Genomic DNA, 101,373 nt, shown 5'->3' on the forward strand with positions numbered 1-101,373 from the left:
TTGAGAGTTATTCATGACACGGCACTTGAAGACGGAACATGGGGGAGAAATAAGACCTTGAAATTGCTTTAGTATCATGAAGTGAATAGCACTCTTATTCCTTCTTTAGGAAGTGTTCATTTCACTATCTTGTGGAAAGAAAAAAAAGACCCAGAGCAAAACCAGTGCGTGACTATATCCATGTGGTGCAGTGCCCAGTGCTCAGGTGGTGGCTGCCCTGATGAGACATGGCTGTTGGCTGTTCTCAGTCCAGTGAAACAGCATCATCAGTGGCCAATCACAAGGTCCTGCACACGACCCTGAAGATCAAAACCACAGGGACTGAGCGTGTCTGTAAAGCCGCTTTTCACGCTTACTTACATAAATGTAACAGATGTACAAAAGTGTAGAAATGTTGCCCTTTTTTTTTCACCCAGCAATATGTTGTCTTTTTTTGCCTCAGACATTCTTGGCTGATGATATTTTCAAGTTCCTATTTCTCTTCTGTACCGCTGGAGACAAATCTACTCCACCATCTCCTTTGATATACTGCCTGCTGAAAAGAAAAATAGGAGTGAGAAATAAGTAATAGATTCTTTCCTGGGAATACATATCTCGTGAGTGGGAAGACATAAAGAACTTCACATTAATTGGAACTCTTTGAACTTTACATTTTGAAGGCAGTAGGCTATTTGTTTTATTTATTTTATTTCTTCTTCTTTTTTTTTTTGCAAATAGAAAATCGGTACTTTTCAGCTCTAAATAAAAACACTTGCATATTATGTATATTTTAGGTTAGATAAGCGTGTATTATATGGATAAATAAATGACAAGTCCCAATGTGAAGGTGCACAAACATCAACTAACAAACCAGTCATTATTGCCATATATTCCCTTTCAAATATCATCCTCACTGCCCCAGACCTGCAGCTAAGGTGTTTTGGATGTTTAGGTAAAGTAGGATCAAGGCAAGGAGGCAGGGAAAAGACTTCGGAGATGGTTGTGTGCATAACTGTGGAAGCAGGGAAAAGCTGAGTAGAAGGAATAGACTATACGGACTGTCTCTGCACCTATTTCAACCTGCTCAGTGAGCCATGTGCTCAGTCCTGTAAACTGCAGTGCTGCTTTATTACTTTGTCAGTCTCCTTAAGTGGCTTTTGCACTGTGGAAAAAAATAGGGAGACATGTCTGATAGAGGATGTCCAACAGAGAGTGTAGAGATTACTGGAGACACTGCACCGGGGAAAAAAAAGGGAAATTATATTTTGCTGTCTTGTGAGCCCGTATCATCAGCCTTGCCAAGTTTTTTTTTTCTTAATGTGCTATAAGCGTTGTATCAATCCGAGCAACCAGAATCACACGGCACTCCTGTGGAGGGCTTTAATCTCACTTTACTGTGCCCATAGTTAAAACTGTTCTGTCATCTTCTCATCCCCCTAAGGAGTCCTGAGGGAGCGGAGACAATTTATTTCTCATACCAAATCCCAGTTCAGTTCTTTTAATAAAATTTAAGCAAGTAATAAAAGACATCTCAAACACACCACTCTTAAGCTACCTTTCAGAAAAGGGAGGGTTTGGATGGCTACGGTCGCTGTCTGAATTGCAGGAGAATAATGATGATACAGGGAGATAATTCCAGGAAAGTTTCCAGGAAAGTTTCCAGAACTTTCCTGGAAACTCAAATCAAAATAAAACTTATTTTTCATTCCTTTGTGTGATTTCTGTAACGATTAAACATCACAGTCTTGCAGTGAGTGAGTGAAAATTTGGGAATTTGGGAATCCAGTTAGACAGTGCCACCTTTTGGCAAAAATAGGCACACTTTTCTTCATGCGGTCCGTACAACTGCCAGAATTATGCTCACTGTACAATTTATCCATGCAAAACCAACTGACTCAGTGTATTTGTGAAGGAAAGAACATAGAGGGGAAAAGGCTTCATCATAAAAACAACCACGACACACAAAAAACATTCACACGTTCTACTGGGACAAAGGTGGGGATGTATATATGCTTAATATTTACATAATATTTCTATATATTAAGCTTTTATGTATTTAATAACAACAATACAAGGACTAAGATCTACACTCAACTTAAAGATAGGAACTAAACTACTGCAGTGAAACATCATTTTGCTGCAGAAATGATTGCCTTGTCTACTTTACCCTGCAATACACTGGCGACCCATTCAGTTTGTACCCTTCCTCTCCTCCTGCAGGAGGGCTGCAATAGACGCCAGCCCTCCTGCAGCCCTCAATTGGATGAGCAGGTAAAAATTACAAAAAAAAAATAAAAAATAGATGGATTTTTTTTCTGTCCATCCATCCATTTTTTTTTTTTGAGCAGTAAAGTTGTGTATTGGCTACTACTGTTGTCTTACAGCAGGCAAGTCCTGGGTTCAAATCCATCATCCCACCAGTGCCAGTTTGCGTGTTTTCCCTGTGTCTGTGATGAATGGTTCCTTTTCATTTCAAACTGAAATACGAGCTGTTTATAAATACCAGATCTATTTATTCATTACAGCGTAACAAATGTTAAAGAGGAACATGTGAAAGTTTATCGATCCTTCCTTGCCCACTGTTGATGCATCAGCCTGTGTGAGGTCTGTCGTGAGACTGCATCTTTTCGTCTCCGTGTGCACAAAGCGAGAAAAATCTTAGCGCTTGAAGAATGACCTTTCTTTATGATCAAAGTGCAGTTGGCAGGTTTCATGTTAGGTTTAGCGGCTGCTCAGAGTGTAAATGGCTGTTGGTGTACTATTTCAAGGGTGCATGCTGGTCATGGATTTATTGGTGGTGCTCAAGACTCTGTCATTAGTTAAGTCTTTAGATTTCCACTAACTTACAACTTTTGAGCTTCAGCATGAGGCAAGCCACACTGAATTTGTAGTTGAAAAAGCTTCCATTTTTATTTTGTGAGTCTCCGTGTAATACCTAAACCATTATGTGAATCATTAGATTTTAAATGAGGAAAAAAGAGTAGTATAGATAAAAATTCTGCGCCAGTACTCGTGTGCAGCGTGGTGGAAATCCCAAAGCCAGTGACACTGCTGATTTTGACAGACAAGGACATGATGAGCTATGTCAGCTCTGCACCAGTGAAGCGGGGTTGAGCACAGATGCCAGTGACAGGAGCTGGGCAGGCAATCAAGTAACATTCATTATTGGTACAAGAAAGAACCATAATGATTCTGCTCTTTTCAAACTCACTGCTGACTTAGATATTGCTGCAATAAGTAGCTATTGTTCCTCTATAATAAATTGCAGATTTTAACAGAGCAGTGACAGGATTCAGTGGAGCATGAACTTGGCATTAATATCCCCATCAAAGTCTTCAATACAACTGATGCACAGCAAATTAATCTGAGATTGATTCTGATTTCTATCAAAGCTTTAATTTTTTTCATTATAATGTTACTGCCTGTGTAGTAGAAGAAAGTCTAACCAACATCATCCTGTCATTCTCAGGGGAAAGCAGACACAAAAGAAAGAAAGATTTTTAAAAAAGACTTCAGGTGTGCAATCAGGTCATCATTAAGCAGAGACTGTAAAAATTAGTGGTTAAACCATTGTTGTGCAAATGGCCTAAACGCTCACTGTGACTTGATGAAAATATTTAAAAGAGATGGAAAAACATAAAGGTATGCTTCTACTCAGAGAAGGATTAAGCTGAACTCTAGTGTTCAGTGCATATTAGTAAAGAAAGGCATTGCACGCTCACATTTGAAAACACAGAGCTCATCATAATGATTTGATTGGACAACAAACATCCCAGTGTTTTGTTCTAATTTCCCCTCGTATCAGTTGCTTTAACTCTGATCCTCTGGGGATGCTACCCTGTAGAAATCGGGGATCAATCCACTTCATAGCAGGGTTAAGCCCGGGTTGGTGGTGGGGATATTTGAAGTTCTGAGTGTGAAGTAGCAGTAAGCTGTGGGCCAACAGAGCTGTAAGCCTTGAGCTAACAGGCGTCTCAACCAACAGCTAAATATAGAGTGAAAAGTCCTGATGATGCTGCGATGTCTTCATCCAGTATTTGATTGCAGACATGAAAGCAGGGTGGTACTTCTCCCAATAGTATTTAAAAACCAATGAGCATACTGGACAGCAGTACTCAACGTGATTGCTACAAAACACTTGTGAGATGGGCCTTTATTAGTTTAAATACCTCATTTTTTATTATCTTTATTTCTATTACAAACAGCCTTATTTATTTAGACAAAAAAGAAACTATCTCGAAGCTTCCTATAAGACAAGGTAGCCCTTACAGAGCTGCACTGGCTGGGAAAATAAGTTACTGTGTTTAAAATAACAGCTGCGGTGCACTGAGTTGCTGAGGTAACGCAGTTAAGGTCCTATTCAGACTGCCATGACTCCGGTGCATGCGTTGGCAAGATGATATTTATGGATGTTGACATTATTAATATTATTTAAATGGCTTAAGAGATTTATAAAATGATGCATTGCCCTTTTGAACAAATAATAATTGACTGTTTAATCATTTCACCTGCAGAGTAATCATTCAAAATAATATTACCGCTGTTATGTACAGTGTCATTAGAGGACCACGAATAAATTGTTGCCCTGGGGTCTTTCGGGAGGTAAATAGAGTCATAATTTTTTTATTAAATTAATTGATCAAACACATTTTTCTTTAGACAGGGCCTTTAGTGATTTTTTGTTGGTGTATCATTCTTTACTAAAAAAGAACATCTTGTCCCTCATTATAGCCCACAGGGTTTTCTTGATGTCATCAGCTGCTATAAAAAATACAAAACATTTGATCATCACAGAGATTCAAACTTCAGACATATTGATCTGTCCAGGTAGAAAGCAGAAACAATAGTGGCTTTATTTCACTTGCTTTGATGCAAATGAATGTGCGGGTGCACTGGAGAGGCAATAACAGAACAACATGCAAAAAGGTAGTAGCCACAGACCATCCCCCTCTCTTTATCCATCCTGGGTGATTTTTCTCTAGTTTTACTTTTTCTGTCAATACTGGGAGCATGAGAGCGGCATTCTTGTTGCACAGATAGCCTCACTCCTCCAGGATATGTGCATTCACAAAAAGGTTTGCTGTTTCTCCTAGTGCAGTGTCAAGAGTGTGGAGGATACAAGAGATGAGCCACTACATGAGGAGAGCTGGGCAGAGCATCAGCTTAGCTCCTTTGTGCAAGATGGAACAGACTTAGCACCACCAGAGACCTACGAAATGACCTCCAGTGGCCCTCACGTGTGCGTGTTTCAGACTGGACTGTCTGAAACAGACTCCATAAGGGTAAAATTTGTTCCCGGTGTCCTTTGGTGGGACCTGTGCTCACAGCCGAGCACCATACAGCTTGACTGACATTTACCAGAGAACATCAGAGCTTCAAGGTCCCACCATGCTCACACTACCCTCGTGTGACAAATGTGAAATGGTCTTGAGACAGTGTGTAAACTTTATACTGCTTCCACCATTTAACCTCAATCCATGCATGTTTTTGGACTGTGGGAGGAGTACTGGGGAGAAATCATGCAGACATGGGGAGAATATGCATCTCCACACAGAAAGGCCCCAAAACTGGAGTTGAACCCAAAATCTTCTTGTCTGGCATTAGGTCTAGCGGTGGTCTCGTATTCTTGGAAGGTCACATACACCACCACATGTTAGCCAGCAATATCCTCACAGTTTCTTGATGCTGGGATTAAATCCTCATATCCACTGTCAGTGAGCCCTGGGGTCCTGCTGGTACAAGACAATGCCAGGATTCATGTGGCCAGAATATGTAGGCAGTTCCAGGACAGTGAAGGTGTTCAAGCCACTGACTAGTCTTCATATTCATCAGACAAGAATCCAGCTGAGAACCTCTGATATTACTTATCGGTGCCTCAAACACATTAAAATAGTCCCACAAACTGTCCAGGAATGGAGAGACCTCAGAACACCATCCATGTTTTCAACCAGAACATGCTCTGATGTTGTGAGGAGTGGTGATATGTGTATGATTACTGAGACGGATTGTGAAACAAGTTGAAGGGCCATGTGATTTCAATTTTTGGTAAACCTCCAGTCCTTACCAGGTCTTAAAATTACGTAAGCAGGAAATAGAACCTGAAATGAACTACATAACATGACATGTAACAGCATTTCTTTATTTGTTTGACAATAATGTTGCCAAAATGCAGAAATATTGTATGTCCAGAGTACAGAGTAAATTATCTTCCACAGAAATTAAGAGATTAAATAGCATCCAGGTGCTTCTAATCAGCACTTGATTAACTGATCATCAGCATGTGTGAGCACCTTTATAAAAATCAAGTCTTGGCAGTTTGCTGTGGAGCATTCAGTGTGTGTTAACCAGTGTTGGGTAAGTTACTTTAAAATAGTAACTTAGTTACATTACTAGTTACTTCTATCAAAAGTAACTCAGTTACTTCAAGTTACTCGTTACTTTCAAAGTAACTAGTTACTAGGGAAAGTAACTTTGGTTTTACTCAGAATTCTCTTGTTAATGTGTTGCTTCCATAACTTTGCCAGTCTTCTAGCTTGCTTACTTGCCACAAGTGCACTGTGCCACCTACCAATAGAAAGGAAAAGATAATGTGCATGTTTCCATGAGAGAAATCCCACGCCTGGACCGTCATTGACTGCTGCCATGTCATGTGCGCCTTTTACATCCAACACAAAAACTGCAGTCGTGATGCTTTGATTGTACTAAACTTACTGTACTGTAACTCGGAAATTCTGCCTTCTGAATAGGAAGATGTAGGTAACACCAGACTGCAGATGAGCTGCATACAGGGCTGGACGGGGACAAAAAATCGGCCCGGGCATTTTGACTAGAGACTGGCCCACCATTATAGGAAAAATCATAAAGCCTTTGAATGAAAACAAACGCTGTTGTGACAGTGATGTTCACTGTTTTGATGGTATATATGCATCAATCATTTGTTGTAAGATTGAGATAATTATTTTTTAAAAGCTAGACATTTTAAATGAGAATAAGAAAGAAAAGTATTTCTTTGTGCCCACCTCTCCCTGTTACAGTTTTTCTCCATTGGTTTGGCTCATTTCTTGAAACAGAAATTACATTCTCAAAATAACATGGACAAACCTCCAAACCTCTTGGCAAATGTTCACAACAGAATGGCATTTCTCATTCATTTTATCAAATGGCAAATGCCTTAGTACATGTCTCAATTGTCTCAGTGCATCTTTGCAAATGATTAAGTACAAGTAGCCTACAGTTATACAGTTAGCCCACATTTAGCACATTTTCCAAATGAATAGATCTTGTAGATCTAAACTGATTAGTTGATTCTCAGTCTAATGATCATTCCCTCCAAAACATGTCAGCATGATTTCATTGTATAAGTACTCGCATGCACAACCGTCTGTTCAATTGTCAAAATTGGTCAAGAACATAATACCATGAATACCAAATATGAATTTCTTTGAATATTTGATAAATTGATGACAGTCATTGACAGTCAGGTGAAACTAGGTGTCACACACAGGTGTGTTCCATGATTGTGTGCTGCCAAACACAGATATATAGAGCTTGACCAGAGCCAGTCAGATCTCTGAACATGGATAGACAAGGCAAAGCAAACGGACAAGGGGAAGTTCTTCCTTAAGGAAGAGGAGGAAGAAGAAGAAGAAGAGGAGGACTGAGAGGAATAGGTGCTGTGCTGTCCCAAATGAAATTCGGGCCACAATTATAGACCATGTCATAAACCATGGCCTCACAATGGCAGAGGCAGGTCGTCGAGTGCAGCCTAATGTGCCTCGTTCTACAGTCTCCTCCATTATCCAAACCTTTCGCAGGGAAAACAGGTATGTACTCTATGTAATCTATGATGGAATTATATGTTGTATAGGACAGGGCACTGTGCGTGAGGCAAAAAATGTATAACTTACTGTAGAGATTTTGTGTGCATCTGCCTACAGTGGTAGGTCTATACTAGCAGGTGGAGAGGACTAGTGGAATGTTTTGATACTAAATATGACAAGAAATATATTGAACAAATTACTGTAAACTATGGAATTACATAATTTATACAGTTTAGAGAAGTATTCCAGTCACTGTGCAGCGGGAGAATGATTACAGCGAACACTGAATAAGTCCTTGTTTTTTGATTTTGTGTTCATACAATTTACTACTGTAATGTACATTTTCTTTTTACATATGTATGAAACTTTCTTTGCGTGTGAATAAAAAATGGTTATCATTTCCTTGGTAGTGTGAGTGCAATCTGTGATGTCAAACGTTGGAGGCTACTCTTTTCTGTGGTATATTGTTGGTCCTCTGCCATAGTGACAAAACATCTAAACATTTTGTATGGCAGTACTCACACAATGCCAAAGGGATGATGCATTTTGGGGGCACTGACTATTCAGATTAGAAAGAAATGTAGTTTTGACACATGAGTGAACTGTTTTAGGGGAGATATGAGCTTTTGCAGGTGGACCATGTTGTTGTGATCAACCATCCAGGTTTATTTTGACAAAAGCACCAAGAATGATGAGAATGTCCGATCTGTGTCGAGAAATGAGCCAAAGCTATTGAGAAGGATCTTTGCCATTTTGGAGACACTGACTGTTTAAATGAGAAAGGGATTTAGATTGAAGCCTGAGTGAACAGTTTTGGAAGAGATATGAGCTTTTGCAGGTGAGCTATAGTGTTGTGCTAAACTGTAAAAGTGTTTTGCCAAATGATCTTAGAGTTTTGAGAATGTAATTTCTGTTTAAAGAAATGAGCCAAACCAATGGAGAAAAACTGTAATGCCCTACCTGGCCCCCCTGGCAAAACTTTGCTAGATCCTCACCTGCACAGTTACCAGCTGTCAACTACCTAAAAAGGGGTTATCTGTCTCTCAGAAACAGTTCATAACTTCCCTTCAACTCATTTATGTCACCTAAAAGGTAAACCTGTTTCTCCATCACCTGTTCAGCTCTGATGATTCAGTAAGGACATCTCCTGGTTTCATCTTCATGTTTCCCTCTCACCAGATAACCAAACCGATATCATGACCAGCAGCTTTTTTGCAGCTGTGGCTCCAACAAACATCAGCTGATACTAGAAATTAATATTAAATCAATTCTAACAACAGCTGATCAAGCTTAAACGTGCTGCTGTTGTTTAGCGTGACATCGGCTGGTTTCCTCTTTCTGGCGCAAAGTGGGCGATAAACAAACAAGAGAGCCGATCAGCTGATCATTGATCAGTTTTCATGATTGAAGTAGAAACGGGAGAGGGAGGGGGGAGAATGAAAGAAGAAGAGGCAGCTGTGCAGCGTAAAGACAGAATAACTCCAGCTTTGTGCCTTTTTCATTGTAGCTGAATTACGGGACAAATTGTTCCTTTTCGCCTCAATAAGAAACGCGTAATATTTTCTCTGAATACCAGACGGGACGGTTGGCAACAAACAAAATAAAGTTCAACATCATTAACTTCATAGCACCCACCCAGCTGTATAGAAACTCCGTCATGCTAGCTAGTACGCAGTATGGAAAAAGTCGGAATAACGAAAATAAACTCCACCTAAACTTGGTTTATATCTGACCCAGATAGACTGCAGGTCACAACTTCTTACCTGAAGTTCAGTTCACACTTGGACCGGCGGCCGCCTCGGGTCTCTTTTCCTCCTGCCTCCCCTTTCTCTCCTCCACCTGCTGGCCTCCACCACTTGCTAATGTTACTGAATCTGTGGAAGCTCCGCGATAGCCACCACACGAAGTAACGAGTAACGACCCTATCTAAATCCCAGTAACGACTAACGCGTTCCTGATTTTGGCATAATAACTAGTTACCGTGCTCGTTACCACAATAATAACGTAGTTACTGTAACGCGTTACTTAATAACGCGTTAGTCCCAACACTGGTGTTAACAGAATGCCAAGTAGGGACGATCTCCGCATTGATTTTAGTGAAACAATTGTTATTGCCCATCAATTTGGGAAGGGTCATAAGGCCATTTCCAAACAATCTGAACTCCATCATTCTACACTGAAAAAGATTATTCACAAGTGGAAAACATTCGAGACAGATGGCAATGTTCCCAGGACTAAATGTTCCAGTAAATTCAGGATCAGACCGTGAAGTGGTCAAAAAAATTGTAAAAAAACAAATTAAAAAAATTAAAATTAAAAAAAATTAAAAACAAGAGCTACACCTCAGACTCTACAGCAGGCTACAGCTATAGCCGTTAGCTTTAAAGTTCATGACAGTACAATTAGAAAAAGACTGAACAAGTATGGTTTTGATTGCGAAAGAACATGAAAGCACAGCTTAGGTTTGCCAAATTGCATTCTGAAATGCTTGACCATAACACAGTGCCACGTCTGATGAAAACCAAACACAGCATATCAGCACAAACATCTCATAACAACTCCATGGTGGTGGAGGAGTGATGATTTGGAATTATTTTGCAACCACAGGACCTGTGTGCCTTGTAGTCACTCTGTCAACCATGAACTCCTCTGTATACCAAAGTATTCTAGTGTCAACTGTGAGGTCATCTGCCTGAATGGCAGAAAATGATAAGAATCAAGGTGTTGCAATGGCGCAGGAAAATGTTGTGGTGAGACAGTAAGGGTGGTCTTTGTGCATAAACAAATGCCTGCAAACCTCAATGAACTCAAACAGTGGTGGAACGAGTGTGCTAAAACTCCTTCAAAATAATGTGAGAGACTGATTAAGTCATACCGAAAAAGATTTCTTCAAGTTAATTTGCTATTGCTGCTAAAAGTTGAACTACAAACTATAAAACCATGGTGTGTAATTAGTTTTTCAAATACCGCTTTGCATTTAGCATTTTATTTTGTTATCATTAATCTTTCACTCTCTTCCACAGTGTGCCTTTTATCCTTCCTTCCTCAACTCACTCCTAACCAGTGGAGACAGATGGCTGTCCCTCCCTGAGATTTTTTCCTGTTAAAAGGAAGTTTTTCCTTCCCACTGTTGCCAAGAGCTGGCTTACTGGGGGGAGTATGATTGTTAAGGGTTTCTCTCTATTATTTTAATTCTTCTTTGCCTTGCACTATAAAGACTATGTTGTTGTGATTTGAAGCCATATAAATAAAACTGAATTGAATTTTTCTCATTTTAAAATCCTCATTTTAAAATCCAGGACAGATCCTTTTTTTTTTTATGTCCTTTTATGTAAAATCTTAGAAATGAACCAAGTTTTTACCTTTTTACTAGTTTTGAGACGGAATATTGACAGAGGGGGGTTTATTTTGGAGGAAAAGCGGAAGAGGAAGAGGGACAGCCTCTTTGAAACTTCCACCAATAGCGTACTTGCTTGGTAAAATATGAAAATGGCGGCTCTCTGTAGTGAGTTTGGGGATCTGGTACAAATCAAAAAACAGCTAATATCGGTGATATCGCTTTGCAAAGAAAGAGGACTTTTACACAGCGCAAAGTGGTGAGACTCCCAGTGAATAACGTGCCATTAGCTGGCTGTCTTTTTGCTCTTTACAGTAAGCGTTGACGTCTAGTTACGTGTTAGCTGCGTTAGCACTGATTAAAAAAAAATCAGTCTCTGTATTAGCTAGCTGTTTATTGCCGTTAACTTTGCTGTCAGTGTCACCTTAAACATAAGCAGACCGTATATGTAGATGTACTAGTTGTGTTGACAAAGTCCACTATGTGTAACGTCAGTGTTGTCTGTGCCTGAGGCATAACTTGGTTCAGGTCGTCTCTCTAGTCAGTTGTTTTTGATCAGTAAAGTGATCAGAGTTTAGATGAATGGAAATAAACGAACTGGTGTCAGATGAGGAAGAAATCTAATGCTAAATGTTGCACTTAGGTGTTAATATTAAAATTGCGGTTGTTCCTTTACATTTCAGGGCTTCTGAATTGGCATTTGCTTTGGATCCTCTGCCAAAGGATGAACTGCCACCAACACCCCCTTTAACAGAGGTTTGTAACACTGTCATGACTGAGGACCTTTCTGGGTTTCAGTTATTACTGATGTTTTTTTCTTATTTCTTCGTTCTTTCACATGCAGTACAGTTTGTTCCAGTTCTTCATTCGTGTCTGTGAAACGGTGCAAAATTGTCACTTGTAAACACGTGTTTTATAGCTCCATTATTACTACATTACATTGGAATCTGATATATTACCTGTGGCATGACTCCCGTCTTGTGGAGGACAACCCTTAATGCTTTATGGCTCAGGTCTAGTTTTATGTTTGGACTCCTCCAGAAATACTAGTGCAAGTGAACTGCAGATCCAGAGTGCTTAAGGTTTTGCACAAACCGGTCCGATGTCGTGCAAACCTCCCTGGAGTATTATTTTCATAGAGAAACCGACACCCTGGTTGTGCAAGAAAATTGAACTCTAGGCTCATCAGTGAGTTTTAATGCCACTGGAGTATAATCGAGATTTTAACTGGGTGTTAAAAGGTTAGTACAATTACTAAAATGGATCAAAATAGCAATTAGTAATTAAAGTGCCGTATTTGTTGTATTTTCATTAATGACACTTGTGTGTTTGTGTATACACTTGAAGGATGTTGTGTAGAATCTCCAATAAACCCCAGTGTCTATTGTGATAAAGGAAGAAGTCACTCAGTGGCATTGTGGGAACTCTGATGTTTTACTGTTTAGTTAACAGGTGTGTAGAACAGGAATTGTCTATATCAAGATTTGTCTGCACACACAATCTTTTCAAAATGTGTTTGTCTTTGATTTTGATCGTTTAGGATATGTGGATATGGGTGTGGTGATAATTTTCATACTATAATATAATATGAATAAGTAATGATCTGGAATTCATCTAAAGTTTGATAAGAATTAAAAAAGACAGACAGATTTTCTGGCAGGTGGCAGAATATTATTTTTCACATGTGTATATTGCCCCCTGTTGACAGTTCTTGCAATGTAGATATTAAGATGATCTTGTAAAAACTTAATGTTGTTATTCAAATGGCTCTTATTTGTCATCATGCAGGAAGATGCACAAGACCTGGATGCACTTACACTGGCCAAATCATACTTTGACCTGAAAGAATATGATCGTGCTGCTTACTTTCTGAAAGGCTGTCGCAGTCAGAAAGCTTATTTCCTCTATATGTATTCTCGCTATCTGGTAAGATTCTGTAGATGTCGAGCATGCCCATGTCCTTTTGATCCTTCGTTTTTATGTCATAGGAAGCCCCATTTTACTTTGATCGTTGCATTTGTAACACATTTTGTCATTGTCCTTCTGTTTTTTTCTTTTTTCAGTCGGGCGAGAAAAAGAAGGATGATGAGACTGTGGACAGCCTGGGTGAGGAATTCTTCTTTTAGACCCATAAAAGATAAAAATGAGGAATTGTATTTGTCTTTATAGCGTATTTGTATATTTTCTGTGTTTTAGGCCCTCTGGAGAAGGGTCAGGTGCGCAATGAAGCTTTACGCGAGCTAAGGGTTGAGCTCAGTAAGAAGCATACTGCAGGAGAGTTGGACGGCTTCACCCTCTATCTGTAAGATTGCTCCTCCATAGTGAAACACATTACTGCCATTATGCAGATGTATACAGTGGATTACTTACAGATGATATCATGTTTGTGTCTGTGTAAACACACAGGTATGGGGTGGTTCTAAGAAAGCTGGATCTTCCGAAAGAGGCCGTCGACGTGTTTGTTGAGGGAATACATGCACTTCCACTGCACTGGGGCGCATGGCTGGAGCTCAGTAACCTTGTCACCAATATTGAAATGGTAACAAGCCTTATGTTCGGACACACAGAAACTGTGGAAACTGATAGCATTTATTTCCATAAGCTAACTCGCCAAATCCACAGCAACAGTTTCAATTAAAAAATCAGTCCTTTTTTAAAAATAACTTTAAAATACAGGATCCACATATTCAGTAAATGTTCAGAAATATTTACACCTTGAAGTGACTCTGTCTGCTTCTACCGCTTCCCCTCAGCTGAAGTCACTGTCTCTGCCAGACTGCTGGATTAAAGACTTCTTCATGGCCCACATGTACACAGAGCTGCAGATGATCAAAGAAGCATTGCAAAAATACCAGAACCTAATAGAGGCTGGCTTTTCGAAAAGTACCTACATCATCTCACAGATTGCTGTGGCCTACCACAATATCAGAGGTTTGTTTTTTCTCTACTTTTTCAGTGGAAATATTGAATTTCTGATGAAGCGGGCCTAGTCTTACAGCACGCTGTCTCCCCTTCTTTCAGATATTGATCAAGCTTTGGCTCTGTTCAACGAGTTGAGGGAGCAGGATCCATATCGTATCGACAACATGGACACATTCTCAAATCTGCTTTATGTCAAAGTAAGTGTATGGCAATTGCAATGTGAGATCTGAAGAACATTAATCAATAATCAGTAGGACTGATGTGGTTTGCACAAAGACACGGGGGCCAGTTTCTGCATTATTTCAGTGAGGGGTCAAAGTAAATAAAATTGTAGAAAAAAGGAAAGTCAGTATCATAACTGAAATTTTGTAGTGTTGCTGATTGTAATCATGTTTCCACAGAGCATGAAGCCAGAGTTGAGCTATTTGGCCCACAACCTGGTGGAGATTGACAAGTACAGAGTGGAGACGTGCTGCGTTATCGGTAAGCATTGAACTAATGAGATTAGAGGTCACCGGCTGCAACAGGACGTTACTTATGCTAGTTTTAAAACAAATGGATCGTTCATTATGTACATGTAATCCATAATATATGTTGTAAAAGAAAACTAGTGTTTCCTGCACTGCAGTAAGTCGTGTGTCTGATCCACAGGTAACTATTACAGCTTACGCTCTCAGCATGAGAAAGCAGCTCTCTACTTCCAGCGGGCCCTCAAACTGAACCCTCGCTGTCTCGGTGCCTGGACACTCATGGGACACGAATACATGGAAATGAAAAACACTTCAGCTGCCATTCAAGCCTACAGGTCAGTCTGGATATCTCATAGTCGCGCTCAGCATCTGCATCATCAGGATGTATTTATTATCAGGTGACACAGGTCTGGAGGTTTAAACGGGATTTATGATTTTAGTCTGGTGTCCTTTTTCTTCCTCAGACATGCCATTGAAGTGAATAAGCGAGACTACCGTGCCTGGTATGGTCTGGGTCAGACATACGAGATCCTCAAGATGCCCTTTTACTGTTTGTACTATTATCGAAAGGCTCACCAGCTCAGGTTTGGACTTAAGCTAAGCAGATGATATTTCATGCTGCTGTTATAAAGAATGGATGGTTTTTGGAAGAAAACTTAAATATTAAATTTAAAAATACATATATATATATATAAACACTTGTTGTTGTTTTTTTCTCAGGCCGAATGACTCTCGCATGTTGGTTGCACTGGGTGAAAGCTACGAAAAACTGTCACAGCAAGCCGAAGCCAAGAAGGTACACATCTACCCATTGCCAGTAATTAACAGTAGTTTTTGTAGTCAGTCCCAAAGCGTTTGGCTTGATTTTAACTTGTGTCATGGATTTATTTTTGTGAAGTGTTACTGGAGAGCATATTCTGTCGGAGATGTAGAGAAAATGGCTCTGCTCAAACTGGCAAAGTAAGTGTTTATCACTATATTGAGCTGAACAAGAGTGCTCTGAAGAAACGAGGCTCTGATCTGCTGTTCGATATTTATTTTCCTTTTTTATATATTTATTTTTCTGGTCGTTTGTTATTTTTGTCAGGCTCCACGAACAGCTGAATGAGTCTGATGATGCTGCCCAGTGTTACATGCTTTACATTCAAGACATTTTCTCTTGTGGGGTAAGCACTTTAAATTAAGCTCTGACACTCATATTCTCAGGGTCTAGGATTGCAATGATTTGCTTTTTCAAGTGAGATCACGATGCTTCAGCTTGCTATTATTATGTATTCGTTATTATGCATTATTATTAATTTGTTTCATGTGATAGAGCCTGACTGGCCAGCAAAGATGACTTGGTAAACTGTAATCCAGGTTTTATCTCCCAGCGTCACTGAATGCAGCATCCTTTCATGTTTCTTCCCAAACAGAAGGGGCTTTAGATCCAGTCTATTAATGCGTGTGGATTTGGAATCGGCAATCATTAATGGTTTTCATTTCATCTACTACAAACAAAAATGGGCCAGCATGTTTCTTTTCCTGGGGACCAGACAAAGTTTTAGACAGTAAACAAAGGCCAGATCTTGAAAAGGGCATTTCACTTTTTTAAACTGTCTGGTTTACAGTGAAAAGGTTCATTAAATAAAATAATCCCTTTAAATGCTATATCAACTTTAGCCTACGTCCACACAGTGTCTGTCTGATTATGACCGTTGTGTGGGCAACTGATTTAACACAATGTTTTATGTTGTAAATATTGACTCCAGACAACTGTTCAGCCGTCAACAAAACCCAGCATTACCCTTACAGGACATGATCATAAATATGAAGGAAATCCAATTATGCTGTTATTTAGGTGATCTCTATAAACCGATTCTTTAATATAGAGAAACTGTTGACAGTGGTTTGAGCATTTGGACAGGCTTCAGTTGCATGCAAGTGAAGCCTGTGTAGAGGAACGTGTCACATGACTAACATAACTTAGCTATTGTTCTGCAACAATTTAGCTTTTAATACTTTGTGTGTATTAATAAATAATGACCAGAGCAATGAAAATCTTGACCCAAGTATTGGTTAAATTACTTGGGTCAAGTAATTTAAAAGACCTCCGAAATTAGCTGTTGCCCCCCCAGGGGCAAAGCCAGCAGATTGTTTTTGCTTGCAGAGATAACTCAGACTTAAATACCAATGAAATACAGAAATGCATCATTGCATTAGTTCATTTTCTGCTGTTTTACTCATGTTAATTTGCCAAATGGGAACAATTAAGATGATGACATTGGTGGCTGGAGGTTCCAGCCCTCTGGCTCTGTTTTTCCCACTTGTGCTCCAGGTCATGTATTGCATTAATATAAAGGAATATAGTTCTAACCAAATTAAGTCTCGTCAGGAACAACTGGAGCATGCTGAGGTGAGCACAGCCCTGCGGTACCTGGGCCAGTACTATTTCAAGAACAAGCTCTATGATGAGGCATCCCTTTGCGCTCAGCGCTGTTGTGACTACAATGACGTAAGTGTTCCTGTACGATTTGAGCATCTTGTTTTAGTTGCTGTTGTGTGGTCGGTACTGATCGGTCATGCCTCGTCTTGCAGGCACGTGAGGAAGGAAAGGCTCTGTTGCGGCAGATCTCACAGGTCAGAGATCAGATTGAGACGCCTTCAGCAGACCTGTTTGCACCACTCTCAAACAACAACACTCCAGTCAGGAGGGTGTCTCCCCTGAACCTCATCTCATTTACACCCTGACACCAACTCTCTTCTTCATTGGCTTAAAAAAAATGGACAATTTATCTATCCTGTGACATGAAACTGCTCTGAAGTTTATTTTGACGAGGGCTGCGTTGGAATTTACATAATAAACTGCATTTGTTTTTGTAAAACTAGCAATCCTGACCATGTTTGTCCAGCCCATGACATTGTTTTCACATTTCCAGCAAAGACAATCAGCGTACCTGCAGTAAGCACTGGACAGGTCAGTATGCACGGTGCCGCATCGTATACAGTAAATACCCATTTCTTGTTTTTGGTAAGGTTTAATGGTCAATAGTGCAATAGTACAAAAAGAATCCCAAATAAAATGTTCAAGAGCAAACATTCAGACAAGATTAACATGTATATATGAATGAACGAACACACACACACTACAGTCTAAAGTTTACAGCACAGAGCATACAAATGGGAATTTGACTTCTCACTTCATTGCTCATCAGTACGGTTTATGTGTAAATAGTTTACAGCACAGTCTTTACAGGGACTGACTGGAAAGGGTAAAATAATTTACTATAGTTTTAAAGCATGATTATATTCAGGCTGCTCAAATGTGTTTGTAGGATTTATTGTTTGGGGGAGGGAGAGTACAGCACAAAGGCACAAAGTGGAGTTGCAGAGGCAGAGCAGGTTGATTAACACACATGCACTATTTTAACCATACAGTCACTAAGCAGCTTTACCTCAGCTTAAAGCATTAACAGTTCAGTTGATGCCAATAATATAGTTAAAGTAGAAAAACATAAAAAAAATATATATATAAAGACAACAGCAACTTAGTTTGCTTTAAAGCTCAGTACTTCCCCCTGAGATTACGAGGGGTGACGACCGGACTAGGAGGTGGAGATGGCTGACGGGACCGCAAAATCCTTGAGGAGGGGGTCAGATTTGCATCCTCGGCAGCACGGGTGTTGTATTTACGTGTTGGGGTGCGAGATGGGAACAGAGACTGGAAAAACGGTCGTTTTTGCGGCGGACGGTTTTCGGGGTCGCTCGGTGCGCCGGCGCCACAGCCTCTCTTTTTGCAGGAGCCCAGCATGCTGGGGGCAGCAAAGCCAGACGGGGGCAGCTGGGGAGGGAGGGACTGTGTTTGGGCCAGGGTCTGCGCTTTCCGCCTCAAGTCGGCTTTGACCAGCATCAGGTCATTCTGGAGCTCCATAAGGATCTGGCCCTGAGAAGAAGTCAGTTGACAGGGGGTGGGGTTAGACAGGAGCAGAGAGGGAGGGGAGGGCTGTTTAGTTTCAAAAGGTGAGGCAAAAAGCAACAGCTAAACATGCTCTAGCTCAGTGACAGCTTGGTGCAGATGTTAGAAACCTTGTTTTAGTTTAAAATCTGCCGGTGCAAGTGAGTTAGGAGAAGAAAACAACAAAGAGTTTAAAATGAGAACGGCTCATAATATAATGCAGGTTTTTTAAAGAGTTCATGCATTTTATCCTCACAAGCTGCTTCTAACTAGAAGGAAACATCGCTTTTAAACTGCACTGATGGAAATTTAACATGCAGTTTGCAAAATGTGTTCAATACTTTTTCAGCTGTTGCAGAACACAGAGGGCTGAGCACCCTGTTAAATAATTTAAAGAAAATCTTAGTTTACAAGTAAAACTGAATGTGCAAATTGCACACTGCACATTGCTTGACTCTACCTGTTTGGCTAAAGTCTCATCTGCAGCTGTTAAAGCGTGGCGCAGCCTCTCCCCTCCTGTGTTGCGACAGCAGGCTCTTTCACCAGACTGCAGGTCCACCCCCAGCCTCTGCAGATTGAGCCGCAGCTGACGCAGGTTCTGTTGTAAAAAACAAAAAATATATATATAAACATACAAATTTTAATCTTTCAAAGAGTCCAGAGACTCACATGCAGCAGTGAGTTTATGTAGAGCATGTACTGACCCGCTGACCCTCCTCCAGCTTGCGGTCAGCAGCAGAGGTGAGAGTGCCAGCACTACCTGGCACTTCTAGCTGCATCTTAAGCTTTGTCACCTCTGCACAGACAAACAGAACAAATCAGTCAGCCATCATGAACAATAACCTTGTGCATATAATCAGAAATTTTCCAGTCAGACTGTACCTTGAGTCTTGGTGCACAACTCAGTGCGGCACTGGTCGAGTTCAGTGCGCAGTCTGCCGAGTTCATTCTGCGTATTGACGCGCTGAGAGCGGCGAGGGCCCTCAGAGTCTCCAGGTGGCGCCGTCATGGGGGCTGCTTCATTTGCCTTCTTTTTTTCCTCAAGAGCAGCAGACAGAGCTTCAATCTCCTGATCACGTTCCTGGGAGAACGGAAATATATTTAGTAGAGATTCAGCGAGAGCATCGCAAACCGTTGCAAATGCTTAATTTGCAGAGAATGCAAAGCATTAAACTTTCAAGTCATTAACTGACCTTCAGCTCCTGGGTGTAGAATTTCTTCAGGTGTTTCTGCAGGCTATTTATCTTGTCTTCATACCTCTCTTCAATGAGCGCCCTCTCAGCATCCAGTGTCTCACTACAGGATGAGAAGATGAAATGTTGCTATATGTAGTCATTACAAAAACAGTTAAACAACACATTTCCCCTAAATCCCTGCTAAGAAAACACCATTAAATGTGCCTACTGCTCCCTACCACTAAAAAGTATTACCAAAAAAAAGCCTTTAAATTGGCATTTCAGATTCAAACAAACACACACCTGAAACCATCTTGCATTCTAGAGATGACCTCCATCATCTCAGAGACCACCTGCTCTCTCACATTTGCTTCTAGGACTTCTTTCTCTTCCCGCTGGCGCTGCACCTCTCTCTTCAGAACATCAATGGCCTGCAGCAAAGCCTTAATGTAGAACAGTCGGCTGTTAGAACAATAGACTTGACAGTTTTTGACACATTTAGGATCTTAAGTTTATTTGGTTTAAGTAGTGTTTCAAAATAAAAGGTTGATTTATTTTGTCAGTGAAATAAAAGTGCTTAATATTTAGGTGTTACATAGAAAGCAGAGGATGTTACCTTAGTATCTAACATGGTGATATCTCCATCGTCGACATCACTCTCATCCTCTTCCTCCTCCATCACCGTGCTGTCATTACCATTTCCTGTTGGATCACGAAGTAAAGACAGGATGTAGGCCACTCTGGTCTTTGTGGACGGGCCGTGGATGAGCTTAAAGAAGAGAAACGGCACATTTGATTGATCTCACACAGGACGCAAAACTAAACCAGCCACTCAGGTACTCGTGTACAAATGAGTTTCTTACTTGGGTAGCAATAGCAGAGAATTTGAGGGCCTGGAGGGTCTCGTCATAGATTGATGCACATGGATTGATGTTGACCACCATGGTGGAGGTTCCTCGCCCACAGAAGAAACCCTGCAGGACACGGGTCAGCTTACTGTCCCTGAAAGGCACCACTTGAGGAGGCCGTGACCTGTTGATGCAGTAGGAAAACATTAAAACCCATTTGGTCATTAAATCTTTATATGTACACTAGCAAAAAACAAAAACGCCCTACAAGCTGTAAAAGTTGATTTAGTGTAGGAAATCCACACGCCATAAATTAGCAGATCAATAATTTAATTACTGCAGAAGCTGACGTGAAGAAAATTTATAGCAATTTAGCATTTTGAGAGCACAAAAGCAGTAAAAAGCTCCACAAGATGATCTGTTTCAACCATTTCTCTAATTTACTACACCACCTAAACATTTTAAAACGTACTTATTGCTCTGGTTGTGCCTCAGGGCAGCAATGCAGCGCCCCAGTGTTAGGAGGGAGGTGTTAATGTTGTTGGCCTCCTTCATCCTCTCACCATTACGCTGATCTTTACAGCGTTCGGACCCAGCCAAATCACACACAGTCAGCCTAAAAAGGAGACAGACTTACATTATCACCTTTACAAACTCTAATCAATATAAGTTAAAATGACCCGAAACTGAAATCAAGACTGGGTAATTACAAGCAAACTTACTCGCTGATGTGCATGGCCTGGCCTGAATTTGCTCCAGGGTGGACGTGCAGGACACGGAGGGAAAAGATGCTGTGGCTGTGTAAGCGATAGGTTTATGATCAGAGTGTCCACAAGTGTAAATCAAATTAAGGTTTCAATAGGTAAACACGCCATTTAACATGCTCTTACCTGCGACTGGAGTTCTGGTTGAGGTGAGTGCTGGCGAAGCTTTGGTTGCGACGCCCAACTCTCAGAATCCTCCAGGCTTCCTCGGCGCTGCGGATCTGGATCCAGGTCAGGTCTGATACAACAGGAAGAAGCACAATGTGGTGCACGTGAAGGAGCTGCAGCAGTAGTTACACATGCTGTTATACAGGAAACACATGAATAAAGCTAACGTAGTGTTCAAAGTCGTGACCATCTTTTGCACAGTTCTTTATTCATGCACTCATTCATTGTGGTGTGTTGTTGCACTCCCACAAACACAAAGTGTACAAAGACTGCAGGTAGAATTGAGGTTGGGGAAAATGAAAGAAGCAATTTACAGTTTTTAAACATCATTTCCTGCCTGATGAAGCGTAACATACATCAGATGAGAGTGGCTGCCTGGTGGGAATGGGCCTCAGGAAGTTCAGGCTGACATACTTTGATCTAGTTTTAACTCCACTCCTGTGAATGAGCCACTGTTACCTTTCACGTAGGGGTTGCCCTGCTTGTCGTCGCTTAGCCGCAATGTGACTCTCTTCCGGGGCTGCTGGGAGGGTGAGGCGTCCAGTAGGTCGTACAGGAACTCGTTGTAGATTTCATAAAAGGACACCCAGATTGAAAACTGCACTCCTTCCTCGAGATCTTCCCCTCCGCTGTGCGACACGCTGTCCGGCTCCAGACAAACACTGTCCGTGTCTGCAGAGGCAAATTAAAAGTCACATGTTTGTTTGTTTTTTAAGGCAGTAATGATTTTAATATAAAGAAAGCAGTGTTTAAACTGAAAATTGGTATGTGCTGCACAAACAACGCTGATGTTGACTTCTTTTTGTGTTCTTATATTGTAAACAGTGCTGTGTACTCATCAAACATCAACTATTCTACTCCAAATACAGTATGTGGTGTGTTTAGCAGAAAATTGACTCCATTTAGGAATGAAAATCCTCACCTTCCAGCTGAGTGCCAAAGGTAGTGGTAGCAGACAGTCCTCCGATGCCACTATCCCAGATTGTGGTGGTGCCAGTGCAACGAGAATTCCCATCCTGAAATCCACAAGAGGAAGGAGAATCAGAAGATGCATAATTCATCTGCAGGCAAACATTTAACCAAGTAGCAGTATGCAAGGAAAAGAATATGCCAAATATACCAAAGTGTAGTCACATACGTTTGGAACACCACAATGTCCAAATGCATCCTAAAGTTCACCTTGTGTTCCAGAGTAATGCTGTAAGGCCTTTAAAAGTCATATTTCTGTTTACCTCTTTGAGCAGAGAGTTTCTGCGAATTTCCTCTGCCTTGACCTCACCGGCACTGAGCTGCCTCACATCCTGGTACAAGACAGGCTTCAGGTTCATGCCACCATACAGACGGCCCTGCAGTTTCCTAAACAGGGACACTAAAGCCCGGGGCAGCAGGCCTGCCTCTCGACCGCTGCCTGCAGGCCAAAGTTTGATAAGCATGGTTTATGTTGTGCGATTACATAACGAACAAACCTCGTAATTAACCCTGGAATTTATGTGTCCAAGTAATATCTGCAGAACAGAAAATAACTCACCCTGAATGGTGTAGGTCTTTCCAGAATTGGTTACACCATAAGTGTAGAGAAGTCTATTTTCTCCTCGAAGGACATCGTTTATCATCGCCTTCATTGTGCTCTCATAAAACTGTTGCTGCGCTGTCTCAGGACCAAATATCTAAGGAGAAATTTAGAGAAAAAAAAACATCTTCACTGGTCTGTTTCACTCCAGCATTCCCATTTTCCCCACTACATTAAAGTTCTTCTCTGAAAATATTATTACATGATTACTACAGTTTCTTTTTCTGAATGGGTTTTCAGTTTTGGAAACAGTATGTTTAAGTAAAGAGGAGCTACACACATGACTCTCCTACCTTCGTGAAACTGAACTTGTGAATACTCGGAGTGATGCCTCGTTCTGCTGCTCTCATGTTCTGAGAGTCATTTGGAGCTTTAAGCAGCAGGGTCTCTTCGTCTTGGATAGCCACACAACCCTAAAAGAAAAACAAAATAGACTCAAGTACAGTTACAGAGTACTGAAAGCTTTTACCCTAGAAGAAACGAAAATGTTGACCTTAATGTCTTACCTGCTCTTCCCCTCTGGATCTCTCCGTGTCAGTAAGTGGTCGGATGCGCAGGAAAACCTTCACCCTCTCAGTGTCCCCTTCATCACAGCTTTGAGATTTCACTGCTACTTTCTAAACATGCAAGCATCTTTGTAAATGTTTTGATGGTAGAATGGAAAAATATTAACAAGTGTAACACCACCAAACTGCAATCCCAGGGTTTAGAGTTTTACATATTGCATCTCGCTCTACTGTAATACCCATCTGGGCTTTTAATGCCTATTTAAAGCCTGCCAGACTGAAGAAAGCAGCAGTGTTTAAGAATCAGAGAGGTAGCAAGTGGACTGGAAATGTGTCAGAATGATGTAGTTTAAACAGAATGTTTCCCTGTCTCCCTTTCTTTTTGGAGGGGCTGTTATTCATCTCCTCTGAAGGAAAAGCGAGGTATGAAATTATGGCTTTGAAAAACAGTTACACCTCTGGCAATATTGATCAATTATATATATATAGACACACAAAAAACCTCATATAGATTTGTTCTGAACATGTTTTGTTATACCTGAGGGACATATGATGGTTTTTTTTTATTATTATTATTGGGAACTCTTACCGGCCCTGTAATGGATGGCCTGGTGTCCAGGCCCGGGGAAATAACAGAGATCTCTGGTAGACGTGGTCTGGCCAAACCTCCGTGCTCTGCTGCTGTAGATTCAAACACAGCCATTTCCTCCTCCTCATCAGAGGGGCATCCACACGGAGATGACAAAGACAGCGCCATGCCCGTCTATCTGTTCCAAGGATAACACGTTTTCATTAGTATGTAGTAATTCTATTAAAAAGGGATTACAAAATGTTTCAAACATGGGCTTGACTGAGGACGTGTGCACAAGTCACTTCGAAAGAATATAGGCTTGTGTTGGAAAAGCAGCAATATACAACATAAAAGATGAAAAACTAAACACACTCACACGAGTGTGTCTGTGTTGTTTGTAATAATGATGTAATGATGTTATTCTCTTTTCAAGCATTTCATTGCTATGAATTAGTTAAACATGGGTGTGTCGTCATCAAACAAGCTGATAGGTAAAGGAACACTAGTTTACTGTTTAAAGCCAAATTGAACTTGCTTAAGTAGTCAAACAGGAAATATTTCCCAGGCTTTGACCAGACAAGTTTGGCATTAGTGCTGATCAATACTGCTCTACAGCAGGTCCTGTCATGCTTATTCTTTGTAGCTATTAAGATGAGCGAGTTTAGAAGTCTCGGTTTTTCAGTTTCATTCCCCTTTTTTTTTTAAAATCCAAATGGGATTTCGTGTTACACTGAGCAGCATTTAAAAAGTATAAAATCCACGTTTAGCCTTAAAAAAAAAAAAAAAAAAAAAATCACTCGAGCCATCTTCACCTTTCACTGCTTGTTACAGCAAGAAGACTTTGTGCTTCAAAAGAAGGTGTCTCAGCACTGAGTGCAACTAAAATAAAAACCTCAGTGCTGAACCTACATGTGCAAGTAGCCATGTTTAGCCTCCAGTAAGCACGTAGTAAACGGAGCCTATATTGCAGTGAATTAAAACAGAGTCACTTTAATGTTTATACTAGCTAACATACATTTAATAACAATGATTTCTATTACAAGTACCAATATATGCTAACAAAGAGATTTGCTTCCTGGTTTTAAATGGGAAAATCGTGCAGTCACTCAAAACCAAAAACAAGCACACACAAAAAAAACGTAGATAAGATATTGCATTTAGGTTAACACACACTTACATAACTCCGTCAAACAGTTATAGTTACAATCTAATATTAAATTTTGTAACTATTACGTTAACTTGTTTAACGTCGTATTGCCCACGTTTAAGTAAAACTCACTTTAACTTTCCTGGAATGTCCAAAATGTGTCTGGTTTCCAGTAAGCTCGTTAGCTTAATGTTTACGCTAGATCGCCAAAAACCAACGTTGAGGTAAAACTGTATCAGTTCAGCAAACCCTCCTCGTCTCGAGCTCTTAGCACCAGCTGAGCCGCTTTACCCGATTGCTTTTTGGGTTTTTGAACAATGCGCTTCCCCACAGGGAGAGTCGCCGATTGGTTAAAGTGTATCGCTGTCTTCCCTTTGATTGGTTAACAGGGCCTCGCATGGCGCATGGGCTTTGGAACGTGACGTCGTGAGAGGGGGTGCGGCCAGGATTTTTGGTCGAGGTGCCATTTTAGTAGGCCAAACAAAGCGAGCGAAAGCACACGAATAATATCAGCTTGTTTGCTAACCGCCAGTACAAATGTAAGAAAGAAAGAAGAAGAATATCAGCTATGGTTCGTACTTGCTGTGTGATGGGTTGTAACGTTAGATCGCACGACCGGCAAGGGAATAAGCTTGAAAATGGGCTGTCTTTTCATTGTTTCCCCACCTGGAAGCAAAACCAGGGAGCTCGTGTGTCGGATGTTACCAAAAGAAGGCGTCTAGCCTGGATAGCAGCTGTGAGACGAGCTGATATCCAGTTCTCTACCATCCCCAGATATCTGTTGGTGTGTTCCAGACATTTTCATTCGGGTAAGTTCTAAATAAGTTCATATTACTTGGTATAGCCTATTGGTTTTATTTGCGATGGGCTCTGAAGTCATAGCAAATTTGAACAAATATCTCAATGTGTGATTTTGCATAACTGCGTTCTATTTACAGAGTTGCTAATTACTTAGCATAATTGCAGGCAAACCAGCCTATGAAATGGATGAAACAAATCCTGACTGGGTTCCAACGCTATACATGGGGCACTCCGAAATCCCTGCTTCAAACTTGGACCGTCACAGACGACGAATGCGACGAAAGCAGCAAAGAGCTGCAGTCGGAGGTAAATACAACTCCTACCACCACCAACATAAAAAAAAATGCTCTCACTGTCCGGTAATCAGCTCATAGCTTTTTGATGAGTCATGCACTTTTAATTGGGCTTCTGGTGAACATTTGCCTTATATGTATGCACTCATTGTATCTGACAGGCTTTAGTAATGGAGGAGCAGAGTCTGAAGGTGAGGCCTGCATAGAAGTTACATGAAGAGCTGCCAGAGATGGACACGTCAGAAGACAGACACCTTAATCACCACGTGATGGAGGCTGTGGCCAAGAGTGGAGGCTGAGGTAGTAGCAGCAAATGTAGAAAATGGAGATCAGACAGAGAGAGACACAGAAGCTAAAAGACAGCCGATGGATTGTGTGTGCTGGGAACAGAGCAGAAATAAAGAAGCTGTTGGAGGAGAACAGAACACTTGAATCACAGTTGAAAAAGACAGCTGAATGAAAAATGTTTTAAAGGATGACACCAAAAAAGTAAAATATACTGGAATACCTCGTTTTGCTATTTTACTGTCCTTATTCAACAATGTAAAAGCTTTCCTGCCAGCATCAAAGAAACTGGCATTTCCAAATGCTTTTACTCACACTCATCCGCCTTACATTTGATCTTCCTGTCCAGCATCTTTGTGCGCAGAGGTTAAGATCCCCGCGTTTACAAAAGGCTTCTGTCAACTTGATGCCAAGGACATTGAAGATACAAGAGCTATTGCCCACCTAATAATTCATGTCAAGCGAGTTGTAGGTAGTTTACGCAACAGGTACAAAATGCTGCATACCACCATGTTGGTGTAGGTCAGATTACTTCTTTAATGTGAGGGTGAAGAGGAGACCCTTCAGGATAAGATAGTGAAGGTTTTCTGCGTTTTGGTGAACATGTGCCCTATTGTGGTAGTAAAACCAAGGGAAAATGAAACTTGCTCTTAAGTACTATTAAAAGTCTTGTGCTGTGTGTATATATAGTTATAATTTTTTAAAAGATACAGTAAATTTACAGAATGTTAGTGGGTGTTATTATGTAAATGCTGTCATTATTTTATTATATAATATATATTTATTATAAAAAAATTGTCATTTGTAAACCATAAACGACATTGATTCTACATTGTAACTGATTTGATGTTCTATAAAGCGGTTTTAATAACAGGCAAAAATTTGTTTGTTTCTTTATTCAACTTTTAAACAGTGGTACTTAGTAAGTACATATTCAGTAAGTGAAAATTATTTGCATGGCAATGCACTTCAGGCATCAATCTAGACCCCCTAAATAAAAAGATATGGGGCATTCAGAACAGAACTATGCTTGGAGAAATATTTTCCCACCAGTTCTGGAAGGCACACTTTTTTTTTTTTTTTTTCTTTGGAAGACTGCTTGTGCTCTCTTCAAACGTGGTTCCCAGAAATCTACATCAGGGAAGATGCGTACCACAGCCATGTCTCTTTGGGTCCATACAACGAGGTTCCAGTGGTTGGAGCTGGTGACAAAGATTTGTGTTTGCACCTGTGAGTAGTAGGGGTGCGCGCTCTTTAAGTGAAGTCTATTTGCAGCTGACTCCAGGCAGAAGTCTTTATCCTGTGCATCCAATGCCTGCTTAATGCTGTCCGTTGTGTATTTAAAAGGACACTTAATCTCCAGGCACCCCTCCCCACAACAGTCACACATTGTGAGATGCTCCAAGTTCAGGAAAAATTGTGTTCACAATAAAACTGCATAAACGAACCTGCAGTTTGTAGTGATGTGCTGCAATTTTTTTTGGGTGTAGGCCTTTCATGCGTCCTCTTCATGCTCCACTCCCCATCTTGTTTGTGTAACAGACACAGTTTTCAGGGTAGCTCACACAATTAACACTTTGAGCTGGTGTTTCCAAACTTGTGGCAAATACAGCGTGCATCACTGAAGCTGTGATTCTTCCTCCACACCATCGAAACCAACTTATTGTGCTGAAGTCTTGTGTGTCCTTCAGTAGCTTCTGCCTGCTCTTCAGTCACTGTTACAGCATTTAGACACTTTATACAGTGCAGCTGTAGATCTGTAAGGCCAAGGAACTGTGTGCCTTTGTTTTGTAAAAATGCCAGAGACTGGGGTAATGTAGGTGAATATACAGTGTATTTAGTGTAATATTTCTCAGTTCCTGACAAACCCACAGCTTTACTGTGTTCCAGCAGTGTATCCAATAGCGGTGACAACTCCTCCAGAGTAGCAGGTGGGATTTTTCTTTTTTGAGGACGGCTTTTTTAGCCTTTCACTACAGACGGCCTGTTTATGTTTTGATCGAGAGCATTTTTTAAAAACGGTGCCTGCTTAAACAAAGCACACATTTCATTGGTTCCTCTCATATCACGTGTTGTAAGTAAATGTGGCATTTGATCATAGCGTGGAGGCAGCATGGCTGTGTATGGGCATGTTTACAAAGGTTGTCATAGGGAAGGTATGTAAGAAAGGAATAACTAAAACTGAAAATAGGGAGACAGGAGTCATCAAGTGCAGAGGATCTCATTCAAAACTTATAATGCCATTTTAATTTCATGCATATCAAATGTTTATGGCAATAGAAAATTATTACTTTAAAGTCCATTTAATAACACAGTATTGGCTATATTGTCAGTTAAGTACAAGACAAACAAACTAAACCCATGCCATTACAATGTATTCTGTACAGAAAAATAAAATAGTTGAATTGCATTTAAACATGAAGGAATTGTGAGTAATATGACTCTGTCACATAAAAGAAATGGGCATCATGAGTACAATTCCTTTTGAACAACTGTGACAGGATGATCACAAAATCCCCCTTTAGGGCTCAGCATAGGGGATCATCTGCCTCCATCTCACCCTGTCCCTAGCACACTTTTCTGTCCTCCTATTTCACTACATGAACCTTCCATAAACCCTCTCTGTGATCTTCCTTTTTTCCTCCTCCCTGGAAGTTCCATCTTCTTTTTTTTTTTTTTTTTTTTTTTTTTTTTTTTTTTTTTTTTTGTCTAAAGGCGAAGAAAGATGCCCAACGGATTTTCTTTACCAAATTGACCATCCCAGCTTTGCCGTAATGGTCCATTTGATTCACCTTTTATTCTTTATTTTATTTTCACTTGCTGAATACGGGACAGACTTGACTGGGGGAAAGAAAAGGGAGAAAGAAAGAGGGGAAGAAAAACAGTTGAGAAGAGGGACGGGGGAGAAGGGCAAAAAACAAAAACCAACAGAATAAGCAGAAGAAAAAAAAAAAAAAAAAAAAAAATACATATATCGATCACCTGGATCACCTGTTGAGAAAGAAAAAAGAAAACAAGCAGAAGAAAACGAGAGTAATACAATAAACCACATCACAATGATATATGGGAATATGACAGTAAATACTAAATATTAAACATTATTGTGCAGCACGTAAGATCGACAGCACAGTGTGCATTGAGGTAGGAGCCAAAAAGGGTGTAGTTTGTGTGTGTGATCACCCGTGTGTACACCTGTGAGCATGGACGCGCTTGTTTTCTTAAAAGGTTCCCTCATGTAATGATCTGCTAGAGGGTGTGGGGGGCCACTGCCCCGTCCTCCAGGGCATGAAGCAGGTATGGAGGAGATCAAAACCCCAGACATCCAGAGGCCCCCAGAACACAAGAGACCAAGGAAGACCAACAGAGGGGCAGCCGCGCCACTGTCCCAGAAAGAGCTGAGGAGAGTCCCAGATGAGGGGTCACCCAGCAGCCACGGAGCAGAAGCCAGGGGGGGCTGCAGTGACGTGCCCGTGAGCTCCGCCGGCAGCCAGCTGTGCCTGAGTGACCGAGCCCCAGGCCGAGAGGCCGGGGGCACCCCACCTCCGAAGTGGAGGAAGTTCCATCTTCAACATCTTTTGTCCAGTGTATCCATCATCCCTCTTCTGCACATGTCCAGGCCATCTTGGCTCTCCGACTTTGTGTCCAAATGGCTCAACCTGAGCTGTCCTGTCCATTCTGGTCGCTTCTACTAAAAACATTGTCATCTTCAACTCTGTTGTTCACAAAATCCAAATTTCTTTAGATTTTCTACCATTTAATATATAAGCTAAATGTTTTGGGTTTTTTTTTTGTTATATAATACTAATAACTATGTGATTATACTTGAAATACTTGCTGAATCCTTCCTCATTCTTTCCTTTAATTATGTCTTATACAAAAAAGTAATATAAAAGCAGAGTATTGCATAAAGCCTTGCATTGCTGGATGCTGCCAAATAAAAGTTTGTGAATTCCTGAGACAATCACCATTGTGAGATTTATGCAAATCAGGTATTCTTTTTAAAATTTCTGTCATTAAATACACTATGTATTTATCCAGTTACATCTTGTCCGGGTTTCGTGCTTTGTTCCATAGCAGCAGCGATGCTGTGAATACTGACTCGATCGTGTGAATGTTCAAGCCTTTGTTTCTGCACACTGTGGCGAACACCATAACAAAAGTAGATGATCAAACCTGTTCAAAATTTTAAAAGAAACGTAGAGGTCACACATATAAAAAGAGATATTTTTGCACACGTATAATCTTTTTTATGTATTTTGTAACAGAAATGTGCTGCACATACCTACTCCCATCCACACTGTATAGCGGATCCAAGTGTCTGATCCAAGCTGAGCCATTAGATGGACATTGACAAAGGTACTAAAAATAGGAAGTAATGGGACAAAAGGAACCTGGGGATATAAAAGAGGAGAAGCATTGTTAAAAGATATTAAAGGAAAAAAAAAAACCCAAACCTCCCAAAATTCAGAACTTTAGAGCTTAAAAAATAAATAAACATGTAATGATAATACAGGTTGGCTAAATTTCTGTTTCTATTTCTATGCTTTCATTAATCAGTCTTCACTGTCTTTCTTTCATACCATGAAAGCAGCTTCTGCTGTATTCTGCGGTTGCCTCCAGACGATGAGGATGATTAGAAAAATCATTGCTACTATCACAGAAAGACAAAGTATGCTCCACCACTCCAGGGCTTGCAGGTAATCTACAGCCTCAGATACGAAGACGCTGAGAACAACTGCTAAAAAGACTGAGGAGAATCAATAAATCAATACGTTTGAGTTCTATTAATCAAAAATTAAATAAATAAAAAGTACAGTACAACAGAAAGATGATGACTCACTAATAACAAAAGTTAAAAGGGACACATTTTTTGATGTCCTTGTAGTGGCTTGGTATGAAGGACATAATATCCCTCCAATGGTAAAAGGTTCTGCTTTGCTTAGACTAGAATCATCACTGAGGTCAGTTTGATACCTGTAAAATTAAGGAAATATAATTTAAAAAATGTGAAAACATTTAAGGTGTTTAGTTATTTCTACTAATAATATTCTCGTAAAGCACCAAATTATTATATTCCTGTTTTTTTTTTCTTGTTCACATCCTGGAGTCTATTTTTAATGTCTGAACAACACACATCCAGTCAACAGCACTTCATTACATGATCTTTTGGAATTATAAGTGACTGATTAAAGTAAAGAAAACCTGATGTCTTCATAAACTCTTCAAACAAGCAAACCCTGAGTCATTCATCTGTTTAATTTCATTATGCTCATTAGTGTGCATTGTTATTTCCCTACCTAGCGTACTCACACATTTTATGACAGTAATATGACCGTATCATAGTCAATATTTTGAGGTTGTTGAGCCATTTTGTGACTGACCTGTGTATCTACACATATTATTAGGTATACTGTAAGCATCATAGAAGGCAGTAATAATATTAATTCATTTGTATAAACAACTTAATTCCGTCTCTTATCACAGGTTCTTCCTAACCACTCATAAAGGTAAGCTTCTTTCAATAACAAATATACAACCTTGTCTATGCATATATGTCTTGAGTGACCGCTTATTTCTCTATACAGTGGCTTGCAAAAGTATTCGGCCCCCTTGAACTTTTCCACATTTTGTCCCATCACAGCCACAAACATGAATCAATTTTATTGACAGGAACAAAGCGCATCAAGATACAGTTTTAAACTGATGCTTTGTCTGTTAGACATATTACCATTTCATCCTTTCAGTTAGAAACCATTTTATATTTGAAGGATTCATAGGTTAGTGATTGAACAAACAAAAAACATTCCTCTGAAAATGGTCAGGTACAAGGACTGAACTAAAGCTGAGTGAGAAAGCAGCCAGTGTGCAAAGAAAAACTTTGAAAGACCTTCAGAAAGCTGGACAACTAATGGTAAAGACCACTTTTAAAAAGCGCAAGAAAGTCTTGTTTGTTAGGTGCAAAATATAAAGAAATAAGTTGATTTTTTCCCAGTGCTGTAGCAATTATTTTGGATCAGAGTGATAATAAATGCTAACACCACTACTAATGATAAGCAGTAACAAGTGCAGTGCCAACATGCATACTTGTGATGATCTGTACCTTAATATGAGAATGCAAATGGCAACAAGTGTGTAGGCAAACAGGGTTCCAATCGACATCATGTCAACCAGCGACTTCAGGTCAAACAATAAAGCCATGATAGCTGCAAAGAAGTAGGAGAAATTAAATATGTTTATAAATTCTGCAACCATTTTATCAGTGTAGTAGCTGATGGCCTTAACAAAATCAAATAATTAAAAAATGCAATTTAAAAAATTATATTATAATCTCTTCTAAAGTTAGTTATACCTGCTACAACCCCTGAAGCCAGTGTAGCAATGACAGGACTTTGTCTGTCACTCATGTTACTGAGAGGTCTGAAGAGCAGTCCATCCCGGGCCATGGCAAAGAGAACACGAGGCATCGGGAACATTGATCCTAGAAGGCTTCGGGAAAAAAGCTCATAGCTCATTAACAGCAATTCAGTTATTCTCGTGTCCCTGTTTTAATTTCTAGTAATGATCCCAGTGATTTTATTTGGTGTATGTGCTATAAATGTCACCAAAGGAATATTGTAATGTATAAAGAATTGTAGGTTTGTTTATACGTGATACATCATGCATTATACCTTGTTGAGAGCGCACAGAGTGATCCCACAGCAACTGCATACTTTGCAGGGCCCCAACCGATGTATGTAAAGGCCACAGGCAGTGGACTGTGAACGTTGAGCAAATAGTATGGCATCAAAAGAGTCAGGGTAGCAGACACACCAAAATAAGCCAAGAAGCAGATAAGGAGAGACGCCACAATCCCGAGTGGGATTGACTTCTGAGGATTCTGAACCTCCTCTCCTAAAGAAAAACACAAAATTATCCCAGTGTGGTTTATGCCATCATTTAATCTTTAGATGTGTTTTTATGACATAGCACCATGTCTATAAAATAAACTATTTTACAAAATGTATATGCTGTAGAGAATATTCTAGTGTGCAAAGATCTCTGTGTTTTTCTGGACAATTGAAATTGCCACAAACATCTTCTGAAGTCATTGTGATCAAATTTTCACTTTTCTTATACAGTGCATTATAATTACTGGCTTTGCACTTAAAGGGTTTTGAAACACAAATTCTAAAAGTTACCTGTTGTTGCAATGCAGTCAAATCCAACAAATGCATAAAAGCAAGTGGCTGCTCCTGCTAATGTCCCCTCAAAACCAAAAGGGAAAAATCCTCCACTGCCATATGTGGTGGTTTTATTCAGGGTCGTATAGTTCCTGTAAACAGTGATCAACAGTCAAGCAGCTAAAAAAAAGAAAGAAAAATACAGCAGAAGCCAAAATAACGGGGGAAGGGGGAGGCCATACTCGGATTGGTTTGGAAGGGTGTCTTCATATCTGTACCAGTTGTTGATGTCCCCCTTTATGAACCCAGAGAGGATAACAAAGAGCAACACCAGGATGTTAACTGCTGTAAAAACTTTATTTACAGTGGCCGATTCTTTAACACCAAATGCAAGAATCCCTAGAAAGAAAAATATATAAGAATTAATTTCACCATGTCAATGAACCTAGTGGAAACTCATTTGTCAAATATTTACTTTAGTCAAAAATATGTAGGACACTTCAACCTCTTGTGTGTTTTTTTTTTTAATCATTTTTTAAACTTACAATAAACTAAGAGTACCTGTATTATGTTAATAAATAATTAGGTTTTTAGTATATGAAACTTACCTGCCAAGAGCATAATGATACCTGCTGCAAAGAAGTCTGGATAGGGAGCCAATCCAGGTAAATCCATTGCAACCTGTTTGCCTAAAGAGTTGGCAATTACATTTCCAATGAGATCATCAAAGGTCCCACTCCAGGCTCTGGCTACACTTGATGTCCCTTAACAACAGAAGCCATTAGCAAACAGTACCTGGTGTTACTTAAAATCACTTGACAAATATTATTTTAATCTATGATTTTTCCAGGATTAATATTCATTCAATGGCCTTATTGTTACCTATGACATAAGACAGCAGCAGGTTCCAGCCCGTGACAAAAGCCCATATCTCACCCACAGTCACGTAGCTATAGAGATAAGCAGAGCCAGTTTTGGGAACACGAGCTCCAAATTCAGCATAACACAGTCCTGCAAAGATGGAGGCCACTGCTGCTATCAGGAAGGAGATTATGATACTAGGCCCGGCCACAGCTCTGGCCACTTCTCCTGAAAGCACATACACACCGGCCCCCAGTGTGCTGCCGACCCCAAGAGCCACCAAATCAAGGGTAGTCAGACACCGGCGAAAGTTGGACACTTCACCCTCAGGCTCCAGAGGTTTTCTACGTGAAATATTCTGCAGAAACTGCAGCACCTTTGCACCGGACATCTGTGATAATTAGGAATTATTCAGTTAATTGTGTGGGTACTAGAAGAAAATCAAAACTTGAGAACTGGCAGTGAGAAAATTGTGAATACAACCAGGACTAGATTTTAACTATTTTTTATGCTGTTATCTGATCAAACAAAGTAAATTTGTTTTGTTTTACAGTTCATTTAATCCGAGTTGGTAAATGATAAATGGACTAGTTCTTACGTAGCACTGTTCTGCTCTACTTGAGCACTCAAAGCCTTTATGCATTTAGTAATTATTATTATTAGTGTATAAATCACCATATGACTTCACATATGAACAAGCTCACGTTTCATACCATCAACAGTAAGCTACAACTACACATACACAAACTTTACTGAACAGTAGAAACTATAAGCACTAATTTTTACTTTGTTATTCATGCAATAATTTGACAAGTATATTTCATGGTCTATTTGCTGAGTAAATGAGGGCACATAGTGCTTTATCATAATAAATTTATGATTTTACAGTGTTTATATAACGTACCGATGATTCACCGTGACTCAGATACGATGTCATTACAAATTAAGCCATGCACACTAATTACACAAACTAACAAACAGAGATTACAGCTGACATATTAAAGTCACATCAATAAAAAAAAAGAGAGAGACATTCCTTACCTTTCTAGCTGAATGCTGTGTGAGTCTGTTTTGATCTGTCCCACTCCACACTGTGTATGGAATAAATTCATTCACCGTGAACTCTTCACAGCCCAACATTTTTTTTACACATTATGTTACATTTCAGACTTATGTGCCATTTCTGAAAAAGAGTGGATCAGAATGATTTGTGTGAGCACTCACATATCAAGACTTTATAAAGGTGGGAGCAAGCGGGAAAAAGACTTATTTTAGCTGTTTTTTGTGCGTAGATGACACTTATACTAAACATGTTTTTACATTTGAATTCAACTGAATGCTATAAAAAAAAAAGCTATTGAAACCTTAATGATGAATTGCTCTTACTGATTCATACATTCAGTCATAAAGACGTGCTGGTGAATTTATTAATTCACTTTATAATTTATTTTCGCTTCAAATCTAGAAACACATTTACTCATTTATTGTCATTTCTTTCAATAATATGTGAACAAATTAACCATGCACTAATTTGCTGTAAGATTATTGGCCTCATTTACCAAATGTTACTGTTAATGGTTCTCACAGTACTTTATACGCCTGCTGATTAGCATCCCAAGGTCTGCATGTAGTATGACGACCTTCCTCTAGCTATAAAGAAGTTGACTGAAACTTAGAACAGACTTATTAGACTTATTGTAACCTCTGGAGAGCTTCCGTGTGCTTGATGTCTCGTGAACATACAGTCACCTTGGGACCCTGGTAAGTCAACACGTTGTAAAGTGAAATGGTTTTCACTGGAGACATCTCCTCAGCAACAAATTGACTTGTTCATCAGAGCGGGAATAAACTAATTGTTTGGAGAACAATTAGTTGAACATAAGGGTACAATCCATTGCTTCCAGGAGTTCATGGAATCACAATGCAGATGAAATACAATAAAAATGTAAACATGAAAAAGGCACTTAGTTATTACATAATAAAAATAGTAATACTACTACTAATAATAATATTACACAGAATCCTGTTCCAAATCCAGTTTAAAATGCCATTTTTATCAAAGCCTGTACAGAAAAGCAATCTCCACAACTCGTCTTTTTTAATCCAACAATGAGGCTGTGTACTAGGAAATACATTAATTTTAATTTGTAATAGCGTAGACAAAAGAATAGATTTTAAGCCCCAACCTATCCTCTGCCACTTTAGATGTGATTTCTTTCAGGAGGAGTGAACTGTGAGCTGACTTCATTAGCTGAAGGAAATGGCCTATCCTTCTCTTTGTTAATGATTCATCTGCAGAAAGAGGTTCAGAAGCCAGCAGCATTGTCTAGTGAAATCATTCAGCAGTCAGGATATTTTGGAAAAAGTCCTTAAAATCGGTGAATAGCTGCAGATTGACTGTTTCACATGTCTTTAAGTAATACTCGGGAATTTGGGAGGTAAGTTTTATTTGAGCTTATATGCCCTATTTTTGTTGTTTTAAATGGATGTTTAAAAAGCAGGACATTATTTTTACCAATAGACCCATAACTACTTTCTGATTTAGGTTTTTAATCATTTGAAACCAGTAATAAAACCATGGTTAGTGGCTTTATTGATTTTAAAACGCTTTTGAATCAATTTTTAATCACAGTTTAGTTAAAACTGTTGAATTAACTGAGTTACTTTCTGTTTTTTTAACATTTACCTGCAAGATGTAATAAATCCTAATTGTAGAAAATTTATGTGTTTTTTTTGTTTCTCCTTAGAGCAATAAAAATTCTTCTTCTTCTCCGTAATGTGGCAAACAATGGCTCCTAGGGGTTGTAGTTGCTTCATTATCACGGCTCTGCCCCAGCATTTTTCCAGCAGTATTAACCAGCTGCAGCAGGGCCGCTATGGCTTTTCTCCATGGTGACTGGGTTCACTGGCCATAGCATTTGCAGGAAGGTCATTAGAGTGTGACTTCTCTCTTGGCTCATGTATATCCTGTGCTTGTTTCAGTTCATCTAGGATATTTCAAGAACACTATGACACTGTTAGTGAGGTGTGAAATATTTAAATTTATCTCTTCTTAGAATTACAACTAAAGAAGTCAGCTCATTAAGAAAAATCCTAACTCTTAGAAAACTTCTGTATCTGAGTGTTCTGGCTCAAGCAAGAAATATAGCCTTAGGCCATGATGGCTCATTACAATATTTTGTCCCTGCTTAAGCTGGAAAATGAACTCAATAATTGGAGTTAAATCAGTATTACACACTCGGCATATTCCTGTGTTTTTCTGAATTAAAAACGGAAAACTCTAACGATTTCACCAGTGGTACTTATTTCTAACCAATGAGTTGTTCATCTCTATGTTTCAAACAGGTAGACCTTCATCAGCATAAACATGAATAACACAAAACAACCCAGCAGGCAGATTGATGGGAGAAGTTAATATTGAAATTTTCTTCACCCTGGGAAGTCACAGAAAACAATCGTATCCAATCAAAGACAAAAAAAGATGAGACTGCTTCTGTATTATTTGACACTGCTGGGGTCCAGTTATGTGATTTCAACGTACGGACCCCACCAGAGAGCACAGATGACTGGTGATATTTTACTTGGAGGTCTTTTCCCCTTACACTTCGGCATTGCATCCAAAGATCAAGACCTTGCGGCCCGGCCAGAATCCACCCAGTGTGTCAGGTAATTTATGCTCTGAGGTGACAAAAAACCCTTTTGCAAACCAAGTGTGTCGTACTCATGCCTTTTTTTTCTTTGCACAGGTTCAATTTCCGTGGTTTTCGTTGGCTCCAGGCCATGATTTTCGCGATTGAAGAGATTAACAACAGCAGTACGCTCCTTCCCAACATCACGTTGGGCTACAAGATTTTTGACACTTGCAACACTGTGTCAAAAGCCTTGGAAGCCACCCTAAGTTTTGTGGCCCAAAATAAGATCGACTCTTTAAATTTAGATGAGTTTTGCAACTGTACTGATCACATACCATCAACCATTGCAGTAGTAGGAGCTGCTGGATCTGCTGTCTCCACAGCAGTTGCAAACTTGCTGGGTCTATTTTATATCCCTCAGGTGAGTTGATAGGTAATAGCTATGTCAACAACACATCATTACTTCCTTATCTACATCCATAAAAATTAAGTCTACATATAATGATTTTTGTGTTTGTTCAATAAATGATTTGAAAGTGGTTAAAGATAATTAAGAAGATGCAATGAAAACCTGATAGATGAACTGAGCAATTTCCTGTTTCAGATCAGTTATGCCTCGTCTAGCCGCCTACTGAGCAACAAGAATCAGTACAAGTCCTTCATGAGAACCATTCCTACAGATGAGTACCAGGCTACAGCCATGGCAGACATTATTGAGTACTTTCAGTGGAACTGGGTCATTGCTGTGGCCTCCGATGATGAGTATGGGCGTCCAGGGATTGAAAAGTTTGAGAAGGAGATGGAAGAGCGAGACATCTGCATTCATCTAAATGAACTTATTTCTCAGTACTTTGAGGATCACGAAATCAAAGCTCTGGCTGACAGGATTGAGAATTCCACAGCTAAAGTAATCGTTGTGTTCGCCAGTGGCCCAGATGTCGAACCTCTAATCAAAGAGATGGTTAGGAGAAACATCACAGATCGGATCTGGTTAGCCAGTGAAGCTTGGGCAATCTCGTCCCTTGTTGCTAAACCAGAATATCTTGATGTTATGGCAGGGACTATTGGTTTTGCTCTAAAGGCAGGTCGTATACCTGGCTTTAGAGAGTTCTTACAGCACGTCCAACCAAAGAAAGACAGTCATAATGAATTTGTCAGAGAGTTTTGGGAAGAAACTTTCAACTGCTATCTAGAAGATAGCCCGAGATTCCAAGAAAGTGAGAATGGCAGCACTAGTTTCAGGCCTTTGTGTAGTGGTGAGGAGGACATCGCAAGTGTTGAAACACCATACCTGGACTACAAACACCTTCGTATCTCCTATAACGTTTATGTTGCAGTTTATTCCATAGCACAGGCGCTACAGGACATACTCACATGCACACCTGGACGTGGACTTTTTGCAAACAATTCCTGCGCAGATATAAAAAAAATGGAAGCATGGCAGGTACAATGTATTTAATTTATGTTTAATAAAAGGAGTTAAATATTAGATATGCCAATGTGTGAATCATGAAAGCATGTTCTTCTATTTCTCAGGTCCTTAAGCAGCTTAGGCATTTGAACTACACCAACAGCATGGGAGAAAAGATGCGCTTTGATGAGAACTCAGATATGGAAGCAAATTACACCATTATAAACTGGCACAGGTCTACTGAAGATGGCTCTGTGGTTTTTGAGGAGGTTGGATATTACAACATGCATGCCAAGAGAGGAGCCAAGCTGTTCATTGACAGGACAAAGATTCTTTGGAATGGCTATAGCACAGAGGTCAGTGAAACTCTTTTGTATGTCCGTTAAAACACTGTTATTTCTTGTCATTGAGAAAAAACAAGGGAACGCGGCTCTGACATATCAGTGTCTCAGCTGATAAATGGTACTTTTTAAGGTAAAACAGCTGTCTGCATAAGTACTATCGGAGCAATAAGAGTGAACTAAAACTAAAGTTGTGATTTTATGTGAGGCTAAATGCAGATGTCACCTCTGTGGTTGTGGATTACCATTTTTCAGCTCCGAGTTTTGCATTTTGGCCTTTGCCATCTGGGAAGTAGTCCCCCTGTTGGCCACCTTTCTCTCCACCACTGGAAATGCAGTGTATGGCCCACCTTACAGGGCCAGTATTTGTTACCTTTCCACATTGGATAAAATGAACATCACACTATATTTAACCCATTAGGACAGAGTAAACACTGAGACTCACATGTATCGTATAGTTTCCACATCCATAAGTCAGGTGGTGTCTCCTTCAGTCTCTGTTATGTAAGATGGTGTGTGTGAAGCCCCATGCCTTCTGCTTCTGTAACGTAGACTTCTTTTTAAATTAGTACTGGGGGATTTCTTTAAGTGCCATCTGCAGATTTCTGTGTCTGTGTCCACAACACAGTATAATCCACACTCCAAGATAGTTCCACTGGTTTTACATTTCAGAGACACAGGCTACAACCATCTTTTATGCACGATTATCACACAGCTTTCCTGTCATCATTCAATATGCTATTATATGCATATTGATTCCTGACTTAAGGTAAAGAGCAGAACTTGGACTGGTCTTTAAAAGTTAGACAGATGTACTTTACGTCTGTCTACCTTTTAAAGACAATAACTTTTTATGGTGATGTTAAAAACAGCTGCATACACAATATACACGATCACAGAGAAAAATGTAAACTTTCTATTTTACATTTGAATGCCCATCTAAATCAATCCTTCTCATTAACCTTGCTGTTTGTTTTATCTTCTAAAGGTGCCATTCTCTAACTGCAGTGAGGACTGTGAACCTGGCACAAGAAAGGGGATCATAGACAGCATGCCTACTTGCTGCTTTGAATGCACAGAGTGTTCTGATGGTGAATACAGTAATCATAAAGGTATGTAGGTAGATGCAAAACACTCTCTGCTAATGTTAGACTTTATGAGTGGTAGAGTTTTAACACAGTTTCTCTTATACAGATGCCAGTGTTTGCGCCAAGTGTCCAAATAACTCCTGGTCAAACGGGAACCACACGTTCTGTTTCCTCAAGGAAGTCGAGTTTCTCTCCTGGACAGAACCATTTGGGATAGCTCTGGCTATATGTGCAGTACTGGGTGTTGTCTTGACAGCCTTCGTGATTGGAGTCTTTGTCAGATTTCGCAACACCCCAATTGTGAAGGCCACAAACCGAGAACTATCGTATGTGCTCCTTTTCTCACTCATCTGTTGCTTCTCCAGCTCTCTCATCTTTATTGGAGAGCCACAAGACTGGACATGCCGTTTACGCCAACCCGCCTTTGGGGTCAGTTTTGTTCTCTGCATCTCCTGCATCCTTGTCAAAACTAACAGAGTCCTTTTGGTATTTGAGGCCAAGATTCCAACGAGTCTCCATCGTAAATGGTGGGGATTGAATCTGCAGTTTCTCCTGGTGTTTCTGTGCACATTTGTCCAAGTCATGATATGTGTGGTCTGGCTTTACAACGCCCCTCCTTCTAGTTACCAAAATCATGACATCGATGAGATCATTTTTATCACATGCAATGAGGGCTCTGTGATGGCTCTTGGGTTTTTAATTGGCTACACGTGCATATTGGCAGCCATATGTTTCTTCTTTGCATTTAAGTCACGGAAACTTCCAGAAAACTTTACAGAGGCCAAGTTCATTACTTTTAGCATGCTCATATTCTTTATTGTTTGGATCTCTTTTATTCCTGCATACTTCAGTACTTACGGCAAGTTTGTTTCAGCTGTGGAGGTCATTGCTATCCTGGCATCTAGCTTTGGGATGCTAGCCTGTATCTTCTTCAACAAGGTCTACATCATCCTCTTCAAACCCTCCAGGAACACGATTGAGGAAGTCAGATGCAGCACTGCAGCCCATGCTTTCAAAGTGGCTGCCAAAGCTACATTAAAACACAGCACAACTTCAAGAAAAAAGTCCGGCAGCCTCGGTGGGTCTTCTGCTTCAACTCCTTCCTCATCCATGAGCGTCAAGACCAATGGCAATGACTACGACACTGCTTCAGGAAAGCACAGGCCAAGGGTGAGCTTTGGGAGTGGAACGGTTACCTTGTCCTTGAGTTTTGAGGAGTCCAGGAGGAGTTCTCTGATGTGATTGCTAGGTGTTGATGTGTCACCTTCACTGATCCAAATTAAGTAGGAGTGTATTTTTTTAGACTTTGTTTTGGAATTTATTTTAATGTAGATTTTTTCTTTACATTTTTTTCCCTCTCCATATTTTATCAGAATGATCAGTCGAAACAATATACTGTCTATGAATTCTGTTACTTTTAGTATTTCTGATTAATGTTAACTCTGCTAATATGGTACAACACAGCATTGCAAGCAAAATTTCCAATTGTTGCTTGTTCTTTAGAGGATTATCCACTTTCTAAAAGGCGTTCGCACTGTTTTACGGCACAATGCTCCCTCCTCTGATAAATATCCTCCTATAATCCCTCTATTGTATTTTGTTATGACATTGTAAGCTTGTAAAATACAAACTAACTACCTATAATGTGTTGTATATAATAAAAATTAACCAAGATGCAAGTAAAAATTACCTAAATTCTCTTGGAAATAGATCTTATTACCAGAAAATCTGGTGAACACACTGACTAAAGGGGATTCTGATCTTTCTAAGAACTTGCTCTGCTTGTGGTTTGCTTATCACAAGTATCTGACAACTGCAAACAGTGCAGGACTATCTCACATGTTAATGTCATTTGTGCAGTAATCCTGCCCTGCAGTCATTTCTTTACAATGTGCGTGAGATGTAAAGTGGTAGGAGGAGTAGCCATCTGCTTGCCAACTGTAAAATCTGTAACTTTTCTAAACTCTATGGGACGTGTTTATTTCAGGGCTGCAGAGATAATTTTACATAGAAAACTGTTTAACAAATCACCGAACATTTATTGAACAGACGATACAGTACACCCATAAATGTACATGTTCATGGGTGTACTGAGCACAAATAATAGTATAATAGTGGCTATGTGGAGTCTGCTCTCAAAAAAAATCCCATCATTTGTTACCAGAATATTGTGAAAGAGCACCTTGTACCTTTACAAAGCTAATGATATTTTTTGTGAACTTTCTTCTTTAAATTAAGGTTTAACTCCTTAGGAATGATAAAGGATAGAGAACTGAGTATTAACATGCATATGAAATTATCAACACAAAAGTGGAATACAATAGAGAAGGTATCATAATGTAAGGCTTCTTTGATGGTGCCGAATCTCCTGAAACTCAATACAACAAATTACATTTACAACCCTTAAAAGAAATGAATACAGGGAGACATAAAAAAAGGACAAATCCAGTTTTTTAGAGTACCCCACATTTAATCAAAATTATTACTTTGGAATGTCCTCAACTGGTCAGTAAATGACAAACCACAATGTAGTTGAGTTTCAGCAGTTCAATCTGAATATATAGTCAAAAATGTCTCTTGTCAGTTCATCAAGTCTGAGCTACACCAGAAGGAAGTGCATGTTTCAAATGAATACTGTTAATGGATGTTTGGCCAGTTATGAAATGAAATTGTTTCTTCAATTCTCCTGTTGTGAATGTATAATGTGTGTATTTAATAAAGGCAGAGATAGCCACGATGGTTTACATATTATTAGTGTCAGTACACTGACGTTGTCTATTTTTCTGACTTAGATGAAAGTCCAGTCATATCTTATGACTAATTAAAACAGGAATTATATAGCCCACACTGTGTGAACATGAAAGCCAAGACTTGGAAAATTTATAGCTCAACACCACCATCTAGGAACGCAGCCAAGGAAATATTCCTCTGAAAAGTAGTGACATTTATTGTTTCAGTGCCCAAAACCACAACCCCACATCCAAGTCTCAAAATATAATAAAATCCCACGAGCTATGTAATAGCATATTAATATAATATAATACATGTACACTATGTTACAAAAATAAGGTAAAAGGGCATCTCACAAGCACCAGACCTCCCACATGTCTCAATAAGAGGTCAGCGTGCTCAGTTATCCAGGACCACACTCGACCTGAAACTGACTGAGGTGCAGCTGGACAACCAGCTCCTCTGTTGACAGGAAGAAACGAGCTTTATCTGTAGAGGCTCAAATATAGCTCTGCAGCACGACCAGCATGTTGCTGACTTTTGAACTCTAGTGTGGGATGAACCATAGACTGAACAAAATAACCAGGAAGCATTGCATGCTGTGCACATCTGTCAAAGCTTGCCCTAGCTGAAAAAGGAGGGGGTTTTGTCAAAGTACTGTAATTATTCAAATGGAAAACACTGGCACACCTGCAAGTGGAAATAGGAAATTTGACTGAATTTTAACTACAGTGGAGTAGAAATTTACCCTTTCGCAAAGTTTATTAAAGCTAAATCTTTCATATTTTATTCACATAAAAATCTCACAAAATTAAACGTGGAAAGAGAAAAGACTGGAAAGCAAACTTTCAAAGGCTGTAGTGCTGTTGCATTTAGCTTTTCTACAAGCTGTTTACTTATGACTCTCCATCAATGCTCAGAATTAGCAAAAACAACAACAACAACAACAACAAATAAAAACAAATTAAAAACCCCGAGTACAAAATCCAAATTTAAATAAATAAACCAATTTGCATAGGTAGAATAGACACAAATTAAGCTAAAGTCATTTATAAGACATCTTAAGTGGGAATAAAGATAAGATAAGATAAGATAAGATAAAACCTTTTAATCTTGTTAGAGATTCTTCTGCTTTTTTAGAAATATGAGCAGAATCAGAAGCACTGTGTGTAGAGCAATGACTGCATAGTAGTGAAAATTTATGTACCGACGTAACAACAGTTAAAAATGTATCCGTGAGTTTTGTCCTCCAGTAGTTTTTGGTGTCATCAAAAGATCGCAAACTTCAATTTTGAAATTTTCACACCGGAAGTATTTATGTGACGCACATCATCATCATCATCAACTCGCAGACTTTCTGCCTAAACAGAAAAACTGCGTTTATGAGGTATAAGAAAATAATATAAAAAGCAGAAATGAAAGAAGATTTACTCATAATAAATAATATAACCGTTAACCCCCCCCCCCCCCCCCCCCCGAGGTCTCTTCAAGGTCTTAAAGGTAAAACTTTATTATGAAATGCGTCGAACGGAAGTCCTTACTAATTTACTAATTTACGTTTACTTGACGGGTGGGGTTGTAGACGGGCTAATTACAGCGATGTTGTAGTCTATGAAAGGCTACTTAAGTATCAGGTAAGGAAATTGGTGTTTTGTGCTAAATTGAAATAAGGCCAGACTGTACTCGGCTTCCAAGACACGTGTCTCTTTTAATGCCAATGTTTTATTTTTAATAACCGTTACATCCGCATTCGTCAGCTAGCTAGCAGGTAAGCTATAACTACAGGTGGAGTTTATGTGAGGGCATCAACGTGTAAGTTGTGAGCTTCTGTAATCATAAAAAGGGCTGCAGTCAAAAGAGAGAGGAGCTGGCACCAGTATAAGGAAAACACAAAGGTACTGTTCGGTTGATCTGCACCTCGTGTTATGGACGAACTAGTCGACGTTAGCTTGACTGTGTTCTCAAAATTAACTCAGAGAAATCTTACTAAAAATGGCAAAACATTAATATTTAAATTGTAAAACGCTTTCCTGCTAACGATCCTGCTAGTATCCCAAGAGAGGACAACCATGCTAGCAATAGCATAATGGCTTTCATGTGTTTTGTTTGTCGCTGGTTGTGAGTTAAAAAAATTATCATAATAATGATAACGAAAATATGAGTTAGCGTTAATTGTTATGTCAGCTGATGGCATCTGTGTTTGATTTAGCGAGTGTATTATTATAGTAGTATGTCAGTGAAACTGGAGTGTTATTCTGTTTTACATGTTTTTGGTTTAAATAGGAGACCTGGAAAAAAAGCCCATTCATTAATCTCCTCTGTAATGGACATTTGTTTTTGGTCTATGTCTTTTGACTTATTTGAGCTACCCTACTAAATCCTGATGTACTCAATGGAGGGCATCCAGGGCTTTCAATTGGTCTCTCATGTGTTTGGCTGGGATCTTTTAGTTCGAAAGAGGAAGGAAATCACAAAAAAGGTTCAGCTTTTTTTTTCTTGGTTCTCAGGAGGATCTAAAGGAAATTACTGCTATTAACAAGCAGTTGACAGTTTTGATCAACTTATCAGCTGTTTCTATATCTTCGGGCATTTTCTGTTTTTGAAACGGGATAGTTTGTTTTATTATGCAGTAATTTTCTGTAATGAATACTTTACCAGCGAAGCTACCATCTGAACAATAATCTGCTGAAGTGGTAGTACAGGTTCAGAAAGTAGAAGCATCAGTTCAAGTAACACGGTAAACTGGTTCCTTAATGTGGCTTTTCCTGCTAATGTGTCACATATTGTTAGCTAAAACCTGCCCTCAAAATGTGTTGCATGTTTCCAAGCAAAAACGCACCCTTTTTTTGGTTCTAACATTTTTATTTTCTGTTCATCTATTCCCAGTTGGTGGAGTGCTCAAGCTTATGGCCGCCGCCTGTCTAAAAGTGGAGTTTTCTGATTCACCAATGGAATTTCACAAATAAGTGCTTGCTCTATATTATAGTGATTATAATAATTAGTTTCTATATAGTCAAGGAGCATGTCTCATCAGCATGGGATGACTGGTCAGCGAATTTATGGCTGTCACTGTTTTTGCTGAAACGTTCTTTGTGAAAGAAGTAGCGTAAACTATAGCTTACAGAATCTACATTCACTTTTTCTGCCTTCACATCAGCAAAGTCACATAGCCATGGGCTATTGTTCAAGTTCGAGGAAGATTTCACGCAAGAGCAAGTACGTCATACTCCTGATTCTTGTGCTGTCAGTACTGGCATGGATAGCAATATTTTCAAGAGAGATGGTGAAACCTATCTGGCATTACCCCGGCACTCAACAAACTCATGTCAAAGAAGAGAGTCAGAGGAACGAGGTCGACTTGCAGATAGAAGCAGCTAATGAAATAAATACGCCACCACAAAAAACCAAGTGCCCTCAGGAGTCGCCATTGCTGAGTAAGTATAGAACAAAATGCTATTTAGATGCCTTTGTATAGATGAAAGAACTACCATGTAACTCAAGGAATCCATCAATCAACCCTTTTTGTTGAACATGTTATGTCATGTTAACAAGTGTTAATACACATTAAAACAAATGTTCACTGTTAAACATGTGAATGTTGTTTTTCTAGTGGGGGCTGTGAAACTGTCCTTTGAGTCGTCTCTGAAACTGAAGGATGTAGAGAAAGACAACAAAGAAGTAAATGAAGGCGAGTATGAGCCCTCGGATTGCACAGCGAGGCAGAGCGTAGCAATCCTCATCCCTCATCGCAACCGAGAGCGACACCTCCTCTACCTCCTGCATCACTTGCACCCCTTCTTGCAGAGACAGCAACTACACTATGCCATTTATGTCATCCAGCAGGTATTTGTCACCTTTGTGCACAGTGGAACGCTGGAATGCTTGTGGAACATTTCTTGGTTATTTTGCATAAAGCTGTTGAGACTTCCTGGTTATATACATAGTGTTACTTTGTAACACTATAAACATTACTAGGAAAAATATAACCGGTAACACTGAAGGAACTGTGTTCTGAAAACCCAACAGGCAACAGTTCACACTCTTACATGATCTAATACTTTTATTTGGAGTTAACTTTAATTTAGCTCTTGAACTTAACTGGCAGAGTGAATCTTAAACTGCCTCTGCTCAGCTGAGAATCATTAAAGCCATGGCTGAGACTTCCAGTCAATCACTCAAACAATTAAAAAACATTATTATAGAATTCAAAATCTTATTTGGCTTTCATATCTACCTATTTTCAGTGATATCCACTTTTAATAGCAAGAAACGAACTAGCCATATTCTTTTTTTTTATTCTTTTTTTCTCTCTCTTTTTGCCATATTTTTCAAGTAAACTATAATTTACAACAGCATAATTAAACTGGAAATTCTGTTTTTGATGTGCCAGCCGAATGGCCCCATGTGCCCATCCCAATGAAAAAATACTACAGGCACCCCTGTTAGTAAAGTACTAGAATTTCAATCGCTAAAACTGAAGCACAAACCTCTTGGACAGTCAGTACCACACAGCAAGCTGTAGTGTTTGTTAACTGATTCCATTAAAAGTCCTCCAAAAGGGACTGGCATCTTGACATAGATTTGGTGGGTGTGTCTGCATGTATGTAGTGACTGCAAAGAGGAAAAGCAAGCATGTCAGATTTGATCTGTTCTCTCATGTCTCCAACATTTCTTACGGATGTTTCCAGAAGTTAAGAATAAGTAAAGATGTTAATCTTATCAATGCTAATAATAGTCCGCTGTCCAACTTAATAGCCCCACTCAGTGGATTAAAATTTTATGGCCTATGTATGGGGTTTTTTTTTTTTTTTTTTTTTTTTTTTTTATATGATTAAGTTCGAGCTGGAGTTGGGCAAGCACAGTGGTTAACACTGTTGCCTCACAACATGAAGGCCCTCAATTCAAACCACCATCTGGCCAGGGCCTTTATGAGCAAAGTTTCTGTTGTTCAGCCTAACACTAACCCTCTGTTTTCCAGCTTCGTCTTACACTCCACATTTAGTGGGGTTAGGTGAATTGGTGTTTCTAATTTAGCCACAGATTTGAATGTGGGTGTGACTGGTCATCTGTCTCTCTATGATAGCTCTGCATCAAACTGCCGACCTGTCCAGTAAAGTACCCTGCCTCTTGCTCTATGGTAGCTGGAAATAGACTCCAGCCCCCCTGGATCACTGTATTGGATATGCGGAGGAAAGTGGATGGATGGAGTTATTTGAGTTAGTCAGTGAATTATTGTAGCCCTAGATATGAAATGAATTCACCCTCCTTACGGTTTCTGTACAGGAGGAACCCAAAACTGGATAGAAGAAACAATTTTTTTTTGTCACTTTCAGGGTGACTGCTTTTTTTTTTTTTTAAGTCTCAGAGGTAGGCCAAATCACCCAAAATAGGCTGATTATTCATTACTTATAGCTATAATAGGCTTTCAGTAATGAATAACTTTATTCTTGATAAAGAAAGATATGCAGTGATATGCAAGATTATTATTTCTGCTTACACAAACAAGCAGCATTAAATCATACTTTGTCCCTAATCACTTTTACATGTAAAAGCCTTTTTTTTTTTCTTTGCAGTGAGTAATGCAGCCCATCACATACACCAGGAGAACACAGACATCTGCAACAAGCTCTGAACTTTCCACAGTGTCTTGCATGTTGTAATCTTTGTACTTTCTTTTTCTTTTCTTTTTTTTTTTTAAAGGCTGGTGACGTAACGTTTAATCGTGCCAAGCTACTAAATATTGGATACTTGGAGGCACTAAAAGACTACAACTGGGATTGCTTCATCTTCCATGATGTGGACCTGGTACCTGAAAATGATCATAATTTATATGTTTGTGACACGCAGCCCAAACACTTGGTGGTTGGCCGCAATGTAACAGGATACAGGTAAGAATGACTAAGAGGAAATTTACTGTAAGTCATGAAAAGCCATGGAAAAAAGCAATGCTTTGTTTTTCCACATGTGCCATTCTCTTTCCTATGATGATGCATTCAGAGGTTTTATTGTCTTTAATTTTTTTCTCATGTTTGTTCACTTTCAGGCTGCGTTATAAAGGCTACTTTGGAGGAGTCACTGCCTTGAGCAGAGACCAGTTTTTTAAAGTGAATGGGTTTTCAAATGCATACTGGGGCTGGGGTGGAGAAGATGATGACCTTCGCATCAGGTGAGGCATGAATAAGTGAAAACATGACTACATTTTAAACATTGCTGGTAGTACGTATTCATTCAGCATGCGTGGTTTTGTCTCATTCAGGGTTGAGCTACAGAAAATGAAGATCGTTCGGCCGCCCGCTGACGTAGCTCGCTACACGATGGTGTTTCACAAACGAGACAGTGGCAATGAAGTAAACCGGGACAGGTCAGTAGTGGAGAGATGGCAATAACGTGTGTGTAGCATGTTACAGGTCATTTCATAGTATGGGTTTGTGCTTTTCAGGATGAGGTTGTTGGGTCGAACACCACAGTCATGGAGGAAAGATGGACTCAACAGCTGCTCATATAAGACTTTATCAGTTGAGAGGATGCCTCTCTATGTGAATGTTACTGTGGACATTGGCAAGCCATTAAGTTGAAATCTTAAATAGAAAGCCTTCTTGTGACCAAAAAATACTTTGCTATATATACAGATACCAGAGTGCAGGAAAACTGCTACACATGCAGAAGACAATATGTTGAGCATGCAAAATGCACATTGTTTTGATTTAGTTTAAATACTAGAATCAAATTAAACCAGCAGCTGCATTCAGAGTTGGCTAAAACATTTGAGTTACGTCCAATCTTCATGGTGTTACCAGCATGCAAAAAAACCCAAAGATTTTTTTGACAAGGAAAGTTTAGCTTTTGTCAGAAAAGTATCCAAATCCCTCATTTGAAATTGTCTAAACCATTTAAAAAAGTCATATATGATAGTTAAAATCAGTACCCATTTTTCTTTCTCCATTTAAATAATCTTTGTGCCTTACAATGGCTAACTACACATTTTCCTCATCAGCCTTTATGAGCTTATCTACCATAAATATGCAACTTAGTCCCAACCCCGGCATTTCACAGTTGGCTGCTAGGTTGGCAGTTGGCTAACTTTTGATTTATGAGCATTCCTCAACTCTGCTCTTGTGAAAGACCCGACTCGGGTCCACACCTCTACAGTCTGTCATGTTAAGAAGCAGAGTAAAAACAAATGCTTAGGGGAGAGAAAATTATCATGGCGGACATCAGTATTGACAGTGCCAGGAGCACACTGGATAACTGCTTGGTTCTGGTTAAACTAAACTAAACTGTGTAGATGGATTTACAGTCATTGATATTTATTACACATTTATTACATGTAATAAGTTCCCATCAATTCGAGAAACACTTTCTTCACCTGTCTGGCCTACCCTCTGCTTTATCTGTCTCTGTAATACAAGCCGAGCTCAGCAGAGACACATACACAGTGCAGCAGTGGAGAGGAGGGGCGCAATTAAAGTAAACTGAAACAAGCTCCCATAGAAAACAAACTGATGGCTTATAATGTGCTGCTACTGCTGGATAAACCTCTCCTTATCTGCAGCTCTGCCTCACCCTACCTGGCAATTTCAAATATTGTGATAGGGCTTCAGCTGCCAAACATTGATTAATTTACGCTCCTGCCTTAACATTTGTTAACGGCGTGTATCTTGTGTGTTTTTATTATGAGTGCAATATCATTTAACTCTTACAGTTACAGTTTGGCAGTTACGATTGTTATGATTTTTTGACATGCATCTCGATCTAACACCTCTTAGATGTTTGCTTCTGTTTTTCCACTCCACTAACACAGCATATTTTCCCCCAGCTTTAACTTTAACTTGAGCAACTGGCTCATGAGTCGGATAACCGAGAAGACATCTGACACAGTTAATGTTCAAGTCTGATAGCAGTTGATTATTGGATTATGAATGTAATTCGCACTAAAGCTGGATTATTAATTTTGATACATCCCCAAACTACAAACTAGCTTAAATTACTACTTAAAAAGTAATTTAAATACAAAAGCACAAAGTGCCTAATAAACAGCACACATTTAAATCATCATTTAGTTGTTTATAGATAAATTGCACCTGTATTTATGGGATTCAACACTTGGTTTCTCACTTTTCTAGCAAAAACAAGGACATGTTTGGAATGTTAGTAAAATCACAGTAATCATAGTAATGATGCTATCTAAGGTCTTCCTTATTCTAAATTTGGCAGCAGTATTCTAGCGTTTGTATGCTTTTTATGCTTGCTTTGTTCAGTGAGTGGTAAACAACCACTTTAAGTTCAGCATGATAATCGTCTTTTTCACCACTACTACATCAGATTAAGCAGAAAGATTAAAATCTCATGCAATAATAATATATAAAGGATTCCATTCAGACATGTTATTTTGAAAATAAAAGGACTTAAGAGTTAGGGAAAAAACAGGGTGATGTAAAAGAGTTAATTATACCAGTCATTCTGAAAACAAGTAGAGGACAGTATAGGTCTTATCACGATTGCTATTGATGAAACCTGTGCATTTTCACACCATAATACTGTGAATATTGGTCAATTAGAAGGTCAACTATGCTTAAGTTGTGTTTTTAGTGCACACTGTAAGCTCCTCTAGGATCACAGTAAATGATCCTACATTAAAATTGCTATGAAAAACAGCTTTGCTGCATTAATACACACAACTACAAAATTAGCCCCATGAGCCATGTTTTCTGATGCAGCGTGGTTCTTATAATGACTAACATGCTTGATTTTTATCTAGTAGAAAATGTTGGGTGGTGGATTATTTATTATTATTATTATTTACGGGCATCTCAGACTGGAGCAAATTGCATACGTGCTTTGATCATTGCATTGTTTGATACACAAATTTGTCATATGTTTTTATTTTAATGCAAGGTAGTATAGCTGTTAACTTGCTATTAAGATATGTTCTTATTTGTATCTTTTTCAATGAGCAATATTAGTAACTATACTGGGATATAGATTACTTCTGCTGTTACACGATTGTGAGTTACAGGTCGCAATGAAGTGTGTGTGTGTGTGTGTGTGTGTGTGTGTGTGTGTGTGTGTGTGTGTGTGTGTGTGTGTGTGTGTGTGTGTGTGTGTGTGTGTGTGTGTGTGTGTGTGTGTGTGTGTGTGAATTCTTGCACTGTTGATGAACAAACTACTCTTTAAATCTGCGGTGTGTTGTAGCCATTATGAATACAAGTTCTCTGTGTTGGTGGCCATACTGTCTGTTATTGTAGTTTTATTTCCACTCCTTGATGAATGTTATGTTTGTTTGTTTGTTTTTATATGTACTGTGGTTTTAAATCTTTTATTTTATATATCTGAAACATTTGAAGTAGTTACATTTTCAACTGTAACTTGATCAGGACTGACAAAATCATGTTGTGATATTGTAGCATTAAGAACCTTAAACTTAAACTCTCGAATTCATTTTATACTTTGAAATTCAAAGTAGTTTTATTGTGTAGTTTTTGTGTTTAGAATTTTTTGTTTTTGTTTTGGATTATGGGATTTCTGAAGAAGAAAAGGGATACAATTTGATTGACTTGAAATGGTATTTTCTCTTTAGACAACGTAATAAAAATATTTTCTCTTATGAACAGTTTTATGATTTTGTGTTTCAGTGTTTAAAATACAGTTTGGGATCATCTTGTACAATATACTGTATTGTTTAATTTATGGGGAAAAGGTATTTCTCTGTTTTAATATAAAAAATACAGTCTGGCTAAACTAATAATACAAAACCAGTTTTCTCATCTTTACTAAAAACACTCTTTTATCATTTACTGGCTGAAAAATTATAAAACCTTTAGATTAATGAGTTGTTTATTTCCAAAAAAGGAGGTGTGTCAAATAAGGGTGTGAGAGTGGAGGTATGGGTTATAGACAAATTACTCTAAATGGAGCAATAAAAAAAAACTGTCTGCTTGGAAAGCCAGAAGGAAAGATTTATTCATTTATCAGAACTTAGAAATTATGTCAATATTTTTTATGGTAATTCTATTTTAATGCAGAGAGAGAAAATATCAAATCCCCCCCAAAATTACAAGGTTATGAAAAGATTTCCAGAGGGACACATCCCACCCAGCATGCACCTATTCCAGGAAGGCAGTACAATACAAAAAAAGCTAAAACAAACAGACTGGGGGAAAAAAGTACAATTGCCAGGGTTGTTACAATTGTACGTAAACAATTAATGAACATCCGTCTGTCCCCCTTCCACTAACCTGTTCAATCAACAATTACTCAAACACGCATGCATTTATTTATATTTTTATGTTGTATTTATTAGATACTCTTGATTTGTGTGCATGGAATGAAAGATTCTGATTCTGAGTTGTGTGTCATTGAGTAAAATAAGCATTTGATTCCCTACAACTTAGCTAGAATTATGTCTCCCCCACATTGCCACACAGAATACAATCAATCAATCACAATACTTCTGATCTCAACTTAACTTAAGTTTATAAAGCACAGCTTCCTATAGAATCAGTTTATTCCAGTCCAAACTCAATCTTCATGGGTAAGGCCAAAGAGCTCATGAGATCATGGAGTGGCCAGGCCAGTCTGCAGACCTCAGTCCCATAGAACATCTGTGGAGGAAGCTGAAGCTTGGCTAAGAAAACTAAAGGATTTTGAGTTTCTGTAAAGAGAAGTAGACCAAAATCCTTCCTGAGATGTGTGCAGACCTGGTGACCAACTTATAACTTCTATGTATTGTTTTTTCTGGATTTTTAGTTGGTTTAGTTTATTTGGTTTTTCTTTTTCTCGCCATTAAAATTAAACTAATACAAAATTAGAGACTGTTTATTTCTTTTTAAGTGAGCAAACTTACAAATTCACCAGGGGATCAAATAATTATTTCCCGCACCGTAAATATGCACAAAGCTGGAAAAGACTTCAAAGGCACGTCTGGAGAGCAGAGTGTTTATCAGTTTCACAATAAGACAAATTATGTACAAATGAAGGGAACTCGGGCCTGCTCTAAATTATTTAGTAACAGCAGTCTGCAAAGATCTTATGAAGAGCACGCCATGCACATCTGAGAGAAATGAAAAGCCGAACCTGAGGATAACAGGAAAAACAACTGTGGAAAATAATTAACCAAAAGCAAGTGTTCATCTGCAGCTCATCTCAGAGGACGAAGGAAGGAAGTTTTGCTTTTTGGAAATGACTTCTACCATATCTGGAGGAAAAGTGCACTGCACATCAACACAAAATACCAAAATGTCCTTGTTTGGGCTTCCCGTGATTACCACAGGACCCTGATCTTATGCACTTGTTAAAAAAATTTTGAACAGTCAAGTCAAAGTACTATTGGGCACTTAATGTTCATAATTAATAAGAAGGTAAAGAAAATGCAGGTTATTGCTACCAGAGGTCTGTGAGTTACCAGAATCACTGCCCTACACAGTGAACGGTCACTGAATGTGTTCAGTAAAGACCTGCAATGTCCAGCTGTTTGTGACGCATTCAATTTTGAACATATCTATGCAAATTTGTTGTAACTGTGCATTACATAAGAAGCACAACCTCACTGTGCAATTTGCTGTAGTGCAAAGATTTGACCAGAGGAGGGCGTGGAGAGCACAACTTCCAGTTTAAAGAGGACATCTCAAGGTATTTAAGAAAATTGCATTTATTGCCAAACAACTGGGACAACAGTGGCCTCAATTCATTATAATAATAATAACAGGATTAAGTATTTTGGCTGTGCAAAGACACACAGCTCAGACATGGAACATAACAATAAAAGAAAACAAAACAATAAATGATCTTTCTTGATGTTCAAATAATGTGAACTTATATCTTATTTTCTAGGATTCTAATATTCCTGCTTAGTTAGAAAACGTGGCCTAATCAGGTTTGGCATGAATAGGCTATGCAAACAAAGAGTTAGACTCTCTGTTGATATAGTTTAAGCAAATTGACATAGCACCTCACGCCTGTTTAAATCACTAAAGCCAACATAGCCACCTGTCTCGCATCAAATACAGCTGAAATATCAATCTTCTGTCTTGAAAACCTTATATCCTCATGCAAAATCAACAGTTTTTTGTATATGTAAAGAACATTTTCTCCCTAGTTGTGTCATTTCCCTTCTTCCACATTTAGCTGGAGCCAAATTGTGCTGCAGATCTACCAAGGCATTGCATCACTCTGAGAACATGTTCTAAAAGCCTCAAAGTAAGGACAAGAATAACTCCTTATTAGTCGCACACACAATGAAATGGTCTCTTAGCATAGACACTTTTTTTTATTATTAACCAGTGCAAAGAAAGAGCGGGATGTCTGAGGCTTTGTATGAACAGCATGATGTCATCTCCTCTTCCTATGGTGCAGAATGAAAGCTTTGTCTTGCTGAGGCCAAGCTTGGTCATGTAGCTCACATGTGACATTCACAAAACACTCACAAAAATATCAACTCTGCAAGCTGTGATCTACTAAACAAACCACACAGTTCAGATATTTTAAAAAAAAGGTCCACAGCTACCTACAGTGTGTACCTCGTTGTTCTTGCTTTTAAATACTATATGGCTTGTGTAAGAGCTCCTTTGTCAGATGTTCTCATCTCTATTTGTAGCAGAACAGTCATTTAAGTATGTGGAAGTTTCCTCTTTTTGCTCCAGTTGTTTCAAACTGTTCAGTTACGCAGGTCAGATGAGTTGAATCTGAATTTTGTGTGTGTGTGTGTGTACGTGTGTTTGTGCCTGAATGTCAGTATCAGCCATGTCTGTTTAGAACAAATAGATCCTGGGAAAAGGATTCCTTGTTTTCATAAATACGTAGAAGTGAGAACAGATGGATGGATTAAGAAAATGTTCTCAGAGGGAAAAAAAAGAAAGACATGGAAACTGGCATTTTTGACAGCTGTAGTAAAAAGTGGTGGTTAATGTTTTATAGAAACAAAGGATTATTTGTATGTAAAGAATCCGCATAGAATCATCACCCAAGTCTGCCGTTTTCTCTCTGCTCTACTGAGAATTCGAGCTTCTGTCAACTCATTGTTTTGGTTTTCCGGCCTGTTATTTTACTTTGGTTCACTCACACTGCTCGTGTTAGCGACTGGGCGGGAGGCAGACAATGTCAGCAATGAGCTGGTAAACAGAGCAGAGCATTTAACAGCCAAGGAGCCAGATATTTCCCCAGGGAGCAGGAGGAGGCCAGAACACAGCTAAAAGAAGCATGATTATTAGACTTATTAGGCTTAAGTCATGGGGTGGACAAAAAGCAAAACTCTAGATTAATGCTGACGTTACTGCATATCTCCTAGACGTGTAAAAGGCAGCACTACTCCCTATCTGGTTTACCATTAAAAAGTGATACCAGGTTTATGTTTTTAATGTTTGGTTTGCAGCTTGTTATTTTATAGCGTTTTATTTCTGTATAGGAAAAAGTTGCTGGTTTAACATGCTCTTTGGTGTCTGCATATGCATGTTTTTCTGGCAGGAGTAAATGGTTTTAATTCGATAAATGTCTATAGTTAATAAATCACTGCACTCGGTGGTTTGTCAGGGGGAATCGGCGATTATGTCCAAAAATGTCACTTCATGGAAAATTCAGTTTTTCACGGCTTTAAAATTCCAAGCCTCATTTGCGGAATATGTTTCTTGGGGTCTGTAATTTTCCCTGTTAAACCGTCAGAGTTCCACAACGCTCAAGAATACACTCACTGGCCATTTTATTAGGTATAATCATATCACAGTGACTCACCACATTAAGGCATGTAGTCATGGTCAAGATGATTTGCTGTAGTTCACACCGAGCATCAGAATGGGGTAGCAGCAGATTTCAGTCATTTTGAACATAGAATGGTTGTTGTACAAATCGCTGATCTGGCATTTTGTCCCACACAATCACCTCAGAGTAACCTCAGGGTTACAGAGAATAGTCTGAAAAACAAGAAATTGTGGATTTAGAGTTCATAATGATGTCAGTGGTGTAGTGGTCTATGGGCCTCTTAGTAACAACTGAGCATAAACACCACAGCCTACCTGAATATTATGCTGACCATGCCCATACTTTTATGGCTACAGCGTACTCATCTTCTGATGTCTGGAGAGAGGCAGGAGATTTACCTCATGGATGTACAGCTGACAAATCTGCAATAACTGTGTGATGCTGTCATATTTATACGGACAAAACCCTGGAATGTTTCCATGAAAAATTAAGGCAGTTCTAAAGGCAAAAGTAGGGCCCAACCCAGTACATATAAGGTGTACCTTATATTGTGGCAGGTGAATGTATAGACTCACTATTTATGGAGTTGGGCATAATGACCCCCTGCAATTGTGTTTGTATTACATGGAAATATTACATAGAAATCATTTACACTCTATAACTAACACGACTCAGTGTTTTAGCCATTAAGTCATTATTTGTTTGAATAGAAACTGAAGTCCGGCTGAAAAAGACAAAGATTACATATGTTGCAGTTAGTAACAAGAACCATGTGTTGTCCATCTCGTCACGCCACCCCTCCCCATTTCCCCCCATTTCCCATCTGTGCCCTTCAGGCCCTTACTTCAGTCAACTCCCACTTCCCTCTTCCTTCAGAACCCGTCTGTTTTTGTTTTCGAGCCGGGGCTCTTTGCACAGGAAACTGTATACATTGGGAGCATTCAGGAAGGCAGAGAGAAGTTTTCCCGTTAGCTCCAAGTTTGGGCACATTAAAAAAAATAAGGAGAAGAGGAGAGTAATTACTAAACTAGGAGAGAAACACAAGTGTCAGCTGTTCTCACTCCCTTAACTTCACATCCCTCCCCTTGCATAGTCTCAGCATTTATAAAATCCCAGGCATACCACTGCCACAAATCAACACGTTTACGTGAATGTGTTTCTTTGTGAAATTAGAGAAATCTGTGTAAAACTAGGGCCATTCTTCACGGGGGGGTCTTGCCCCTCTTGACGCATGTTCGCCTTAGCTACAGAGAATCTGTGAAGAAAAGGAGACAGTGTGGAATGAAGGAAAAGAGGAGGAGAAAGAAGGAGCAGAGCGAGACTGGTTGGGGGTTAAAGAAAAACGACAGGAAACCGACGGATCCTAACGCAGTTTCTGCAGAGCTTTCAGAGATAATGCCACATTCTAGAGAACCTACAGTCACACCGTGTCTTTTTTGTGTTTGGTCTTCTGTTGAAGTGACAACACTCTAAAGGACTTCAAGTTTAAAAAGTGACGTCACTTCTCCTCTCCTCTTCCAGTGTGTGGTCAGACAGAATGTGAGCGGATGCAGATTTTTTGGGAGCTGTTTGCTGGGATTTCTATGTGGCCGCTTTTTGATCCACTAACTCAACTTTCTAGAGGTCATATGGATCATTCTGTGTGCTCTCAAGGAACTTTTTGCTTTAATCATCTGGACTACTAACTGGATCCACATGAAGAATAAAGGGACGAAGCAGAAGACCAAGAAGAAAGGAAGTGAAAATGCGTTCGGCTGTGACCTGATAGAACATCTCCAGAATTCAGGACAAGATGGTAAACTCTTTTCTTTCTTTTTAAAAATTGCTTCCTTGAAATCTAATTCTACTTTACCAGAGCTGTTACTAAACTTCAAACTATTCCTATTAATAAGTATTTCCCATACAGATAGAGGCTAATGAAGATAATGAGGATAATAGGCTTTACTAGTCGTTTCTTATGTTGTTGTAGCTATTTTAACAAAAAAAATTGTATGAGCAAAAGACAAAACATTCCTTCATGTAATAAACACAGTCTTTGTTCAGCGGTTACATATACACACTGTATGTATCCAAGTATTTTACATGTAGTAAGGTCATTCATTCACCCACTGACTAAATTAAATGGTCATTTGCGACGTTGGGTGTGGCTCTTACATTTTTGTGTCAGTTTCCTATGGTGACTATAGTTCCTATGAGTAATTCTGTGCCTACCAAAAGACTTGCTAGGACTGTGGCTCCCTGCTTCTGTGAGAAAATAACGAGCCAAGAAAAACAGACCAGAAACAAAGACTTCCTGACTTGTTCAACAAATTGTTCAACTAACCGGGTTTTCATTAGCTTTCTGGGGTTTTTCGTGTCCGTTTATGTCATCCTCGTTCTTTTATCACGACCGTCATATGCGAGGTTTGACATCATATGTTAAATATGAAAAGAGTGAAGAAAAAACCCTCCCACATGCAGATATGAATAGCTACGCAGAGGGTAACTTTAAAGATGACCTGTTAGAGTGGACACACTGCAAGGCGGGGTATTCAACACAGGAAGTGAGGGAGGAGGTATAGGTTGTACTCCTATGTCATGGAAGCATATTGGGCTTTTGTACTCTTAGTGACTGCACACCCCTGAGAGCAACCGGCAAACTCACAGCAACACAACATAGATGATAAGTTGAGTAAAGACTCAAAAACCTACATATTTTGACGCATTTGAAAGTGTTTTCTGCATTGCTCTACTTGGTATGGTTAAGTGCTGAAACAGCTTTAAAAGCACAGCGTTGTGCACAAGTGACAATAATGCATTCAGCACACTTGTACATCTACAATAAATGGTATTTGACAGAAAATACTCTCAACTTTTGCATTTTTAAGATTAACTTTAATCTAAACTGTCAAAAAACCCAAATGATAAATAATAGTTGATAATATTTAATGAATAAATATTGATTTGATGCCAAGAAAGTTTAAAACAGACACTTCCTGTCTAGATGAAGTAAGGTTTTTTTCAGTTTTTCACATTAGGAATGTGATGTTGGCTGTGTAAAATAACAGCATCAAATACTTTGGTCCACGTACAACACTGTTTCTGTAACATGTTCAGTGTTTAATGAAACATTTAAGATGACAGTAGCAAGACATGCAAATACCTGTTTTGGTTTTTTTTACAAAGTTTCGTGTATTGATTTGTTGCCACATGCTGTCAAATCCTATTTCAGAGGCTTCTTTGTAAAACAGATGAAAATCAAATTGCCTTTTGTCCTTCTGCGAGAGCCAGAAATCTTCTCTAAGTCGGGAAACGCGGAGGCACAAAATGGAAACTCCAGAGTGCCTCATCGTCCAGAATTTAACCACAAGCATGCTATTAAAAGTCCAATTAAGTCAGAAGGAAGAGAATTTAAATAGCAGATTGTTGGTGTCTGTGGTGATGAATGAGAGACTAACTCCTGCAAGTAATATTCAGGCATTCATTTTGTTGAGGACACAGTCTATGTTTTGTTTGCAAGATCATTCGTTTTGTACGAAAAAACTGAAACATTACATAAAATTCAATATCTAAAAAAGCTAAATGTTGATTAAAACTTTTTAATTTGTTTTATATTCAAACTTTTATGTCAGGCAAACAAAAACATGGTATTCTTTTTTTTCTTTTTCTTTTTTTTTTTTTTACTATTTTAGCCCTTATCAGTCAGAGTGCTAAAAGAACACCTTCCAATCAACAGATATAAGTAGACTTTTAATTTGGAATGTAACCTTTAGCTTCCTGAGACCTGTGTTTATGTTTAAGTTGCATTTTTTTCCAAAGCTAATTTCTCTAAGCTATATGGAAGTAGTTAATGAGTGAGTATAAAGATAAGTATAAAGACTAAACTTTGTAGAGACTAAAGAAGTCTGTCCTTCTATGGGGCAGTGTGTTTATTTTACAACATAACACAATAATGTCACAATATTGTAATAAAGTATATTATGGCCTCTTCTTTAAGTTTGTATTCAACCTAATAACGTAGTTTTGTAGCAATGGCAAGTGTGTATATGTAAGTATCTATGAAAAAGCAATTTTTCAGGAACTGTGGTGTTGAAAAATATGCATGGCTTTTTTCCAAGCTACCAGTTCCTTTGGCAATAAGTCAAAAAGTTGATTTCGGACACTGCTTTCAGTTTCCTGTCACACTTTGACTATTTAGCCAGGATGAAACTGACAAGACACAGTTAAACAGTTCAACACCTGCCACTATTATAAGTTTTCTGATCGGCTAATATCAGCAAACGTTTACACTACTGTACAGCCAATATAACTACAAATGGAATAAGTTGGGGACTGGCATTCAGTCATAAGTAGCAATATACTTTTAAGACTTGTAAGTCAGTATAGGAACCTTAAATACTCATTTAAAATAATAATGCCTTAATTATATTCTTTCATCTTTAAGTATGACAAATAAACATGTCAAATACATTCTATAAACCTTCATTAATGCACAGTTAATTAATGATAATAATTAATGACAGCAGTTTGCTGATCTGCGTGAAACTCGGAAGATGAAAAATCTGATAAAATGTTGGAGGTCATTTCTATCATTCAGACATTTTTTAAAGCAAGAGTAAGCTGACCCAGGAAGTGACTTGCAGTCAATTGTTAATTTCATGATTAGTTAAAGGGAAGCTGCGATTGGATCGTATGGTTCAACAAACACTGGAAAATTGCAGTCCATTCTCATAAGGTTTTAAAATAGTGGAGCAAGACAAAGTTGTGTTCAGAAGGTGATGTGCCGTCGTTTAGAAAGCTGCGCAGGTCAGTGGTAACATTTCAAAAGCCGTTTTCTATTAGAGGAAATGTCGTAAGTAATCCCAGCTACAAGGACTGGGTGTGTCAACTTTCCTCTGAAACAAACAAACCATTTTTAACTTCCTGTCCACCTACAATCACCAGCCCCAAGGAGTCGAAAACAGTCATAGTGGAACAAACCACATACCATGAAGTCGACTGTATGCATTGTTACTGTGGAAAGTTAAACGTACAGCAATTTCCTCCCCTTGCTTTTCCGATTAATGCAATGTGGATATGTGTAAAAGAAGAAAAAAGGTGGAACACAATGAAATATAATTGTTCAGGTTTCTCTACGATTAACATTGTTTCTTTAATGAAGTTCCTCAGGTCCTCAAGAAATGTGCAGAGTTTATTGAGAAGCATGGGATTGTGGACGGGATCTACAGACTGTCGGGGGTTACCTCAAATATCCAGCGTCTCAGGTACTCCTACCATACGTTTTTGAAGATTTGCAACAATTAGACATGACATGCTAAGAATTACGATTTAAAATCTTAGACTAATCCTGATGGTCTGTATGTATCGCTTCTGTTTATATGCAGCTTCTCTGAACAGTTACTGGTGTATGTATTCTTCTTGAAAGAAACAACACACACAAATAATCTGCGTTATGCAAATGTTTCCTTAGATCTTTTTTGCATCTTTTTTAGCATCTTTGCTGGTGATTTCTTCCCCCAAAATAACACAAGTCAACTGAATAGACTTAAATCTTACCAGCTACATTCTGCAACCGTAGTTAGCAGGGGTGTTAAACAATCAAAGCATTCAGCTAAGTCTGTGTGTGTGTTTGTGTGTAGGCAGGAATTTTGTTCTGAGGCGTGCCCTGACCTTACAAAGGAAGTGTACCTCCAGGACATCCACTGTGTGGGTTCCTTATGTAAGCTGTACTTCAGGGAGCTACCCAATCCTCTGCTCACATATGAGCTCTACAGCAAATTCACCGTGAGTACATTCAAGTCACATCTGCTGTCGTGATGGGGGAGGGGGGATCCTGTGTGACACAGAAGTGGTTTGACTGCACGTTCAGCTGGTCATATGTCACTCACAAGAGACCCTGTAGGAAAGGGTACAATTAGCAGATATCAGCTTCATATTGGCTAATTTGCATTTAAATGGTATTTTTTGACCTAATGACACTATTCATAAAGACTTTTTCATGTTTATAACAGCTGTAATTTTACAGTAATGACAACGATAACCATAACCACTTCCAAAAAATGTGTTACTCATGAAAAAAACTTAATTTAAAGATGAAAAACATCTTGTCCATTTCACTGTTGCATCAGATGCACAACGAAGTTAGAAAAACACAGTTAAAGTGTAATCACATCTTCATAAATTCAGATTTTTAGCACCGAACCTTTGTGAATTTTCTGGATAAAATGCAGGCAAGAAAGTAGGAAAGTAGGAAAGAAGGAAACGGGAATATCAAACTCTAAGACCAGAATCATATTTTCTGCCCAGCGTTCTGTGTACTTTCACGGGCATTTGCATACCTTGGCATTCATACATTTCATGCCGCTGGTTCCTGAAAAACTGCAGGACTCCAGTGTTTTAGGAAAAATCTGCCCTTCGCACGGTGCACTAAAAACATCATAAGAACAGTTTAGAAAACTTTATTGTTTTCTTTAAAAGAACAAAGTTGGTGCTAAATTGCTTTCAGATTGCAAACGTTGCTCCTTTTTTTTGCATAAAATGTTATTTTTAGGTGGACTGTTTGTACTTTGACTGTTTGAGTTAAATGCAACTTACAAAAGCTCAGCTGTTTGAAGCTCCACTGCATTAGTTTTCACAGCAAACATACCAACCTATGCCTGTCTGTTAACAGCTAGATTTTTTTTTTACCCTACAGATAATTATAACATTAATCATATCAAGTGTAATCTAAGATTAAAAGAAAGAAAAAGAAAGTTCAATGTTGTTTTAGTGCAGAGCAATCTAGTCGTTCTGCAGCTATTTTAAGGTTTTCTCTGATTAATGATCAGAGAGCTGCAGATAAAACGCTAATGCTTTTTTAAAAAAATATAATGGTACTCTATAACTCAAACAATCTTCTAATGTACTTCCTCTAACATATACTTAAAAGAATGCTGGCGTTCATGTATCTCAAAGTAACAAAATTAGGCTAACGTGAATTATTTTATGCGGTTCGCATGCAGGAAGTGGTCTCAGTCCAGGACGATCATGAGAGACTTTTACACATTCAGAAGGTCATCAAAGAACTGCCGACTGCTCACTTCAGGTGAACCTTTAATTTCTTAAACTTTAATGGATGTGACAGTCGTCCTGCTGACAAACTCTTTACTGTGTTTGACTAATCGTGTTTAAATAAGTGTGAAAACACATTTTTTTCTCACCTATCCTTAGGACTCTGGAGTACCTTGCAAAGCACTTGTCCCACCTCGCTACCCTGAGCACCCAAACAAACATGCATACACGTAACCTGGCTTTGGTGTGGGCTCCAAATCTGCTGAGGTGAGTTTAGATGTGGTTGAGACACATTATACGCCATCCAGTGTCAATGCAAGTTTTTACTGTTGGGTTTCAACACTTGTTTTTGTATTTCCTGTATTTAGATCTAAAGACATTGAGGCTTCATCTGGTAATGGAGACATGGCTTTCCAGGAGGTGCGGATACAACAGTCGGTGGTTGAGTTTATTTTAAACCACGCAGATCAGATCTTCAGCAGTGAACAAATTAAAGTCAAAGAAGGTATGACACTTCTTTTGCTGAGGAGAAATGTTGAGCTGAAGCATTTTCTCAGTTACCAGCGCAAAAAACAACATTTTATATTTCTCCAGGACCGGTTTCGAAGTGTGGGGAAAAGTACGCCACACTCCCCATCAGTGGCCAGTGTGGGCCAATGAAGTTGATGAGTTTGGAAGAAGCTCAGGCTCGCTCCTTAAGTCCAGACCACCCTCTCCATAAAGAACGCCAGCGAGAGAACAGTTTGCCTGATACAAGCACGGCCACACTCTATCACACCGTCATAGACATATCAGACAACAAGTAAGATTTGGGCTCAGCCTCACGTGTGTTTAAAGTGCTGTGATGCTGTGACATGTGACAGATGCCAGTGAGCTTAATCTTCTCTCTTCGTTTGTCAGGAGAAAGTTTTCTGGGAAATCGAAGAAGTGGAAGTCTATCTTTAACATCGGAAGATCTTTGGACCCAAAGGGAAAACTTAGCCGGAATGGCAGTGTGCTCATTAGAGCACAGGGAATGACAGGTAAAGATTCCCACAGGAGAGAACTATTTAAAGGAGAAATAGCTTAATATACGTCCCCACCACTCTGAGACCGGGCAACATGAACAGCCAAGCAAGTTAGAAGCAGTTGGACAAGATGATTTGCCTTTACCTTTGACCTTCTTTAATGATGTTTCGAAATTATGCAGGCCTTAAAGCGAATATCCAGCCCATGCTAGTTAGTGTTAATTTAATATTTCTTTTTTGTTTTCTTACAGAAAAAGCTGCTCTCCGTCCATCCAGGAGCATGGAGTCCTTGTACACAGGTGGGGCTTAAACCTTGTTGTAACTATTTGCATGGAACTGAAACAAACTGCATAAATTTTGGATGTTTTAATTTAGCAAAAGATTTTCTCTTTGCTTCGTTATAAAAGAGTACCATTGCATATGCTGTAGTTCTCAGAAATCGTGTGGCACAACATTTTCTTATGCTAATATTTATCACTTGTGGACTTTGAATTGCAGATGATGACAGAACAGGAAGCAATAGTCCAGCTGGTGGACCAGGCAGTATTTTCATTCCGGATGTAAAATCCAGAACGCTGGGATCCGACTCGCTCTGTGACATCAGCGAACATGATCAAAACTGGGAGTTTAAAGGGAAGAACACTGGGGGGGCAACGGGTGGCTGGAATGTCAGCGAGAACCATAAGGGGTCTGAGCCCCCTCAGAAAAACCTGCCAGAGCAGCTCAAGGTGTTTAAAGGTGACGACCTCGGTGGCTACAAGCCCACCTCCCCAAAAAACAGGAGGATGTTGTACTCGGCTTCCTCGCACAACAGCTCCTCCCGACCCTCCTTTCCAGGAAGTTTCTTCCCACTGGAGTCTTCGCCGAGGCATCAGCGCAGAGCCGTCAACATATCTGAGCCTTTTGCTGTGTCTGTACCTCTGCGTGTGTCAGCAGTTATCAGCTCTAACAGCACGCCATGCAGAGGGCACGGCAAAGAAAAGGCAGCTACTCTGAAACCCTGCAAAGAGACTTCAGAGCAGAGCGGCAACAGTGGAAAGAGCAACACTTTCCCCCAACTGGAACGGAAGAGGCAGGAAAGAGCAGAGAAGAATAACGTAGAGGAGGTGACGTCCAGGGTATCGTCACAAGGTAAGGCAATCTTCCTTTTTTTTATGTGAATTGTTGCTCACATCTAAAGTCATACTTGTGTAACCGGTTGCAATGAAAACAAAAAACATGTTTTATTCAGATATAAGGAAAGAAATGGTCCAAGACGGTCAAGGAGAGAGGAATATTTCTCAACTGGAATTGCAGTCCCTTGCAAATGCAAGAGAAGGCAAAGATGCAGCGCCATCTTCTGGGAAAGAACTGCACAACCTGCCCACAGAGAAGCAACTGGTAATCATCTCCGATTACAGATGTTGTCTTTTGTTATAGTTCAGGTGTAACACTCCATAATAATTTGTGAAATTAATATTTTTTAAAGAATAGGTGCTGTATTTTCTAGTATTATTAGTATTTTGCGTCACGTTATTTACTCAGGTTTAGCCCCGATTCGTGCAACTTTTAAAAAAAGGAATTAACCAGACCCAATAACACTGCTTTAAAATACCAGAAATGTTTTAGTGTGGTAACCCAGTTGTTCTTGCTCATGTAAATTTGCTGTAATTTGTTACTCCTTGCTAATCTTTTCTTGCTTATCCCTTATAACTTCCCAGGATAAGAGATCTTCTACTGGCAAAGACCTGTGGTCTGACCTAAACCAGGAACTGAAAATAACTGAACCCGAATTTGACCTGCTGGATGAGAATGTTAAACAAGTTAACGTCTCAACAAGCACTTGTGTGAACACTAAGTTAACAATGGATGTTAAGGCGAAGCGCAGCCGCAGCTCTCCATCTCTGTCTTTGCTATGTAGAGAGCAGTCTTCAAATACCTCTCGGAGTGATTGTGAAGTCTCCGCAAAGAAGCAGCCTTCAGAATCAGACATCTTACTGTCTCTTCACAAAACTGCACCGCCTACTGACACGATGGATGAGAAAGAGAAGAAACTGAATCTTAAAATCCCACCCTTAAACAAAGATGACTCAGTTTACACCAAGCAGAGCCAGCTTTGTCCAAAGGAAGCCAGTTCAGAGCAAGTCATAAATCATTTAAGAATTGAGGATGTTCTTGTGGTTGCAGATAATATAGACAGGAAATCTCACAAACACGAAATTCCTCAGGAGAACCAAAATGCCTTCAGTGATGGAGCGAAGAAAGTTGTGATTCCTGAGTTGGAGATCCCTCAGAGGCTTCCAGTGTGTTTGGAGGAGAAACGTAGCACACTGGAGCTGCCGAACCTCGATGATGATGAAGGAGGGACTTCAGAGGAGCTGGACCTGGTGGAGCCCTGGGAGGATATTAGCTCCACTAAGCAGTGGGTTACAAGCCCACTCCACTCACCTGATGTGGAGCACTTATTTAACCACCTGTCACCCTTCAGCTCACATGGGGAAACTTTGAGCTTAGAGGTGGAGAAGAGCTCATCTCCTCAAGCTGATAACAACAAGTTCTTCAAGAGCACCGAATGCTCTCCAGGAAACCTTCTTCAGACTACAAACAGCAAACCAGAAACAACGTGGATGTACGTTCCTTCAGCACCTACACGGTTGAGCTTGAACAGCAATAGCACAACACAACCTCAAACGGAAAAGTGCAGCACAACAAAATCGAAGAACACAGCGTCATCTCAGAGGTTTAATAGACAAATGTCGTATGAGGCAGCAGCTTCAGAGAAAAGAGAGGAGAAATGCTTTTCTAAACACAGGCCCTGTTCGCTTAACTTGGATCTGGGACATAGGTATATCAGAGACATTTCTAATCAGCAAAACCGTACTTCAGCAGAGTTTTCCTCCTGTCAGAGGGGGCTAATGGCCTCATCTGGAGCTGTGAACAACGGGCTGCCCTCAGAGTTGGAGCTGTTTCTGAACGATCGGCAGGCGCCTCTCCGGCGAAACTCAGCCCCGGTCAGCGTGTCTTCTGTGCGGACAGCGTTCATGATAAAAACGTGCCAGGCCAAAGCTGTCCCTGTCATCCCCCCAAAGGTGCAGTACAGCCAGATACCTCACTGCAGACCCGAGAATGAATTTGACAGAGTGAAGGAACAAGAAAAGGAGAATCCTAAAGTGAGCACGGAGAAAAGCAATGCTGCACCTCCTCCGAGCGTGTCAGACCTAAAGGAGGAGCTGGAGAATAAAGAGCCAGCCCCCATACTCCAAAAACAGCCAAGTGTTGAGAAATCTGCCGAGTCTTTGAAGATCTCATCCACTCTAGAATTGCCTGTGATAACCAGGAGGCACACACCCAGCCTGGAAGTGTTTGTGGATTGTCCCAGACCCAGCAAAGGGAACCTCTTACAAAGACCGTCCTTTAGGAACAGACAGAGACCTCAAAGTCTTATCCTGCTCAGCCCTCCTTTTCCCATCATGGACTATCCGACGTCGGGGGATGACGGCAAGCTCCTTTCACCCATCAAGAGCCTGAATGACGCGTCAGCAGCGAATGTCTTTTCTAAAGAGATGGCCGAAAATTTCAGGACAACAGAGGGGATCGCTCTTCAGAATAAAATGACTATCCCAAAAAGCGGACAGAGACTGGAGACATCAACCAGCTGCTTCTACCAGCCACAGAGAAGGTCGATGATATTTGACAGCAGGAGCCACAGGCAGATTGAGTGACTGGAGATCCACTCAGCGACCATGTATGTAAATAGATGCGATACATCAAGATCCTAAGGAAGATGATATGATAACCTGTTGTACATTGTATGACTCACACATTCCTTGAAAGGCGGTTTAAAAACAGGAAGTAAGTGGGAAAGAGGAAAAGGAAGCCACGATGTGCCTGAGTGCCATTTATCCTTGAGTGACATCTGCAGCCAATGTTTTTTTTAAGTCTCCATTAGTCTATTATTTTGGTCTCTATTGTGTTAGAGATTGATTTGCTGTCATCTATTTGTTTTTAGCTCATTTAGGAAATTTATTTAAAATTCATTTTAGGATAACAGACATTCTGTCTCATTCCCAAGGCGTGCTATGATATATTTGAGATTTAAATCCTACCCTGTCAAAGAGAATCACTGTCAGACTGGAAAGTATGAAAAGCATCCTTTTGCTATTAAAACTGCATTTTTTTTAAACTTGCAAACTGGCTGCTGGGCAGCTTTTGTCATAGATGAAATAGTGAGCTGTGCTAAATATTTTCTGATGAATGAAAAATCACTATTGACCTTTTAAACCGTAAAAAAAGGAAAACAAAATCTTAACTCAGGGTTGAAAAACTGGTTGTTTATCCAGAGGCTTGAAGTACCATTTTAACCATACACAGCTTCAAAATCCAAGTTATACATGAAAGTATGTCATGGTCTGCGAGGGCAGACCGTGAGGAGGGTGTTTGGAGGACCCAGGTGCGGACACAGACGAAGGAGGTAAAAATGTTTACTGAACTTAAAGTGAGCCTTTATTAGGGCCGGTAAACAGTAAAGCAAAAAGAACCAAACATAAACTATGGCAATGACCTAAACAAAGGGCCTAAACTGGGAAACAACTAAAGACTAAGAAAAACTAAGACTCTGATTTGGACTGTAACTAAGAGCTATGCACACGACAAGAAAAAGCAAAGGACAGTCTTCTGGACTGGTACATGAAAGGCTATGAGAACATGACAGGAGCAGATTACTATGAACATGACCAGAACAGAGACTGAAAAACTATGACGTGTAGCTAGAATGACAGGAATGTTAACAGACGACGCGACACTGACACAAGGAGACAGACTAGACACTGAACTAAATCTGCAATAAACATGAGAACAAAACCTACGAACTAATCCCTAAACAAGAATAACTGAAACATAGAGTCATAATCATCATTATCATCATAATAAGAAAAGAATCCAAAATGCAAAAACACACCAAAACATAACTCAAAATACTGGGTCAAACTGGCCCAGAACCGTGACAAAGTAAAATGTCACCAGCAACACAGTCCTCTGAAAAAAATGTCCCTTCGAGTGATTTTTTTTTTTTAAATTTGTATGGAGTCATTTGGTGTAGCAGTGTCTAAACCACATTTTACAACCACAGTTAGAAGTGAAACCTGAGGCGTCTGGAGATGATTAATGAAGTAGGAAAGAAAACGAAGGGAATATCTGTTGCACTGATTAGTAGATGTTTTTGTGCATAAAAGGGTTAGTAGCTGTATCTGTCTGATATAACAGAAATGTAGTTCAGTAAAGTAGAAGTATGGAGAAGTTTAAAGATATGAAATGGAAATATTCAAGTCAGGCACACTTAGTTCAAAATGGTCAGGTTAGGAAGGTTTGGTATGGAGTAGGTAGGTAATCCATCCTCACATGCATATTTAAAGAAATACATGGACAGCAGATAAGCACAATGTACCATAATGAAGACATAAATAATAAGCTAGAGGATCCACACAGCAGCATGTAGGATTTTAAAATAACTATACTATGATTTGCGTAAATGAGTTATTGCTGCAGGAGCAAAGCTGGGTTTTTTAAAACAATGTTGTTCTGCACTTTGGGACTCGGAGCCTTTGTCCAGAAGAAAGAAACTGAAACTCACGATGGAAAGCGGTGCCGTAGACGCGGCTCACCCGTCAGCCCGTTAGACCATTTGATTCAGTGAGTTTCTGTTCTTTATAGATAAATATGACACTGAGGAAAAGGGCAAAGCAGCCTCAATGAAAGCATGATACAATAAACTCAAGGTGGCTTTATCAATGTGCAAATATGACAGATGATAGAATATGGGTTTGTTTTTTTTTTACACGCAGCTTTTTACAGTTTATTAAGATCAGCTTTAAAGCAATAATTATTCCAAGAAATGTATAAAACTGAAGATATTCCCTCTTAACCCCTAGTGAATGGATATTTGATGCATGAGTTTTGGGGAAGTGTAAAACTAAAAAAAATATACATTGCACAATACAAAAAAAGCAAATTAAAACAAATGAGAGCTCATTTATGCAAAATTATATTTAGTTTTTGTTTAGTTAAGTCAATAAACACTCCTTTTTCCCATAAAGTTGATTATTTTAGTATCATTTCATTTTTCAGGATTTAAATGGATGTTGGATGTAAACATCTGTGTATGAGTACATTTTCTAAAATCATGGATCATAAGAATTATCTTCAATTTTTTAAAAATAGTAGAATGTAATGAAATCATCAATGTACCAGCTTGTGATCGGTCTCATTATCCTGGAGTCATCCAACAACAGCAGAGTCATCTGGATACTTTAAATTGTCCTGTGTTCATACCCGCCCTGTCACATGTTTTTGCATGGGATAAACAATAACAGTGAGATAATAATATGCACATTTCAGTTATCCGTTAGTTGCATCCAGTCAATTTGCAAGTCAAGAATCCAGCCCACAAGATTTTAATTGAGGCCAAATTGTTCGAATAGTTTGCTGATTTAACTCTAAGGCAGAACTGTGCTGAAGGTTGAAGAAAAATTGACCCACAGCAGACGAGCATACCTTTACGATTTCTGCTCCTCTATACGGTCTGTAAGCAAGCTCCACGGGTTGCATTGACTAACCACTGATGGTTAGTCATTTGTTATGGAGAGAGCTGAGTCTGCAGGAGCGCTGTCTGGATTCTGGTACACTCATTTCTAAAAATGTCAGAATACAGACACTGGAAAGAAACCTGTCCCATACTCGTGAGCGATGTGATGACACCGCATGAGATTATGACCTTTTTACATACGTCAACCTAGTTTGTTCTCAATAGCCTGAATACAGATCTCAAGCCTGATCCTTTACAGGAAAATGACTTTATTTATTCCTTTATGAAGTTTCACGTGACTTTACATAAACCTGATACTGTATATTACACATGCAACGACAGGCTCAGTGCAGAGCTGGTGGCTGTTTTTTTTTTTTTTAAAAAGAAGTATTTAAAAGGAAATTTCTATTTCCAAAGTAAATATATCAGCACATGAATTAAGAGCTTTAATTCCTGTGTCACTTTTTTCTGTAATATGATTGAATGGATTTCACTTTGGATTTAATGAGAGGGTTTTATTTGGTCATCTGATGATGTGATCAGCGCTGCTCGTCAGACAGTAAACTGGAGCTTGAGTTTGTGCGTGCTGACTGTATTCACTGTGCTTGGATCTTAATGGTGCTTTGTGTAAAAGTCGAATAACACCATCTCCGTTTTACATTTTCTGCTATTTTTGAGTGAACAGCCCAAAAAAAGAAGATTTTTTTTAATCACTTTGTATGTTAAATTGTATTTAAGATGTCCTTCATGTAATTAAAAGTTGCAGTGTTTTTATACTGTAGTTTGGACAGCCTGGATGTGTGATTAGTGTCATAGTGTTTAATTACTTTGTAACTCATGTATACTTGTTGATACTGAAAATTATTGATTGAATTGCGTGTAATCATGGAGTGGGGGGAGTCTTTGAGATGAGCTTTGCCTTAATTATCTGATTATGGCACCTAAAGTAATGTACATAAGATGAGTTTTGTTACAACAGAAAGCTATGAAAATAAAATGTTCAAAAAAAATTACATAAATCAGCGTGTCAATGACTGTTATTAAATCACGGCAGGTCCAGCTCACCACTTCAGAGCTAGAGTTTAATTATTTGTTAATTATTAGTTTACTGATGTTTCCACTTTGACAGCATGAAGTGTTTTGGTGCCCCCTGAAAATGAAAGCAACCAATCCCAAAAATGCAAAAGAAAGAAATAATTCTAAATATTTTAAGGAAGAAAACTTTTCATTCGGCTCTATTTTCCAAAGAAAAAGTTTGGGTTCCTTAAGTTCTTAGTCATAATTCCCCTCAGAATCACAGCTTTCAGCTCTTCTTTGTTATTTCAAAAGGCTTCTAGCTCTGTGATCTTTCACCACTGCTGTTTTATATTGGTAAACATTTGGAAATGATCCCCTTTCTGTCTTTGGTGTTTTCTCTTTTTTTACATACTCAAGAATTTGCTGATATCCAATAAAAGTCTGTTCTTTTCTCATGCAGTAAATTGTCCCCTGACCCAGTGGCTGCAACACCAGCCCAAATTCAGCCAGCAAATTCTGTTTTCATTTCAGAACTTCACAGACTCCACAAAAAAAACACCAAACATGTTCAGATGCTTGTTGTTTATTTTATTTCATCATCAAAGTTTTCGGTGATGACTGTAACAAGGCCCACCCATACAAAGCTGATTCAAGTCTGAGATTTTGGTAAAAGTCATGAGTGCTGCACATATTTTGTGTAACGCTCCTTTTCACCACTTTGACGTGGCACAAAGGATCAGTACACCAAGTTTGCTTTAAATATTGAAACAAACGCTTCATCTTCAACTTTGTAACTTTTTGGTGATAACTTCATCTTCTACTTTACAGTAAGAGACCACCATTGCTTCTCTTTCACTTTGAAAGGTACATGCAGGCTGAATACAGTTTAATAGGTTTTTAAAGAGTGCCCTCCTGACTGTTTTTCTGCCCTACTTAAAAAATGTATCTGGATCTTAGTTCCAATCTTCACAAGTGGATGGTTAGATAGGAATTCTCTGTTTTCCTCTCCTTTTCAAAGCAGCTCCCTGAAAGGAGAATAACAGAGGTGACCGGTGCTGCTGCCTGAATAAGAAGTATTCCTGTAAGGGGGGCCCCCCAAGATTTTTCATGTCAAAACTCTGTAAGCCTGGTGGAACACACGCTTCCATTTTAATCTCCTGGCTCTGTGCTTTGCCACCAGGTGACGCTCCTGCTTCACAGTGTACATCCGCGCAAGCCACCCAGCTGCGGAACAAATAAACAGACAAACGCGCTGAAAACGGAGAAAGTGTGCGTTCCAGGCACGTGAAAGTGTTTCAGCTGCTTGGCATACAAGGCGATGGAGATGGTAGAGTTGTGGTGCCCTTTATCTGTCGGCCGAGAGAATCACTCGGGTTATCTGTCACTTTGGTGTTTTTAGTGCGTGTACTTTGTGCGTGTTTGTGTGTCTTTAGGGGAAAGACAACCGCTTATACTCTCTCCTGACCCCCCCCCCCCCTTTTTTTTATTATTATTAAAAGGGTTTCCTTCTGCATGCTCACACAGTAACAGCATAAGGTCTACGTACTGCAGCAGCATCTCAGCAACAATTCTGCTACTACCTGGAACAGAAACTGACAGAATGCTTTAAAACGCAAGGACACACAAGTCTTTTTTAACACCATTAAAAGCAAATGAAAACTCTGTAATTGATTTTTTTTTCTTCTTTCTAACCTAGACACAATAAATAGGCCACCAACACCAACACGTTTCTTTTTCGCATCTCAGTGCGCACGGCACAGCTCTGTTATCCCCAGTTTTTATGTCTAAGTCTGATATTTACATCAGTGGCCTGTGTGCAGGTGCCACAGTCAAACGCCGACAGAAAACAAATAAGTTTCTTTGTCCAAATGTCAAATCTCATACCTATTTAGACAGAAAAAAAAGACAAATCATCCTCGGAGGCATTCAGGTTGCGTCAGTGGTGGCGCTGGCAGAGGTCTCTTCCATGTCTGAGCAGTTCATTATTTCTCAACCTTTGACACTGCTTGTGTATGGGCCGAGAATTAAAAAGGCGTATTCTGAGCACACTGAAAAAGGCAAGCAGAGCACAGTGCGCGCATTGAATATTCAATTAGCGAGGGGCGACTGAGGAAAAGTGAAGCTGCGTGCCAGTCCTTCATCTTACACTGCTGATTAGCTGTTAAACAGATTATATACAGTTGAATGGGTTCAAATGTTGCAGCAGAATGCAGCCGGAGTTCAAGGCAATGACGAGCGGTTTTCTTCCTTGCCACTTCAGCAAGCTCAACACACTTTGTCACCAACAACAGCTCCGTAATGAAACGTGTTGCTTTTGCGGGGTTTTTTTTCTTTCTTTTTTTAATAACATTCATTTTATAACACAGCGTGAGCAGCTGAACCCATTTCCAGTCCATCAGTGCAGGTCGAGATGTTAGTTGAAGCTGCAGCGAAATATAAAATGATAACCGTGATAGACTGCGGGGATAATATTTTTCTGCCTTGTAAATGTTAAAGCAAAATTAAACCTTTTTTTTTTTCATTTATAACCACACAAACAAGCCCACTATAGCTTTATCAGTAAACGCGTTCCTTAGGCTTACTGACAAAAACTGCTACAAGTCTTTTAAAAACGCTTCACATCCTCAAGTGATGAAATGTTAAGCTAAAAGTGTATTAAAATCACTAAAGTCCTGATTGAAAATTATCTACTGGAATTCATTTCCCCCCTTCCAGCAGTAAGTCTGGACTCTGCATTTATAAACCAAGTTGGAAGTGTGGAACAGCTTGTATTTGTTTCTTAAGGCGAGAGTAAACAAACACCTTAAAGTGTGTAAAAGTTTACAAACTGTTTTGTAAAAAGTTAATGAGTTAACTTGTTAAGATTTACTACACACTTTTTACTAAGCTGGATAAGTTTAAAGTAGTTGAATGTGCAGTGCCACAGCAAGCCACGCGGGTCCAAAAGAGCTCTCATTGAGAAGCCACGTGTCCGTTTCCAAAGCCTCTCCAACTTAACCACCTCCTTTGTACGACTAACCCACATCGGCAGCGTCCCTCCACATAAAGGGATTTGCAATTTCAAGATATTTCAGCTTAAATGTTTTTGACAGTTCCCTCGCTTTTACCTCGGCTTGGTTATTTTAACTGTGCCAAATGGGTCACCTTGGGTTGCTGTCTGCGCGCAAAGGGCTTTTGCGCGCATTCAGTCTGAATTTTTTCCAACTTTCCTTGACGGGGAAACCAGCTGCTGGTCGTGAAAAGACGGCTTATTAATTGTCCTTTGTCATGCAGAATTGCTTGATTTCTAAAGAAACGTACAAAGGCTCTTTTTCAGGATTCAAGTATTTTGTTTCGTGCGTATTTTCAAACCATCGAATCAGCTGCAGCGCCGCGCCGTCTACCAGACTCTCAGGTACTGACTGCCTGCTCCCTTTGTCCCCTTTTAATGCTGTTGTAAATCGTGCAGACTGATTTGTTACAAGCTGTTCTTTTAATCTGATAGATAAGAGACATGTCAAAGAAAAGCCGTAAATAAAAAATTAGCCAGAATAAAGACAAGGGCGAGTCTGCTAGATGGGCGCCTGTTGACTCAAGCGGCTCTCCAGCGTCAGGGGAGCCCTCTCCTCAGCTCCGTCAAGGTTACGTCCACAATTCCCTTTTCTTCTTTTTAAAAAGACACCGTAGTCCTTTTTGCTTCAATGAATTGATCGGCACAAAATTAAGAATAAATAAATTGAGCATTTGAAGCACCGAGCGTATAAGCTCCCCCAGGGCGCATACCCCCGGGCTATTGAATGGATAAAGGGCGCTTTGCAGAGGACGTTGTGAGCAAAATGGAGCTCTATGGTGCAATTAACAAAATGGTCTAATCCCATATCTTAACAAATGCAAATATTAGAGTTTTGTTAAAATGGTTAAGTGAACAATTAAATGAAAGTTTACAAGTGGAACTTCACATCCAAATAAGGCACGCTGATGCAGATAACGTGCTGTACGCAATTTAGGAACAGTTTTTAGTCTCTTTATAAAACTCTAGCAGTACGTTTATACGGAGTAAATATAATTTAAAGCCCATTCAGCCTAATAAATATGACTTGGGCAGTCAAAGGCTCTAAAGAAGAGCCGCTGTTGCGGTGCGTAAAACGGGCAAAGAAATATGGAACTATACACCTAACTCATAGTTTGATATTTTGGACGTGTTTTATTTATAACATAATATTTATTTTAAACTGAAATAAAAAGAAAATTACACATACACTGATTTTACACTCGTTTTTCACCAGGAGAACATTTTAGTTTTTTCCTAGAAGACTGGGTTTCTTTTTTTTTAATGACTGCCGCGTATTATTTGACAAATAATTCATTTGGGTGGTTTAAATCATGAACAATTTAAAAAAAAATGCTATGCTAATTAATATTTTTTTTATGTTATCAAGTTACACGTGTCGAGTTTTAAGAGGTTTGTATGGGGCTAAAACACACAGAGTTTATAAAACCGACAACAATCTTGTGCACAGTGCTCCGTTAACAATTAGAACAATCTGGGTCACGGACACTAAACTGCGTCCTTTTCTCATTTATTTTCATGTTAGATCGATATCTTAAGTTATGCGCATTCCTGATGCACCATTATACACCCACAGTGATTATTTACTCGGTCACACGAGACAGATCGTTTCAGCTGGGATGAAACTTTGGGAGGAAAAAGCTCAGAAGGGCCAGGCAGCTATAGCTGGGTCGAGTGCCCCCCAGGGAAAGCGCGTAAGAGGTGTCCACGATAATGCATTTATCGCTTCTGAGTAATAAAGATTATGAAGTACTTAATTTACTCCTTCTTAGGCACGTAATATCCAACACGCTTCTTCGATGCACAAGAACATTTTATTTGTGTGTACGACGCAGGGCAGTCTGGGAATCTCACGGGGGCAAATAGTAACACCAAATTTGTTTTGGGTTTCTGTGGGGAAAAAATTAACTCTGTTAAGCACCTTTAAAATCTCCCCAAAGCACCAACACACCCTGCAACTAGCAGCTTTAACGTTTCGTAAGGGAATATTAAAATATGCGTGTTTAATTTGCACAGAAACAGTCTAAGTTCTGAAAAGCCGAGCAAAGCGAACGTTTTCACGTAAGCGCAGCTATCCAAAGTTTTAATATGTGAATGTCCCTATATCTTATTTTACTAGTTTAAATAAAGGTTACTAGATACAATTTCGAATATTTGTAATTGTACCTTTTTGGCTTTTTCCTTTTAAATTAATACCCAAACTAATATTTTCAGCCGGAATTCATGTTTGTCCCCGTGCGCATTCAGTGGCGCGCAAAAAACATAAAATAATAACCCACAAGACAACGTAGTCTACCGCTCAGAAATATTTTATTTAAGTATGAACATTTTTAAATAAATAAATATTTTTTTTTCAATTACACTGAAGATATAATTTCAGAGTGGTGTCGGCGGATTTCTCTCCAGCTTTCCATATTTTAAGTCACAGTTCCATCCACATAGAATGAATCTAACCAGTATTTACCAAGTATAGTACAAAATACTGTCTTCCCCAAAATACTCATTAACAATGTTGCTATTGTTTGTTTGGGGTTTGTTTTGTTTTTTTGTTGTTGTTTTTTTTTGGGGGGGGGGGGGGGTATCTTTACAAATATGCCTACCATATTCATCGGATTGGCAACAACAAGTGACTGCTTTCAGAAAAAACTACATACAAAACGTACAACATGTATACAGCTATACAATAATTCAGGGCAGTCCCCTGATTTTAAAATATTCTCTGTCTATGTACAGACGACTGAACACAAGTGGAACAGTCTGTTTGTTTTTGGCTGTATTCAAAATCACCAGGAGCAAATTCTTTCAGAAAGCGGGGATCAAAGAGGGGGGCGTTCAGGGGGAGACGGACAGGTCCACATCTTCCTTTTCGGACGAGGAAGGAGATATGGGAATGTCATCATCCTCTTCCTCCGAGCACCTGGCGGTTGACAGGGACGAGCATTTGCAGTTATGTGATCCAGTCCTTTGGCCGCTGCTCTTTCCCTCCTTTTTGTGCTTCACTCTGCGGTTCTGGAACCAGATTTTCACCTGCTTCTCGGACAAGTTCAGGTACGTGGCGATCTCAATGCGCCTCAGTCTGGAGAGGTACATGTTGGAGGTGAATTCTCGCTCCAGCTCCAAAAGTTGCGTGCTGGTGAAGGCGGTGCGCATGCGCTTGCTGCTCTGAAGTTTGCCGTTACTGTTTTCTGAGAAAACAAACATAAACTGTGAGCCACGGGGGGAAATTGTGGAAACCAATTTAATAAAGCGTTTTCTGAACTCGATCAGTAGTTAAAACAGCCTCTACTCACCGATGGAGATGCAGTGGAACTGTCGAGGGTCTGGGACCGAGTAGGCAGCCTGGTATATCCCCGGTCCGTGGCTGAGGTTGACGCTGTTGGATGAAGAGTGTTGCCTCGACAGAGCCGAGTGGCAGTACTGTGAGCTGAAGGGGGGAAACGATGCTTTGAGAAGCGGCAGCGTCGGTGGAGATGGATGGAGCTGGGAGGCGGTCATGCACAGCGGGCAGAAGCACAAAAGCCCGGCTTTCCTCGAGTGGCAGGAGCCTGGCAGCCCATGCGCGTGATGCGGCGAGTGCACAGCGTACGGGAATAAAGGTGGGTTGTTCTCGTTCCCTTTGTCGTTGGCCTCCCTTAAAATCAAGGAATCCACGAGAAAAGATCTCGGCATGTTTGCAAACTTGTTGCTCGGCGTGCTCGAAAGTTGAAGTCGTTCGTGCTCGTTTGGTTGCGTCAGCGTGCTCTCTCCGGGACTGTGGACAGCGAAGTGGTGCTGAAGGCGCACAGCCTCTCCTTAAATAGCTGCAGTGGACTCGGTTCGGCCATGTGACGGTTACGCTGTAAGCGGCCAAGAGCTCTCAATAGGGTTTTGTGCCTTTCTCTCGGCATTCCCACTGCACGCTTCCCCATTATTTCACTTGTTAACTAAATGAACTGCATAATGTAGTCTATTCTTGTCAGCCCCACCCACGCCGCAAGAGGCGGCACAGCCCATTCTCCCTTTTATCATCATTCTCATTTTATCATAGAGACGAGCTTAAATTTGCGAGAGAAAACGTTTCTGTCACATTTGGAGAGCCGGCGTGCATTCAAGTTTTGTCTTAGACATTAACCAGTGTGTCTGAGTTAAAGTCTAAAGTAGGTATGCGTGTCCCGGGGCGAGAGGTAGAGGTGGAGAGTCGCTGGTACACATTTACATTCATTCAAATATTTCAATCCAGCAGGTAAATTAGAGAGCAATTTCCCCGTAGTTGCTTTTAAAAATCAAAAGTTAATCGCGTCTATATTTGGTGGAGCTGTCAAGGCAAAGCCGTCAAGTATTGTTAAAGTTTTTCTTTTTTTAATTAACACCAGAAAACACCCATGATTCCAAAACGTACGTCTTTTATTTCTTTTTTTTTTTCCTCTCTCATTATTTGCGTTTGCATCCCGGCAGGTCTGTGTGTCTACTTTACTGACAGTGCAGAAAGAAGAAGAAAAAACATAAACGCAACAGCTGAATGTAAAGTTTATGCATATCCATTTTAGGGTTAATGTGTCATTTCTGGGCACAAAAAAAGGGACAAGTCATTGCCTGAAGCCAGTGCTGTTAAAGAGCAGTGATTAATTCCTTTGCTCGGGCCCCTGCCGAGTCGGGGGAAAGAATATGTAAAAATAACCAGGTTTTCACTCCGCGGCCCTTATTGAATGTCATTGTGGAGGGTTTTCAATGAGAGAGAAAGAGAGTCGAATTAAAGTGTGTGACAGCGGCGGATAGACCCAACAAAGGCGACTCTGTCATAGAGGAGCCCAGTGCGCGGTGCGTGAAGCCCCCGCCTCGCGCTCTGATTGAATTAAGTAATAGGAAAACATTTTCTTTCACTTTAAGGCTTTCTGAACAAGACCTTCAAAGAGACTTGGAGCCGTAATATGTGAGTAAATAGTGGAATGCGATTCTTCTTCTGCAGAGCTGCTTCTTTCCTAAGCACACAACGTTAAAGTACGACTAGACGTGACATAAAGGGCGAAAACCGACGCTTGTTTTCCCCTCTTTTTCTTTCCCTCTGATGTTCCTATACTTGACACGTAGGCCATCTTTTTTTTTAAATGTAAGAAAGGCTCCTCGTTGTCGCTTTATTGTTTACGTGTTCTGCTTTAAGCATCATTTGCCATAAATTGTCACGTCCAGGGAATTAGTCCTTCAGCTCCACAACACAGCCACATGACGGTGTGATGCTATCTGTTCTCTCCTCATAAAAGAGGCTTAATGCGCTCAGCTTCACATCACTAATCTTCCATAAAAACAAAAAACAAAAAACAAGACCTGTAATTAGGTGGCGCCATTAAAGTAGTTACAAATTAGGAGCAGTTAAACCCTTTAACGAGATCTCGTCATTAGGACAAAAACCTGTTATATGCGCGAGAGCCATTTTCAGATTTATTTATTTTTTGCATTAGTCCATCCTTTCATTTCCTGCCAGGAATGAGCCATTAACTAGTCTGTCAATCTTGCTGCAATCTCTGAAACCTGTAAATACGAATCAGCCGCTTTTGTTACGATTCCTAATTACTTAATACGTTAATGACATGTTTTCATCATACCTCAAAACACTCACCGAGAGCTTGCCCGCTTGAGCGCTAAAGCCCCCCCCCCAAAAAAAATAAAAAAAATAATAATAATAATAATAATAATAAAAAAAAAAATAATAATAATAATAATAATGATGATGATGATGATGATGATGATGAAAAAGGAGGGGTAAAACGCGTCTCTCTCTTTTTCAATACAGGCCTCTAATCGCTTCAGATTTGAAAAGAATTATGCCTCATATCAAGCTTTCTCAGATATGCAGCCTACGCGGTGGCAGCTTGACGCATTGCTCGACATAAAGATGTTATCAGAGGCCCTAATTTTCAAATTATGTGCAGCAGTCATCCCGTGGATAGGAATAGAGGTTTCATGGGTCCTCTCGCAGGGGAGGCTCATCCTAATTTGCAATCCCAACTGGAGACTGACAAATAGTTTTGACCTCCCTCTGGAGGCGCGGGCCAGAAGTGCAAAGAATCTCATCCTCCATAATCACTTGTTACTGAGATAAGTAATCGAGGGAAAATAGCCTGCTCACATTATAACGGCTCATTTTTGCACTAGTTCCAAGCTGCAAAAATACACCTGTAGGCACTTATAAGGTTTATGCATCATCACCTCCACATCCACATGCACTTTTATTTTTCTGTTAATTTATTTAATGTTTTGTCACAAACCAGTAGCTTCATGCGTTCAGTAACTAGCAGCTGTGGGTTGGTAAAGCTTCTTAACATTAATGTTTGATGGGGAGGGGAAGCCATACCCCTGAAATAGTAAATTATTTATAAGATATTAAGTTGGAACAATTGCCATCACTCAAATTCATCCCTGATGATAACACTGACCAGTGCCTGCTGTGCTGTTGGAGAAGCACATTTTCAGGGGCTTTTACGCAATTATACCCAAAGATCTCGTGCCTGATGACATAAAGAGAGCAGTCTGTTTATGGAGATGTAGTCAATATCTCCTTTTCTTTTTGGTATGAATAATTCATAGTTTAAGACACTATCCCTCCCTCACTTAATATGTACACACACTTAAACACCCACACATCTCTAATACAATGATGGTTTTAGCTGACAGTGTAACAGGATTTAAGGTCCCAGTGGGGTTTGGCCCAGCCGCGGATGGGCGCTGTGACTGTCGACGTGACACAGAGGGCCGGCTGCCCCTCCTAATCTCCCCCTGAGGCAACATCACAGGCTGCAGATCCTGCTGCACCTCTATGGACGCACAAAGGCCTGATTATCATTCATATGCTCACCAGAAACACCAGTCCAATAGATAACAGATGACACGTAAGTACCAGCTGAATGGTGCAATATGTTTAGGCTGCTGGAGTCTATAGGGACTAATGAATCCTTAAGAGAGAGGGAGACGGACAAAGAGAAGCTGTCAGTCAAGGTACCATAATGTGACAGATATAAGGCTCTACAGGTGAATTGGGACTTGAGCAGACCAGAGAAGTTTTGTGTTAAATATTCTGTTGAAAATGTAAGTGTCATGTTTTTATGGGTTTTCAACATTCAAACAGATCTGTAATGAAAATTTCAAATACATATATATATATATATATATATATATATATATATATATATATATATATATATATATATATATATATATATATATATATGTATGTATAAATACCTTTTTTTAGTAGGGGCCTGTCAGTAATTATTTTGATTTGAGGAAAAATTCAAAAATGACAAAAATTTATGTATAATCACAACTTAACTCAGCTTAGCCTCACAATTAAACAGATCAAATTTAACCTTTACCTAAAGTTTCAAGAAACTGCTAAGTGAGACTTACATTTTCAACACTTCTGATGTACAGTTCTTAGAAAATGTCCTTTTTTTGTTGAAATTTGTTTTTATTTTTATAGTCTCAAAAATGAATGTTTTGTCCTTGAGTCGGGTTTGTACGTTTGTTGACATCTGGTTGCCTTTTACTGATGAGAAAAACTCTAAATACCATGTCTATGAACTTTTTTACATTCCCTGTTTCAATGTTGCTGCATCAGGAGTGGAGATCAGTACATTACAAAACATATGCATTATGGTTTGCCTTTTTGTAAAACTGATTTTTAAAGGAATCACATTCAGAAGATCAGAAATGTGTCAAAATGCGATTAAAACTGATTATTCCATTCTTGTTGTGCAAGCCTGAAAATGGTGGAATATGTGAGGTTTTCTTTGGAGTTTCCTGGTGTCTTTGGCCCAACACTGATATGTATAACTTGGATCACATTTATATATATGAATGTAACATTTCCAGAAACATTCAATCCAAATGCTCTGCCACAATATTCCCACTCAATCAGTTTTCATCTGTAAACAAGCACAAGTACACAACCCTTTTGTTTCAGCACAAATCAAAGCTTAGATTTGTGTAAACCATGCACAACACGTTTTATTGTAGCTTCAGATCTCTCTAAAGATGAGACCATAAGTACACATAACTGCTTATGAATGCTTTTTAAGATGCTATTGTAATTTCTTTTTTCTCTTTTCCTCCATTAGTTTATTTTAGTTGAAGAGGACTGATGATTAAGGCAAGTGAAGTAAAAAATATAAACAAGTCAAATGATGATGAGATCAGCCAAGCGGTGAAAATGTATTTGGAGTAGACTGTGGCATTTATGGTCTAAATGTAACCTCATTATTGGCTGATAACTGATCAGAAATCACTGCATCCTGATATGAAGCATTGCCTTCTTATCTTGCTCTCCTAGCTGTTAGCAAAGTCCCAAGTAAATATATAGTATTTTTAATGTTTTAATAAAACCTTAAAAATCGTGTATAACTTGTTGTCCCTCCCTTCTTAATTCATTTTTCTGTAATTTTCAAATGCTTTCTGACTGCTTGAAATACTCCACTACACGCTCTAATCATCAGTAACATGAGCAGAATCTTTGTCACTTAGTTATTTTTTATTACTGTAACTAGGTTCACAAATTGCAGGATAAATGTCTGACATTTGACCACAAGCTGAGCCTGAATGTCTGGGTTGCCCGCTAGTATATTTAATATTCACAATTAAATCTGCTGAGAATTTTGAAATCTATATTTGTGTCAAATGAGGCGGTGTGAAAAGGGAAGAGTCGATTGGACCCAAAAGTGCAGACTCTCAGAAAACTTAACTTAAAAGCAGCTTTATTACTGGAATGCCAAAAATACAAAACTAAACTATGAGGCACAGGAAAACTAGACAAACAGGCAGCACACACAGCATAGGAATGATGGAGATTGCAACACAGGACAGAGGGAGACGCAGACATTAATACACACAAGAGCTGTGTCCCAAAGCGTAGGCTGCATCCTTCGGAGGCCGCATTTGAAGGCCGATTACGTCACAGCCAGGCGACGAAGGCTGTCCCAATTCATCGACTCCTTCAAATGCGGCCGACAAATGCGTCCTTCATTTCCCTGAATTTGAAGGATAGGTCGGGTGTTTCCTTCGTGGCCCACCATATCCCAGAATTCATAGCGCGGCCCAGCCCATTCCAGTTTCCAACAATGGCAGCCGGGTCACAAAATAATATTTTCAGGCGAGAAAGTAGCCGTGTAAAATTCAAATATCTGCTTGGTTTATCAAGACACGCATATTTGCCAAAGTGCTCCGACGTTTTTGGAGACGTCTGTTACCCACCCGCTTGATAGCAAGCCGGGGGGTTCAATGGTCACTCGAACCGGCGAGAGCAGCGGACTCCCGGCTTCATCGTTTTCAGACCCCCGCTCTTTCGCTACTCAGGTTAAACATGATATAAGTCTCTCGGATAACTTAAAAATGTAATTGTTTGGCTTTTTTCGGTGTTTTACTTGTTCCGGAGTAAATCGGTTTGACTGAGATCAAAGTTATTAGATTGGATTAAATAAAACTTTATTAATCCTCCGGGTGGGTTCCTCTGGGATTTTCACACAGCTGAATAAACGTCAAACAGAAAACTGATTAAACAGAAGTGTGAGACAGTCGAGAATTTACGCCAGTGTCCTGTTATATTTTAGATAGCAAGGAGCAGACAGCTGAGTTTATTAAACTCCACCGAGACAGCGGTGACACAAATCTGAAGGCTAGACTGTCCCATTTCACAGCCTCACACTTCTGTCCTTCTCGGTCTTCGAAGGACTTCGAGGGCCGGGTCCTTTGAAGACCGAGAAGGCCGGAAGTGTGAGGCTGTGAAATGGGACAGGATGCGGCCTACGTTTTGGGACACAGCGGTCGTGTCCAAATTCATGGGCTGCATCCCTCCTGAGGACCCGGCCTTCGCGGTCTACGTGGGCCGGGTCCTCAGAAGGTCGGGTAGGCCGGAAGTAAACGGCTGTGAAATTGGACGGTCTAGCCTTCAGATTTGCGTCACCGCTGTCTCGGTGGAGTTTAATAAACTCGGCCGTCTGCTCCTTGCTATCTAAAATATAACAGGACACTGGCGTAAATTCTCGACTGTCTCACACTTCTGTTTAATCAGTTTTCTGTTTGACGTTTAGTCAGCTGTGTAAAAACCAAGGAGGAACCCACCCGGGGGATTAATAAAGTTTTATTTTATCTAATCTAATCTAATCTAATAACTTTAATCTCAGCCAAACCGATTTACTCACGAACAAACAAAACACTGAAAAAAGCCCAACAATAACATTTTTAGGTTGACTAAGTGACTTATATATTACGTTTAACCCGAGCAGCGAAAGTCCGCAGTGATCTGAAAATGATGTGCCGGGAGTTGTGCCGTTCTCGGCCGCATCAGTAACCCTCGAGCTCCCGGCTAGCTATCGAGCTGGTGGGTAGCAGACGTCTCCGAAAACGTCAAAGCACTTTTGCAAATATGCGATATCTTGATAAACGAGCAGATATTTGATGTTTACACAGCTACTTTCTCGCCTGAAAATACAGTGGGGCAAAAAAGTATTTAGTCAGCCACCGATTGTGCAAGTTCCCCCACTTAAAATGATGACAGAGGTCAGTAATTTGCACCAGAGGTACACTTCAACTGTGAGAGACAGAATGTGAAAAAAAAAATCCATGAATTCACATGGTAGGATTTATTCGTAAATCAGGGTGGAAAATAAGTATTTGGTCAATAACAAAAATACAACTCAATACTTTGTAACATAACCTTTGTTGGCAATAACAGAGGTCAAACGTTTACTATAGGTCTTTACCAGGTTTGCACACACAGTAGCTGGTATTTTGGCCCATTCCTCCATGCAGATCTTCTCAAGAGCAGTGATGTTTTGGGGCTGTCGCCGAGCAACACGGACTTTCAACTCCCGCCACAGATTTTCTATGGGGTTGAGGTCTGGAGACTGGCTAGGCCACTCCAGGACTTTCAAATGCTTCTTACGGAGCCACTCCTTTGTTGCCCGGGCGGTGTGTTTTGGATCATTGTCATGTTGGAAGACCCAGCCTTGTTTCATCTTCAAAGTTCTCACTGATGGAAGGAGGTTTTGGCTCAAAATCTCACGATACTTGGCCCCATTCATTCTGTCCTTAACACAGATCAGTCGTCCTGTCCCCTTGGCAGAAAAACAGCCCCATAGCATGATGTTTCCACCCCCATGCTTCACAGTAGGTATGGTGTTCTTGGGATGCAACTCAGTATTCTTCTTCCTCCAAACACGACGAGTTGAGTTTATACCAAAAAGTTCTACTTTGGTTTCATCTGACCACAAGACATTCTCCCAATCCTCTGCTGTATCATCCATGTGCTCTCTGGCAAACTTCAGACGGGCCTGGACATGCACTGGCTTCAGCAGCGGAACACGTCTGGCACTGCGGGATTTGATTCCCTGCCGTTGTAGTGTGTTACTGATGGTGACCTTTGTTACTTTGGTCCCAGCTCTCTGCAGGTCATTCACCAGGTCCCCCCGTGTGGTTCTGGGATCTTTGCTTCACCGTTCTCATGATCATTTTGACCCCACGGGATGAGATCTTGCGTGGAGCCCCAAGATCGAGGGAGATTATCAGTGGTCTTGTATGTCTTCCATTTTCTGATGATTGCTCCCCACAGTTGATTTTTTCACACCAAAGCTGCTTGCCTATTGTAGATTCACTCTTCCCAGTCTGGTGCAGGTCTACAATTCTTTTCCTGGTGTCCTTCGAAAGCTCTTTGGTCTTGGCCATGGCGGAGTTTGGAGTCTGACTGGTTGAGGCTGTGGACAGGTGTCTTTTATACAGATGATGAGGTCAAACAGGTGCCATTCATACAGGTAACGAGTGGGGGACAGAAAAGCTTCTTACAGAAGACGTTACAGGTCTGTGAGAGCCAGGGATTTTCCTTGTTTGAAGTGACCAACATACTTATTTTCCACCCTGATTACGAATAAATTCTTTACAAATCCTACCATGTGAATTCATGGATTTTTTTTTCACATTCTGTCTCTCACAGTTGAAGTGTACCTCTGGTGCAAATTACTGACCTCTGTCATCATTTTAAGTGGGGGAACTTGCACAATCGGTGGCTGACTAAATACTTTTTTGCCCCACTGTATGTTAAAAGTTTATTTTGTGACCCAGAAAGATTAGTATGAGTAATTTTAAAACTTAGTAGCAGCCGCCATTGTTGGAAACTGGAGTTTGGGTGTGCCGCGCTATGAATTCTGGGATATGGTAGGCCACGAAGGACACACCCGACCCATCCTTCAAATTTGGGGAAAAGGAGGACGCATTTGTCGGCTGCATTCGGAGGAGTCTACGAATTTGGACAGCCTTCGGCGCGTCGCTGTGACGTAATGGGTCTACAAATGCGGCCTCAGGAGGATGCAGCCCATGAATTTGGACACAACCAGCTATTGACAAACGAGGTAACACACCACAGGAGGGAACACAGCTGAACGTAATCTAACTAACGAGACAGGAACAAGGCTGAACATGAAGATCATAGGACAAATGACTGTCAAAGTAAAGCAGGAAGTGACAAGCACACTGATACAGAAACTAAGATACAGGAACTTGACAGGCAAAAGTAAACCACAAAGAAAAAAGTGACTTAACACAAGAGATATCACAGAAACACATAGGGGGCACAGGAAAAACTAACTTACAGAGGTGCATCCTGCAAATCTTTTAGAAAACCTCACAGTGAATCAATATTGGGATGAACATAAAAATATACAGAAGGTATGAACACATAGGTCTAAAAATACAAATCTAAAGTGTTTCTAGAATGAGCAGCAAACCAGCGGATGTGTTGATGACATGTTAAATTTTTCTTTTCCCTGATGGTGAATCTGCTTGCTGCATCCATCCCTCAGTCAGACATGTAGAGCCTCTCTGATCTGGTTGAGTCCAGGTCAAGTGCTGTTGCTAGGTGCATCGTCAAAGCTATGTCTGTCTCTACACAGCTGGCCACACAGAGCGTCTCGCTGACAGCCACACTGTGAGTGCCAGCGACTGGTGCAGTTATGAATTACTGCTAATTATGACAAAAACAGATCCTTGGAATGTTTTGAATGGATGAATAATCAGCGATGAATAATCTATTTATTTATAAACTATTAAAAATGAAAATAAGTGGTTATTTAGATTTATCTTTTACATGAATATGTGGATGAAGTGAGCTATGATGCATTTTCTGTCCTGGCTGAGAACGTGGCAGTTAAAGGTAAAAAGAAATACATGTGGACCAAAAATCAAACAGAGGAAGATATAGAAGTGCCAAAAACCCCATAAGACTAAGACATGCTCAACCTCCCTGTCAACAATAAGCTTGTATGAGTGTGTGTGAATGAAATGATGAACATATTTACATACAGGTAAAAATACAATCAATATACCTAAATGTTATCATAGAGCCTCTGAAAATTACTGTACATCATCTTTTGCCCTTGACTAACTGGAGGTTGCAAATTTTGATACTGTTCAATCCAAAAAGCCCTGGTTTGTGTAGCTTTTATTTTTAGCATTGTGATTAGTTTTGTATACTAATGCTGACGCATCGCTGGAAAAACAATGAGAAAAATCCATAAGAATTTACAGTTTCCTCCAGTAAATATTAAATATTATTGTTTCATATTGAAGACTTGTACAGATCATATAATTTAATCACAAGCCTGGAGCTTTTGGCATTTTTCTCACTCAACCTAATGTCATATATAGCTAAAAGGAAAAAGGGGCCTTTGCCTATTTTGACAAAAAACAAATGAGAAATAGATGCTAACTTGGCAGCCTGGCCTCTGTAATGAGCCCATTTACATCTAAATGTGACGACGCTATGGGAACTAAAATGGTCAAGCGCACTTTTCCCTGAACTTTTTGACTTCTACCGACTTTGCCGTTCGTTCCAGTATACAAAGCATTTGTTCGCTAATGAATTTTCAAATTGTGCTGTTTAACGTCAAAGTTGCCCCAGTCCTTGCACTCACTCCTCATAAATGAAAAATAATTAGAAATCGTGCTGTGCTCAGAATTATTATTAGACAAACCATTAGAGGTCTAAATATCTTTGGATGATTTCAAATTTCCTTTTGATGTGAATCCATTGGTTCTGCTATAGTTATGTCTCAAACGTTCCCTTTGACCCTATTCATGTGAAGGCCTTGAAATGTTCTTCAAAAGGGTTTGTTACCCTGCGGAGGTCAGTAGGCTATTACGTATGGCTGACTCACATTTTTCCAAATCAGCAGACTTTTGGCCTAGAAATAACAGGTCAAACCAATGAATTTAATGAACTCTCCCAGACACAATGAATGCCTCTTGCCATTTGAACCCCAATAAAGGGATATGGGCAGGTCAGCAAGCCCTTTCAAGGGGTTTGTACACAAATGTGACAGAATGCAGTTGCTTCAGTGTCTGCGCTGACAAGTTGTTCAAAGTGCTGGGGATGTCAGAGATAGTGCCTTCATCCACACTGCTCCCTTTGTTCCCTATTTTGTGTCCGTTGCGCTTTCACAAGTCCCACAAGTACAAAAGCCAAAGAATGCAAAGCGTCTTTTGCGATGTTGTGTTTGCCTCATTTCTCTTCGCCGAATGTTATGCTGTAGGCGCGCATGTTGGAGACTTTTTTGTAGAGAAAACAAAGCTGAATTACGGCGCAGAACAACTTCTGATGGTGACGCGCTGCTCCTCCCTCCTTTTCACCACTTTACTTTTCTGATCCTCCCCTCTTTCTCTCCCCTCATTCACTTTTTTTTTCTCTAAGATTTGATTTTTGATCCTTTGATGTTTCCAGTGGGATTTCTTCTACAGCTTAGAGACGAAGATTTTCAGCTGAATTAACAACTATTTTACATTTTGTGTTTAACTTTTTAAAAATATCTGTGTATTGATGGGCATTTTCTTGATGCAGCTGCCTGGCTGGTTTTCGCTTGGTAGAAGAAAAAAAAAAAACAATCTTGCAATCATACGGTGTTGGAGTGTTCACTTAATTGAATCAATTGGAAACCCATGGGAAATCACAGAGGGGGGTAAGTGTTTGGGAGGAGGGAGGTCAGAGACTTAGAGCAGCAAAAAGAGGGGGAATAGACACCCACCAAAACTACCCATGTTACCATTAAGTACTCAGTTTTAGCTCAGCAGTTTATAATTACCCCCATCTCAGTGTTTTCCTCTAAAGGAGTAAGATGAGGAAGCAGAGACTAAAGCCACTGTGATTCTTTAAAGTTTTTTTTTTCCTTAATGACCTCCTGCAGCTTGGCCCATTTCCTCTCCATTCATCTCACATTAGCCTCCATTCAAGAGTCACTATTGTTTTTAGAATTGTTTTCATTTTTTAGGATACAAAGGTTTGAGTGTCGACACTTTCAATTACTTTTTTTTTTAAAAACTTTGATGGTACAACTTTTTATGCACATGATGTTTTAGACGTGTAATGAAAACAGAGCGAAAAGGTTTTAATGATTCTGTTTAAAACCTTAAGGAAAAATAGATTTTTCAACTGTAACTACACTTTAACTGTTTGAGATTCCTGAGTGGCAGGCATACTTTCGGGGCAAAGAGCGAGAAAGTGAAGAACATTTGCATGAATGAGAGTAGACGTCTGCGTGATTTTCATAACTGAGTACCCCCCCCCCCCCCCCCCCCATTTAAAAAAAAAAATTTTCCATTGTAAACATTGTGATTTGGAGTCAGCTTTTGTTTCATTTTTTTTTCTGTCCCACTTTGTGGTTGTTGTGGTTGCGCTGGTCTTACCCCTCACCCCCCCCCCCCCCACCTCATTCTAATGACCTCTGCAATGGCTTTTAACTCAGTCTGACACTCTGCTTTTGACAAAAACTGGGAATATATGGCTCCGTCTTAACGTCTCTCAAGAGTTATGACGTAAGCAGTGTGAAAAAGAGATTTAGGCTAATTCAATGTCCATAATACAACCATATATGTGAGAGCTAGTGTGATGACGGGTCACTGCCCATCTCATGGGGTACCCCAGTTTTCTGCAGATGCGCTCTATTGAGGAGGCGACACGCGGCGGGATGCTGCTGGGAGTTAGTTACTATTTCTCCATTACCATAGAAACTAACACACTGGCTTTCAGCTGGTCTAGGCCAGGGGTCCACTGACACCAACTTTCACACCACTCGAAGTCTTGACAAAACCCCAAATGGATCTCATCACACAGAATAATACCCATTTGTACCCAGTTCACACACAAAATGAGTTGCCAGCAAAATGCTATAACAACAAAAAATAAAGTGGCCCCATTTTTGGATGAACACACATTTAGGACAATATGTGCACTGTTACATGTTTGCGCATAAGCCAAGATGCAAGCAACAAGTTATAGATGAATGTATGAATGAATGTATCTACAGTATCTAGATGAATGCAATGTTATCTCCTCCCACTAAAAAAATGTGATGCAATGAAAAAATGTGCAGTTTCGTTCAGCCTTAATGGAATAATTTTCAATAAGCTAATTAATTTCCTTGTGTAAGGGAAAAATAATGCCACTTCAATGTTTCTGTGGTCATTAAAAATCTACTGCAGGAAGTTGGGTGTACTTTTAGTCAGTATTTCAAGGATTCTATTGTCATTTGCATCACGTTAACATGAGGTGGAACGATGTGTACACACGGTCCGGGAGCAAAAAGAAACAAAACAATGAAGAAACAGATTTTTTTTTAAGTAATAAATAAATAGTTGGTGTTTTTTTTTTAACAAACAGAAATAACAAGTAATAAACAGCCTGTATTTGTATAGTGCTTTACTTAGTCCCTATGGACCCCAAAGCGCTTTACACTACATTCAGTCATGTAGCTGAATGTGGTGCTGGCAAGCTACATTTTAGCCACGGCTGCCCTGGGGCGCACTGACAGAAGCGAGGCTGCCGGACACTGGCGACACCGAGCCCTCTGACCACCACCAGTAGGCAATGAGTGAAATAATAATAATGAATTGGATTTATATAGCGCTTTTCACACTGGTGGAGGCAGCTACAGTTGTAGCCACAGCTGCCTTGGGGCAGACTGACAGAAGCGAGGCTGCCATATTGCGCCATCGGCCCCTCTGGCCATCACCAGTAGGCGGTAGGGTGAAGTGTCTTGCCCAAGGACACAACAACCGAGACTGTCGGAGCCGGGGCTCAAACCAGCAACCTTCCAATTACAAGACAAACTGCTAACTCTTGAGCCATGATCGGACCTTACGTGAGGCCAAATCTTGGCCTCAAGTAAGACTGTGAGGCATCTCGGAGTCATTTTTGACCAGGATATGTCCTTTAATGCTCATATTTAACAAATATGTTGGCCAGCTTTCTTACATTTGTGCAAGATCTCTAAAATGAGAAACATCCTGTCGCAGAGTGATGCTTAAAAACTAGTTCATGCATTTATTACTTCCAGACTGGACTACTGTAATTCATTATAACCAGGCTGTCCTAAAACTCCCTGAAAAGCTTTCAACTGATCCAAAATGCTGTGGCAAGAGTACTGACAGGGACTAGAAAGAGAGAGCATATTCTAACAAACTGGCTTCTCTTCATCAGCTCCCGGTTAAATCCAGAATGTAATTTAAAATCCTTCTTCTCACACACAAGGCTTTGAATAATCAGGTCTAAGAGTTTTTAAAAGTAGAACAGGATTCGGTAGACAGACATCCTCTACTTTCAAGATTAGTCTTAAAACTTTCCTTTTAGATAAAGGCTGTATCAGGTGACCCTGTATCTCCCTTACTTACATTGCAATAGGCTAAAGTTGGTGGGGCAGTGTTGCTTCGTCACTCATCTTTTACACTCACTACGTGTTTATACACCATTATGCATTTAATTATTAGTTATTATTAATCTCTCTTCCACAGTGTGTCTTTTATCTTCTCTTCCTCCGCTCACCTCCAACTGAAAGGGGCTGATGGATGCCCCACCCTGACCTTGGTGACGGAGACGTCTTCCTTTCAAAAGGAGGTTTTTCCTTTCCACTGTCACCAAGTGATTGCTCAAAATGGGTCATTGTTGGGTTTTCCCTCTATTATTGTGGAGTCTTTACCTTATAATATAAAGCTCACTGAAGCGTCTGCTGTTATTTGGCGCTATATAAATAAAACTGAACTGAAATGAATTGAATTAAAAACACACTGACATCTGCTTATTCAGTTCAGTTCAGTGCATCCCTGACTTGGATCATTCTAACGATACAAAAGTTCACCTGCTATTGAAGGAAAACAGCTTCAGACTTTGCTGTTCCTGACACACCCTTAATGCAGCTGGGGTAGGTTGTGCCACTTTCTCTGCCCAAGCTTTCAACCATCAGATCCATTTAGGTTGATTTTGAACTCTCTCTCTGTGATCATTTAAACTGGAGAAAGGTGTAACATTAATGATGGACCTGCTGATCATCATTTGTCCAAATACTTTTCTTCTGGTATTTATTGGTGCATGCTGATTGTTCCTCAAGGGAAACTCATGTATTTATTTATTTTTTACCTAAAATGTTTATTATAACTGTGCTAAAATATACAAATCAGATACAGCTCAATTTACCATTTCTGGTATAACCTTATAAACCTAAAGATTTTGCAAGTAGTCCATTTAATATTTTTTTTATTTTTCTATCTTACATGCTGTCCATTCATGAAAGTGAAATCTAGAGCTGCACAACAATGTGGACTTCATGCCAGTGAATATACATTTTTGTCCATTCTTAATGTATATATTGCATGGTGTGGGTAATAATATAGGACTGTGGAAGGTATAAGGTCAGAGTTCACAATTGATCCTCTCACCCATGGCAGGTGCAGCTCACAGGAGTGAGAGGAGCTGGCCCCTCATCTCTCCCACCTCTTCACGCTGCTCAGCAAGAGAAAAGGAGGAGTGTAAATGAGTGCACTCCAGAAAGCCATCACCTGCTCCCTCCACCCTCAAATCCCCACTAACTCTGCCAGACAGATATCCTACAACCCCAGCTCAAAGTTCTCCGAATCTAGTTAATGACAGAGCCAGGGAGAAAGAGATGGACAGAGAGATGGCGAGAAAGTGACTGGGGAAGAGCTGAGCAGTTAAAGTTTCAGCTGTAACTATGCCCTCATTTTTTTTGTTTTATCTGTTTTGTTGTTTTAGTATGGAGACTTTTATCAGCAGTAAAATGTACATTTGTCATGCCCATAGAGAGAAATGAATTGGACTGGAAGGGCCATTGAGTTTGTGCGCACAGAGAGCCCAAGGGTGAGGTTGTGTATTGATGGGTGCCCCTCCCAGCTTCTCCCAGAATCCCCCTCTATTGTGACTTTGAGTGAATGTATCCTCTTGCTAAGGGCACTGGAATGTGTCTTCTCAACTCATGTGATGGATGGGGCCTTGTTTTGCACTCCTCCGCCCCTCCCTCTGAATCCCTCTTTCTCTCCCTCAGCCTTTGACTCTTTCATCACATCCTTTTATTCAGCACCAATAAAAGTCAGTGATTCTTCATCAGCTGTTGTGCAGATCTGAGGGCCGCTGTTATTTTTCATCTGGAGTGTGTCACACATCACCATTCAGCCGCTCCGTCACACAAATTCAGACATTGGCACGGAGGCAGAAGCAGGTGGAGATACAGCATCAATGAATTATTCAAATGAGACACAGGGCATATCCTTTAAATTAAATTTAAATACTGGGATAATATTGTTTAGTGGGTCTCTATTGTCGTGACATACCATTTTATCCTTAGCGAGTTAGAATAAAATAGCATTATTAAAAATCAATAGGGACACTACAAAATCTTTTATAGCATATTTTTGAAGGCATCAAGAAAAACCTTTCACACTAGTACATAATTAAGATAATTTGAAAACATTAATACAAATTTCACTATCAAAATAAAAATTAGAAAAAATAACTACAATTTTTTTAATCAATGAAAACTACATGGACGTGGCATGTCGAGGCTACATATACTTACTGGCCACTTTACTAGGTGCATCTGTTTATTAAAGCATATACCTAATAAACCAACCATGTGGTAGCAATTTAATGCATTCACATCATCTTGACCATATAGACAACCTGCTGACGTTCAAACTGAGCATCAGAATAGGGAACAAATATGATTTAAGTGACTTTGAGTGTGGCATGGTTGTCGATGCCAAACGAGCTGATCTGAGTATTTAATGAACTGCTGATCTACTGGAATGTCCTCACATATTTCTCACACAGGTGTTAAGAAAGAATGGTCTGAAAAAGACCAAAATATTCAGCGAGTGGAAGTTCTCTGAGTGAAAATGCCATCTTGATGCCAGAGGTCAGAAGAGAATGCTGCTCTAAACTCTGGAGTACGTTCTTATTGACCTTTCCAATAGAAATGTCACAAGGCTTATGCTTTGCAATGCAATGGTTTTGAAGCATTTATTTATTTATTTGCCCATGAGTAAGTTTGCTAATCATGTTGGTTGAAGCTAATAGAAGCAGTCAACAGATATAAATAATAGCGCTGTTTTAACAGCACCCTGGTTCAGCTGCAAGCAAATGCACCCTACTCAGAGTGCACCCAGATGCAGCAGCAAATCATTTACTCAAACTCATAACAGAAAGAAAGAACGGCAGTAGCCTATGTTCAGAAAAAAACAAAAACATTTTATTTAAATAAAAAAAACCACAATGGTGGGGAGGGAAATGAAGAGAAACTGGCTTCTTTTTTCAACTATAACCGTGTTTACAGGCCGTTCTCATGTTTATTCATCTTACATACTCGACCAAACAACAAATACAAAATTAAACAAAAAAGTTAAAAATCAAAATGTCTCTTCCAGCGAACAAAAAGAAAATCTCCGACATGAAGTTAAGTCTTTTGCACGATTTGGCGCATCTCAAATAAATAAATAAATGAATGAATAATCCAAAAAGTAGCTATATTAATACTAAAACAAACAAGAAAAGAAGGTAAAATATTCCCTCCAAACCAAACTTATAAATTCTTTGACAGGAAAACAAGCATGTTTACTGTATCATGTTTTAGCAGTGTGCGCAGGTGGTTAACAATATTACCAGCGCTGCTGAAGATGGATTCTGAACGTGTGCTTGTGGCTGGTATGAACAGATATGTTTTACATATCGGCCAACCTTAGTTAACACCTTCATGAAAACTATTTCGCAGGTGATCTGAAAAGAACACATGACCAAGACTGCACAGTGTAAATAAAACACATACATAATTATCTGGGACATGAAACAATTTTCAGAGAGCTCTTGAAGTCCCCTCCACCCCCATCTTTTTGTCTGTATAATATACGTACTGAAAAACATTGAACAGTTCCACACTTCCATGCATTGGTTTACATTCCTAGGAATCTAATGCTTTTACACAAAAAATGTATTCATCTAAAAAGTACATTTAAAATTGTATGTAAGCATACAACTGGAAACAAAGTTGTATTTCATTACAGTTATGTCCATATATATTTGGACACTGTCACAAGTTTTGTTTTTTTACCTGTTTACTGAAATCTATTCCAATTATAGTTCTATCATAAACATGGACATAATGTGTAGACTCTCAGCTTTCACTTGAAGCTATCCACATTAAAACTGGATGAATTGGATGGGTTTAGTAGTTTCAGCTTCTTAACATGTGCCACCCTCTTTTTAAAGGGAGGGTGTCCAAAAGTAATTGGGCATTTGACTCAAAGGCTATTTTATGGGGAGGTGTGGACAATTCTTTCGTTATGTCATTATCAATTAAGCAGATAAAAGTGCTGGAGTTTATTTGAGGTGTGGTGCTTGCATTTGCAAGATTTTGCTGTGAACAAACAACATGTGGTCAAAGGAGCTCTCCATGCAGGTGAAAAAATCCATCCTTAAGCTGCAAAAACAGAAAAAACCCATCTGAGAAATGACTACAATATTAGGAGCAGCAAAATCTACAGTTTGGTAGTCCTAAGAAAGAAAGACAGCACTGATGCAATGCAAAAAGACCTGGATGTCCACGGAAGATCACAGTGGTGGATGACTGCAGAATCATTTCCATGGTGATGCGAAACTCATCCACAACAGCCAACCAAGTGAACAACACTCTCCAGGACATAGGCGTATCGATATCCAAGTCTACCATAAAGAGAAGACTGCATAAAAGTAAATACTAGGGGTTCACTGCAAGGTGCAAGCCACTCATAAGCCTCAAGAATAGAAAGGCTAGATTGGACTTTGCTAAAAACATCTAAAAAAAAAAAAAAAACAGCACAGTTCTGGAAACATATTCGCTGGACAAATGAAACCAAGATCAACCTCTACCAGAATGATGGCAAGAAAAACGTATACAGAAGGTGTGGAACGGCTCATGATCCAAAGCATACCACATCATCTGTAAAACACAGCAGAGGCAGTGTGATGGTTTGGGTGTGCATGGCTTCTGAATTCTAAACCATTTAGAGACATACTATCTGCTCAAATCCAGCTAAATGCAGTCCTAATACAGATGGACAATGACCCAAAACATATAGGCAACCTGGCAGTTTACTAAAGCAAAGAAGTGGAATATTCTTGAATGGCCAAGTCAGTCACCTGATCTTAACCCAGTTGAGCATGCATTTTACTTGTTGAAGACTAAACTTTGGACAGAAAGGTCGACAAACAAACAGCAACTGAAAGGCAGTAAAGGCCTGGCAGAGCATTAAAAAGGAGGAAACCCAGCATCTGGTGATATTTATGAGTTCAAGACTTTAGCAAAGGGTTTTCAACTATGTACTAGAAATGAACATTTTATTTTCAGTTATTATATTTTAACCAATTTCTTTTGAGCTCCTGAAATGAAGGGTTTGTGTTAAAAGAAAATGCTTGAATTCCTCACATTTTTATGCAGTCTTTTTGTTCAACCAACTGAATTAAAGCTGAAAGTCTGCCCTTCAACTGCATGTGAGTTGTTTCATTTAAAATTCATTGTGGTAACGTACAGAAGCAAAATTAGTTGTCCCTGTCCAAATATATATGGACCTAACTGTATGTATTTTGCATCCCATTTTGTTTTTTGCTCTTTATGCTGTTTTTTTTTTTCACTGTAAAATCTCACATTCAGACATAACATCCTATCAGTGGTTGTGGAAAGTAAGAGTGTCTCTATTTAAAAAGTATTATTCAACCGAGTGTTACATAAGAATCTCCAAACAGGCCTCGCAAATGAATCACGAGCTCAGTCATCATGTCAAACAGTGATCCACTGGCACTTAAACCACTTTGTGACGTTTCAAGCAATATAAAAAGACCCACAGACAACTAAATACAGACAGAAGTATCACTTGGGCTTACATTAATGCTTCTGTAATAATATGATGGTTTCAAAATGACTCACTGGCAAGTTTTAAAAAGAGATTTACGGATTACGCTTGCATAAGTCTTATTTACAGATAAAACCAAATTTCAATATATGCTGATCTTATTTTCAAACAACAGACTTGCATTCATTGTACTAGCAATGCTACATTTTGATTGTTTTTCCCCTCTGAAAACAGGGTTTGGCAAAATGGGTTTTGTATTTTCCATTGAATTATTTTGCAATTCAACATAGGAGTGAAAAAATCCTGCCTTTGATAAAGACACATTTTTCTGTGTTTGTTTAAATGTTTCTACAGTTTTGAATGAACTTATTTATCACTGGTTTTAAAACAAGCTTGTAAAGTTGTATGCACAATCATTTATACACATGACAATAAAATTATAAAATGATGAAGACATGAAGTTCAGCTGAGATTGTGAAAAGAGTGTCATTAAATCTGAGTCACACACAACTAAAAATATTTGAATAATTGGTAAATGTGATTGGAAGCACCTTCTGACTAAACACTGTAAACTGTCTCAAGTCAGAAGACTGACTAAAATGTGCGTGTTATAAAATCATATTTGTTCCCAGATGAAATGGGTTAAATTATGATCTTCATTTTATTTCAGTACGATCTACAAAAACAGTCCCGATTTCCTGTATTGTTGTCATCAAAAGACACCCATAATATAAACGAGAGATAAAAAATGACAGAGGATTAACCATAATTGATGTTACTGTTATTAGATTTAGACAGCAATGAAAACATGGATGTGACATTTTATACTGCACAAAAATGCAGAGCAAACAGCAAATGAATCCTAGACAAACAGCATACATTTCTTTTATCATATTAACAATCTTATGTGAAGCATTTTTCCTGCACACCTGTGGTTGTTGTTGAATTCTTCAATTTATTAAAAGTACCCTTAAATGCTTTTAGTCATCTTGTTTATCTACTTACTATAAAAGCTTGATGATAAGTGACAAGATTTTGAGTTTAACAACATAAAAATTTGATTTATATTTCATTTTTATTACTGAGCACTATAAAGGTCCTATACTGAATTATGTCTTGAGTTTATTAAAATAAAAAAGGTGGTGTGGGGAATATTACAACATGTACAAAATGGAAACTGCAAAGTTCCTAGACTACAACATCAAGTGCAAATGAATAATAAAGTCACATATGTTTGATGCAACTCATTTTAAAACAATATTTGTTACTGTATGCAACTGCCATAGACACCTCATTTTATTTACTAGCGCCCTCTGCAGGCTGTTATATTCACTGAGGCAACAGTCAATGAGGAGAGCCCTTTCAACTAAAACACAGTAGAACACAATGAGCAACAGCTGTATAAATTTCATTTCTGTTGAAAATGCAATATGCTATAAGTTTAAAATATCATAAAACATTTTTCTATAATCTAGTACTGTAAAAGTGTGTAAGATCATTTGGGAGACAATAAATTAAGGATTAGATCAAAAATTTCTAGAACAGTCCCATTTCAGTAATTTAATTATCAAATAATTGCTTGTTAGAGTGTCTGCTTTAAAAACAAAAAACCCCAGCAGATTATATTTTGTATTTAATATTGGTGCCCTTTTCTTCTTCCTTGTACTTCACTCATTATTCACAGCACAGTGAAGGAATGAAACGAGAAATTGCTCAACTTGACATCTTGATTTTGGCCATAAAGACTAATTGTGAGTAGAACTGAGATGTTTTGTCAACATGCGGACAATGAGCCATCAACTGAGGTAAATTTAGAATCACCTCCAAGCCGCTGCCTCGTTTATATCCGACTGTAACAGAGCCCCATTGCTCAAAATGTAAACACTTTTTTTTAACTTTAATTTTTTTTATTTCTGGCAATTTTTAGTGATCTTTAGCAAGATTTTATTAATTCTGTGAAATGGCTGGAAAATAAATTAGTACATTATGCTTTTATATATATTTTTATGTTGCCTCTGGTTTTAGAAATAAAACT

General features: G+C 39.5%; 8 protein-coding genes across 10 annotated transcripts; 5 read left to right on the forward strand and 3 right to left on the reverse strand.

Moving 5' to 3' along the window:
* The first annotated feature begins 11,228 nt into the window (after window positions 1-11,228).
* Window positions 11,229-17,984, forward strand: cdc23 (CDC23 (cell division cycle 23, yeast, homolog)). Its single transcript, XM_085175294.1, has 16 exons — window positions 11,229-11,395; window positions 11,820-11,892; window positions 12,925-13,062; window positions 13,200-13,242; window positions 13,333-13,438; window positions 13,543-13,675; window positions 13,890-14,067; window positions 14,158-14,255; window positions 14,460-14,541; window positions 14,710-14,863; window positions 14,993-15,112; window positions 15,249-15,324; window positions 15,427-15,488; window positions 15,616-15,694; window positions 16,903-17,022; window positions 17,106-17,984. The coding sequence occupies exons 1-16, from the start codon at window positions 11,283-11,285 to the stop codon at window positions 17,256-17,258; spliced, it is 1,728 nt and encodes a 575-aa protein (XP_085031420.1). The 5' UTR covers window positions 11,229-11,282; the 3' UTR covers window positions 17,259-17,984.
* Window positions 16,151-25,533, reverse strand: kif20a (kinesin family member 20A). The gene is made up of 19 exons (XM_085175292.1): window positions 25,344-25,533; window positions 24,083-24,260; window positions 23,494-23,604; window positions 23,281-23,400; window positions 22,946-23,084; window positions 22,650-22,825; window positions 22,340-22,433; window positions 21,877-22,089; window positions 21,376-21,487; window positions 21,208-21,282; window positions 20,958-21,101; window positions 20,501-20,669; window positions 20,254-20,406; window positions 19,941-20,080; window positions 19,656-19,758; window positions 19,345-19,543; window positions 19,167-19,258; window positions 18,923-19,060; window positions 16,151-18,450 (listed from the first exon to the last, which is right to left on the reverse strand). The coding sequence occupies exons 2-19, from the start codon at window positions 24,248-24,250 to the stop codon at window positions 18,073-18,075; spliced, it is 2,724 nt and encodes a 907-aa protein (XP_085031418.1). The 5' UTR covers window positions 24,251-24,260; window positions 25,344-25,533; the 3' UTR covers window positions 16,151-18,072.
* A 108-nt stretch (window positions 25,534-25,641) lies between these two features.
* On the forward strand, window positions 25,642-29,249 carry LOC146509778 (uncharacterized). Its single transcript, XM_085175491.1, has 4 exons — window positions 25,642-26,020; window positions 26,178-26,318; window positions 26,467-26,496; window positions 26,851-29,249. Exons 1-4 carry the CDS (start codon window positions 25,780-25,782, stop codon window positions 27,036-27,038), a joined length of 600 nt encoding a protein of 199 aa, XP_085031617.1. The 5' UTR covers window positions 25,642-25,779; the 3' UTR covers window positions 27,039-29,249.
* An 899-nt stretch (window positions 29,250-30,148) lies between these two features.
* On the reverse strand, window positions 30,149-35,998 carry LOC146509779 (cationic amino acid transporter 2). The gene is made up of 12 exons (XM_085174867.1): window positions 35,653-35,998; window positions 34,633-35,002; window positions 34,359-34,514; window positions 33,993-34,149; window positions 33,769-33,902; window positions 33,259-33,481; window positions 32,940-33,076; window positions 32,691-32,793; window positions 31,431-31,564; window positions 31,171-31,337; window positions 30,873-30,981; window positions 30,149-30,763 (listed from the first exon to the last, which is right to left on the reverse strand). The coding sequence occupies exons 1-12, from the start codon at window positions 35,749-35,751 to the stop codon at window positions 30,621-30,623; spliced, it is 1,932 nt and encodes a 643-aa protein (XP_085030993.1). The 5' UTR covers window positions 35,752-35,998; the 3' UTR covers window positions 30,149-30,620.
* A 1,962-nt stretch (window positions 35,999-37,960) lies between these two features.
* Window positions 37,961-44,179, forward strand: casr (calcium-sensing receptor). Its single transcript, XM_085174866.1, has 6 exons — window positions 37,961-38,277; window positions 38,358-38,664; window positions 38,848-39,687; window positions 39,780-40,010; window positions 40,984-41,107; window positions 41,190-44,179. The coding sequence occupies exons 1-6, from the start codon at window positions 38,093-38,095 to the stop codon at window positions 42,323-42,325; spliced, it is 2,823 nt and encodes a 940-aa protein (XP_085030992.1). The 5' UTR covers window positions 37,961-38,092; the 3' UTR covers window positions 42,326-44,179.
* Window positions 44,180-45,325: 1,146 nt separating this feature from the next.
* b4galt4 (UDP-Gal:betaGlcNAc beta 1,4- galactosyltransferase, polypeptide 4) lies at window positions 45,326-56,666 on the forward strand. 3 transcript variants are annotated; one of them, XM_085174862.1, is made up of 7 exons: window positions 45,326-45,447; window positions 46,700-47,247; window positions 47,424-47,656; window positions 49,514-49,701; window positions 49,857-49,979; window positions 50,070-50,174; window positions 50,253-56,666. In XM_085174862.1, the coding sequence occupies exons 2-7, from the start codon at window positions 46,986-46,988 to the stop codon at window positions 50,386-50,388; spliced, it is 1,047 nt and encodes a 348-aa protein (XP_085030988.1). In that variant the 5' UTR covers window positions 45,326-45,447; window positions 46,700-46,985; the 3' UTR covers window positions 50,389-56,666. The 3 variants fall into 3 exon arrangements, with proteins under 3 accessions (XP_085030988.1, XP_085030989.1, XP_085030990.1); XM_085174863.1 differs by having other exon boundaries at window positions 45,362-45,708; XM_085174864.1 differs by having other exon boundaries at window positions 45,362-45,581.
* A 560-nt stretch (window positions 56,667-57,226) lies between these two features.
* Window positions 57,227-72,472, forward strand: arhgap31 (Rho GTPase activating protein 31). The gene is made up of 12 exons (XM_085174861.1): window positions 57,227-59,297; window positions 62,643-62,745; window positions 63,121-63,265; window positions 64,483-64,565; window positions 64,691-64,798; window positions 64,900-65,036; window positions 65,126-65,333; window positions 65,432-65,553; window positions 65,790-65,837; window positions 66,037-66,669; window positions 66,770-66,918; window positions 67,239-72,472. The coding sequence occupies exons 1-12, from the start codon at window positions 59,198-59,200 to the stop codon at window positions 69,237-69,239; spliced, it is 3,837 nt and encodes a 1,278-aa protein (XP_085030987.1). The 5' UTR covers window positions 57,227-59,197; the 3' UTR covers window positions 69,240-72,472.
* A 6,259-nt stretch (window positions 72,473-78,731) lies between these two features.
* gsx1 (GS homeobox 1) lies at window positions 78,732-81,780 on the reverse strand. Its single transcript, XM_085174865.1, has 2 exons — window positions 79,454-81,780; window positions 78,732-79,348 (listed from the first exon to the last, which is right to left on the reverse strand). The coding sequence occupies exons 1-2, from the start codon at window positions 79,830-79,832 to the stop codon at window positions 78,996-78,998; spliced, it is 732 nt and encodes a 243-aa protein (XP_085030991.1). The 5' UTR covers window positions 79,833-81,780; the 3' UTR covers window positions 78,732-78,995.
* Between the last annotated feature and the right edge of the window lie 19,593 nt (window positions 81,781-101,373).

This window comes from Neolamprologus multifasciatus, chromosome 10 (genome assembly GCF_963576455.1).
Source record: "Neolamprologus multifasciatus chromosome 10, fNeoMul1.2, whole genome shotgun sequence".
Taxonomy (NCBI): domain Eukaryota; kingdom Metazoa; phylum Chordata; class Actinopteri; order Cichliformes; family Cichlidae; genus Neolamprologus; species Neolamprologus multifasciatus.

Excerpts from the sequence above, each read along its gene's own strand:
- cdc23 (XM_085175294.1), top strand. The coding sequence starts at position 11,283 with ATGAAAATGGCGGCTCTCTGTAGTGAGTTTGGGGATCTGGTACAAATC. Across the intron at positions 13,439-13,542 it reads GACGGCTTCACCCTCTATCT|GTATGGGGTGGTTCTAAGAA; the intron begins GTAAGATTGCTC and ends GTAAACACACAG. Across the intron at positions 14,256-14,459 it reads CAAATCTGCTTTATGTCAAA|AGCATGAAGCCAGAGTTGAG; the intron begins GTAAGTGTATGG and ends ATGTTTCCACAG.
- kif20a (XM_085175292.1), bottom strand. The coding sequence starts at position 24,250 with ATGGCGCTGTCTTTGTCATCTCCGTGTGGATGCCCCTCTGATGAGGAG. Across the intron at positions 23,401-23,493 it reads GATCCAGAGGGGAAGAGCAG|GGTTGTGTGGCTATCCAAGA; the intron begins GTAAGACATTAA and ends TTTTTCTTTTAG. Across the intron at positions 20,081-20,253 it reads TCACCATGTTAGATACTAAG|GCTTTGCTGCAGGCCATTGA; the intron begins GTAACATCCTCT and ends TTCTACATTAAG.
- LOC146509778 (XM_085175491.1), top strand. The coding sequence starts at position 25,780 with ATGGTTCGTACTTGCTGTGTGATGGGTTGTAACGTTAGATCGCACGAC. Across the intron at positions 26,021-26,177 it reads TTCCAGACATTTTCATTCGG|GCAAACCAGCCTATGAAATG; the intron begins GTAAGTTCTAAA and ends GCATAATTGCAG. Across the intron at positions 26,319-26,466 it reads GCAAAGAGCTGCAGTCGGAG|GCTTTAGTAATGGAGGAGCA; the intron begins GTAAATACAACT and ends TGTATCTGACAG.
- LOC146509779 (XM_085174867.1), bottom strand. The coding sequence starts at position 35,751 with ATGTTGGGCTGTGAAGAGTTCACGGTGAATGAATTTATTCCATACACA. Across the intron at positions 33,077-33,258 it reads CTCTGTGCGCTCTCAACAAG|CCTTCTAGGATCAATGTTCC; the intron begins GTATAATGCATG and ends TTTTTCCCGAAG. Across the intron at positions 30,982-31,170 it reads CAGCAGAAGCTGCTTTCATG|GTTCCTTTTGTCCCATTACT; the intron begins GTATGAAAGAAA and ends TTATATCCCCAG.
- casr (XM_085174866.1), top strand. The coding sequence starts at position 38,093 with ATGAGACTGCTTCTGTATTATTTGACACTGCTGGGGTCCAGTTATGTG. Across the intron at positions 39,688-39,779 it reads AAAAAATGGAAGCATGGCAG|GTCCTTAAGCAGCTTAGGCA; the intron begins GTACAATGTATT and ends TCTATTTCTCAG. Across the intron at positions 40,011-40,983 it reads GGAATGGCTATAGCACAGAG|GTGCCATTCTCTAACTGCAG; the intron begins GTCAGTGAAACT and ends TATCTTCTAAAG.
- b4galt4 (XM_085174862.1), top strand. The coding sequence starts at position 46,986 with ATGGGCTATTGTTCAAGTTCGAGGAAGATTTCACGCAAGAGCAAGTAC. Across the intron at positions 47,657-49,513 it reads CCATTTATGTCATCCAGCAG|GCTGGTGACGTAACGTTTAA; the intron begins GTATTTGTCACC and ends TTTTTTTTAAAG. Across the intron at positions 50,175-50,252 it reads AATGAAGTAAACCGGGACAG|GATGAGGTTGTTGGGTCGAA; the intron begins GTCAGTAGTGGA and ends TGTGCTTTTCAG.
- arhgap31 (XM_085174861.1), top strand. The coding sequence starts at position 59,198 with ATGAAGAATAAAGGGACGAAGCAGAAGACCAAGAAGAAAGGAAGTGAA. Across the intron at positions 64,566-64,690 it reads CTGCCGACTGCTCACTTCAG|GACTCTGGAGTACCTTGCAA; the intron begins GTGAACCTTTAA and ends ACCTATCCTTAG. Across the intron at positions 64,799-64,899 it reads TGGGCTCCAAATCTGCTGAG|ATCTAAAGACATTGAGGCTT; the intron begins GTGAGTTTAGAT and ends TCCTGTATTTAG.
- gsx1 (XM_085174865.1), bottom strand. The coding sequence starts at position 79,832 with ATGCCGAGATCTTTTCTCGTGGATTCCTTGATTTTAAGGGAGGCCAAC. Across the intron at positions 79,349-79,453 it reads GTTCCACTGCATCTCCATCG|AAAACAGTAACGGCAAACTT; the intron begins GTGAGTAGAGGC and ends TTGTTTTCTCAG.